This window comes from Phyllostomus hastatus, unplaced genomic scaffold, assembly GCF_019186645.2.
Source record: "Phyllostomus hastatus isolate PE091 unplaced genomic scaffold, TTU_PhHast_1.1 phas_contig_62, whole genome shotgun sequence".
Lineage (NCBI taxonomy): Eukaryota > Metazoa > Chordata > Mammalia > Chiroptera > Phyllostomidae > Phyllostomus > Phyllostomus hastatus.
In genome coordinates, this window is record NW_025333921.1 from 18,278,670 (window position 1) to 18,421,092 (window position 142,423).

General features: G+C 46.5%; 3 protein-coding genes and 1 long non-coding RNA gene across 16 annotated transcripts; 2 read left to right on the forward strand and 2 right to left on the reverse strand.

Moving 5' to 3' along the window:
- Window positions 1–5,168: 5,168 nt before the first annotated feature.
- STOML1 (stomatin like 1) lies at window positions 5,169–23,788 on the reverse strand. Of its 4 annotated transcripts, none has more exons than XM_045848649.1 (8): window positions 23,551–23,788; window positions 21,771–21,877; window positions 20,390–20,539; window positions 19,876–20,079; window positions 10,768–10,902; window positions 9,002–9,173; window positions 8,333–8,542; window positions 5,170–7,801 (listed from the first exon to the last, which is right to left on the reverse strand). In XM_045848649.1, the coding sequence occupies exons 1-8, from the start codon at window positions 23,681–23,683 to the stop codon at window positions 7,608–7,610; spliced, it is 1,305 nt and encodes a 434-aa protein (XP_045704605.1). In that variant the 5' UTR covers window positions 23,684–23,788; the 3' UTR covers window positions 5,170–7,607. The 4 variants fall into 4 exon arrangements, with proteins under 4 accessions (XP_045704608.1, XP_045704605.1, XP_045704606.1 ...); XM_045848653.1 differs by lacking the exon at window positions 5,170–7,801 and adding an exon at window positions 9,620–9,735 and having other exon boundaries at window positions 8,373–8,542; window positions 10,768–10,865; XM_045848652.1 differs by lacking the exon at window positions 21,771–21,877 and having other exon boundaries at window positions 5,169–7,801; window positions 23,551–23,682.
- A 1,854-nt stretch (window positions 23,789–25,642) lies between these two features.
- PML (PML nuclear body scaffold) lies at window positions 25,643–71,559 on the forward strand. 9 transcript variants are annotated; one of them, XM_045848475.1, is made up of 9 exons: window positions 25,643–25,889; window positions 27,097–27,566; window positions 48,907–49,487; window positions 51,553–51,623; window positions 56,932–57,069; window positions 57,474–57,726; window positions 58,724–58,773; window positions 66,870–67,020; window positions 68,109–71,559. In XM_045848475.1, exons 1-9 carry the CDS (start codon window positions 25,758–25,760, stop codon window positions 68,885–68,887), a joined length of 2,625 nt encoding a protein of 874 aa, XP_045704431.1. In that variant the 5' UTR covers window positions 25,643–25,757; the 3' UTR covers window positions 68,888–71,559. The 9 variants fall into 9 exon arrangements, with proteins under 9 accessions (XP_045704431.1, XP_045704434.1, XP_045704432.1 ...); XM_045848478.1 differs by having other exon boundaries at window positions 68,114–68,256; XM_045848476.1 differs by lacking the exon at window positions 58,724–58,773 and having other exon boundaries at window positions 57,474–57,722.
- A 390-nt stretch (window positions 71,560–71,949) lies between these two features.
- LOC123825237 lies at window positions 71,950–82,739 on the reverse strand. The gene is made up of 3 exons (XR_006786856.1): window positions 82,568–82,739; window positions 79,417–79,665; window positions 71,950–72,919 (listed from the first exon to the last, which is right to left on the reverse strand). It is a non-coding gene; the product is annotated as an uncharacterized LOC123825237 (long non-coding RNA).
- Window positions 81,661–88,381, forward strand: ISLR2 (immunoglobulin superfamily containing leucine rich repeat 2). 2 transcript variants are annotated; one of them, XM_045848596.1, is made up of 3 exons: window positions 81,661–81,775; window positions 84,658–84,764; window positions 86,127–88,381. In XM_045848596.1, exon 3 carries the CDS (start codon window positions 86,135–86,137, stop codon window positions 88,379–88,381), a length of 2,247 nt encoding a protein of 748 aa, XP_045704552.1. In that variant the 5' UTR covers window positions 81,661–81,775; window positions 84,658–84,764; window positions 86,127–86,134. The 2 variants fall into 2 exon arrangements, with proteins under 2 accessions (XP_045704552.1, XP_045704553.1); XM_045848597.1 differs by lacking the exon at window positions 81,661–81,775 and adding an exon at window positions 84,056–84,108.
- Window positions 88,382–142,423: the final 54,042 nt, after the last annotated feature.

Genomic DNA, 142,423 nt, shown 5'->3' on the forward strand with positions numbered 1-142,423 from the left:
TTCTTCCATACTTCACCACGTGCCAGGCTCTGCCCTACATGCTCTGCAAAGGTTAGCCCTACTGATCGTCATAATGACCTCATAAAGGAGACACTGTTTTATTACCAATCTGCAGATGGGGGAGTAGAAGCATAGAGACGTCATGCCAAGATTCAAACAAAGGAGCATTCTGGAGACAGAGGGCAGTCTTCCCCCAGATCTTCAAAGGCAGTCTGGGACCAGAGAAAAAGCCTGTGCTTTGAAGCATGGCCAGAACACTGTTCAACCTTCATCTCCTTCCTTCGCAGCTCTCTGGAATCAGGACTGCTGGGAACTGCGGCTTAAATGCGGGGGGGGCAGGGCGCGGGGCCGCGGAGGAGACACGGGATTCCTCCCAGGAGAAGCATGATTCATACTTAGATTGCTCCTTATGGGCAGTGAAAGGGAGGAGCAAATTAAAATGGACCAACCATCAATGAGTCTGGACAACAAAAATAAAAAAAGAAGATATGAGTTGAGAAAGATAGAATATTAACAGCCATGGAGATGACTTTGGAAATTTAAGAGAATAGTATATAAAACTCCATGCTTATGACTTAGAGTGTTTCAGCATTAAATAATAATATTCCAGGCACATATTTGTAAATTGCCAAAACTGACTCGATGAGTGAAAGACCGATAACCACACAAGAGTTTAAAAGTTGTCATCTCTAAAAAAGACACCGGGTATAGAGAGTCATTTCTACGTCATTAAAATTCTTCCAGAGCATATGGTGGAAAGAATGCATTGATTTCATGCTCCTGAATGGACTTGATGAAGCCAACACCATCCTGATACCAAATCTGACAAAGATAGCCACCCACCTTCCTGATGCTACCCACACACCAATTTCACTCTTGCAATGGAGACAAAAACCCCATGCAAAAGGCTCCCCCAAAATATCTATCACTATGTTGTCTGGTGCAGTCCGTATGGCCCCCAACTGTCCAACCCCTGGTGCCTGGCCATGCTCTCCTGCACCCAGGTCACACTGGCTCCGAACAGGACCTGGTATCCGGTCCAGGCAGCTGGAGAGGGAGTGCAAAGCTCACAGAACACAAAAGGCAACAGCTGGAATTTCTGCTGGAAATGTGGTCCTCAGGAATACCCTGTTGGATTGTTAATTTGTCATTTTGTTTCCTTTTTGAGTTGTTAAGCATCTGTTTCTTTCTTTTTAATTAAAAAAACTTTTTTATTGTTGTTCAGTTACAGTTGTCCTGCCTTTCCCCCCACTGCTCTCCCCTGCCCATTTCTTTGTTTTTAAATAGGTTGCATTCTCTGCATCTCCCTGCTAGGCTTGGTGACATCTAAATAATCACATCCTGATGGAGTTCCCTCTTTTACTGTAGCAGTGAGCATACCCCCCACAACTTTGGCATAGTACCTGCCTGTGGTCACTAGGGCAACCGAATCCCGGGCCCAAGGAACCTGAGCCAGCTGGCAGAGCACCCATGTCAGGCAAGCGAGGGGGTTCCAGGATCCCAGCAGCCTGCGAGCTTCTTAGCCAGGAAACACTGTCACTGTGCCTGGAGGCCACCTGAAGGAGCACAGAATATGTGGCATCAAAGACCATCTCATTTCTGACTCGTAGCTATTGACTCTTCCCAAGTGCATTAAGGAATAAGTTGCATGCAGTGTGAGTCCTCCATTTTAGGTGTACAGTTTGATGAGTTTTGACAATTATGTGCAGTTGTTTTAAAAAGCCCCACAATCAAGATGTAAAATATTTTCACCACCCTGAAAAATTCTCTCATGCCTCTATATAGTCGATTTTCTTTCCCCACCTCCAGCTCCTGGCAACAACCAATGTGCTTTCTGTCCCTAGTTTTGCCTTCTCCAGAGAGTCTGATATGAATGGAATCATACGGTATGTGGCCTTTTGTATCTGTCTTCTTTCACTTAACACAGTTTTTCTTTTGAAATCCATCCATGGTATATGCATCCATAGCTTGTTCCTTTTTATTGCTAAGTAGTATTTCATTATGTAATATTTCAATACTTCATTATCAGAGAAGAAATATTTAGGTCGTTTCCATTTTGGGGCCATTATGAAAAAAAGTGCTGTAAATCTCCACCTACAGGTCTTTGGGCTGACATGTGCTTTCATTTTTCTTGGTCACTTACCTGGGGATCAGGTGGCTGAGTCCCATGCGTATGTTTAACTGCACAAGAAACTGCCAAACTGTTTCCCCAAGTGGCTAGTGCTCCACCAAGTGGCTATTGTCACTTTGTACTAGCTTGCTTTATTTTTTTTTAATCCATTCTAGTAGGTATGTGGTGGTGTTTCATTGTGGTTTTAACTTTCGTTTCCCTGGTGACTAATAATGTTAAGCATCTGTTCATGTATATATTTTCCACCACATCTCATCTTTGAGGATGTTTCTGTTTAAACCCTTTGCCTATTTTTAATTAGCCTCTCTGTCTTATTACTGAGTTGGAAGAGTTCCATATCTATTCTGGATTCAAGTCCTTCGCCAGCTATGTGTTTTATAAATATTTTCTCCTGATTTGTGGTGTGCATTTTTATTTTCTTTTTAATTTTGGTGGAAGCCAGTACAATCATGATCACACCATCGTCCTCATCGAAGTGCTGCTAATTGCGTTCCTCCTGTGCTCTCAACGTAAACACGTCACACCGTCGTTTCCCTCCAAGCGCTGCTTTAAACTGTGCCCTGCGAATTACATGCTGTGTTTGCATTTCCATTTAATTAAAAATATTTCTAGTTATTCTCATGGTGTCTTCCTTCAATCATGAGTTAAAGTGTGCTGTTTAATTTCCAAATATTTGGGGATTTTCCAGATACCTTTCAGTTACTGATTTCTAATTTAACTTCATTATGATGGGAGAACATATTTACATGATTGTAATTATTTTTTAATTTTTTGAGATTTGCATTATGGCTGTTCCATAGACCTTGAAAACAATGTATACATTGCTGTTGGTGGGCATCGTGCCCCGCAGTGTCGGTCCCGTCCGGTTGGTTCATGCTGCTGCTCCAGCTATCCACGTCCAGACTGATGCTCTGCGCACCCACGCACTCTGGCACATACTGAGAGAGAAGTACATCTGTGCTTCACCCTTCAGTTCTACCAGCTGCAACCGTGTTTGTGTTCCTGAGGGTATGCCCCAGTGCACACACATCGAGGTTGTTTTTCTTCTTGATGAACTTGACTTCTTTATCATTATGCATTTTCTCTCTTCATTCCTGGAAATATTCTTGGAGTATTGGCCTTTGATATACTTAGCCCCATTTTACAGATTTAATTCCATGAGCTGCACTTTCCAGGTCACACTAGTCAACCTTCCCCAATTCCTTCTGGCTAAACCCTCCCACCATTCCACTCCCTCACTCTCTCCCTACCCTGCATCACTGCCAAGTTCAGCCTTGAACTTGAACACAGGGGTGTGTGTGTGTGTGTGTGTGTGTGTGAGAGAGAGAGAGAGAGAGAGAGAGAGAGAGAGAGAGAATGAGAATATATACAGGAATGGTCAGCCAAGCTAACATTTCAGAGGCCTGGGGCTAAGGCCCCTTTCCTGTCTTCATTTTCTCTCCACTGTCCCAGAGATCCTTCCAGATCTTGCAAGATAAATCTGGAATGAGAAAACCAGCTATCCCCAAAATTGCCACAAGGTGGTGCCACAAGCTCGTAAGTAGGCTTCTATGGGTTCCCTTTAGGGAGACAAGACTGGGACCAGGAAGCCAAGAGCCACAGAACCCCTCCCCAAGCATCTCCCCCTCAGGTACCTCTAGCCCCTCCAGCCCCTCCAGGGCGACCCACATGGCTCTGTTTGCACCACCCTGGTGGACACAAGGATTCGCCTCCTACTCCCTCTCCATCCCTGTCTCCTTGTGTCTCTCCTGTTCGCCTTCCAGTCTCCCTCTTTCTCTTTTTCTCCCTATCCCCATCTCTCTCCCCCAGTCTGTCTCTCTCTACTTCCATCTTCTTCAACAAACCCAATATACCCCCGCATTCAGCAAGTTACTTTCAATAACCAGTTGCTGGTGCCTATGCTATGGCAGACACTGCCAGGCTCTGGAGAGCAGGTTGGGACCCCAGTCCAGGGCTGAGGCCTGTGATAAGGCAGGCCCTTTCGTTCTCAGCCCTCTCCCTGTCCCCTCCTGGCTGAGTGACAGAGAAGCTACAGCACTAGAAGTGGGGACTCTATCCTCTTGCCCAACCCCATACAGTAGAGTCAAACTTGGCAGAGCAACAGGAGGCACTAGGATCTTTTTTATTTTTTAATTTGATTTTTTAGAGAGAGATGTGCTGTTCTACTTATTTATGCATTCATTGGTTGATTCTTATATGTGCTGTGGCAGGGGATTGAACCCACAACCTTGGCATATTGGGATGTTGCTCTAACCAACTGAGCTACCCTACCAGGGAGCCCCAGGATCTTGAGAACCTCTTTAAGCCAGTCCCACCACCTCATGATCCATACTGATGTAGTGAACATAGGTTCTGGGCCCCGATCCACCCCAAACCCCTCTGGACAGGTTGTCTCAGGGCCTGGTGGGCCTCTGTCTTCCCATCTGTGAAATGAGCTGTGTGGGTCAACCACTTGCTCCCTTCCAGCTGGAGATCCTGAGGTTCTCCAGGACTGCCTCCCACCCAGCCTTGGCTTTGCAGGCTCAAATCCTGCTCCCAGCTTCTCCTTTCACTGGCCTCATTTAAAGACTCATTGCCCTGGCTGGTGAGCTGGGCTCCACTTGGCTTAGGATAGGAATCAAGAAACGTTTACCAGAGGGAGACAGAAATGTTCTCCCAGCCTCCAATACACAGACAGCTTCCAGAAGCACCACCTCCTGATCACTCAGTTCATGGCTTTTGGTTTAAAGGCCCCGCTGGGAGGCTAACCAGGGAGACCTGCGTGAGTGACCCAGTGACTGAGATTTCCATCGTCAGCACTTCCGTGGTTTCACTTTGGCACACAACACACCCCACGACTAGGCTTCGTGTGGAAGTGGGCGCATACTTTATCTCCTCCTAGTTCCTCCCTTCTTTCTCCAGTCACTTTCATTTATATTCCAAATGGGTCAAAAATTTACATGTAAAAATATGAAATTATAAGAATACATGGAATTCTTTTATAACTGCAGAATGAAGGCCTTTTACTTGATTCAAATTACAAATGCTTTGAGCTAGCAATTTCCCTTCTAAGAGTTTATCCTTCAAACTCAAGCACAGTTTAATTGGCATATTTAAAGGTTATGAGTGCAACATTGCTTGAAATAGCAAAACTCAAGACATAATCTAAGTGCAAGACAGGTGAAATAAATTGTGATACATCCAAACAATGGAATCATACGTAATTAACAAAACCAAATGGGGAAAGTCTTCGTGTGCTAATATGAAAAAAAAAAACCCTCAAGGTTTAATGTTAAGTGAACAAAACAACATGTGTTTGCTATGTTGCAATTTGTGTAAAAACAAAAAACACACAGGATAAACCAAGTGATTATACAAGCTATTCAAAATTTAACATGAGACATATTAGATATTAATATATAAACAGCATAACTACAGGGTCTGGCACAAATAATGCCCTTTTTATTACAAAATCATGAGCATATAATTCTGTAACATAACAGTATCACACTCAAGCACAACAAATGACATTTTAGGTGAAATGCCCAAATGAAAACTAAATTCGTACACCCATATTATCACCCTACAAGCACACTCGAGCAGGCCCCACTTCTGCTGGACCCCGTGGAGTGCCGGGTAGGCAGGGGCAGCGTCTCGCCCACCGCAGGGGCGCTCCTGGCACACCGTCACTCCTTCACCCTCCTCACAGTCGGGGTTCCCCTGCTCCGTACTGCAGTGCCCAGTTCCTTCTGTGTCCTCAGAAGGGTTTTCCCTTCTGTCCAATGTTTTTCCCACATTTCCTTTTTTAAATTTTATTGACAGTTTGAGAGAGAGGAAGGGGGGAAACAATTTGGTGTTCCACTTACATATGCATTCACTGGTTGATTCCTGTATGTGCCCTACCGTGGGACCAAACCCACAGCCTTGGTTTATGGGGAGGATGCGCTAACCTACTGGGCTACCTGGCCAGGGCTTCCCTATTTCTTTCCTTTTCTCCTTGCTGGCACCTGCCCACGCAGCTCCAAATCTCAGGCACCACCCTCTCAGGAAGCCTTCTTTGATTGACACCCTCACCCTGCTAGGTAGGTATCCCTTATCCTTCCATAGTGACTGTTAAGTTCCACTCAGCCCTTTGAAGCCCAAGGGCCCTTGAGCCCATGGGCTCCGTTTGCTGGAGTGCCGGCCCTGCCTGAGCGGCAGAGCCCCACCGAGGGCATCAATGGCTGGCGGCAGGGCTCGCTCTCCACCACAGACGATTCCGGGAACTTTCAGTTTCCCCTGGTCCTTCCCTGCCCAGAGACTCTGAGGAGTTTCGGTTTCTTTTAAGCTTTCACAGGAAGGCCTGGTGCGGGAAGCTGTTTCTCAAGGGAGCGCTCAGGTTTCTGTGGGGCTTTTTCACAGGCCTCTTCAGGAAGTGAGATTCAGATGAGGACCGGAGAAGCGAAAGGCCCCTCCCCCAGGCTGCCTGGGGTCTGGGCTGGATCAGTGAAGCGGCAAGCCTGGCCAGGTCTCCAGGCTGGAACTCTGTGCAGGTTTTCTTGTTTCCTTCCCTTTATCCAGTGGAGAAGGTGAGACGAGGCGTGACAGAAGGGGAGACACAGACCAGCCCCGACAGCTCTCCTAAATGGGGTGACTCCACCATGCCTCAGACCCCAACACCCCCCCTTTCCTGGCACACCTCTATCCAGAGGAACAGAGTGCTGGCTCCTGCCTCAGAGGATCTGAGACCCTCGGCACAGAGGATCCGCGGGATTCAAGAGCATCGTGAGGGTTTGTGTCAGCCTGTAGGGCCCTAGTCCCTGGCCACGGACACCAGGGGAACAGCCTGGGGATTCCCCCAACACCACACCCTACTGCTCCCCAACTCGAGTTTTCAAACCTGTGGTAGGCTGCACAGGAAGGGCAGGGCCCCCTTCATGCTGCCCTAGGCCCCGGCCTGGCCCAGCAGGTGTGTAAGAGTGAGCTGTCAGGCAAGTCAAGAGGTGTTTGGGGCCCAGGGAGGAACAGACTCCACTCTACCCATCCCGACCTGTGGGCCTGGACTGCAGTCTGGACAGTGGGCCCCGTATGATTCCCAGGTCCCTCTGGCTGCAGTGACCTCTTCTCAGTGGTCACTTTCCTCTCCATCTCCCCCCGCCCCAACCACACTCTAGATCTGGGAGCCTGAGCCACATACTTTGCCGCCTCACAGTGGGACCAAACCAGCTGCTATCCGGCTGTTTCTGTGGGCCCTGCCCCTCTGATCAGACAGGCAGGAGGGCAGAGCAGGCCGGGTGCTCCTGTTACTGTGCTGTGTGCCCAGTTCAGGGCTGGGTCCTTGGCGGGGACTGGGAAGGGCAGAGCAGCCCAACTCAACCTCCATTCACTGGCTCCTGGCTGGGCCTGAAACTTCTCGGGGACTCAGTAATCTGAGGTGCGGCGCCAATGCCTCTTCCTCCAAGATGCCCCTGGCTTGGTGCCAGGCTTGGGCTGGGCTACGGATGGTCAGCCAAGGCTGCTACTTCAGGGTTCTGAGGACAGCCTCCAGTTTCATGGCCACTGCCAGGTCACCCTTCACCTTTAGCCGCCCACTCATGTAGGCCCCCAGGGGCCGCAGCTCCCTGCACAACAGGGCCCGTAGGTCTGCCTCAGCCACCTCCACCTCCACGTCAGGGATGCCATCAGGCACTCCACGTCCCACTCTCCCTTGCCCTGTGGGGAGAAGAAAACCAAATGTGAGGAGAGAGACAGCTATGTTGGGCAGGGGTGGGGGGTGGTCAGCACATCCCACTGGGAGGAGCAGAGAATAGTGATGAAGCATTCAGGGTCTAGTACCTGGGTTCAAGACCTACTGGCTGAGTAATTGCTGAGTCTCAGTTTCCAAACTGGTGAAATGGGGATGATGATGATAGTCCCTAAATCATAGGCTCATGATGAGAAGTAGGAGAGATAATGCACAAAAAGTACTCAGCACAGAGCCTGGGACACAGCAGGCCTGCAGCGTGCGCAGGGCTGTTGGTACAGGAGGCTCAGCTATCTGAGTTGTCCTGCTGGTGCGGACAGGGTGGGGAGGCAAAAGCCAGGACAATCAGTGTCTGCACACAGTGTCTACGCCCCTGACCGCTGTGGCTTCACCCTAAACTGCTATCGGAGGCAGGAGTAGTCTAAAAAAGGACCCAGGGGAGAGGGTGGGGGCTACAAGCAACCTGGGTGGGAAAGAGAGGGCAGGGAGGGCTGCTGCACCTGTAGTGAGGTCCAGGAAGTAGACGCTCTGGGTGCCACTGGGCAGGATGACATTGAACTGGTAGCAGGCCCCGACTTGACTGACCAGGGTCTCAGACAGGTAGGGCTGCAGAGTAGTCAGCAGCCCCTCAGCCACAGGCTGCTTCAAGCTGGGCCCAGCACCGGTGTGAGGGGCAGGCAGCTCAACTTCACTCACGATCTTCAAGGTGTCTGTGGTAGAGGAGCCCAAAGGGTTGAGGAGGGAGGTGGAGAGGGAAGATCAGCTGGCTGCTAAGATCAGGATCACTGGTTCGCAGCAGTTCCCTCTTATATCCCCTTTAGGTCCTGATTCAACTTTCTTCTTTGCTAAGAAGCTGCCCTTGAGTTTTCTGCCTTAACTCCCAAACCCCATCTCTAAGGGACTCCAGTCTTAAATGGAAATCTCTTTTCTGGATATTGTTGCTTCCTGCTATGCAGGCTACCAAAGGCTTGCATGCACTCACAAACAGCTGGGCTCTTCCCGCCGCCTGAGCTCTGGACAGCACTAGATTCACAGTAGCCTGACAGACAGACAGAGTATGGACTACACAAAGGCACTTGGTTAAGGGAGCAAGTAACAAAGCTCGGCCTGTGCTGGACACCAAGCTGAGTGCTCTGCTGAGTCCCCACCCTTTTCTGGAGGCTCCTCACCTTGCCCCAGGGGCAGGGCACATCCTGCCACTGAGGACATGCCCACCTCCAGAAGGTGGGGAGCTAGCTGCTGGAGGGGGCTGTCCTGGGGCAGCTGCAGCACGGCCTCCACTGCCAGCTCCACGCGGTCCACCTCGAGCCCCCAGGCCCTGGTCACATCGTTGATCTCCAGCTGGAGGACAGTGTGGGGAGAAATGGAACTCACTGAGCACACCTTCCCAGAGCGGCTTCTTTGGGCAGGCTAGGCTAACCACACATGGACATGGTGGCACATGGGGCACCATACCCCCCTTGAAAAGTTTTCTCCTGGGTACACAGGCACGAGACAATCACAACCCAGCTGTGGGCGGTTGGCAGTAAGCACCCAGGGCTTGCTTTATCCAGGTAAAGGGCTCACTTTACCAGGAAAGACATGGGGCAGTGAGTTATCCAGGCAAAGGGGCATCAGGGAAAGGAGGGCCCTCCCAGGCAATGGGAACAGCACGCACACAAATCCAGACAGGAGAACCTGGAATATTCTGGAACTGTGAGTAACCATAGCTCCTTCAGTTAGACACTCAAGTGTGGGCTGGGAGACTGAAGACAGCTGAGGGGTCTGAGGTGGCTGCTCCTGCTCACCTGGATTTATTTTGAGGTACAAGTACCCCCAGAAGGAGTTTAGCAGGGAGCTGAGAGAACAGACTTGCTTGTTGGAAAGATTCTCTTGTTGCTGTGTGGACACTGGGTTGGAGAGGCTGAGGGTGGAGGCAGAGACCAAGTAAGATATTGTTTCAAAGTGCCCACAGAAGTGATGCGAATCTGGCGTCAGGCAGACAGGCAGCCATGGAGAAAAGATACACCAAGGGAGGGCACAATTCTGTAAGCTACATGAAGCTACAGAAAGACACTGGAGAAAGAGAACCAGTGGGCTAGCTGGCTGCCCAGGTGTGTGACGACAAATCAGAGAACTCAGGTTTCTGGTGTGGCTCATAAGTGTGGATGCCTGCCTAGGAGGACACACAGTGGGTGACGCAGAGCTGGGGATGTGTAGAGGAGGGATGATCATTTTTTTAATACGTTAAGCTTGAGGTGTGCACGGCACAGCCAACTGTCCACTAGGCAGTTGGATAAATGGGTCCAGGGTGCAGGAGAGAGTGGCACTGGAGGAGAGTGGCATAAATAATTACTGTCCAGAGGCAGCAAAAGCCCCGGGTAAATGAGGTCTACCCAGGAGGTCACAGATGAAAACAGGCCGTTAACAGAAACCTGGACTCTGAAGAGCAGGGCAATAAGGATTAACAATGGTAACCAGAAGGAAGGAGGAAAGCTGGGGTGTGGAGTAACAGAAGCCCAGAAAAGCAGACAATCCATCTAGAGTTCGAGAAGGATGGGTGTCCAGAGTCAAAGGCTGCCAGCAGGTGAAGAAGGGGAAGGACTGAAAAGTGCCCTCTGCATTAGCGAGAGGAAGTTCACCATTCCCAAGACGGGCTCCTAAGACGTGATGTCCGTCTTAGGAGCCCGGAAGAAGCCCAGACTAAGGACAGGAAGAAAAGAAGGAAAGAGGAGAGAGGTATGAGGGCAAGAGGAAGAGAGGATGAAAGGGTAATGAAAGGATACGGGGAGCCGGGTCCTGGGCCCAGAGCGCTGCTGCTGCAGGGACAGTGCAGCCCTGAACAGAGGAAGCAGATGTTTCCAACGAGGCAGAAAAAATAGCACAGATGCTGATGAGTCCGTAGGGGTGATGCTGGAGGAAGCTGAAAGAGTTCTTATCCTAGAGTTTTCCTCACCTGAGCTTTAGGAGGCCAGGCCTGCTGCACGGAGTGATGCGTGAGGATGGGAAGGCTGAACCAGGAGAGTGCGGGGTGAAGCAGCTGGCCTGGAGCAGCTAAGGAGAGTCCAGCAAGGCAGGGAGTATTCAGTCCCTCCAGATAAAACGTAGGCAAAAGGGAAATAAGAGAGAAAAGTGTATGCCAGAACTAGGACTTAAGGAGATGTGCAGGCTTTCCCGAGATTTCATTTTAACCAGAGACACTGACTCCACTTTACCAGCAGCCAACTCAGTCTGGGCCTGGGCCCGGGCCCGGGCCCTAAATGACTCCAACATCCTGGTGTGAGACTGACTCCTCCCAAACTGCCTCTCTTGGCCTGTGCACCAAAGCCAAGTGGAACAGGCCAAGATCAATTTTCTTTTCCTAAACGTAAATTAAAATGTAATGAGGTTCTATAAATAAAAATTGTTATCAACTTATTATCTGGGCTGTATAAGACTGAGCACTGAAAATGAACTTAGGAGAAAAACAGACTAAGTGAGAACTTACACAAAAAGATAGAAACCATAAAACAGAACCAGTCAGGAATGAAGAATACAACTGAAATGAAGAACACATTAGATGGAATCCATAGCAGATTACACAGAGGATGGAATCAGCGATTTGGAACACAAGGTAGTGAAAAACATCCAAATGGAACAGCAAAAAGAATTTCAAAAACTAAGGATTGTTTAAGGGCCATCTGGGACAACATCAAGCATAAAAACATTTGCATTGTAGGGGTACCAGAAGGAGCAGAGAAAAAGCAAGAAACTGAAAATCTTTTTGAAGAAATAATCATAGAAAATTTCCCTAACCTGGCAGAGGAAAAAGACATACAAATCCAGGAAATGCAGAGAGTCCCAAACAAGATGAACCCAAAGAGGCCCACATCAAGACAAATTTAATTAAAATGCCAAGGGTTAAAGATACAGAGAGAATCCTAAAAGCAGAAAGAGAAAAGCTTCTACATGGGAGTCCCATAAGACTGTCAGCTGATTTCTCAATAAAACCTTTGTAAGAAAGAAGGAATTGGCAAGAAATATTCAAAGTGATGAAAAGCAAGTACCTATAGCCAAGATTATTCTACCCAGCAAGATTATAATTTAGAATTGAAGGGAAGAGAGTTTCCAAGACAAGAAAAAGCCAAAAGAGTTTATCATCACCAAACCAGTATTATTAAAAGAAACATTAAAGGGATTTCTTTAAGAAGAAGAAAAAAGAAATTAAAAACCCAAATAATAAACTGGTAATAACTACATACCTATCAATAATCACTTTAAATGTACACTGATTAAATTATCCAATCAAAAGACACAGGTTGTCTGAATGGGTAAGAAAACAAGACCCACACATGTCTCTGCCTACAAGGCACCCACTTCATAACGAAAGACACAAATGGACTAAACAATAAAGACAAATTAAAAAAAAAAGTTGAGATTCAGGACAGATTTAATTAGACATAGAGAAATAGAGAAATATCATCCCTTTAAAAAATATCATCCCTTTAAAAAATAAAGACACATACAGACTGAAAGTAAAGGAATGGAAACAGGTATTTCATGCAAGTGGTAATAAAAAAAAGCTGGGGTAGCTATATTTACATCCAACAAAATAGACTTTAAAACAAAGGCTATAACAAGAGACAAGGAAAGACATTTCAAAATGATGAAGAGATCATAAGAGGATATAGTGGGAGCACCTAAATATAGAAAGCAAATACTGACAGACATAAAGAGAGAGATCGACAGTAGTACAGTCATAGTAGGGGACTTTAACACCCCTTTGATATCAACAAACAGATCATCCAGACAGAAAATCAACAAGGAAACAGCAGCCTTCTATGATACATTAGACCAAATGGACTTAACAATTTAAAAAAAAAAAAAGATTTTATTTATTTTTAGACAGAGGGGAAGCAAGGAAGAAAGAGAGGGAGAGAAACATCAATATGTGGTGGCCTCCCAAGCACCCCCTACTGGAGACCTGGTGGACAACCCAGGCATGTGCCCTGACTGGGAATCGAACCTGTGAGGACCTAATAGATACTTTTAAGAACATTTCACCTTAAAGCAGCAAAATATACATTTTTTCAAGAGCACATGGAACACTTTCCAAGATAGACCATATGCCGGGTCACAAAACAAGTCTCAATAAACTTAATAAGACTTAAATCATATCAACCATCTTCTCCAAACACAATGGTATGAAACCAGAAATGAATTAAAAGAAGAAAACTGAAAAACACACAAACACATAGAACCAAATAACATGTTACTATACAATGAGTAGGTAAACAATGAGATCAAGGAAGAAATCAAAAAATATATTGAGACAAAAATGAAAGCACAACAACTCCAAATATATGGGACACAGCCAATGCATTTCTAAGAGGGAAATTCATAGCATAACAGGTTACCTAAAGAAACAAGAAAAATCTCAAATAAACAATCTAACCTTCCATCTAAAGAAACTAGAAAAAGTTAAATGAAGTTGATAAACCTTTAACCAGATTCATCAAGAAAGAAACTGAGCGGACCAAATAAATAAAACTAGAAATGAAAGAAGTGACAACTGACATCACAGAAATACAAAGGATTATAAGAAAATATTATAAACAACTATATGCCAACAAATTGGACAACTTAGGAAAAAAAGTGGATAAATTCCTAGAAACATAAAATCTTCCAAGGCTGACTCAAGAATAAACAGAAAATGTGAACAGACCAATAACTACTAACAAAATCAAATCAGTAATCAAAAACTCTCAACAATCAGCATGGATGCAACTGGAAAGCATTATGCTAAGCAAAATAAGCCGGGTGGTTGAAGACAAATACCATATGATCTCACCTTTAACAGGAACCTAAACAACAAAACAAAGAAACAAGCAAAATATAACCTAAGACACTGAAATAGAGGACAGGCTGACAGTGTTCAGAGGGGAGAGGAAAGAGAATTTCAGGGAAATTTCAGGGGAAAAGGGGAAGGATTTACAGGAACAAGTATAAAGGACACATGGACAAAAACTAGAGGCGGGTGGAAATGGGAGGGAGAAGGGGAGGGCTGGGTGGGTGGGTTGGGATGGGAGTAAAAGATAGAAAATTGTACTGCAACAACAATTAAAATAAAAAAGATTAAAAACGAACAAACAAAAAAATACCTCTCAACAATCAAAAGTCCTGGACTGGATGGCTTTATAGGTAAATTTTATGAAACATTCAAAGAAGAATTAACAGCTCCCCTTCTCAAACTATTCCAAAAAACTGAAGAAGAATGAAGGCTCCCAGACTCATTTTATGAGGCCAGCATTACCCTGATACCAAACCAAAGACAGTAAAAATGAAAGCTACAGACTAATATCCCTGGTAAAAATCAAAAAGAAAATCTTCAACAAAATATTAGCAAACTGAATTCAGCAATGCATTAAAAAGATCATATATCGTGATCAAGTTAGATTTATTCCTAGGAAGCAAGGCTGGTTCAATAACTGCAAATCTATAAACATGATACACCACATAAACAAAATAAAGGATAAAGATCATATGATCACATCAATAAATTCAGAAAAAACATTTCACAAAATCCAACATCCAGTTATGACAAAAACTCTCAGCAAAATGGGAATAGAGGGAACACACCTCAACATAATAAAGGCCATATAAGACAAACCCATAGCTATCATCCTACTCAGTGGGAAAAAGCTAACAGCATTCTCTTTAAGACCAGGAACAAGACTATCACCACTTTTTACTCAATATGGTATTGGAAGTCAACAAAATAATCAATCAAAGAAAAGAAATAAAAGGCATCCAAATTGGAAAGAAAGAAGTAAAAGAGTATGCAAATCATTATTTGCATATTACATGATGCTATACAGATAGAATCTTAAGGTACCACAAAAAAAAAAAAACTCTCAGAAAGAGAAATTAAGAAAACCCTATTTACAATTGGATCAGAAAGAATAAAATACCTAGAAATAGATTTAAACAAGGACTTTAAAGACCTGTACCTGGAATACTGTAAGGCACTAAAGAAAGAAGTTGAAGAAGATATAAATAAATGGAAGCATATACCCACTCATGGGTAGGAAAAATTAACACCATTAAAATGTCCACATGGCCCAAAATAATGTAGAGTTTAGTGCAATTTCTATCAAAATACTGAAAGCATTTTTCACAGAATTAAACAAAAAATCCTAAAATTTGTCTGGAACCACAAAAGACGCCCAATAGCCAAGGCAATCCTGAGAAAGAACAAAGGTGGAGGTTATCACGCCACCCGATATCGAACTGCACTGTAAGGGTATTGCAATCAAAGCAGCACGGTACTGGCATAAAAACAGACATATAAAGCACAGAACAGAACAGAGAGCCTAGAAATAAACCCAACTTTATGGTCAATTAATATTTGACAAAGGAAGCAAGAACATACAGTGGGGTAAAGACAGTCTACTCAATAAACGGTGTAGGGAAAACTGGACAGATATGTGCAAAAAAAATGAAACTAGATCACTTCTTCATCATGTCCAAGAATAAATTCAAAATGGATTAAAGACTTCCATGTAAGACCCAAGACCATAAAACTCTTAGAAGAAAACACAGGCAGTAATTCTTGGATATCACTGTAAGTAATACTGTTTTGGATATGTGTTCTTGGGCAAGGTAAACAAAAGAAAAGTAAACAAATGGGGCTACAACAAACTACAAAGTTTTCACACAGTGAAGAAATATCAACAAAATGAAAAGACAATCTACTGAATGGGAGAACATATTTGCCAATGACAAATCTGATAAGGGATTAATATCCAAAATATATAAGAACTTATACAACACACACACACACACACACACACACACACACACACACACAGTAATTCAATTAAAAAACGGGCAGAGGACCTGACTAGACATTTTTCCCAAGAGGACATGCAGATGGTTAATGGACGTATGAAAAGGAGCGCAAAGTCAATACTCATCAGAGAAATACAAATTAAAACCACAATGAAATATCACCTTGCACCTGTCAGAATGGCCATCATAGGTAAATAAAACAAAAAGTGTTAGCAAAGTTGTGGAGAAAGAGGAACCCTGTGTGCTGTTGGTGGGAATGCAGACTGGTGAGCTGTCACCTAACTCAAGGAGTTCCCCACCTGGGGAGTGCTGATTAACATCGTCTTCAGGTACTTTTATTTACTTGGAGCCAGTCAAGGAGACAGGGAATTCACATCCAAAGCTCTGTCTCCCTGAAGGGAGGCTTAGCCATTGCTTATATTCACTATTTGATTAATTACATGTTGATTCTTCTTTGCAGCTGGCTACACTTAATCAGGCTGGGTTCCTGCCAAGCTCATCGTATTTATAGCTCCTTCTATAAAATACTGTGCTACATTTTGACACTTATCAAGAATAGCATTTAGGAAGAACTACCCAGACCTTGAGACATTTGTTCCTACCTAACACAGCCACTATGGAAAACAGTATGTAGGTTTCCCCCGCAAAAATAGAACTACCCTATAAACCAGCAATCCTACTTCTGGATGTTAATCCAAAGAAATCAAAAACATTAATTTGAAATGTTATATACACCCCTATGTTCACTGCTGCTTTATTTACAATAATAGCCACAACATGGAAGCAACCTAAGTGTCCATCAATAGACAAGCAGATCATGAAAAAGCGCTACACAGATACAACGGGATGTGACTCAGCCATAAAAAAGAATGGTATCTTCCCAGGGACTTCCGGCAAGATGGAGGCATAGGTGGACGCACCATACCTCCACGCACAACCAAGATTAGAACAACAACAATTTAGAGCCAGAATAACACCCAGAACTAATAGAGAATTTATCTGAATGGAAGTCGGACAGCCAAGAAGTTGAAGTAGACCCGTACATCCAGACTGGCAGGAGGGGCAGAGAGGAGGAGCCAGGCACCCACGGGTCGGCGCCCGCGGGTCGGTGGCGCCCGGAGGTCGGGGAGAACTTGGCGCATAAGCCATCCGGGGCGAGCAAGATTGCAGCAGGTAGACCCTGAGTACGCAAGCTGCGGCTGGTGGACCCAGTGAGGCGGTGATTGTGGACCAGGGCAGAGCTCGCAACCCAGGATCCCAGAGAAGGGACTGAGATCTCAGGAGGACAGAACTACCGCCATTGTTCCCTCCCGCCCCCACTCCCGCCCCCACATATAATGTCACAATCTAGCGACTGGGGTGCCCGGCCCCGGTGAACACCTAAGGCTCCGCCCCTCACTGTAACAAGAGCAACCAGACCTGGAAAAAAAAAAAAAAAAAAAAAGGACAGACAGGGAGAGACATGTCTCCAACAGAAGAACAGATCAGTCCCCCAGGACTCATCCTTTTGAGCGACCAAGAAATAGCCAATCTATCAGATGCACAGTTCAAAACACTGGTGATCAGAAAGCTCACGGAATTGGTTGATTTTGGGTGCAAATTAGATGAAAAAAAATGCAGGTTACCATAAAAGAAATGAAGGAAGATGCATGGAGAGCCAATAGTGAAGGGAAGGAAACTGGGTCTCAAAACAATAGAGTGGACCAGAAGGAAGAAAGAAACAACCAAGCAGGAAAGCATGAAGAAATAAGAATTCAAAAAAACGAGGAGAAGCTTAGGAACCTCCAGGACATCTTTAAACGTTCCAACATCTGAATTATAGGGGTACCAGAAGGGGAAGAGGAAAAGCAACAGATTGAGCATGTATTTGAACAAATAATAAAGGGGAACTTCCCCATTCCGGCAAAGGAAATAGTCTTCCAAGAAATCCAGGAAGCTCAGAGAGCCCCAAAGAAGTTGGACCCAAGAAGAAACACACCAAGACACATCATAATTACATTAGCCAAGGTAAAAATGAAGGAGAGAATCCTAGAAGCAGCAAGAGATAAGGGGACAGTCACCTACAAAGGAGTTCCCATCAGACTGTCAGCTGATTTCTCAAAAGAGACCTTACAGGCAAGAAGGGGCTGGAAAGAAATATTCCAAGTCATGAAAGACAAGGACCTATATCCCAGATTGCTCTATCCAGCAAAGCTCTCATTTAGAATGGAAGGGCAGATAAAATGCTTCTCAGATAAGGTCAAGTTAAAGGAGTTCATCATCACCAAGCCCTTATTTTATGAAATGTTAAAGGGACTTATCTAAGAAAAGAAGATAAAGAAAAAACATGTATAGTAAAAGGACAGCAAACTCACAATTATTAACAACCACACCTAAAGCAAAACCAAAAGAAACTAAGCAAACAACTAGAACAGGAACAGAACCACAGAAATAGAGATTGCATGGAGGGTTAGCAACAGGGGAGTGGGAGGAGGAGAGAGGGGAAAAGGTACAGAGAATAAGTAGCATAGAATGTAGGTTGAAAATAGATAGGGGGAGGGTAAGAATAGTATGGGAAATGTAGAAGCTAAGGAACTTACAAGTATGACACATGGACATGACTAAGGGGGGGATATGGGTGGGAGAGGGTGCACAGGGTGGAGGGGAGTAAAGGGGGAAAATGGGACAACTATAATAGCATAATCAATAAAATATAAAAAAGTGGAAGAAAAAGAATAACTTTTAATTAAAAAAAAAAGAATGGTATCTTCCCATTTGCGACAACATGAATGGAACTAGAGGGTGTTATGCTCAGGTAAATAAGTCAGACAATGAAAGACAAATATCATATGATTTCACTTATATCTGGAATCTGAAAAATGAAATAAATGAACAAATCAGAAATAGACTCATAGATATAGAGAACAGACTGATGGTTGCCAAATGGGAAGAGGGTTAAGGGTTTGGGGGGAAGAGGGTTAAGTGTTTGGGTGAAAAAGGCGAAGGGATTAGTAAGTACAAATTGGCAGCTACAAAACAGTCAATGAGCATACAAAGTACAGCACAGAGAATATAGTCAATAGTATTGTAATAACTACACATGGTGTTATTGGGGGTATCACTTTGTAAGTTATATACATGCTTAACCACTATGCTGTATACCTGAAACTAATATAATATTGAATATCAACTGTAACTGAAAAACATTTTTAAAAAATGTTTTAAAATGATCTAGCACTGGGTTGGGAGGTGGAGGAGCAGTTGTTCTGGCCCTGGTCCAGCTCTGCCCTTGACCATGGCTCTCAGAGGCATGCAAAATAATTTCTGAGGCTTAGTTTCCTCCCTCCAAAATAATACAATATCAGCCCTCTCGCAGCAAAATGTAAAGCTGAGACACACTGGAGCTGGCAAAAGGACTTGATAAACTATAAAATGATCTGCCCATGAAAGGTACTGCTGCTATGACAAGTAGTGTTTTCTCGGGAATTTCACCGAGTTGGTTGACATACTTCCAGAAAGGACTGCGACCTCCAGGACTGGCAATGCCCCACTCCCCACCCCTTTCCTCTAATCCCAGTTCACTGGGAAAGCAGAGCCGAGAGGAATGAGGGGCAAATTCACCTGTTTCCCTGTTAGGACAGGGGGTCGGGACACACTACCACCACCTGTGTACTCATTTCTACCCCAACTCGTCATAGGGTTTAAGGTGAATTCCAGTGTAGATAACTGTTTACACATGGAGAAGCAGGACCAAGTTCCAAGTGTCCTTGTGTTCCTTTATTCTGTGAGAAGCCGGAACACGAAGCCACAAAAAAGCACACGCTACACTGAGGGGCAGAGAACTCCCCAGAAGGTGAGTAGGCCAGGCAGGCCCCACTCCTTTCACCCACCTGCCTGCCCCAAGTCTACTGAAGGACCCTGGGGCCCTGTGTTGTCATGGCAATGCCAACAGAACAGTGAAGGCAAAACCTCAGCAGTCGGAGACAGACCCCCAGAATTCCTGTCAAGCCATGCCCCTGTCAGAGCCCCCTGGCTTTCAGGTACTCCTTTGTCCCAGGTTGCCATGGCCTGTGCCCATCTAGCATTCCTCAACTCATAGTCCCACCCACACCACTGGCTCTTCAAAGGTTGTCACATTCCTCAGGCATATGGTAAACTGAGGCCCAAGTGACCTGCTGCTTTGTTCAAAGCATCCTGCAGGCAGAGCCAGGCCCAGGAGCCAGCCACTGACTCCGCCCCATGAAAAGCTGCCTACCAGGAGCTGGTCGCTGATCTTGAGCTTCTCCATCTGGATCTCCCGCAGAGGCCTCTTGAGCAGGGCCTTGGTCATGGCATTCTGGGCCGTCATCCGTGTGGCTGTGTTCAGGTCCTTCACAGTCATCACTGACAACACTGGGTCCCAGATGCGGAACTGCACATCAGCCCCTACAGATAGCACAGCCCCATCCTTAGAAGCCAACTGTTGGGGGAGGCCATGAAAGAGGAGACACTCAAGGAGCGGAAGCTGCAGGGAGGTCAAGCCACTGAGACCACTCAGCTTGATCCACCCACCTGGTCACTAGCACCCTGTGGACAAAATGGTGACCCCAAGTACATGGGGTCAGGTATATGGAGCAAGGATGGGCTCCCAGCCTCCATCCTCAATTTTCTGGTCTCCTCTCTATCTCCCTTCCCCTGTCCCTGATAGCTACTCATAGGCCAAGGCACCCAGAATACACTGTATACAACCCCCCCCACCCCCGGTTTAGGTGAGCCAAGAAGCCCCTCACCTTGCAAGGAGGGACACTGAAGGCTCGTGTCCTCAGATCCACCCTCTGAAAGGAATCAACGAAGGGCAGGAGCAGAACCATGCCAGGCCCTTGAGGGGTGCGGATCCGGCCCAGTCGAAATACAATCATCCGCTCATAGGTGGGCACAATCTGTCCACAATGGCAAAGGAAGAGTTGAGGGCAGGGAGACCAGGCTGGTGATGACGGCTGCCCAGGGCCCTCCCTCCTTCCCCTCCCCCTTTCCCTGGGCAGTGTCAGGTATCCTTCAACTCTCTGTTTTCAGATAAGAAAACCCAGGCTCTGAGGGGTTAAGTGACTTGCTCAAAAATCATACATCGCTAAGTGAAATAGGCAAGATCTGAATGGAATTCTGAATGCTCTCAGTACAGTACCATACTGTACTAGCTTGATCTTCAGAGAAACTTCTCATGTCTGTGGTCTGAAGCTAGATGTGACTCAAACCAGGAAACCATCTGCTCTTGAATTAGTTAGGAGCGAATTCTGGGCTGCTCTACCCATAACCCCAAGCAAAAGGCTTTGCCAACTTTGGGTGCCTGGAGTCTGCAAAGAAGCAAATACATCCAAATTGAGAAATGAAGGCCCAGAGAAGCAAAGTGACTTGCCCAAGGTCACACATATTTCAGTGGCAGTTTTAGGGCTAGGATTTAGGACTTTCTAAGGATGTCCTTCCAGACCACACCAAACCCAGAGGCTTTTTAGAAGAGCTGTGGCCCAGGGCCACACAAAGGGCAAGGCCTGCCTGGGCTGGCACACTGCAGCTTTCAGGTGTGGTTCTCAGCTGCGGCTTATCCTTCTCCCATCTGCACCACCCCCTGTGAAAACGAGGCCAGATTTCCTTTCATTCATTATCTGCTGGCCAACCTGAGTGTTTTTCATTTCTAATTTAACTTAACCTAAAGCACAGGCCCTCCACCTTATTTTAGCTGACCCGGCACCTTGTTTCTACCCAGTGGCAGTATGAAGCTCTCGCTTAGCTGTTAAGGAGTAGTTACGTTTATACAGTCCTAAAATTACATTAGGCCCTTGGAAGGCAACCTCAAGGCTGATGTGGCCTCCGGTGAAAATGAGTTTGATACCCCTGCTAAAAGGTAGGAAGATCTGGCAAAAATATCTGTAGGCACCTGAACAAGATTCTCCAGAGCCCCATCACTTGGCAGTTTGGTTCCCATGTGACTTTGGACACATCTGAGTCTCTATTTCCTCATCTGAAAGATGGTCATGAACTATCCTCACCCAGCCCATTTCACAGAAGCGTGATAACATATTTAAGGGAAGGGAGCAGAGAATGGAAAATTCATCCATCAGTGCCAAAGCTCTCAGTATGTTCCACCCACTCTGGGGCTGTCTCAGTCAGCCTTACCTTCAGGGAAAACCAGCCAGAAATGGGGAAGGTAATCAGCAACAACAAGAACCCCAGGAAACTAATGAGGCCGTGGCAGAGGCAAGAGGGCCAGGTCTGAGGTGCATCTGGGACGAGAGAACAGAGGCAGATGCAGACAGAGTGAATGGGGTCAAGTATGCCTTCTGCCCACCTCCTTTCCTTCTCCGGGCTCTCAATCCTCCTCCTCGCCTAACATTCCCATATCTTTGGGCAGGTGCTAGTTAAGGACTGTTCTCTCCTCCCACACAACAAAACTAATCTGTCCAGCCCTGGCCGCAGCTCAGGTGGTTGGAGCATCATCCCATACACCAAAAGCTCGTAGGTTCTATATCCGGTCGGGGCATGTGTGGGAGGCAACCCATCAATGTTTTTCAATGTTTTGCTCTCACATCAATGTTTCTCTCTCTCTCCCTTCCTCTCTCTCTCTAAAATCAATAAACATATATTCAGGTGAGGATTGAAAAACAAAAAACTAATCTGTCCCAAATCCAACCCTTCCAAGACTATTCTGTTGGACAATGGTCACTGAATCAAAGAATCAAATCATGTGATGCCCTTCTCATTGGGCTGAGCAGGAGCAATCTTATCTGATTTACAATGTATTGCCTTCCCAGACTTGGCACAGAGCCAGGAGCACCTGGGAATCTGCAAATGCAGGCTGGGTGAAACTGAAAGCTGCAGGCATAACACACCCCTCCTCTCCCAGCAGCCCCAGAAGTGTACTTTCAAGGAATCCTTTGCCTAAAGAAATAAAGCATTAATAGTTCACCAATAGGAGCCACAGGGGAGGACTAAGATGTTCTTTCCTAGCTCACAATTCTTTACCCTGCTTTAATGCCCTAAGGACCGCCAAATGCATGCTTCACTTGAAGAGCTTTAGATGGGAGGTGGTGAGGGAGACTAACTAGGAAGATGAGGTTCATCTGAGCCACAGGTTATGGCCCCTGGAGAGCCAGGAGCCCAGGATGAGAGCAAAGCTGAGCCAACCTCAGAATCTGGGATGAGGTTATTCTCTTTCCCTCCCAAACCTAGACAGGAAGCAGGTAGGAACCTCTGCCCCATCTTCCCAGGAACCCCATACCCTCTAGGTTCCCTGAGTCCCAGGATCCTAACTCTCCTTTCCTGCCTGGCTCTGATCCACAGGGCCCCTTCAGAAAAGAAACCCTTGGATAGGGCAGCTGTCATTACAGGAGGGTCAAGGAGAGACCCACTCCTCCAGAATTTGGCTGTCAGGCTGAGGAATGCGGGACTCAAGCCTTTGGGGCAAGACAGAGCCAGAGCAGACCAGAGGCAGCCAAGAGCCTTTTTAGCCTGCACATGTCCACCAGTAAACAGGGAGGTAGGTGCTCAAGCTCAGGGAATCTAAGAGATGAGGGTGGGGGCACTGAGGATCCCCTGACACTCTCTGCAGCCAAGTGCCCTTAGCGTGCTGATTACCTTCTATTCCTAGACCTTTGTTTCTTTTGGTCAAAACGAGAACTTGAAACCTCTGCCCAGGCCTAAAGGGCTGGTAAGAACCGAGGAGGGATGAGGTGGGGCGAGGCTCCTTGAAGATGAGAACTCTGGGGCTGCAGCCCCAAGGCGATCGGCTAGCATCCCAGCGCTATACAGGCCTCTCTCCACACCGTGTCCCCTCCCGCCCCCTCCTCTTAGGTTGCGACTATGCCAGACGAGCTGACTTCTCAGGAGAAGAGAGTTCGGGTCGCCCCCCCCCCCCAACCTCCCAGATCCTCTATGCGGGGGCTGGGGGGCCACTCACCAGCCCCCGGTCCCACGCTGCCCGGCTCCAGGAACAAGTAGTCTTTCGGTAAGCCCAAGAAGCCAAAGCTTGACTGCTGAAAACGGTCCAAGTCCCCCAGGGGCAGCGCCCGGTAACCTGACCTGCCGACCATAGTGCTTGACTGTGGGGTTGAAGGGACACAATCGCACGCCCCCACACTGTCCCTGACCGACCAGCAGGCCTCTGCTCTGCCCCGCCCCACCTCGCCCTAGCTGGCCACCACTTCCGGTTTTTCCTGCACGGCCAGCGGCGGTGCTCTGGGAGCAGAACGCGGAGGCTGGCCTGCCCAACTCCCGCCTTGTCACAGCGCCGCCTGTGCTGGGAGGGCCGAACTGCGGCCGCAGGGCTGGGAGGGAGAGTGGTCTTCGTTTCCGGAAGTCGGCTAGAGTCCTTCCTTGCCTCCTTCTGCTTGCTGCCCCTCGGCCTTAGAAAAAGATCAGGAGGGGAAGTTGGCTTTGAAAGAGATTTTTCAGTAGCCGAATCTTATTTAGAATCACGGAAATGGTACCATTCCCTCTCCAAACTCAAGTACCGACGGGGGGAGTGGTGGTTTGGGTATCCTTCGGGAAGGGGAGTTGGGAGTGGGAAGCCTATTATCTAGAATTACGATTTTCTCCAGGGCGTGGTCAGCAAATCATTCCACTTTGTGTCCCCACAGCCCAGCAAGAAGGGCCTGGCACAGAGTGATCTCAGTACTTTTTTGTTGACTAAGTCACTGTGGTTAAGGTGGGGCCAGAAGGCCTGAACTCTTGCACAAAAGGAGAGAAAATTTCGTGTGCAGACTTCCAGAAGCACAGTAGAGTAATAAATGAGGGGTTTGCACAGAACGGTCACGGGCAGCCCCTCCAGACCATCCAGAGGTGAGATCTTCATTCCTATAGGTCCCTGCTGCAGATGGCTGTTCATCATCTTTGGCTTTTCCTAGTTTGATGGCCTGATTGTAAAACCCTAGGGATCCCGATCAGGCTGGAGGGCAGAGGAGGTTCCTGAGGCCTTGGCACAGTCCCTGGGCGTTTGGTTGTCTCCTACTTCCCCTCCATTCATTCCTTCAGAGTATAAGCCTTTATAAGAGCAGAGCCCTGTCACCACCCCTTCTAGTCTGTTCTAAGCCTGAACTGAGCACAGAATAGGTACACAAGGGTCAGCACAGTGGTTAGAATGGCCTCAGTGAAGCCACCTGGAGCTATACTTTGTCCCCTCACCCAGTGCGGGCCTAGCATGCTTCTCTGCCAACGGAGAACTAACTTGCTCTCTCCTCACTCTTCATACCTGGTCTCCAGCTCTTCCCTTACCCTCCCTATCCCCCATTGCCTAAGCTTTACCCACCTTTCTAATTATCACCCAAGGCATCAGCCTGTCCTCCTCTGCTCAGTGTCCTCCTAGTGTCTCTGACTCAGTTCTCTCCTTGTATCCCACAGCCACTGTCCTAGAACACACCACCTACCCCTAGGTTGTCAGAGTGACTTTCCTGTCATGCACAATGGATCACATTTTTCTAGGTTCCAAACCAACTCTACTGTCCAAAAAACTGGCCCATCTCCTTAGCTATAATCTTCCCCACTCCACTCCTGGGCCAACATTGTTCATGGATCCCTGTTAAATCAGAAAATAACCAAAACTAGTTTCTAAACAGGTTGTCCTGTTTCATACTTCCATGCCTTTGCACATACTGTTCTCTCTGTTTAAACAGTCTTCCCAATCTCTGAATCCCTGGTGAATTTCCATTGTTCCAAGTCCAAACTGAGAGACCTCCTTTCTAGCCTGTCTCAATACTGTGTGAAAATCTCCATTTTGGGGACTGTCCTTCCACTAGATCTGGGATTCTTACAAAGCAAGAGCCATATGTGGCTCATCTCTGTGCCTGGGGCTCCCAGCTCGGAGCTGCCACAAAGTTGTGCCACTATGGGCTGATGAATGGTTCAAAGCCCAGGGCCAGGGCTGCCTCCCCATCAGCTCTGCCACTTTCCCATTACCCCAGCTGGGAGTGTCTTCAAAACCCACTGTCTGCCTCTCCGCCCCTAGAACCGCCTCCAGCTCCTGTCTCACTTCCTCTCCCGAGACTGGCCCAGAACTGGCACCTCCCCTTTCGGACAGCTCCGGAAACTCAGCCATCTGGCGTACGATTCTCGTTCAGCTTTTCCTGTCCTCCAAGATCAAAACTGAGAATCGAAACTGCGTTGGGGTTCATGCAGCAAGAACCCGTACCCAGCAGATCTTTGGTGTCCCAGCAGGACTCCGCACTGCCGCACGCGCCCACCATGCCTCCCCCGGAGTCCTCCGATAGCCACCAGCCCAGCCCGGACCAGAGCCCCAGGGAGGTACTATTTGGTTTGGGGGGACGGGGTTTAGACTTTGTTAATTCGCTATGATGGAGGGAGATGCGAGAAGGGAGAGGGAACTTGGCCACCAGGTACGCAGAGGGAAGACCAGACCCTAGGGTCCTGACCCTCTTGGATAGAGTAGGAGTAGGGGAGAGTAGGAAAAGGGACCAGGGTGAGTTAGGGGAGCCCCTCTGGGCTGCTATTCTCCACTGATTAGAGAGGCATGTGGGACCGGACTCTCTCCCACATGCGGGCAACTTGCTTCTTTGCCCCTGCTCTAACGAAGGCCCCAGGGCAGTAGGCTTATTGCCCCTGCCTCAGCATGGCTCTTGACTGGGGAGGGGGGTTGGGAGGAACGTTGGAAAAAACAAAGTCCAAGTACCAGATCAGAATGGGAAACTGTGGCCGGGATAAAAGAGATGAATCACTATTAAGGCCTCACAGCCCCTGTGGTTTCTTCTCCAGGAAGCCTTCCCTATGTGTCTCCTGGAACACCCTGCCTGCTCAGCCCCTATTCCCAAGGGGCTTTATTAGGAAGTTTTGCCTTAGTCTTCTGGACAAACCCCCAGCTTCCCGCCCCCAAAAGGAACTACTTAGATCTTTTGCTCTATGTTCTTTCAGGCCCAATTGTAGTAAGTTGTATTACTTGCATAATTGCATCTAGAAATAATATTGATTAACATTACTAATTAGTATTTATGAGCTCTTCTCATTTGCCATGTACTGTATTATGCACTTTTTTTGCATTTTTAAAAATTGTGGTAAAATATACACAAACAATAATGGACATTTGGGTTGTTTCCACCTTTGGCTGTTGTGAATTGTGTGCTGCTATGAATGTGGGTATATAAAGTATCCATTTGGGTCAGTGTTTTCAGTTCTTTGGGGTATCTAGAAGTGGAATTGCTGGATCATATGTTAGATAGTTCTATGTTTACCTTTTTACTGTGCCTGATGGGAAGTGGAGTTAGAGTGGGAAGGCCTGAGTAAGTGGGAAATTGGGGTACTGATAAGCCTGGGTTTTGCATGATCTAGTGACTGCCAGGGAATGGAATATGAAATTCCATTTCAGCCTCCAGCCATTGGGGCAGGTGTCTGGTTGGGCAGGGGTGGGAAGAAGAGGGGAAGTAGCATGTGACTGGACATAGGGGAGGCGGGTGACTCCTGGGACTTTAGGTCTCACTCCTCCCCTCTGCTTCTCCAGCAAGCTGTGGAGGAGGAGGAGTTCCGGTTCCTGCGCTGCCAGTCCTGCCAGGAAGAAGCCAAGAACCCTAAGCTATTGCATTGCCTACACACACTATGCTCAGGATGCCTGGAGGGCCCGGGCATGCAGTGCCCTATCTGCCAGGCTGATCAGTCCCTCCGCGCTAGTGGGCCGGCCCTGGATAACATCTTCTTTGAGAGTCTGCAGCGGCGCCTGTCGGTGTACCGGCAGATCGTGGATGCACAGGCCCGGTGTACCCGCTGTAACGAGACAGCGGATTTCTGGTGCTTCGAGTGTGAGCAGCTCCTCTGCGCCAGGTGCTTTGAGGCGCATCAGTGGTTCCTCAAGCATGAGGCCCGGCCCCTGGCAGAGCTCCGCAGCCAGTCGGTGTGCGAGTTCCTGGATGGCACACGCAAGTCCAACAACATCTTCTGCTCCAACCCCAACCACCGCAGCCCTATGCTTACTAGGTGAGCCAGCGGCCTGGCCCGGGTGGGGCGGCGCATCAAAGACCCGGGTAGAGGGTGAGTGGGGAGCAGAGATCCAGAGTCACAAAGCTGAGAACGTGGGACAGGGACCTTCTAGGGTCTTCCAACTCCAAGTGTGGTCCGCAAACAAGCAGCATCTGTGGCAGTGACCACAATTTGTGCTATGCCACGCTAGTGGATCATGATGGTTTATAGTGTCCACCTGTAATAAATAATACTGCAGAATCATCTTTGCACTCTATTCAGTAATTCCTCTAGGATAAAATTTTTTAAAATGCCATTGCTAGGTGTGAAAATTTTACATTTTGATACACGTTATCAAACTGCTGTTTAGAAAGTCTTATCATGGAATTTTCCACAAGCATTGCCCTGGGATCTTGGTATACAGCTGGATTCTAGGATGAGACAGATGCAGGTAGTTTCTGTCTTCATGTCAAAACCTAACACTGTGCTATCTGGGAATGTATGTATGGAAAAAACAATCAACTACAGTTATCATTTTCATTAAACAGCAAGATTTTAAATCATTTTTTGATAAATAATATACTTATATGGTTCAAAAATTACAAACAAAACTTAATGTAAAGAGGGCAAAGTCTCTGTTCCTCTCTATAATTTGCCTAATTCCCACCACTTCTCCCTTCCCCATCCAGGTAACCATTGTCACGAGTTTGGAATGCTTCCAGAGTTTCTTTGTGAATATATACAGGGATAGGAATAAATAGTCTTTTGAGGACTTATTTTTACTCCTTTTTTGCTACAAAGGCAGTGTTCTAGTGAACTGTGGGACTCCCTCCCCCAATAGACCGCTTGTGCTTTGCGTGCCCAGAAAGTGAAGGCATGTGCCGGCCCGATGCGCTCAGAGCCACATTCCTGCTAAACTGCCTGTGGCTCACTTCCCGCTGGTTCCCACAGTCCCCTGCGCCACCCTCATTCTTCAACAGTGGATATTGTTTGAATTTGGATTTCTTTGCTTATTTTTAAGGTTGAGGTTCAGCTGCTTTGCATATGTTTATTTACCATTTTTTCTTCATTTGTGAATTGCCAATTTGAATCCTTTGCCTTTTTTTCCCTCCTTGGAGGAATTAATCTTCTTTATGGTAAGAGCCTGTACTAGCAAAAACAATACCTCATACAATGTGAGGTATCAGTGTTTTTTTAGTTTTATGTAGTCTAGTCCATAAACCTCTTCCTTTATAGTGTCTGGTGTTGATCATCCTAGGAAAGATTTTCTTCCCAAGCCAATGTTAAAAATATTTTCTTATAGTCTATTTTAATGATTTAATGGTTTTGTTTTTATAATTAAATAGTGAATTCAAATAGCACTTATTTTTGTGTGTGGCATATATACGGCAGAAACCTTCACTTTGCTTTCTCACCAAATGGAAAGCCAGTTCTCTTGATTTCTATTGATAGAGTTTAATAGTGCGCCCTTGCTCTGGTCTGAAATGCCCTTCTTATGTACTGAATGCCCCTGTAGTCACAGGTATGCTTGTAAATCTCTGTTTTGTGACAATAATCTGACTATTCCTATGCTAACCATGCTATAAGGAGTTCTGTAACTTTATATTTGATAGGACAAGTTCCCATTCTTCAAAAATAATTTGCTTTTTTTTTTGCTCTTACGTAATTTTAGAATTTACACATTCATTGGAATTTTTATTAAAATTGCAGTAAATCTGGGAAGAATTGGCCTCATCTTTTTGGTTTATATTTTTATTCACATACATATTGAATTTTTAAATTATAGTTAAATTTAGAATATTTAATAATACTGTGAGTGGAATCTTTTTCCATTAGAATTTCAACTGATCATCATTATCATTCACTAATGGTCTTAATTCAGATGTGTTCATTACATCTAGCCAGCTATATTGAACTCTTATTTTTTTAAGTTTTTCAGTTGATTCTTTTGGATTTTCTAGGTAAACAGTCGTATCATCTGCAAATAATAAAATCTTTTTTCTTTCCAGTATTTATATACATTACTTTGTGGTTTTGTTGCATTGGTCAGAACAATATTGAATAACAGTGGTTAGAAAAAAGAACTTAATTTTGTTCCTATGGTACATGAAAAATTTTCTTACGTTTTCTTGTTTAATATGATGTTTATTATTGACTTCCTTAGGTAGCTTTTAAAAATCAAATTAAGAAAGTTGCCTTGGGCTCTGGTCTGGTAGCTCAGTTGATTAGAACATTGTCCCCATCTGCCAAGGTTGCAGGTTCAATCCCTGTTCGGGGCACATACAAGATTCGACTAATGAATGCATAAATTCATAAGTAAATGGAACAACTAATCAATGTTTCTCTCTCTCTCTCATTAACAAAAAGAGAAAAAAAGAAAGTTGCCTTTTTCTTGTTTTACTAAGAATTTTGTTGTCGTTTTGTTTTATTTTTAACAAAAATATTTGTTAAGTGCTCAGGAATGAGTACTCTTGGATGCTGTGAAGGTTTCCTTTCACCTTTTAGTATGATGAATTATATTAATAGTTTTCTTTATGTTGAACCGCTTTTTAATTCTCATTCATTCATAGCTGAAGTCCATTTATAACATCTTATTTAGTCTATAATGTATATTTATAGATGTGATCAGTTTTTATGAATATGTATGATTTCTTTGTCATGTTTTCTTACTCATTTTATACTAATGAGTTTGTAAGACTTCCTTTTTTTATTTTTATTTATCCTCACCCAAGGACATGCTCATTGATTTTAGAGAGAAGGGAAGGGAGGGAGAGAGACAGAGAAACATCGATGCGAGAATGGCCCATGGGTTGCTTCCTGTATACGCCGCCCAGCCAGACCTAACCACAACCCAGGCGTGTGCCCTGACCAGGAATGGAGCCCATGACCTTATGGCTTATGGAATGACACTCAAACCAACTGAACCACACTGGCCAGGGCAAAGCTTAACTTTTTTGAATGTGATAATGTCTATAAATTACTTAGCATAGTGCCTGGCACATGTTAACAATAAATGTTAAAATCTTACTGTTCTTATCCTTTCTCTGCTCTAAAACAATTTAAAGAACATAAGCAATTAAGGCTTATAAAAGTTTCTTGGAAAACAGTGAGACTGGTGCCTTTTTTGAAGAGTAGGTTATTTTTCCATGGTATTGATGTGTTTTGGATCTTAACTCAGATTTTTTGGAACGTTTTTTAGTTCCTTCTGAGTTATCTTTCAAAATTTAAAAATCTCTATGCCTGTAATTATGTCTCCTGTCTTATCTCTAATCTATTATTTATGGTTATTTCAGTGATCCTTTCAAAGTACCAGTTTTTGGTCTTATATTCCTTATTGATATTGTTTCGTTTTCAAAACATGTAATGTTTGGTTTCTATATTTGATCTTAATTTCTATAGTCCAGTCACTTAATATGTAAGAGTTCTATATCTGAGACTATATTGAGTTTTTCTTTGGGGTCTAGAATATTCCTTGAACAAATATATTCCTAGGACTTTAAAAAAATCTGTATTCTTTATAGAGTGCACACACATCTATATATGCACACACCTATATATATGCAAATATTATATCTTATATAGCTCTCTTTTTACTCTTGTTTAAATTTTCAACAAGCATCGTTAGAACATATTTGTGTGTGTGTGTACATTTATTGAGAGTAGATTATCACTGTTGCCAAATTTTTATGCCTTTTCTATCATAAGCCTTCTTTCTTCATAGTTAATAAATGTTGTAATCACATTATAACTTGCTTGTTAGCCATCTCTTAGATTTTAATTTCCCATTTGGCTGGACTACTTCAAGTAATTTTTTGGTTTGTTTGTTTAGAGAAAATTTACTTTCTGAGGCCTTAAGTGTCTTAACTTGCATGTACGTTTGCTGTCACATAAAAGACAGTTTGGCCAGGTGTAAAACTCTGGGGTCGCCATCACAATTCCTTCATCACGTGACATACAAACATTGCTTCATAAATTTCTGGCCCCCAGTGTTGCAGACGAGAAATTCGGTTACTGTCTAATTATTCCATCTTTGTGGGTAATCAGGTTTTGTTTGCTCAGGATTTCATATAGCTGTTTTCTTTTTTTCTTGAAATGATTGATGAGGCTCTATCAGGTATAGGTCTCTTTCTTTTCAACGCTCCTCTACGACATTGTTGATCAGAAAATTGAAGTCTGCAGGTCAAAAGTGTTGTCTTCTGTTTTTTTATGTATTGATTTCCCTTCACTTGTGTATTTTTTCCTTTTCAACTATTAAAGGGATATTGGAGCTTTAAATCCATATTTTATATCTTTTATACTTTTTCTCAAAAATTCTGTTACTTTGCTTTTATTCTTCCAGATTCTCAGAGAGTCCTTTGAATTGATTTTCTAATTTACTAACTCTTTTGTTTTTTAGGAGACTCCTTTCTACTATTTACTACCTATGATGAGTTTCATTTTTCTTTTCTTAAGTATATTTTATTGATTATGCTATTACAGTTTTCTCAATTTCTCCCACTTTGTCCCCCCTCCGAGCTGCTCCCCCCAACTCTCCAGAATTCCCCCCGCCTTAGTTCATGTCCATGGGTTGTACATGTAAGTTCTTTGAGGTCTCTGTTTCCTATACCACTTTTATCTCTCCCTGTGTATTTTATGCCTACTAATTATGCTTCTTTTTTCTGGACCTTTCCCTCCCATTCCTCCCTTCCTCCTCCCCACTGAACTCCCTCTGTGTGATGTCCATCTGTCTGATTCTGTTGCTGTTCTGTCTGTTTGCTTAGTTTTTGTTTTCATTGTTTTTCTTTTCTTTTAGGTTCCTTTGTTGATAGTTGTGAGTTTGTTGTCATTTTACTGTTCATATTTTTTATCTTCTTTTTCTTAGATAAGTCCTTTTAACATTTCATATGATGATGGCTTGGTGATGATGAACTCCTTTAACTTGACCTTATCTGGGAAGCACCCTATCTACCCTTCCATTCTAAATGAAAGCTTTGCTGAATAGAGCAATCTTGGATGTAGGTCCTTGCCTTTCACGACTTCAAATGCTCCTTTCCAGCCACTTCCTGCCTGTAAGGTTTCTTTTGAGAAATCAGCTGACAGCCTTATGGGCACTCCTTTGTAGGTAACTCTTTCCTTTCTTCTTGCTGCTTTTAGGATTCTCTCTTTATTTTTAATCTTGGGTAACTTAATGATGATGTGCCTTGGTGTGTTCCTCTTTGGGTCCAACTTCTTTGGGACTTTCCGGGCTTCCTAGAAGTCTATTTCCTCTGCCAAATTGGGAAAGTATTCCTTCATTATTTGTTCAAGTTAGTTTTTAATTTCTTGTTCTTCTCCTTCTGGCATCCCTATAATTTGGATATTGGAATGTTTCAGGCTGTCCCAGAGATTCCTCAGCCTTTCTTCATTTTTTTAGATTCTTGTTTCTTCATTCTGTTCCAGTTGGATGTTTATTTCTTCCTTTTGTTTCAAATCATTGCTTTGAGTCCTGGTTTCCTTCCTGTCACTGTTGGTTCCCTGAATATTTTGCTTTACTTCATTTTGGGTATCTTTCATTTGTTTTTGTCATTCTTTGACCAAGCTCAATTAGTTCTGTGAGCATTTTGATTACCAGGGCTTTAAATTCTCCATCAGATAGGTTGGCTGTCTCCTCATTGCTTAGCTCTCTTCCTGGAGCTTTGCTCTGTTCTTTCATTTGGGCCATGTTTCTTTGTCTCAGCATACTGGTCTGGTTGTTCTGTTTGACTGTTTCTTTAATTCCTTGGTTGTTGGAGGTCCATGCAGTTTGATTTTCTTGCACTTCTGGTTGTTAGAAGTGATTTTAGATTGCTTGTTATCCTCCTTTTGGTTGTGCAAGGAAATGAAGGGTTTCTCCCTATGCCTCCATTTGGCCAGAACCTCTTTTTTTTTTTCCTTTAAGAGGTTATTTATTTTTAGAAAGGGGAAAGGGAAGGAGAAAGAGGAGAGAAACATCAATGTGGAGAAAAACATCAATCGGTTGCCTCTCACACATGCCACCGGACTGAACCTGCAACACAGGCATGTGCCCTGAGTGGGAATTGAACCAGGTGACCTTTAGGTCTGCAGGACGGTGCCCAACCAGTTGAGCCACACCAGTCAGGATTATTTTGTGTTTCTTAAGAACCATGGTTTTTCATTGCTGACAGGTTCATGTTCTCAGGATGAATTTTGTTGTCAGCCTATTCTTGTTTTCTTTATATAGAATGTTCTTTAATTTCCCTGAAAAACAAACTGAGAATTTTTAGATGTTTTGTGTTCCCTATATTTCTCTTTTTTAAGTGGGCTGAGAATCAGTTTGGTCCCCATTTTGGCTGCTGATTCTCTTTATAGGTCCTGTGATTCTGGGTTGTGTGCTTACATGTAAATGTTGACATCTAAATTGTAATGTTTTAGTAGCTGGTGTGGGCTGGCAGAGGTGTATAAACCACCATATCCACCTCCCACTCCTGCAGTGAGGATGGGGCCTCTCCCCCAGATAGTGGTAGCTTACAAGTGGCCCCACCTGTAGTGTAGGGGTCAGGGGTGGATTTATCCCCAGGTACAATGGATAAGGTTGGTTCAGCCAGCAAGGACCCGATTGCTTAAGAATCATACACACACACTTCACATTGTTTTACAAGTTACCAGTAGTTACTGGAAAAACTCAGCTTGTTTTTTCTAAACAAAACCTCAATGACAGAAATATCCCACAACTTTCTCCAGTAATAAGTCACTCTATCCTTTGACCCTGGGGGGATTAGGACACATGTTGGAGAGCAGCACCAGAGTTGCTCTTAAACTGGAGACATTGGCATTTGATCACCAGGACTATGGAATCCATTCTTTCAGCCCACCTTCCTACTGTGTGACAGGCCCTCTGATAGGTAATAGGGTTTAAATATGAACAGATATAGCCCTGGCCCTCCATGAGGTCACAATCCCATGAAGGAACCAGATCTGTAATTAACAACCAAGGCTGCAGAGTGCCATGAGGAAACCCATTCCCCACTGTCAGTCACTCTGCTTTGATAGTTCCCCTTATCACACCACCCTCTTGCTTACATCCTCCCTCGCCAGTATACTCGGCTGGTGTGTGCTCAGTCAGTTTAAAAGGGCAGAAGGATGGCAGTCACAAAGGTGAGTGATCTCGGAAAAGGCCACCTGCCCAGCCTGCATCTACTGGGTAAGGTAGCTTCCAAGTGGGTGTCAACACAGGCTGACATAGGGAAGGAGGAAAGGCATGGAGGGGGAGGAGCAGACAGAGGCAATATCAAGTCTACTGCATTTCAGGAACCGCAAGTCAGAGTGCATATGAAGGCAGGAGCTATGAGAGTGGGCTGGGGTCAGACAAGATGAGCTTGGAGGCGTCAGAACCCTGTCCAGCAATTTCCAGGACATAGAATGTTCTCAGCTTGCTCCTTTCTCATGCAACTTACTATTGTTTTACCAGTGAATGTCCTGTAGAACACCGTATGTGTGGGACCCTATGGGGACTCTGTTGGAAACCCACTGGTGGGTGTGAAAGCAGAGAGTGGAAAGATCAGATCCTCTCTGCACTGTGCTACTGTGATTGAAGTGGGTGAGTGTGGGAACAGGAAGACCAGGATTTGCTTCTTTGGCTACATGCTTATTTATATTTTACTTCATTCCATTAAGAATTTGAGGGGATTTCCTACCATGCTGTTGGGTATGTGCCCAACAGAAACTGAAGCAAAGAATCTGGACCAACCCAGACTGGTGTGGTTCAGTGGGTTGAGCATAGGCCTGTGAACTGAAAGGTCACAGGTTCAATTCCCAGTCAGGGCACGTGCCTGGGTTGTGAGCCAGATCCTCAGTTGGGGGTGTGCGAGAGGCAACCAATCCATATTTCTCTCCCTCCTTTCTCCCCTCTCTAAAAAATAAATAAATAAGTAAAATATTTTAAAAAAAAGAATCCAGAGTAGAAGGAAGGGAGCCCCATTGGGAGACTGAGGCCATGGTGCAAGGGGTTGGGGGTGAGGCCTGCAAGAGTGCAGAGATGAAGGGGTGGAAAGAAGGTTAAGGCCTGTCTAACCTACAGGTCAATGTAACTTCCAGCTTTTCCATCATGTGTGATGGAGACGCTGCCCAAAAGTAACATGGGTCTAGGAGGCAGGTGGAGCTGAGACCCATGCCTGGGTATCATATCCCAAAGCTTGACCAGATGGGGTGGGGCAGTTAATTCAGGACCACCAAAGTTTATGGACAGAAAGAGCTTGAATTGTAGTTGAATGGAGAAAACAAAAGACCGATTAATAAAGTTTGAAAAGTGCGATGAGATCATAAACTGAGAAAAGAGTTCCCAAGACCAGAGGTAGGAATAATTGGCAGCAGGTCAGGGAGAGGCACGCCAGGCAGGCCAGGAGAGGGTTCTGGGGCAGAGGTGGACATCATGCAGTGGCAAAGCTCATGGCAAGGAAGGGGAGGGCTGCTCTCTGAAGAAGAAATGGAAAAGACAGATCCTGATGGGTCTTCTTCGGGCCGGGACTGGGGGAGGAAAGCCAGGTACCAAGGGTGCCAACTCTGAGGGGCTCCCTTCCCCTCCTGAAAGTCTGCATCCTAGGTGTCTGGTTGGCCTCCCCATCCTGGCTGCTGCAGGGACTTAGGGCACAGTCAAATAACGCATTTTCAAGTCTTTCTGTGGATTCACCCACGGTACTTGGTTTCAGAGCCAGGAGCAACTGCTTTTCCTTTTATGAGGTGGGGGATGAGGGAGCTTGAAGGTAGATTTGGTTGAATAATATGTAGGCAAAAAGAATTCCCTACCTATCCCACCCTGCCCAATGCCTTTTCATGCTTTGGAGAAAGAAGTAAAGAATTTAAAGTAACCCAAGGTAATGTCAGGGTTAGTGTTAACATCCCTGTCTCAATTCTCCTGAAGCCGGATCTCTGCTTTCTTCAGTAGGCTTTGCTTTTCAGGGATGGAGGCCTTAGACATTTTAGAAGAATTTTTAGCACTAAGTCTGGAAATTAACAGGCTTTTGTCATTGATTCCTAACTCTTAATATTAAACTGCCTGGAACCACATTCATCCACCTGTCCAGCCAGCCATTGAATAATCATATATCAAACATTTATTTCATGCCTGGCACTGTGATTACTATTGCTGCAAGCGCAAGCATAAGAATCCCTGTCTTTGAAGTCTGAATCTGTGGAGGATTTCTGTTTGCAGTAAATTGTGGGTACACACAGCCCTGTGCTCTGTGGCAGGGACCTATAGATATCAGAAGACACGGGCAGATAAAGTGCTGGAGCAGTTTTAAGGAGGGGAAAGTTGTGTTTAGTTGGGAGGGTCCCCGGAAAGGAAATAGAGTATAAATAAAAGAGTTGACATTGGAGCTGTACTTTGACCTTGGAGATTTGTGTGTATGAGTTTCAACTAAAACAAATGTATAAATTAGCGACAAATTTTTAGTGGTTTAAGCAAAAATTGAGTGAATGGCTTAAGTAAGTGAATAGATGTGGAGCTGGCCTCTGGCCTAACCTTATTAGATACTGAAATTGTGTCACCAGGACCAATGTTCTTTGTATTTCTTGTGACCTGGCTTTCCTCCAGGTCAGTTCCATGCACAGAAGAGCTTCTACCTCTTGGCTGCCAGAAGATTGCAGCAGCTCCAAAGGTTACACACCCTCATCCTCAAATCCAGTGTCAGAGAGTGAGAATCTTTCCCCTGGGACTGAAAATAGGGAGTGTGGGGCTCCCTAAAGGGGAAGTCCAATTCTGCATGGTATAAAAAGAGAGGAGTGTGTCCTTCATGTGTCTTGGCAAAATGAGCAGCAACCACTGCAGGTGAAAGCAAAGATTCCAGGTATGTGCAATGCAGTGGGGCAGGAACGGGCCTGACGCCAGCCTCAAGTGAAGCTCCCTGACTCCTTGATGCCTGGCCTCCCCTTTCCAATAGGAAGCTTCCCTTTCCCAGTATGGTCAGAGGCAGGGATATCTGGCTGGATTCAGTCTCTTGTTAACGCAGTAGATCGCTTTCCTACCTTTTGAGATGTTTCTCCCTTAAGATGATCCTTAAGTCCCACAGCCTCCTGTAAGATTATTGAGGAAGAGAGAAGTATTTCCCATGTATAAATGGGGCGAGAGGCTAGAACATTAATGAGAGCTAACCCAAACAGGAGAGCTAGCCTGAGTCAGGGCCACGCAGGATGCAGGGTTTCCTGACTGCAGCCTGTGCTCCTTTCCTGCTGTGCTGGCCTCTGCACTCACACACTCCTCAACAAACCTCGGGTTGAGTTGCAAAAAAGGATTCTGTAAGTCACTGGTTTCCCTTAGAACTAGATGATTAAAAGGAAGCATGCTACTTAACCAATGTTAAAATTTAATTTTCCTTGACTTTAATGGAACAAAAAGGAACTGAAGTAAAATTAGATACGCTAAGCTTCAATGAACTATTTCTTCATCCTAAAATGTTTTCCTAAAAGATCTCTCTGAGAGTAAGCAAAATAATTGCTAAGACATTAGAGGGTAGCGGTCATTATAGTTTGTTTTTAATGAAACGCTTCCACTTTAAACAGAAGTGACTGAGCCTCTGCTGTGAAGGTCAGCATGGTTCCCTCCCATGCATTGGGTCCTTGGCTCAGCGGCTCCAGTAGACAGCACTGGTTCTCTTACTTTGACATCACATTTCATGGATTTTTCATTTTGATTCAGCTCTTGGTTGGATGGATGTCGTCAATCAGCAGTTTGTTTTTTTTCCAGAGTGACAACTGGGTCCTGAATTCCTAGAATCTTCCTGATGTTCAGGATGTCCGTTGGCTACTCGGATACTTGAATGAAATCTTGGCTGAGTGTACTGGTGCACCTGGGTCACTCTCTTTCTTTTAGAACTTCACAGACTTGGCTGCATTGTCTTCCAACAGCAAAATGTTCATGAGGAAAGGTCTGAGGCATAATTTACTATTTTAATACTTTTTCTGTCTCAATGACTGAAGATATTTTTCATTCTTTATTAATAAGTTTATTAATTTAACCGAATTATTCATTTCAGTGACATTTTCTTACATTACTCTTCTCCCTTCTAATTTTCCTCTTCTTGTTCTATTACCATTAGTATTACAATTTTTAATTTATCTTTAGGTTTTTTTAAGATTACTAATCTTTTTTTTAATTTTATTTATTTATTTTTTTAGAGAGGGAAGTGGGGAGAAAGAGAGAGAGAGAGAGAGAAACATCAATGTGCGGTTGCTGGGGGCCGTGGCCTGCAACCCAGGTATGTGCCCTGACTGGGAATCGAACCTGCGACACTTTGGTTCGCAGCCCGCTCTCAGTCCACTGAGCTATGCCAGCGAGGGCAGATTACTAATCTTAATGGTATTACTACAATTTGGAGGAATTTACCTAATGACTGTTGAATGAATAACAAAGATCTGAACCACAGTATACATTCAAAGCTACATAAAATCATTGTATGCACATTTTTATAAAAGTACTTGAGAATATCAAAATTTTTTCTGTCATATAGGGTTCCCTGGCTGTTTTTATGTTACCAGATTCTATTAACGTTTATTAACTTGAGTCCTGTTGGTGTGGCTCAGTGTATTGAGTGCCAGCCTGCAAACCAAAGGGTTCGATTCCCAGTCAGGGCACATGCCTAGCTTGCTGGGTTGCAGGCCAGGTCCCAAGTAGGGGGCATGCGAAAGGCAGCCACACATTGATGTTTCTCTCTGTCTCTTTCTCTCTCCCTCTCTCTCTAAAAATAAATAAAATCTTTAAAAAAAACCTGAGTAATTTAATTCCCTAACAGATTTCTGCTTTGGCATATTTTATAATTTGGATTTATCCTGCCAAAGCTGTAGAGTTGGTGGGGTATTTTGAGATTGGTATGACTAAACAGAAGAACTGCCTAATTATACCATGTTACTTAACTCATATAGTGTTATTGTTACCTTAATTATCAAATATAATTTTTCTTATTTATGGCTTTAATCAATCTATTGTTTTAGCTATTTCCACTTCTTTCCATTTCAGTTCCTGAAATTAGATCAGATTTAAATAGCTTGATAATCACTGTACTCATCTATGTGATAAATTTTGTCTTACTGTTTTGTAACATTTACTGGCTTGTAAATTCATGTTGCATTAGTGTTCACTAATATTCAGTACTATATAATTGTAGTGCATTACAGTGTATGGCATAAAAGCCATACATTTTCCTCAGTGACCTAACTGTTCCAAAAATTGAATCTCCGTTATGAACATATAATTTATATGATACTTTAAAAATGTCTTACACTCATTCTCTTCCAACTGTACTCCTTGGCGGCATCGTTGCAGTCATCTCAGCATATGACAGTAATCACATTTCAGAAGTAGCATCTCGGTGTCTCTGGGAAGGGTTGACTGGGGAGACCAGAGGCAGGAAGGCCTGTCAGGGGCTGGTGCCAAAGGAAATAAGCCATAATGGGCAAAAACAAAGACAGTAGCCATGGGAACCAATTTAGGAACCAGGTTCCGCTTTAATCATCTTTATATCTTAGCCCCATACCTGCATGCAGTTGGTACTCAGTAATTTTTGGTTTTGGTGGGGTTTTTTTTGAAATGAAAGTAGAATTCATAAGGCAGTGATGAATTATTGTTGAAGCAATAAAGGGCAGGAAAGAATCTATAATTCCCCTTGGTCTCTGGCTTGAGTGGCCTTTGAATTTTAGGTAGTGCCATTCACTGCCATAAAGAGGGCAGTAGCGTCAAGACACCCACACAGAAGGGCTCCTGCTACCTACTGAATGAGCGATGTGACCCAACAGGACATTATATACCATGGATATTCCAGCCCTTTGTCCTGGGAGCAGGGACCCACATAGAAGATTGAGGAAGGAAAAAAAAAGCACAAACTTTCTCCACCTCATTGTTAGGTGTAAAGCCAGCATAAGACAGTAATGTAAAACAGACAAGGCTTCCTCCGCTCACCTTTCCTTGATGCTTCTTTAAACTGGCATCATAGCTAATATCTCCAGTATCTTCCTCTCTGCGCCCTCAGGTTCTCCCATATCAGCCACCTTCTTCTCAACCAATGAATATTTGGAAGAGGGGAGGGCCGTAGGAATAATGCTTTTTACTCTCTCTCTCTAAGTATCCCAGACTCTGCAGAATTACCCATCTCCTCTCCTGGCTTCAGAAATCTGTTTCCTCCGCTGTGTCACCCAGGGGACAGCAGGAAGCCAGTCTGAGTAAATGCATTCATACTACTGTGTAAATGACTAATGGGTCCCTTTAAATGCCTTCTAGTTAACTATTTGAGTTTCCAAAGGAGGCTGTTTCTCTTGCTACTCCACCAAAGGGAAAGCTCACAGTCCATTCTTGTGGAGGTGGTGGAGAAGTGGAGTGGAGAGTTTTTCAGCTGCCCTTCAGGCAAGCCAGGCCCTGCCCTAGAGTCCTGTTCCGGGGTTAGCTGCCCTCCATGGGTCCTATTTTCACAGGATTTCTGCATGTCTGAGGTACCCTATTTTCTAGGACAGCAGAAGTGGCATGCTGCTCTAATCCCAGCAGGAGGTATGGCTAGGCTGGGGTGGCTTATCCATACTGGGAAGGGACAGCTCAGAGACCACACTTAGTGGTGATGTTTCCTTACTGTCTGAGGTTGAGATGTCCACCCAGCCACAGCTGGGCTGCCCATATGTATGTGGGTAGTTAATGCCTCTCTTCTGTGATGGCTCCAGAACGTCCACTGTGTACCTGGCACCATGCCAATCACTGCACACACACCAGCCCATCTTGTCCTTGTAGCAGTCTATGACAGAGGCATCCTTATCCCCATTTTATAGATGGGCAAATTAAGACATAAAGACAGAAAGTAGTTTATTCAGCAAATCATAGCTAGGAATCAGAGAGCTCAGAGTCAGGCACAAGTTTTTCCTCCACCAGAACTCATACCTTTTCTGCTGACAGGTGGCCTCTGGCATGCCATTTTAGACAGAGGCAGCTTCAGGATGGGAAGATTGACAGCCCAGGAAACATGTTGGGGCTTCAAGTAAAATATTAGCAACCTAGTAAATTCACTGAACAGTCATGAAGGGGGTAAGTGAAACAGTACATGTCACGGAAGAGGACAAAGAACTTTGTGGAAATTCCTAAATGGGATGTTCTTTGAGGGCTCTCCATTGGCTTTTATTTAAAATCCAAATTTCTTTGCTTGAAATTTTTTATGGAAACTTTTGGAAAATCTAAATAGGATAAAAGGGGGAGGGAAAAAGAAAAGGGTAACTCTTATCAATATAGACATTTTCCTTTCCTTCTGGCTATCTCTGTGGTCTTCTGAAACAAAATGGACAACACCTAGGTCCCATAATTTCCTTTTCTTTTTTAATATATTTTATTGATTATGCTATTACAATTGTCGTATTCTCCCCCCTTCACTCCCCTCCCACCCACATTCCCCCACTTTAGTTCATGTCCATGGGTCATACATATAAGTTCTTTGGCTTCTACATTTCCTATACTATTCTTACCCTCCCCCTTTCTATTTTCTACCTACATCTATGCTACTTACTCTCTGTACCTTTTCCCCTTCTCTCCCTCTCCCACTCCCCTATTGCTAACCCTCCATGTGATCTCCATTTCTGTGATTCTGTTCCTGTTCTAGTTGTTTGCTTAGTTTGTTTTTGTTTTAGGTGTGGCTGTTAGTAACTGTGAGTTTGCTGTCATTTTAGTGTTCATATTTTTTATCTTCTTTTTCTTAGATAAAGCCCTTTAACATTTCATATAATAAGGGTTTGGTGATGATGAACTCCTTTAACCTGACCTTATCTGAGAAGCACTTTATCTGCCCTTTCATTCTAAATGAAAGCTTTGCTGGATAGAGCAACCTTGGATGTAGGTCCTTGCCTTTCATGACCTGGAATACTTCTTTCCAGCCTCTTCTTGCCTGCAAGGTCTCTTTTGAGAAATTAGCTGACAGTCTGATGGGAAATCCTTTGTAGGTAACTGTCTCTTTTTCTCTTGCTGCTTCTAGGATTCTCTCCTTATCTTTAATCTTGAGTAATGTAATTATGGTGTGTTCCTCTTTGGGTCCAACTTCTTTGGGACTCTCTGAGCTTCCTGGACTTCCCAGAAGTCTGTTTCCTTTGCCAGAATGGGGAAGTTCTCCTTTATTATTTGTTCAGATAACTTTTCCACTTGTTGCTTTTCCTCTTCCCCTTCTGGTACCCCTATAATTTGGATGTTGGAACGTTTAAAGATGTCCTAGACATTCCTTAGCCTCTCCTCATTTTTTTGAATTCTTGTTTCTTCATTCTTTTCTGTTTGGTTGTTTCTTTCTTCCTTCGGGTCCGCACCACTGATTTGAGTCCTAGTTTCCTTCCCATCACTATTGGTTCCCTGTACATTATCCTTTATTTCACTTAGCATAGCTTTCATTTTTTCATCTAATTTGCGACCAAATTCAACCAATTCTGTGAGCATCCTGATTACCAGTGTTTTGAACAGTGCATCTGATAGGTTGGCTATCTCTTTGTTGCTTAGTTGTATTTTTTCTGGAGCTTTGGTCTGTTCTTTCATTTGGGCCATTTTTTTTGGTCTGGACGCACCTGTTACATAATGAGGGGGTGAAGCCTTAGGTATTCACCAGGGCGGGGCAACACCTGTCATTGTGCTGTGATCCTGTTTGTGGGGGAGGGGTCCGAGAGGGAACAATGGCACTTGCTCCGCTCTCTGCCAGATTTCAGTCACTTCCCCTGCTTCGCCCAAGCAAATTGGGCCCTTCTGGTGCTGATGCCTGTGTCGGTGGGTTTGTGTACGTTCTAGGACCCTGTGGGTCTCTCCAACAAACTCTCCTGTGAGGCTGGAAGTTTCTCCCACTGCCGCCTCAACCCCCACAGGTATTTTCAGTCAGAGGCTTTGAGGCTTTGTTTCCTAAGTTCTGGGAACCTAAGTTGCACAGTCTGTCCCACTCCCCAGTTGTTCCTCCTGGTTTATCTGCGTGCGAACATGGGACCACCTGGTCCGCAATCCACCACCTCACTGGGTCTGCCCTCTGCTGCCTTGCCAGCCAGCTGCAGAATTGCGTGCTCCACCCCACTCCACAGTCCACTGCCTTGCTGCAAGTCCTCTCTGCCCAGCTGCCTGTTTCCTCCCCTCCTACCGGTCTTGATGATTGTTTCTTCTTTAACTCCTGGGTTGTTGGACTTCCATACAGTTCGATTTTCCATCAGTTCTGTTGTTTTTTTGTTTTTAAATTGTTGTTGTCCTTCTTTTGGTTGTTCGAGGAGGCACAGTGTGTCTACCTATGCCTCCATCTTGGCTGGAAGTCAATTTCCTTTTCTTATTATAGGAAGTCATGAATGTCTTCCAAAAAAATAGACAGTTTTGAATTTTTAGGTAATTGCATCTGTTGAGTGTGTGATTTCCTCATTTCTTTTGTGATTGTAAGGTCTTTACCATTATGAGAATAGATAGTCAACTACAGTACCTCTATGGGGATATTTTCATATTTAACTCTGTGAGCCATCAGAAGTGTATCTTGGAGTGTATATGAAGCAAAGCTCTAACTTAATTCCTGTCCCCCCAGCCCCACCATTTTATATGATCCCAGTTGTTGGAAACCCCTTTAATGTCCAATTTGGGATGCTTTCTTTATTATATAAAATGTATATTCTTGTGGATGCCAAGGCTATGTGGTATGTTCTGGTGATTTTTCTCTTGAGTTTTAAACTAGTTAGTATCACATTCTTTATAATGGAAGCTCTATAATGTGTCCCCTTCCTTATACTGATTTTTCAGAAATTTCTTACCTGTTTGATCTGTTTATTTTGTCATGTGAAATTTGGAATTAGTTGGTTAAGTTTCAGAATGGCATTAGTAATCTGACTAATTGCTTTAAACCTTTATACAAATGTGAGGAAGATTAACATTAAAATATTTAGTCTCTCCAGTTGGGACCTCAATACACTTTCTGTTTTTTAGACTTTCTCAGTGGGTTTTTTGTCTTTTTCTCCATGTAAGTCCTTCATATTGCTTATTAGAATTATATCTAGGGATTTTTTTGTTTGTTTTGTTTTTTACTTTAAAACTTGCTGTTGTGAATGGGAGCATGGAGATTTTTCCCCATATTTCTTTTCATCTGCTTTGCTGGGATAGAATTAAGTTGTTTTCTCTTCCTAATTCTCAGATAATTTAGCCACTTTGCTGAGCAACTTATTAATTCTGTGGTGTTGTAGTTCATTCTTTTGAGTATTCCAGGATCAAAGAACTGTCATTTTACTTTTCAGAGCTATTCCATTCTCTGTCTGGTTAAGTCTGGGTTCTTGTCAAGGAGCTCCTGTGGGTGCTGCCCACCTCACCTCTGGCTCCCCAAAAATGCTAAGACCACAGTAGGTGCAGTGAGTGTCCCCTGAGTGAGAGTGAAGGCATCCTAGTCCAAGGAGGTCATTTCTAGTCCTAGGAAAATTCCTTAATGGGTCATTCCAATACAGGGTCTATACTCAGTCACATCAGAAGGCTGTGGGCTTTTGGACCCAGGGCGTTTGATTTAGGCCAACCAACTCATGAGAGACCTAATGCCAATTGTCCATTTCCATCCGAAGGTGGAGAGTGACCCCTTTCCCTAGGGAGGCCCCGTTCAGGGCAGAGGGGGCCTAGAAATAGAACTGGACAGAGACTGTGGTCCACCCAGAAGGTCTTCTCCCTTCAGCCAGGCCACCTGAGGTGTGTCCCTCCCAGGCTTGGAGCGCTTTTTCTAAGGAAGGAAGGCCAGCTTCAGACTCAGCCCCTTTCCCATAGATCCAAAGCAGGGAAAGTGACAACTGGCTCTGGTTCTCCCTCCTGTATTTCTATATCCTGTAAAGTCACTAAATTTATTTTCAAATAATAGGTAATATATTCACAATGTTCAAAAATGAAAGTAATCTAAAAGACATACAATGAAGTATTTCCCTCCGTCTACCCTGCCCTATCCATAATTATTATTTATATGTCCTCCAGAGATTTCTATATTAAAAAATATATTTTTATTTTTCTCTACTCTTAACACAGAAGGTAGCACCCTATACATACATGTTCGTACTTTGATTTCTTTTTTTACTTAAAATATACATCATGCCCTGGCTGGTGTAGCTCAGTGGTTTGAGTGCGGGCTGCGAACCAAAGCATCTCAGGTTCGATTCCCAGTCAGGGCATATGCCTGGGTTGCAGGCCATGGCCCCCAGCAACCGCACATTGATGTCTCTTTCTCTCTCTCTTTCTCCCTCCCTTCCCTCTCTGGAAATAAATTAATTAAATCTTTAAAAAATGTATATATATACATCATAATACAAATATTGAACACTCATATGCTATTCACTGTTCTAACCTTTTACACGTATTATCTTATTTAATCCTCCTAATACTCCAGTTATCATCCTCATTTTGCCATGGATATTTTTCCATATAAAAAGCTTCCTTAATTTTTTACAGCTTCATAGTACTTCGTTGTATGGGTGCATCATAATTGATGTCACTCATTGCTAGTGATGGACACTTAGGGTTTTTTTTTTCCTTTTCATTGAATTCATTGGGGGTGATACTGGTTAACAAAACTATGCAGGTTTCAGGTGCACAATTCCATAATGCGTCATCTATACACCGTGCTGTATATTCACCACTAGGTTGTTTCTGTCCTTTACTATCATGGGCTGTGTTGGATTGTGCAGATTCATTTCCTACATGTGGAGATAGAGCAGCAGAATAGGTACGTAGAAGAGGTGTTGCTGGGTCAAAGAATAGACACATTTGTGATTTTTTAAAAAAGATTTTATTTATTTTTAGAGCGAGGGGAAGGGAGGGAGAAAGAGAGGGAAACATTAATGCATGAAAGATACATCGATCAGTTGCCTCTCACACACCCGCAAATGAGGAGCTGGCCTGCACAACCCAGGCATGTGCCCTGACTGGGAATCGAACCAATGACTTTTCTGGTTGTCAGTCCCATGCTCAATCCACTGAGCCACTCCAGCCAGGGCCACATTTGTGATTTTGATGGATATTGCCTAATTGCCCTCTGTTGTAAAGTTATTAGTTCTTTACATAGTTGCTTAGTATTTCTCCTTAATAGTGATGTTGGTGAGCACTGATATTTCACTCAATTATAATAATCATAGTCTCTGTTAAGAACAGAGACTTCTCTGATGTGATCCTCTCCAGCACTCCCACATGTGATGGGAAATTTCCGTTTTACAAAGAAGAAAACTGAGGTGCATAGAGGTTAAGTGATCTGCCAAGGGCACAGAGCTGAGGCAGAGCCAGGCTCTTTTCTCTGTTCCAGCTGCCACTTACCTCAGTCACTGGCCCTGTCTCTAGGTAATGGGTCTCTGTTACTTAGACCAGATGCCCAAAGGCTGGAGCGGCTGCGTGCTCAGGACCCAGTATCAACCCTCAGTTCCTTTTCCCACTCTCTGAGCTCTCCAAGAGATCTCGGCTAGCCTGGAGTAAGTGTTCTTGATCAGAAGAATCAAGCCTTGAGACCTTAACTTCTTAGGTGACTTGGGAAGGTTGAGAGCCAGCAAAGCTGAGGACCTGTGTCTAGTGCTCTGATTTTCAAGTCAGATTGGCTCTTCGGCTGTCTGCCTGCAGTTCCAGGACAAGTTAATCATAGTAACTGAAAACTAGAGTGGTCAGCTGAGAGCCTTTCTCCTGGCCTTAGGCGGGCTGATGTATTACCGTTGGTGAGAGTAAATTATAACAATATTTCTCAGAAAGTAACTAACACTGTTTTTCCTAGTAACATTTGAAGCGACGTTGCAATGGCTAAGAGCATGGACTCTGAGCCAGATGGCCTGTGTTTTTATATTAGTTTGCTATTGCTGCTGTAACGAATTACCACAAACTTAGGGTCTTAAAGCAATACAAATTCATTACTGTGTAGCTCTGGAGATCAGGAGTCTGAATTGGGCCTCACTGAGATAAAATCAAGATGTCAGCAGGGCTGTCTTCTCTTCTAAAGGCTTGTGGAGAAAATGGATTTTCTTGCATTTTCCAGCTTCTAGAGGCTGCCTACATTCCTTGGTTCATGACCCCCTTCCATCTTCAAAACTAGCAGGACAGTATCACTCCAACTTCTGTTCCATTATCACTTCTCCCTTCTTTCACTCTCTTGCTTCCCCCCTTTCCTTTAGCAGAGCCTCTGTGATCACATGGGGTCCATCCAGATAATCCAAGATGATCTCCCCATCTCAAGATCCTTAATGTAATCAATCCTACAAAGCCCTTTATGCCACATATTGATAAGCTAACATATTCACAGGTTCTGGGAATTAGTACATGGATGGAGGCCGTTATTCTGCCTACTACAGTTTGCATCTGGACTCTTACTACTTACTAATTGTGTGACCTTGGACAAGTTGTTTTACCTCTTGTTCAGTTTCCCCATCTTTAAAATGGGCATAAGAGTTCCTGCTCTATAGGATTTGGGGGAGGGTTAAACAAGTTAATATTTGTCATGTTTATGATAGTGTCTGACATATAGTAAATGCTATGGAATTGTCTGTTAGCTGAAATCTATTAAATAAAAAGGTACACATTCTTTGATCTGGCAATACTGTTGTAATCTATTTCATAGAAAGAATAGCATCCATGCATTTGGCTACATAAAGCATTGGCCATATCAGCCAAAAGAGAAACAGAGGAAAAAGAAAAAATGCATAAACAGGAAATCACTGTAATGTCTATTAACGGGAGAAGGCCTAAATCAGTTGTGGTCCATGTGTAATATAATGAGCTATTAAAGAAAATATATTAGCTCCATACTTAAAAGGCATACATTATATGACAATGTTCTGAATGAAAGTTAAATTAGACGAGGGTTACAAAGTAATGGTATAGCATGACCTCATTTTTTAAAGTACAAGTATCAACCCCCCCGCAAATTGCTTTATTTGAGCCAATTTTTAAACCTCTGAAGGTCTCAGTTTCTTCTTTTGTGAAATGAGGATAACAGCCACCCTCCCCTAAGCAGCTCTAGCGAGGATGAAGTGGGATGAAGTGTATCAAGTCCTTAGAATCCTTTAAGCAACTGCCTAGTCTGGATATTTGTGTAGGGCGTTTTGAGTGGAGAAAGGTGTGGAAGGAGGATGGTCACTGGGTTACCACAAATGTGGAGAAAGGAAATTCAGAAGTGGTGGGAATAGATGACTGATTTTTTAAAAAAAAATCTTTGCACTGTTTCATGGCTGCAGGGTAGCCATTGTTTCTTCAGTAACTTTTTAATATTCTAATGATGTATTGGTAGTTTGGATGCTATCACCATAACGACAAACACTGAACTGGGGGAAGCACAAACCTGGACACATACCATGAATCAAAGTTTTATAATTTTTTAAAAGGATGTTAATAAAAACTTAAAGGGAAAAAGGCAGGAGAACCCTAACTCAGGCCCGCCTTGTATGTCTGCAGCATCTACTGCCAAGGGTGCGCCAAGCCACTGTGCTGCACTTGTGCCCTCCTGGATAACAGCCACGGCCACCTCAAGTGTGACATCACTGAGGAGATCCAGCAGAGGCAGGAAGAGCTGGGCTCCATGACCCAGTTGTTGGAGAAGCAGGACCTCGCCTTCGACTCTGCGCTGGCGCAGATGCGTTCAGCCATCAGCCAGCTGGGGCGCGTGCGCACTGACACGGAGGAGGTGATCCGCGCAGGTGTGCGCCAGCTAGTAGCTCACGTGCAGGCCCAGGAGACCGAGCTGCTGGAGGCAGTGAACACGCGGTACCAGCGTGAGTACGAGAAGATTGCAGGCCAACTAGGTCGTCTGGATGCTGTTCTGCAGCGCATCCGCACAGGCAGTGTGTTGGTGCAGAGGATGAAGCGCTATGCCTCGGACCAGGAGGTGCTGGACATGCATGATTTCCTTCGCAAGGCACTCGACGCGCTGCACAGGGAGGAGCCCCAGAGCCTGGAAGCTACCGTGCGCACTGACAGCTTCGATGAATTCAAGGTGCGCCTGCAGGATCTTGTCTCTTGCATCACCCAGCGGACAGGTAAGTAACCCGCATGCCTGGTCTGTTCACCATTTAAGAGTTGTGCCCTGCTGCAGCTCTCTGAGGAAGGCAGGGGAGAAAATATTTACTTATGACAGAAAAGGAAATGGGGCTTTAAAAATTGTCTCTTTGGTGTGATCGCATCATAGGTTCCAATATGCGCAGGATGAAGGGGAAAGGAGGCCCTGACGTGGGGCTGCAGCCACCCAGGGGGGTCACGTTTTACTGTCGGGCTGGCCAAAAAGTTCATTTGTTGTTTTCTGTACGATGGCTCTAGTAGTGCTTTGTCGTCTTTAACTTCATTTGAAACAATTTTGTTAGATAGTATTGTAACAGTTGTCATATCAGCATGTATTAAAAAATCTAAATTGGTGGATTTTTGTGTAGCAATATTAATATTGAAGATAGAAGAAAATATGCAACATTTTTGGCATGTTATGCTTTATTATTTCACAAAAAGTAAAAACAACTGAAACACACACAAAGATTTGTGCAGTATGTGGAAAAGGTGCTATAATTGATCAAACCTGTCAAAAGTGGTTTACAGAGTTTCTTGGTGCTATTGACATTTTGACCAAATGATTCTTTGCTCTAGGGCTGTCTTATGCATTGGAAGATACTTAGCAGCACCACTGGCCTCTACCCACTAGAAGCCAATAGTGGGAGATAGCCAACATGCTCAAAATATCCAAATCAATAAAGTTATTGGTGAAAATGAAAAATATGTCTCATGGAAAAAAAAACTAAATGTACTTTTTGGCCAACCCAATAATTGACAAGACCCTGTGGATTAGCTGTGATCTTGCAACCCTTGGAGAAGTTAAGGAGCTACAAAGCTGAGAACTAGACCGATGCCATTTTAGCCCCAGAGGAACCAAGGATTCCAGGAAGTTCTCTTAAGCCAGCTATGTTTAGCAACAGAAAAGTGAACTAGAAAATGAAGTTAGGACAGAAAGGGGCTCACAAAACCCCCTGGGGTGCCTGGGTACTTCCCCAGAAGTACATTATGGCTCAGTGAAGAAGATCATTTGCCCTCAAAATGGCCTGTCATGTGAACCAACTGCCACTTCGTGGGCCTTGCCTGGTATTGGGCACTTGGGAAGTGGGAGACCACCCTCCAGTTCCTCACCTCAAGTTATCCGCTCCAACTGGAAGGCAAAATGGGGGCATATCACGTAGCTGGAGAAGGAGACAGTGCTTGGCTCTGCAGTCCAGATTCAGGAGCTGTAGCAGCTCCACGGAGCTGGAAAAGCCAGGGGGACTTAAAAGAGACTTTCAAGAGGTGGGGGTGCACAAGAGGACCTCCAGGGTGAGGAGGCTTTAATGGCCTTTTGAGGAAACCTCTAGGCTGGAATCTGAGCTCTAGACAACTGGCGTGAAAAAGGGAAGGGAGGCTAAGAATCTGAAGGCCCCAAGGCAGGTGCCAGTGATAGAGGGCTCCTCCCTCCTGCCCTTGGAGCTGATGGACATGGGTTCATAAAAGTTTAGTCCTAGGGTGGGCATGGACTTGCCCCTCCTCAACCTAGGCAGTGAATGTTACCCCATAAACAGGAAATGACCCCACAGACTTTTAAACAGCTTGCCTTGGGTGTTGGAACTGGGCAGTGGCAAAGAAAGGAGTTACATGTTTTAATCTAAAGCATGAAAGACTTATATTGGACTTAATAAAAACCAGGCTATGGGTCAGAAGATTATCATGGAGTTCTCACTGTGTGCAGAGAAGTCAGTGATCAGTAACACACTTTAGCCTTGTTCACACTTTGCTTTGGTCTCCACCCAGAGATGGAGAGAAGTGCGCTTGTTGTTTGGGGCCAAAGGCAAGTGCTTGCTAATGCCACCCCTTTCTTCCTTCTGGTTGGGGCCATGCCACTGCTGTCAGGGAGCTTTTCTTCCAACTGCCAGCCCCTCCGTGGAGCTGCTCCAGTGCTGGGAGAGGCCATGGAGAATGGATCTCTAGGAAAAGCAACAGGGACGTTCCCTCTTTCCCTCTGTCCCTCTCCCAGGCCAGGGTACCTCTCACCAGGGATGTCCCTGACCTGCTTCCGACTTTCTCTGTGTTCTCCAGATGCAGCCGTCCCCAGGAGAGGCAGCCCAGAGGCTACCAGCACTCCCAGGGAGCCTTTTGACATTAATCTGGTGAGATGGGCTTAAGGGCTGATGGGGAGGTGGTATGGTCCAGTGGGTCAGGCAGGTTGGGAGTTCCCCTGTGTCGGAAAGGAAACCAAGTCTTGCTGTCCCTGGGTATGTAGGCAGTAGAGTAGAGAGAGTGCCTGAGAGATGGATAGCAAGTGACTGGACTGGAGCTTTCAGTGGGAGGGAGGAAAGAAGGGGCTGGCTTGCTCTGGGTTCCTACATGCCACAGTAGCTCTGGATGGGACATGAGCTCTTGGTGGATTCAGCAGCAGTTAGGGATGGACAGGAGGTAAAGGAGGTGGTCACCGATAGGTGCCCCTGGTGACCTCACCCTTCCTTGTACCCCACCCCAGATATTTACATGGGGTCAACGTGTGGACCTTTCCCTCCTCTTCCCTCACACATGGTGAATGGAGAATGGCACCAGGAGTGAGACCTCCACCCGGAAGTCTGGGTTCTATCGGTGTGATTTCAGGGCCAGCATATATCCAAGAACCAGAGTTTCTCAGGGCTGGAAGGTGCCCACACCCACTCTAATCTTGGCGTTCCCTCTGCAGTGCCCCTGACCAATTGCAGTTCCACTTTCATCCATGTACCTCCAAGGACAGGAAACTCATTCATTCTTGAAGGCAGTCACTCCCATCTCTGTACCGCTCTGACTTAGTGTTTCCCTGGGTAGAAATGCCATGGCACACCTTTTACTTCCCCTCATGGGAGCTTGTATGCATGGCACTCTCCACCAGGGTCAGCTTCTTCAGTTCTTTCTGGAACCAGGCATCTGGTCTCCTTCCCATCCTGCTCATCCAGGTTTGCATGTGTCTGCCTGTCCAGGATCAGGGCCCAGAAATGATCAGACATCCATGGAAAGGATGTCTTCTGATAGGGGCGGTCAGGGTGGCAAGCCTTCCTAGCTTTGCTGTGGCATAGCCCATAGGAGTGGGAGATTGCTGAAGGCTGAGGAACCAGAAAGGCTTCCTGGAGGAGACAGGACTCTGAATCTGGGAGTTTTAGAGCTAGGAGAGAGCATGGGGTCTAATCTCCTTTACAGAGGATGAAGCTAAGGTCCAGAGAGAAGGTGTGGCTTCACCCGAGGCCACATAGTGAGCTAGGGACCAGACTAGAAGCCAGCTTCTGGGTGGGGTATTGCATCCCCACATACCTAGCTTCAAAAGTTACAAAGTGACACTTAAATTTTTGGATCAGTAATATAATCATATGACTAGAAATAAAAACATAGAGATAAATGCTCACTCCTACCTTTACCCCTCATCTGTCAGTTCTCATGCCCACACACCTATCTATTAACTTATTACATATCCTTCTAGAGTGTCTTTATGCAATTACAAGTAAATACAATTGTAGATAGTTGGTTTTTCTCATTTGTTTGCACTTAGGGTAGTAGCATGGTACCATGTATTCATAATATTGGCTTTTTCACCCAGTAAATATTCCTTCCTGGTGCATTTTTGCATCTGTGTAGTGGTCTGTTGAGTGATCATAGCACAATTTATTTAGCCAGTTCTCAGTCGATGCACATTTAGGTGGTTTTGTATTACATACAGTACCAGAATGAAAACTGTGCCCAAAGAAACCATACGAATGATAATGGAAAGTGCCCTGGGTGGCAGATCTCAGCTGTCTTCCGGGTGCCAATTGTTGGTTGATGAACAGCAAGAGAGCCCGTGCCGGCCACGTAAGGTTTAGGTCTTTTGCTGGGTCTTATCTTGAGATGACTTCTCACTACCCACTACTAGGTCGTTTGGAATTGGAATATCAGAAGAATGCTTTTTTGCAAAGCCTCTTGTGGTCTTTAAGTAATAGGCTGGGGGTGGGGGGTGGGCAGGCCATGGAGCTGGGGGAAAGGAAGTGGGTAACACTGAGTGCAAAGGACGGATGTGGCAGCTCAAGTGAGCAGGCATGCTCTGGCTGTCCCAGGAGAGCCAGGGACATCAGCCAGGAGGAAGTCAACTCCTGGGCCCATGTCCCTGCCTTAGAAGGCAGGAGCTGGGCTTCTGGGACCAACACTCATTCCTGTTGAAACCATCGTTTGACTTCCATTACAACCGTGTGCCCAGGTGGAGAGGACGAAACATACCCACGGGCTCCACCAGGACTCCTGTGGGCGTGGGGGTGGCCTGGAGACTTTCCCTCCTTTGCTCCTTGTAGAATAATGTTATAATACTTCAATGAAAAAAAAATGTAAGCTATAAAACAACTATAAATCAGTCATCATGATATTTTTCCCTTTACGGAGCCTCCATGTGCCCCCTGCCCCATTAACTTTGGGGGCGGGTGTCAGGAAGGGCAGAGAAGCGGAGAGGAGCCAAGCCCTGTCTCTGGTGAGCTCATCGCCTGCAGGGTACGGTCTTTCACACACCCGCAGCCACAGCCACGGAGCCAGACATGAAAGAGTAGAGCAGAAGCTTTTCAACTTAAAAAAAAATGTAATGGTCCTGGCTGGCATAGCTCAGTGGACTGAGTGTGGGCTCCGAACCAGGCATCGTAGGTTCGATTCCCAGTCAGGGCACATACCTGGGTTGCAGGCCACGGCCTCCAGCAACCGCACATTGATGTTTCTCTCTCTCTCTCTCTCTCTTTCTCCCTCCCTTCCCTCTCTAAAAATAAATAATTATAAAATCTTTTAAAAAATGTAATGGTGATAAAAATACACACAACATAAAATTTACCTATAAGTGGAATTGCTGGATTATATGGTGATTCTATTTTTAATTTGTTGAGGAACTGCCCTCCAATTTTCCACAGTGGCTGTACCGTTCTACATTCTCACCAACAGTATGCAAGGTTTCCAATTTTTTCCACATTCTCACCCGTACTTTTTTTAAATAGGTAGTTTAAACTTTTTTGACCACCACTCATTGTAAAAAAAAGTATTTACATCTAGCCCATGCCCTATAGACACACACATGCCTCTAGCTAAAATAGCAGTTTTGCAGAGCAAATTATACTCACCACATGGGATTGCACTAATGTTTTCTGTTCTCCACAACATAAAAACGCAGGTCACCACGCGCTTGCGTGCTCTCACGATCTGAAGGTCCGGGGTGTGCAGTGTGAAAACACCGGCGTAGAGCGCTCAGTGGGGACCGCACTGTCTGGGGTCAGAGAGTGTTTGTTCTCTCCCCTTCCCCCAGACAGGCTTCATTCTCTGATCCCAAGACAACGCTCCTCCCTTTTATAAAAATGTTGAGCAAAAGAAACTCAGGAATGCAGGAGGAAAGGAGGAAATCAGTCGGTTGTGGCAGACTGGAGGAGCGCACAGCCCACCTCGGATCACTGACCCCGGAAGGAGCCCTGCCTGGCTTGGGTGGGCACCCTGCACGCGGCCGCCGCGCTGGGCTTCCCTGCTTGCCCCGGCCCAGGCTTGGCCAGGTCGTCCCTGGGGTCCCCTCTGAGGGCAGCCTGGCCAGTCTTTCCCCACACAGGAGGGGCAGATCTCGTCCCAGTAAGGAAAAGTGGATCCCTGGCCTCGTCATCTCACGGCACAGCCGTACCCCTGGCGGTTCCCGTGCAGCTCTGCCTGATCAGGGGCCCCCGCCGGGCTGGAACGCCTGTTCTTCCCTTGCGGACAGATTGCAGGCTCCTGAGTAGCTGGTCTCCACTGAGGGGCCAAGGGGTCAGATTAGGAGTGGCAGTCACTGGGCCTCCCCTTTTGAAGGAGCACTTCCCATATTACTCATTTTCAGCAAGTGGTCCAGCAGGCTGTTGAGTTTCACACAACAGGGAGGGATATACGGGAGGCAGTGACAAGAAAAGCCAGCTGCAGAGACACAGGTGGGGACCTTCCACTTCAGAACACTGGCCTCAAACACTAGATGTGTGACCTCTGGATACCACTCTGCCTCTCGTGCTTCAGTCTCCTCCTCTGTAGATCGGTGATAATCAGGATGGTACTTTTCTTTTTCTTACTACAATTTCTTTTTATTGTGGTAAAGTTCATGTAAGAAAACTCACTATTTTAATGATTTTAAAATGTGAAAGTCAGTGACGTTTGGTACTCTCACAGTCTTATACAACCACCCTACCTGTCCAGTTCAGAGTATTCCCACTATCCCAAAAGGAAACCCTGCATCCATGAAGCATTCGCTCTCCTTTGTGCCACCCCCACCCCCTGGGAACCCCCAGACTGCTTTCTGTCTCTGCGTTTAGTTATTCTGAATTATTTCACAGAAATGGAAACATAAAATATGTATTTTTTGTGGCTGGCTTTTTCTATTGTTTTGCGCTTTTTTTAATCCTCACCCAAGGGTATGTTTATTGATTTTAGAGAGGAAGTGGGGGAGAGAGAGAGAAACACCAGTGTGAGAGAAGCATTGATCAGCCACCTCCCTGTACATGCTCCTGACTGGGAATCAGACCCACAACCCCTTGGTGTAAGGGATGACGCTCCAACCAACTGAGCCTCTTGGCCAGGGCACGGCCAGCTGGTTTCACTGAGCATAATGTGTTCAAGGTTCATTCCTGTGTGTGTACCAGAATGTCAGTCCTTTTTATGGCTGAACAATACTCCCCTGTGTGGGTGAGCACATTTTATTGCTAGACATTTTTTGGCTGTTGTGAATAGTGTTGCTGTGAAGATTCATGTGCACGTTTTGGTTTGAACATCTTGTTTTCTTTTCCTTTGGGCACATATTTAGGAGTAGACTTGTTGAATCACATGAAAATTCTCTAACTTTTTGAAGAACTTTTCTACTTCATTTTGGGATGGGTACATGCAGCGCTTGGCACTGCGCCTGGCACAGCAATAGTAAAAACACTGTCATCACCGTCAGGTGCTAAGTGCCAGGTGCTCTTCCAGCTTTACCCACGCTGCCCTGTGAGTCAGACAACATGGTTATTTCCACTTACAGAGAGGGACTGAGAGGCCCCAGGAGTTTTAAGTGATTTGTCTAAGGTGCGTAATGGCCATTGTGACCCAGGCAGAGTAAAGGCTGCAGTGAGGCCAGCTGCAGGTCAGTGGAAGGGTGCCCTTCTGGCTACAGCCTCACTGCTGTAGAGGAGCTGGTCTCGACAGCAGCGAGCACTGGTCCCTGGAGCTGTGCAGACTGGACGCCAAGCAAGCCTTGAGGAGTTGTTGGGCAGTGGTTCTAGGATGCCAGCACCTCGGGGTCATGAGGTGAAGCCATTAGGGTGTGGGGAAGATGCCTGGTCCCTAGGGACTCCAAGCTTTGGACCCAGCAGCTTGTACCTGTGACTGGGTGAGGCCCTGGGGATTGGGCTGACCCCAGGCCTGGGTTCCCAGCCCTTATCCTGCTGCCCAGTCATTTCTGATTCTCCTTTCCTGACTTTGCAGCCAGAGGGGCCACGGGTCGCTCAGTTGCAGGCCCTGGGGATGGTTGACGCTCAGCCTATGGCCGTGGTACAGTCGGTGCCTGGGGCACACCCCGTGCCAGTGTGCGCCTACTCTATCAAAGACCCCTCCTGCAGGCAGGTAAGTTCTCCCCAGTCTCTGCCTCCATCCTGAGATCCCAGATTCCACCAGGCAGTAAGAGGTGGAGCTGGGTGAGAATGCAGATCTAAATGGGCACCTGCTTTATGCCCTTCCTTGCCCTTGGCTGCCTTGTCAGGAAGTTCCCCTCTACTCTAAGCTAGGAGCCAGTGCAGGAGAGGCAGAGGCCTGCAGAGGCCAGGGGGTAGTAGGCAGGGCCAGTGTGCATGGCAGCCTGGGAGGGCCTTCTGTGTGGGGAGAGCAGCAAAGGGCAAGGAAGAGCATAAAGCATGGGGGAAAGCAGAGGGGATGGCCACAGGCCACTGCTATGCAGTTCTGGGTCTCTGCCCACCACCTCAGGGCCCATGGAGGCTCCTGACCTGGCACTGTGACTCCTCTATGCATAGGAGGTCTCCACCACAGCCACACAATGGAAGAGGAAGTCCTGCCAGACCGAGTGTCCCAGGAAGATCATCAAGATGGAGTCTGAGGAAGAGAAGGAGGCCAGGTTGGCCCGGAGCTCCCCTGAACAGCCCAGGCCCAGCACCTCCAAGGCAGTCTCACCACCTGCTCAGGAGGGAGGCCCCGAGAGCCACACCATGGGAGATGAGGAATTGCTGCTCAACAGCAACCACCGGACTGGTGACTCTGAAGAGGCAGGTAGGGAGGTTTGGGACCACAGAGGCTGAGGCCTACAGGCTGTCCTCCAGGGGTTGGGTGGGGCCCCTTCTTCTGCGTTCTGACCCCACCCAGGGAGCTCAAAGCCAACAGCATTCCCTGTGTCCTGCCCTCAGCTGCCACCAGATGGGGCAAGGAGAGCCCACAGTTTGCCTGGGTGGTGAAAGGGGATGCTTTTGCTAAAGTTCCAGTGTGGGGAGCTGGAGGGGCTGAAGCCCACACTTCCTTAGCTCCTTCCCCCAGCATTCTCTTACAGAACACAGCACCATGCCTCTGCACAGTGTGGGTCTCCCCAGGAAATGTTTGTTTGGTGTGTGCCTATCAGCCTCCCAGAGAGGACTCGAGTAAAATCCACACCCATCAGTTCTCAAATTTTTCTTCAAAGACTTCATTTGTCCTAGACATCTTTTATGGACACTGCCAGATAGGGAGTCCTTGGGCATGACTTGAGATCAACCCATAGAATTCTGGAATGTTCATGACAGTCCAGGTTTATTCTCATTCTAGGCTCCAGCCTGAGCCCTGACCCTGCTCACACACCAACCCTAACTGATATTTCTCACTCACAAATGCTATTGGTAAATCAAAAGGTTCTAACTAGATAGTAGGGTTTCTTTAACTTGCACATCTTAGCTCACAGGGTTGAGAACTGGAATACACCAGTGTGCTGCTTTAGCATCGCACAAGGTTCCAAACCAGCTGGTGCTTGGCAGGCAGCACTACCAGGTGCGGATCCTGCCCTCGGGCTCAGCAGCTGGATTAAGTATTCACAGGAGGCACAGCAGGCAGTCATGGAAAGCCAATGTGCGTAGACAGTTCATGTAGGCACACGTCAGTGTTGACATCCTCTCTTACAAGCCACATGTCACCCCCCGCCCCCAGGCCACTGGAATGCAAGGGTTTCTATGGGAGCGCTGGTTGGGGGGAGGAGTGGGCATTCCCAGCAGGGCCTGATGCTGCCTCCCCTACCTCGTTTCAGAGGAGCGCATTGTGGTGATCAGCTCAGATGACTCAGATGTCGAAAACTCGGTGAGTGGCCCAGAAGTTTGGCCCGGGACTCATGCCTCCCCCCACTCCAGGTCCCAGGGGACACAGTCACAGCAGGTGACTTTCAGACCTGCCTTGCACCTAGGGCATTTTCTAGCGAGGCAGTAAGTCCTGAGCTGTCCTGAAGACAGTCTCCAAATGCCGGCTGTGGGCTGCAACTGCTTCAGCCCTCCCTCCAGGTGAGGGGCCTTCAGCAACTGAATATTCTCTTTTGAAATGCTGGTAGAGTGCTTCCTTCCGGAGCTCTATCTATTTTCTGGACTAGCCATTGCCTTTGTGGGGAGTTTCCTTAAGCATTTCTGTCCTCTTAAGTCCTCAGAAAGGGAAGTAGACACCAGTGAGGGCCAGTGCAGGGCGTGAGGGCACGGGCAGCACCACACAGGGCCCACACAAGCGAGGTTTACTCTTGGTAAGAAAGAACTTCTGTAACAGAACAGTGGCTTGTGGGTTATGACCCTTCTGTCCCTGAGGTTTGTTAATGGTGGCTAGGCAGTCACCTCTCCAGAGGCAAAGGGGATCTGAACAGAGTGGAGGTTGGACTGGGTGGCCCCTGAGTTGCTTCCAGCCCTCAGTCTGAGGTTCTGTATTGGAAAGTGCATGGAGCCTACGGAGACCACAGCGCCATACTCCCTGCCAGCCCAGCCCCTGCTGAGAGCACCAGGAGTATCCCACACCCGCCGGGCCTTCCGTCTATCCCGAAGCATACGCTGCCGCCTGACTTGGACTCCCTATAATCCCGCCAAGCAAGCTGCCGTTCTCCATGCCAAGTCTCCCAGCCCGCCAGCCGGACACCAGGAGCATGCTGCCATCCACCGTGGGATCAGCTACCCGTCTCGGAGAACACAAAGAGCCACTCGCCTTCACCACATCTTCCGCTTGCCACGCAAAGTGTATTGTGCTCCCACATGGACTTGTCCTTCTCCCATGGTCCAAGCCGCCACCCTTGCCATCAAAGAGCCTCCCAACCATCTTGCCAATCCCCAGGAGTGTCTCGCTTGCTTCCAAAGGGCCATCAGCCAACCCCGACCGGCGAGAAGGGCAGGGAGGTCTCTAGGTCACTTCCTCCGGGGGTCCCTCCGTGTAGCTCAGTGGCTCAACAAATTTGCTTTTCCTCTCTCCTCTGTGGCTCCCCAGCTTGATACCTCTCTCAGGCAGGGAAGGGCAGAAGACCAGTCACCCCAGACTCTTAGGGCAGGAGTCTCCCCCCAGGATTCTGACAGGACCCCTGTGGAAAGTCCCCAAATCCAGGTCACACTGGAAGCTCCTCAAAATGCATCCCCACCTCTTCCCGCCCCAGAAGGGCCCTCCACCAGCCTGGGCCTCACTCAGACCAGCCTCTGAGAGCCCCGAGTGCCTCCCTGTGCAGGTGTTGGCCAGCTTGTAACCTTGTGGCCAACCCTCATGTCCTGCTTCCACCACCTCCTCCCTCCTGCTGCCCAGCCCAGCCCAGCCCACACACCTGAAGGCCCTACACACAGTAGGCATTCATATATCTTGGTCAAGGAGTAAACCAAGGAGGGAATGACTGCATTGACTCTGGGCAGGGAGACTCCTGTCCTCTTCAGCCAAGAGGACATGGCAGGTTCAGGCCACCACTTCTCCCATACCTGGGCCTCTGCTCAAGGAAAGGAAGCTTCTCCTGCCCTTTGTACCTCCCGCAGCCCCACCCTTTTACCCCATGCTTTTCTACTGGGCCTCTGCCAGGAGCTAAGCCCATGAGGGCAGGGACTATGTCCGTCCCAGGACCTGGTGTGAATGGCTGTTCAATAAATGTTTGTTGAAAGACCGCACTTGTAAACCCTTCCTCCATGACCAACAATCAGGCAGGAGTTAGTCATGGACTAACTCTTAGCTCTTTCCTGCAGGTGGCTTTTATCACCTCCCTACACTGACATTTGGTTCTCCTGTGGGGTTACTATGTCCTGTTCCTCCCACAATCTGTGAGTGTCAGCGGCAGGAGGTAGGGTCAAAACCCTCTGTGCCTACCAGATGGGCTGTTTCAGTCCCGCCATCTGGGAAGACCTCCTGTGCCTTTGAGGTGAGCTCCACTTTCCCAGCTCATGTCAGACGTCCTCCCCCTTGCCCCACCTGGGGAAGGCTCTGGCACCTGCCTCCTGAGGTTCCACTCCCTTCTCCCTGGGACAATAAAGCATCCACCACCCTGTCCTCTCTTATCCTTGACCTCTCAAGGGTCTTCACCACAAGGTCATCCGAAGGCCCTCACCCCACTACAACTATCCATCTCTAAACCGGCCCACTCAAGACTGACCAGGACCTCTAGTCTCTCCCAGCTCCTCCTGCCTTTACCTCCAGCTGGCAAGGTCTGCCCACCATTTCAGCCAATCTTTCATCAGGATTTCAGTGCCCTGCCTCCTCCTGACCTGTTAAAAGCCTGCCCTCCAAAAAAAAGCCCTGGAGGGATTGAGTGGCTTGCCTCTGCACTGCCACCTGGAGCCAATTCTGCTGCAGAAAATCAATGGGAGGAAAACCACAAAGGATAGTCTAAGGCACACTCCCAGCCTCTACCCCAGCTCACTGCACCTCCACAGCCTGAGCGCTGGGTGCTCATTCCCACCCACACTCGTGGCAGTGATCGAACCCTCTGTCCTAGGTAGACAGTGGGAACCCTCAGATGACAAATGAGCCATCGACATCTTGATATCCAATCACGTTGTCCGGACCCCCTCACATTCTCCCCTGCCCTGTTAGGGTGGAGGGACAGCCACCTCCTGCTGGGACTCCTCCTCTGTCCTGGCCCCAGCACCTGCCTGCTTGGGAGCTTGCCCCATCTCTCCGTCCTCATCTGCGTCTCCAAATACCTCCACTTCCATATGAGCCACATCTAAGCATGCTGAAGGAAGTCTTCCCGTCTCAGAGCCTTCTTTTCCTCTCCTCCCTGTGTGTTTGTCCCAGCCTTGGCTGCTCCTCGCTCCCCCCACTTCCCTGCCCTCCCGCCCCCACTGCGCCAGTGAGCCCTCCCTGCCTCCAAGTCCGATGGTCACCTTCAGTCGTTACTCTTGACCAGGACCGGACCCTCTGAGAGGCTGCTTCCCCTTGGTTCGGGAGGGCTCCCTCCTGCAGCCAGCTGCTGCTCCTCCCCTTCAGCGCCTCTATCCCTTAAATGTTTCAGTGTTGGTCCTGGGCCCTCTTCTCTTTTGGTCTGTGTACTCTCCCATGATCTCAGCCAGGCCTGTGTCTTCACTCACAGTCCAGCGGCCTTCCCACAGCTGCATTCCGATGCCCCGTAGAGACCTCAGACTCAGCTCTGGCTCTGTTTGGTGAATTGCATCATCTGCACGGTTATACAAGCTGACACCTCAGAGCCGCCCATGACACATCCCCCTTTCTATCCAGGTTCTGAATTCCTCTGAAATCTGGGCACTTGTTTCTCTCTCATAACCTTGATAAAATGAAAATTGAGCCCGGTGGAGGTGGAGGCCTGGGAAGGAAAATGACTGGATACCACTGGTCTCACCAGGCTTCCTGAAAGCCGAGCAGAGGAACTGACAGCCATGGTTGGGGGTTGGTGAGAGTGCCAGTCCAATGCTCAGCTGTCAGCAAAGAGCTAGGTGGTGCCTGGGGTTAACCAAGGAAGGAGGGAGAAGCACATTGAAGGTCACGAAGAATTAAACATTTAGAAACCACTGCTCATGTTTGAGACCAGGTCTGCGGGTGTGGAGAGAGACAGAGGACAACTGCTTTTGCATAGGTGTTCTTCAGACCCACTGTTTTTAAGTTAACGATTACAAGACTCTCAAACTTTCTGAAAAAAAAATTTAAAAGTAAGCAAGTCCCCCTGGTGCTCTTGGAGTACTCAAAGCAGCTTGGAGGGAGGGGGCAGGGCGACACTCCCTGGTGCTCCAGCCTCCTGCACTGCCATGTCCTCCCCCTCTGTGGCCTTTCTCTGACCTCCCGGTGACAGTTGTAGGATACCAGCCTGCTAACGCGCTGTGTTTTCCAAGTGCACCAGAGCATGCAGCACCCCCGCCTCCTGTTGGGGCTGCAGGTGTGCCAGTTGCTGAAATGTAGACAGTCTGAGGTCTCTGGTGCAGACCTGCTGGACCAGGAAGAGACTGTGTGAGCAAGAGGGGCACTCCAAAGGAGACCTCCAGCCCCAGCTGGATGAGGCAGTAGCTGAGTGGAGAGGTGAGACCCAGGCCTGGCAGTGGACACCTGCGGTCAGCAGTGCCTCTGCTATGGGCCATGTGTTAGGACCCAAGGCAGAAAAAAATAGGTGTTCTCACCACCCTTTCAGCAGATGATTGGCCTTAGGGCCTGGCAGCAGGAAGACCAAGTGGAAGCAGAGGGGGCCTAGCAAGGGGGTGTGACACAGTGGAGGTGGGGATAAGTGGAAGGGAGGCCTGTGGGGAGCAGCTGATCCAGGGGAGGGACAGTGATGCTGGTGAGCGTGTCAGACAAAAAGACGCCTTGCCGGGAAGATAGGAGCTGGGTCTCTCGAGGGTGGCAGCAGCTTGCCAGAGGGGCAGTGGGGCCACAGGTGCACAGATACAGGTGAGGCCTGGTCACAGGTACAGGTGCGATATCTCTGGGGCTTTCTGGACTTAGCAAGCACTGGGGTTTTGTATCTGCCCCAATGATCCCAGCTGTTGCTGAAGCTTGAACGCTGAGAAAGTCCCTCAGGAGTTGGGGACTCTTGGTAAGCAATAATGTCAGACACTAGGTAGATATCTTCTGGTGACCAGATGCTGAATATCAAAGGTTTGGGGCTCCTCTCTGACCAGCTGATGACCGAACCTGGACTAACTCAATATTAGGACAGTCTGTCTCAACCCTGCCTGGCATTGGTCATTTGGGGTTTTACCGACGACAGATTCCTAGGTCCCATCCACAAAGACCCTAACTGGATTGGTCTGGGGTGGGGGCTGGGCATCACGACTTCTTCAGGCTACTCATGCCGAGCCAGAGGAGAGAACCCTGGGAGAACTGGGGGATTCGGTGGCACGTGCGTGTCAGAGGTGTGGTGCTCAGACATGTGCATTAGCCTTGGGTGGAGGCGACACGTACCTCCTGGGAGATCACCCAGAGGGGAAGGAGGGAGCTGGGTCTTCCCAGATACGCCACCTGGACCTTTGGCATAGCAGGTAGGCCTGCGGGGCTGAGCTGGGGTGCGGCTGACCTGCTCAGCTGGCCTGTGGTGAAAATAAGTGAAGCGGCTCGTGAGCCAGCCTGCATGTGTGTCCTGAAGAAGATCCTGGATGCCCTCATGGCTCAGTTTGAGAAACACAGTCCATTCATTAGCCAAGTATAATTTTAAAAAATACATTCCAGTAATTACTTACATCTTTCAAAGGGATCCAACTCATAACTCGGCAGCACTTCTTAACTTCCTCTTTTGCTTTCAGCTCTCCTCGGTCCTCAGAATGTCTCCCCAGTGCTCACTGTCCAGTCCTCACACAGGGACTCTCATCTGTCCCCACTTCACGCCTGTCCCACCCCTTTCCCAGCCAAGCGAGCCTCAGGTTTTTCCAAGTAAAGGCCTTTTCCTGGCTTCTTGGGTTGTGGTTTCTTGCACTGTGCCTCTCTCTGCTCCCCTGCCCGCTCGGTTATCCCGATGGCGGAATAAGTTGAGGTGTGGAGGGGTGGGGTGGAACAGGAGGGTTTTCCTTAGTGAGCAGGGGTGGAGAGGTGTTTTGCTCCAGACCCTCCATGTGCTGATTGCCCTTCTGTTAACCTTTTCTTTTTTTTTATAAATGAAATCTTTAGAAAAGTTTTTTTTTAATGTACTAGTGCTTTTCAGGGTGAGGGAATTGAGTTACAGGTGGCTGGATTTCAGTGGAAAATGTTCCTGTGAGACCAGCCCCACAGTGAAGCCACACTTTGTGGAAGTCCCCAGGGGTAAGAGGAATCTGGGAAGATGCGGAACCAGGGCTGGGAGACGTGGCTCCCCTCCACTGGAAAGCTCAGCGGGAAGGAAGTTGTGCCCTTTCATTAAGGGAGCCTCCGCAGTCTTCAGTGAGTATGGAACAGAGGACGTGTCCGTGACTGTGAAAGAAAATGACCTCAGGACAATGGGGAGCTCTAATAACGAAGCTCTGGTGGCCATCCTAACTGACCCCAGCATGAAGATGGGGGGCTGGCCCGAGGATGCAGTCGTTCTGCTCTCCGGGGAGGTGACATGGAAAAGAATGTCCTAGAAGAAGATTCTGGCTCAAGGCCCGAAGAGACGCAGAAGGAAGGAGACGGGTGGAAGCCCTCGGGGCTGTGCACTTAGGCTTGGAGCAGAAGGAAGACGGGAGACTGGAAAGCCCAGTGCGCCGTGTCAGTGGGTGGCAGAGACGATTCAGCCACAGGCATGACTCTTTAGCCATTGGTGAGAGAGGGCGGAGGCCCAGGTGAGCACGTAGCAAGGGGAGCCAGCTCTCCACCAGACCGAGTGTGAGAGCGCCTCTGCCTTGTGAGTGGAACCAGCCCTGGAAGGCTGCAGGGAGAGGCACTGGGTTCCCCCACCGGGGAAGACGGAGTCTCTGGGGCACCAGCTGTCAACTTCAAGGAAGATGGTCTAAAAGACTCCTTTCAAGGGAGGCAAGGAAGCCAGGGCAGCAAGACAGAGTCAGAGCCCATTACGCAAACAGCCTTGGATGCATGGCCAATTCAAGGATACTGATATGCAAGGCATTTGAGAAGGTCTCTTATTGGGGCCTTCTGTCTAAAGTCCTGGAGCCCACAGGCCTCTCTGAGTAAAACCAGCTCTAGATGGATTTCTAGCAAATGTTTCTATCAATGACTGGGAGGAACTTGGTGAGCCTGATGTAGGGCTTTGAAATGCAAACAAGGTAAAATTCCGCTACTCCTAGGAAAATGCAGCACATTTTATCTGTGGTTAGTAATGACTTAACTGTGGGCTGACGTTCTGTTCATTAAATGTTTCACCTGGAGAATAGAAGGGCCTAGGAAAACATGCTAGTTATCTCCCAGTCCAGGGACATTAGTCAGAAGCCTTGATGGCCCCAAGTGAGACCAACTCCATCAACCCGCCAGATGCAGTCCATAGGAGGGAAGACAGGACTGCTCTGGACTGTGTCCCAGTGGTGTCCCCAGCCAGCCCTGGACTCTGGCCACGTGCCTCCCTCCTGGTCTCTGGCTAATACTCACAGGTGGCATAAACAGGAGGTTCTGAGCAGGCCACCAAAGATGACATCTGGGTTTGGCAGCCGTGCAGATAAGAGCAGCTGACTATATTATGAGAGGCTGCATCTGCCTCTGTAGCTCCAGCCCCTTGGGAGCTAGGGCCCTCCCCCCCAACAGCAGAGGCCTTTCAAACTGCTCTTGCCGTGGTGCTCAGCCTGGAGGAGCCTCAGGCTTCGCTGAGCAGCCGGCTCCTGGTTGCTGCAAGACAGCCTCCACGCTCTAAGCTTTACCCCTCCACTGCTCCTGGTGCCAGGCTCTGTGTGTCCACCTCAGTGTGGGTCCTAGAGGCTGTGCAGTCCTCCCCTCCCCTTTGTGTAGGATACTGGGACCTTGGCTGGCCTTGGGGACAACAAAAGCCAGGCTCCTGGTCCCTTCCAGACAAACATGGGGTTCTAGGTGAGACTCTTTCCTCCTGTCCCAGTTCATGTTTCTTCTGAGTGTGCTCAGATGTGAAGTAAGTGAGGAGCAGGCATTCCAGCCCTCCCCTCCATAGCACTGCCCCTCCCCCAAGCCTCCACAACCAGCGCTACTCACCCCTGTGCACACTTGCTCATAAGTTTGCGCTTGCAGGTGGCACACTTGTGGCAACACAGGTTCACAAATTCACACCTCCTTTTGCATACCCAGATGCACACACACACACTTGCCCACGTGATCTCATCCCCTCACCCCTCTTCACTAATGCACGTGCACTGTCTGGAACACAGCCTGCACAAGTGCACATGTACATCCATGTCCTGCATATGCACACACTCTCGTGCATGTGCACTGGCCTGTACTTGCGCCTTTCTTCTCTAAGAGCATGCCCTTGGGCCTGTGCCTGCAGATACCCGTGCCATACCAGCTTGCTCATGTTCCCACACGTGTGACTGCGTGTTGGCACATGCTTGACCTCCGGCCGCCTGACCAGTTGGTTTTCTGTGTTGCAGTCCTTCCGGGAGCCAGATGACAGCAGCAGCGAGTCCAGTGACCTGCAGCTGGAGGGCCCCAGCTCCCTCAGGGCCCTGGATGACAGCTTCACAGACCTCTGGTCAGAAGACAGACCCCTGGTTTTCTTTGACCTCAAGATTGACAGCGAAAGTGGGTTCTCTGATGACCATCCCTACCCCTTTCTAGCTTGGTCTCTAAGTCCCCAAGATAAGGGCAGGCAGAGCTATCTGCATTGCCCAGGAAAGCCCTGACCTCTGGCCAGTGACCACACCTGGGGGGGTGGGGGAGGAGAGGAAGAGAGACAGACAGACAGAGAACTGCATCTCCCCTGGGACTCCCAGGTGTACCACTTGGTTGTCTGAATAAGGACAGCTGCCTTGACCAGCACCTGAAAACATGAGTCCAGAGCCCTGAGGAGTTCACCTCTGACGGGCACTTCTCTTACATGGACAGCCTTGGGAAGATGCTTCTAAACAGAAACCCAGAGCATGCAGGAAGTCAGTGCTTTGAGAACAGCAACTCAAGCCAGGCATTGGGCTGCAACTGCACGCTTCTGAGTACAAGGCCCAATCCACAAGAGGCTGTACAGGGAGATCAACAGAGTCATAGGCCCAGAGAGATAAGGCCCCTACTTCCAGAAGCCCCACGACTCCCAGGCCCTGCCTTGTGGCACAGACTCGGCTTGGGGCTAGCCTAGCCAGCCAGAAGCAGCAGGTGTTCCTGCAGGACAGGGAAGTCACTTGCAGACCTCACATAAGGCTCTGGGCCACGCTCTGAGTACAGTAGATTGATTGGGCAGGTGTGCTGTCTGTCCCAGCCTCCAACTGGCTGGGAACCTTAGCTATAGCTAAGTGATTGATGGTACTGGAAGCCAAGAGCAGGAAGCAGAAGGCCAGATAGAAACTGTGAGGGGTCTCAAGCGTAGGTGGGTGAGGCTGACAGAAGAGCTATAGGAGGGACCTGATTCTAAAGGGTTTGGTGAGCCCAGAAGCAGGTGGCCGGGAAGGGGGACTCCCAGCCAGTGAGCAGGGGGTGTTTGAGGGCAGCAGGCCTACTCCCCTGTCCCCAGCAGAGCCAAGGGCAGAGTTGCAAATGTTTTGAGGCCAATGTTTGGTTCCTGGCAGCAGGCCCCAAGGTGGAGTCTCTGGCTAGTGGGTTGGCAGCCCTGGAGGTCCCCCAGTCCTCCCCAATGCCTCCCATGGCCCTGGGGCCTTACCCTACCCTTCTCCCCTGCCTAGCCCAGGAGATTAGGCAGCTGGCAGCTGTGAACCAGGAGAGCAAGTTCCGGGTGCTCATCCAGCCTGAGGCCTTCAGCATCTACTCCAAGGCTGTCTCCCTGGAGGTGGGGCTACAGCACTTCCTCCGCTTCCTGAGCTCCATGCACCGCCCCATCCTGGCCTGCTATAAGCTGTGGGGGCCCAGCCTCCCCAACTTCTTCCGGGCCCTGGAGGACATGAAAAAGCTGTGGGAGTTCCGGGAGACCATCTCCGGCTTCCTGGCCACCCTGCCCCTCATCCAGGAGCGTGTGCCCCAGGCCAGCAGCTTCAAACTCAAGAGTCTAGCCAAAACCTACCTGGCAAGAAACATGAGCGAGCACAGTGCTCTGGCCGCCGTGCTGGCCATGCGCGACCTGTGCCGCCTCCTCGAGGTCTCCCCGGGCCCCCAGCTAGCCCAGCATGTCTACTTCTTCAGCAGCCTGCAGTGCTTTGGGTCCCTGCAGCCTCTGGTGCAGGCAGCTGTCCTATCCCGGGCCGAGGCCCGCCTCCTGGCCCTCCACAACGTGAGCTTCATGGAGCTGATGACCACACACCGCCAAGATCCACAGGGGGGCTTGAAGAAGTACAGCCGGTACCTGAAGGCCACCTCATCGCCCCATGCCCAGCCTGCTCTCAACCTGCAAGCTCTGAGCACCTACTTCAAAGGCCTGTTGGAGGAGCCAGCCTTGGCCCAGGCAGAGGGCATCTCGAGCCCTCTGGCTAGCCACAGCTTGGCCAAAGGGGCCCCCCAGGAGAACTGAAAGGAGAGGATGACTGATTTGGCATCTCTGGAAGACACAGAGGGATGGTGTCCCTCAGCCAGGCCTGCCCATCACAACATTCCGAGATCCTGGTCCCTAATACTCAGCTGGCATTTGGTCTAGAATAGTTCTCCTTCTCTGGGACCAAATTCTCCTTCTCTAAGGCCCCACAGCTACCCAAAGTGCCTTTTGAACCAAACTGCCCCTCATGATTTGGGGTTCTCCCAGCCTCTGCCTACCTGGAGGCTGGCTCTCTGTTCATTTCCCTCTGGACCCTTTTCATCCCTGCAGGGCGTCATATCTGCAGGGACAGAACCTGCTGCCCAGGCCGGTCCCCACTGCCCTCCACACTTGCTTTCTTCCTCCTGGCCACACACACACCTCCCTTTAGTCAAGGCTTTGCACCTTGGTCCTCAGGCCACTGACTCCTCTCCGCATGGCCCGTTGCTGTGCCTGCACTGCCCACCTCTGCCCTGTCAAGGAATGTCCTCTTGCCCAGTGCTGCTCAGTGCAGTGCAGGGACTTGTACCTTGGTTTTCCCGACAGCCTCTACCCAAGACCTGCAGTGTCTGACTCGTTGGGGTGGGCCCCAGCAGGCTATTTAGTTTAACAGGTGGTCCGGGTGATGCTGGTGCCCGCTGAGTTCCAGAACCACTGCTGTGTAGATCGCTGCTCGAAAGAGAAGCCGTGTGGAGCAGCAGAGCAAACCCTGGCCTCACCCCGACTCTGTATATCAGATGTGACCTGAGCCCCCTTGACCCCACCTATAAAATGGCTGGTTGGCCAGGACAGTCTCAGAGTCCCATCCAACTGTGCCATTCCAGGGTTTTAAGAATAGACAACAGGCCCTGGTTGGTGTGGCTCAGTGGACTGAGTGCTGGCCTGTGAACCAAAGGGCCACCGGTTCGATTCCCACTCGGGGCACATGCCTGGGTTGCCGGCCAGGTCACCAGTGTGGGGAGGTGGGACGAGAGGCAACCACACATTGATGTTTCTCTCCCTTTCTTTCTCTCTCCCTTACCCTCTCTCTAAAAAATAAGTAAAATCTTAAAAAAAGAAAAAAAAACAGACAACAGGCTGATGAGGGAGTGGACAAGATGGTTTCGTTCTTGAACCCTAGCCTGGCCACCAGACCTACGCTCAGGCTCCCAACCTGTGGTCACACCAGGGGCAGCAGCAGAACACTGGCAGGCCAGAACTGTCCCTTCTGACTAGCAGAATCACTGTCACCTCCTTCCTCCCATCCCTGTTCCTTGGTCATTGCTACTGGGATGCAGCCCAGACCCCCAGCCTCCATGGGCTCACCTGTCCCAGGAGTGAAGTCTGTGGGCCCCCCCAGCCCCCATTCGGTGGGCTCCCTGAAAGCCCTCTAAGGGATTACATAGGATCTTGCTGCTATGGTGGGAGCACTTGCTCTAACAGTGAACTCGAGTGCATTTAAAACAGGGTTCCAACTTAAAGCAGGTGCCGCCTCTGAAGCCTGATGGGAATAGGCTGGTGGGGAGAATGGCTGCGGGGGCCCCGGCTGGGCTGTGGCAGCCATCGTCTTAGCAGCTGCAAGGCAGCCTGGCCCGGACTGAGCAGCGCCTAGTGACTCCAGCTCAAGCCCAGTCCCCCAGTGCCTGTCACCTTCTGGTCAGTTCATCAAAGCTTTTGTAACAAAGGCTGTTCTGCCCTCTCTCCACTTTCACAGCCTTTAATAAAGTCATGAATCTTCAAAACCTGATGTCACCTGCCCAGAAGCCACTGAGCAGCAGCCTGTGAAGGGGGTGCTTCCAGGCCAAGGGGAGCTACTCTTCCTGGGTACCTTCCAGGACTTAGCTGAGCAGAAAGCCCCTCATTGCTCAGTGCTGAGGGCCTCCCGGATAAAACCCCCTCCCACCCCATTCCAAGTGGGGAAATGAGGGTGGGCCTGCCCAGGATTACCTCTGAAGGGAAGAACCATGTGGAGGGAATGAAGCACCAGCTTCAAGGATTACCCCCAGAGGGAGCCAGGAGCCAGACACCAAGGTCTGCAGAACTTCACTTCCGTCCTCTGCTGGGTCGTCTTATGCCCTGTCTGTGTCCCAAAGCCACAAGTGGTGAAACCCTTAACCAGGCAGGTAGGGGGGGCCTGGGATATTAGCAATGTGTGACTAATGTGTTGCCGTCTTGGATGTCACCGTTGAAATGCACACTAGTACCTGCAGGGGCACAGACTAGGCGGCAGCTCTCCCCTGGCCTGGGTGAGCAGCCAGTTAGCGGGATTTGGTCACTGCTACCACCCGTAACCCCTTCGCCCTGTCCCAGGTGCCCAAATTCCAGTCCTGGAGGTTTTAATCTCTAAGAGCAAGTCCAAATATGTTATCTGTGCTTCGTCTTTGAATTCTGTCAGGGTTGTCCACGTCATCTAACCGTGAGTGTTTGGCCTGCGGCTGGTCTGGTACACCAGGCTCAGCCTCTGACTCTGTAAGCGGGATGAGGGCATTTTTACCTCATAGGATGTTGCATGAACCAGTGAGAAAAAATGTCTGGGAAAATACTAGGTTTGTTCAGAAGTCCATATCGTTTTTTCCATAATATAAAAGACACATTTTTCATTCTCACCAATAACTTTATTGATTTGGATATTTTAGTATGTTGGCTCTCTCCTACATGGTATAACATTGATTTTTGTCAGTTAATGTCTCAGTTTGATTGCTATCAACTTCCATTTGTCTACCCAAACATGGAGCATCATCCAGCAAGAAATCTCCAGGACAAAACTTTGCAAACCACACTGATTGACACATTCAATCAGACACAGCACCTTCTCCATGCACTGCACAGATCTTCCTCTGTGTTTCAGTTGTGTTTTTACCTTCTGTGAAATAATAAAGCATAATATGCCAAATATGTTGTGTATTTTCTTCAATCTTTAATATTAAAACAGCTACACAAACTTCACCAATTTTGATTTTTTTAAAAAATGCAGGCTGATATGACAGCTGTCACAGTACACTCTAACAATTGTTTCAAATGAAGTTAAAGACAACTAAGTGCTACTAGAGCCATCTTAGAGAAAAAAACAAATGAACATTTTAGCCAACCCAATAGCTCTTTAATATGTGAAGAATCACACAAATGTAAGATCTTATTTTACAGACAACCAAGATGACAGTGTTATTGCTTTATAAGTTACAGAAAAATAAATAGATACTAAATCTTAGCAAAAAGTACATGGGCTTGTCTTCAGGGGGGTGAAGAACAAGATCTGGCACAAAGCAGATAACTGTGGGAGTCCCGGGTCTGAGGGAGCTGGGAAGGAGAGCGGGGGCATCAGCCTCGAGTGGTTAAACAGCAGCTGGCTCTGTGTCCCCCATACACCCAGAAAGGGGACATCAGCCACGCAGGCCTCGCCAGAAAGCAGACCTCCTGTGACAGCCCTGCCCAGCCCCACCCAGCCCTGCTCCAGTGCCTCCTCCTGAGGCTCCAGGACTCAGTCACACCCCAGGAATGTCACTTAAAAAGTTGCTTTAGCCTCAAGGGAGCCAACCTTGCTCTCCTACCTGTGTAACACCTAGCTGCTACCTGGTGCCTAGCCCTGTGGTGCTCCCTCCTTGCGCCCTCCCCTCATCCAGCCCTGGCCTGCCTCACTCGCACTCTTATTTCTACCCTAGACTCACTCTGACTCCTAGTCCCAACTCTGACAATACTCTGTGTCTCAGAATGTACCCTGCACCCTAAATCTCCCAGCAGGCACGGCCCCTCCCCTGCTCCTGTCTCCTTCTCTGACTTCAGACTTGTCCCCACCCCACACCCCAGGCACCCAGCCCTTATGCCTAGAGCAAGGGGATCCTTTCTCACTTTTGTTCACTCACAATTAAGGGAACCCCACAGCCAATGACAACAAAGTTCAAGTCAGAGAGTACCCTGTGGACCCTGCCCAGAGGGAAGCGGAGATGAACTAGAGCTGCTCCCAGACTCTTCCAGCAGAGGGCGCAGCAGCCCCACCAGGCCTGGCTGTGGAGGTGCTCGCTGTTCCACGTGGGCTTTGGAGTCCAGGTCTGCTTCCTGCGGTGTGAGAGATAACGTTAGGTAGTTAGGTAGATATTGCATGGAGAAACATTTTTTTAAATGTTAATTGTTTCTGGGATATGCTTGCTCAGAACGACTCTACAGTGGGATTCTTTAAAGGTCTAATTTAAAGACAACTATTAAGTAGCTATATGCTCAGAAGGAGCACGGGTACAGAAAAGCTTGTGACTGTGATAGTGAGTGACATAATTTTGGGAAACTCTCAGTTACTGTCAGAATTAAGAAGAGGATTATGGATGAGGGATAGAGCAAGGGCGAGGGCCCTGGTTAGAACTGGGATGGGGCGAGGTTAGGAGTTGGGGCAAGGCCTGAAGTTAGGGTTTGGGGTTTTATCAAATTTAGGGTCATATTTGATGATTAAGGTTAGGAGTGGAGTTAGGAATTTAGTGAGGAATAGAGTTAGAGTCACTTTTTCGGCCACAGGTATTTGTCATGTTAGCAACTAAAAAGTCCATGAAACTGCAGACAGATGAGCAGGTGTTTCTGAGGAAGACCCCCCAAAATGGCACCCCAAGGGCGGTGCCCCCGCCCCGCATCCACCTCTGGAGACGCCCAGCAGAGGTTCTGCAGGAGCTCACTGAGGGGGAGGGGCAAAACCGAGCATGACAGCCGCTAGCAGGGGCGTTCCACCTTTCGGATCTCTGGGCCAAACTGGAAGAAGAAGAGTTTTGGGGGGCTACACATTATATACACAAACACTAACAAAAACTGAAGAGCAAAAAAAAGGTTTTAGGTAAATTTATGATTTTGTGTTGGGCCGCACTCATAGCCATTCCCGCCGCATGCGGCCTGCGGCCACAGGTTGGACACTGCTGCTGGGGCAAGCAAGTGACTAATGCTCCCAGCTAACTTGACTAAAAGATAATGGTGAACTAGACACTAGGTGTTTCCTCATTTAGCACAGGTAACCTCGTTTAGTGTCCCCAAAGCCCTGTGTGGTTACATCCTCCTCCCCACGTTACAGATGAGTCCGCGGTGGGACGGGTCTCCCGGGGAGCCACCTGGGGCCCGCACTGCCAGGCGCATTACTGTGTGCTGGGGGAGCCAGTTTCCTGCTCTCTCGCTCCCATGCCCGCCTGGTCTGCTGGTCGCGTAAGATGCAAAATTCAGGCCCCCAAAAGCTCACAACCTACCTTGTGGTCCCAGCACTTAAACTTACTTTAATTTTAATTTTTTTCATTTTAGACTGTTTCTCAAACCTTGCCCCCCCCCAACTATTGCCTCCATAAGTAGCCTCTTTAGACATTTTTTTCCTAGTCATGGCTCCCTGCAATAAAATTTAAATACTACAGATATACTACAGATTCTTTAGCATTTTCTACATACAAGATCATGTCACCTGCAAATAGAGAATGTTTGACTTCTTTTGTACACAGATGAAATATTCACGTGCTCCGGTCCTCTGGAGGGGCAGAAACCACCGGAATATCTAAGATTGTCACTGGGCCTTCTTGAACCAGGTTTTACTCTCTGTGGCATAATACTGCCCCTGTCAAGAATGTATGATGGTTTGGGGGAAGGTCCCACCCCCAGTTAAAATGCAAGTCAGGAGTGTCAGGGGTGCTAACCCCTCCATGGAGCTCAGCTCACAGGCGTGGAGGAGGTGGGATCAGGCTGCAGGGAGGTGGGAGGGAGCAGTGGCAGAGGTGTCTGAAGAAAACATGCTTCCCTGGCGTGGTGGCCTTGGTCCTGGCCTGAGCCCGGTGGCAGAGCCTGGGGCTGGCTGGGGGAGGAGGGCAGTGCCATCATTATTTCTGTGTCTGAATGCGGGTGTCAGCTCCAGACCCTTTGGACTTGAATAAAGGAGATGTCTGTGGCAACTCTATTGAGAGGAGGGTCTAGAATTTTTACTGATTCCACACCTCAAAAACCTAAAACAAAACAAAGTTCGGGAGTCTCTACTCACCCTTACAAAATGCATTTGTTGACAAGTGAGGAGAAAATTCCTTCATTCTTGGTTCAAGGAACTTCCTTAAGCTCAGCACAAAGGAACTCCCTAAAGACCAGCTGCCTGGATTATGCTAAAATCAGTCTATAAATATAAATATCCCAAACTTGATAACCAAGCAGATTGCAAAAGCTAAGCACAGATATTTTCCACAAAGCTAGCCAGCCCAACAAGTGTAATAGAATATATTGGGAAATTCAGTGTCATTTATTTGATTGTCTTAAACTGTTTGTTGCCCTGGCTGGTGTGGCTCAGTGGATTCAGTATGGCCTGTGAACAGAAAGGTCGCTGGTTCAATTCCCTGTCAGGGCACATGCCTGGGTTGCAGGCCAGGTCTCCAGATGGGGGTGTGCAAGAGGCAACCAATTGATGTTTCTCTCTCACACTGATGTTTCTCTCCATCACTTTCTCCCTCCCTTCCCTTCTCTCTAAAAATAAATAGATAAATTTTTTAAAAATAAAATTTGTTGGTCAGATAGAGCCCAAAATTTACCCCAGGGCTGACTCCCCTGGAGTTCTACAGCCATAAAGCCCCTGGATGACACCCTGGTAAACCAATCCCGCAGCAAGTCCAGCTGACCGAGGAGGAAGTGCCCACAGGGTACCCTGGTGTCTGCCTGGGGGTGGGGGAGGGTGCCATGTAGTAGTTACAATATGGGCTTCGTAGGGCACCTGGCTCAAATGCCAGCTCTGCTGCGTGACCTTGGTTAAACTGCTTAGTCTTTCTGGTCTCATGCAAACTGGGGTGTGATAATGCATACTTCGACATAAAGCACTAAACTTTGTAAATTGGTAATGCTCAATAAAAAATAACTATACAACCAACACCTTAGAGGAGAAAATACTGTGCTGAAGCCCCCCTTCCCCTTTCCTCTCACCCCTTTCCCATCCTTTCTCTTCTCCCCCTCTCCTCTCTTCCCTGGCTCTGGTGTGTGTAGGATCTGGGTGACTCTGTCCCCAGCTACTTCTCCCAGTACCTCTGTTTCCATTTCTTTAAGCCTCCTGGACTGTCTCCCCTATCCAGATAAGGTCACCCTGCAGGCTGGGAGGATTTATAGCACTCCCTCCCTCAGCCCCCACCTGGCTACCAGACAGCCATCTGCAGGAAGGTCATTTTCTTTCAGCACCAGCAGAGATGTGGGTCAGACAGAGGAGGTCCTGGGAGAAGCAAATAAATACATCAAGTTTCCAGCTGGGTCTGGAGATAAGGGCTCGGGGAGAGGAGGCTGAGATGCTTACAGGCACTGTGCGGGTTCACCCTTCCACACTGGCTTTCCTGAAAAACCTCTTCGGGGCACTTGAAATGTTGCAGAGAGCTATGCCTGGGGGTTGCGCCTCCTGGCAGGTCACTGCATGAAGGACCTTCCTCATGTCGGATTTGGTAGGGACAGGCCCGGGGAACAAAAATGTGACAGATCTGTCCTAGCTGAGGTGGGTGGGTCGGGGGGACATTTAGCCCCCAGCACAGGAGGAGAAACTGAGGCCAAGAAAGGAGAGAGACACTTTCAGAGTCTTGCAGAAAGGCAAGTACAACCCTCTGACCTTGATCTCCTGCTCCAGGGTCCCTTACACCGAACTGTACCTGGCTGTCCCCAAGACATTACCATTAAAACTGGCCTTGCCTAGATGCACAGTTAGAGGCACCTCTGCAACATGCCACCTCGGGGAAGGCTCTACTGCCTCCAAACGTCTGTCCCAACTGGCTGCCTCTGTGGGGGCTGGAGGTGCTGGAGGTGCTAGAGGTGCTGGAGGTGCTGGAGCTGCTGTCTCTGTGGGGGCTGCATGCTGGGGCTGGCATGCTATTACTAGAGCTTCTTCAATGGAGGCACAGCCTTGGTCTCTGGGGGAATCCAGGGAGCTACTACAGACTTGAACTAAACCGCCTGCGCATCTAGAAACAGCCATCAGAGAGGCCTCATTGGAGAGTCTTAAGGGTCTTCTAACCAGCAAGATCAGTGATGCCCACTGAGATTGGCCTGTCTTGGCCCAGAGGAGCTGCACACTGGGGGCGTTCCACACTCGCACCTGCTCTATGACCTCCTTCTCGGCCTCAGTCTTCCCTCCAATAAAGTGAAGGAGTAAGGATAGAGGACCTCCAGGCCCCAAGATCTGACACCCTGTGACTCTGGACAGCTCCCTGTCCATTCAGGTGGGTGCAGTCTGTCTTTGCAGCCATGGCCCTCAGTGACCTGTTGGGGCAGACAGAGCCTGTGCTGGGGATGCTAGCCTTCCAGAAGCTCCGAGGTTCACACACAGGAGACCTGACCATGCTGGGAGATGCCGGAGCCTGTGAGCTCTCTGAGGGCCGAGATTCCCTCTGCCCAGTTCACAGCTGCACACATGGCAGTGCAGCCCCAGCAACACGGGGAAACTCAATTATCAATACTGTTTGTGGAATGAGTGACATAGCAGGCTGGTTCTGTGTGCCCATCCCTTGGCTTGAGGCTGTGTTTCTTCTGACAGCTCACACCTGCAACTTTCTTCAGAGCGGCCCTTGGGCTACTGGAACTGGTTGCCTGCAGGCACAGAGAGGGAAGTGCCTGGAAGTCTCCATCCCCAGAGTGGCCCCTGGCCAATGCCTGCCTGTTGTGCATTCACTGAAACCATTTTCTTGCCTAAATCAGGACAAACTCTGAGGTGTGATTTCTATGCTGAGCTCCCTGGGACAAGCCAGCCAGAGACTTCCTGAACTAGTCCTCTGCTGTGAATGAGTCTCAGAATATGTGTTTATCGTGGTCCCTCTCCACATGCTCTGATGGCACCAGGCAACAGAGAACTGAAGGCCCCAGGGCAGAAAGCAGTGGCCAGAACTGCAAGAAGAGTCATGTCACCCTTCTACATGCCCCCACCAGCCAGGGAGCTCCTGGGTCCACATGCCTACACAGTGACCAGATTTTATCTCTAATGGCATCACCCCTTACATGCCCTGATCCTGCCATATGAAGGGCCTTCAGGAAGTGTTTTATAGCAGGAGGACTCCTCCTGCCCACAGAGAATGAGCAGCAGTTTTAGGGAGAGGGGTTAACTCCTGGGCCCAGGTGTGCTGATGACCTCAAGGGATGAAGCAGGGACAGAGTATGATGGGGTGGAAAACAAAGAAACTGCCCAGGGGCATGAGGAGTAGGGCCAGCAATAGTCCTCAGACTTTCTGAAGACATCCTTCTGGAGGAAGCCCAGGTGGAGGCCCACTGGACTCACCCTCAAACCGGCTTCCCCTGAAGCACCAAAGGGCCAAGGTCTCAGGATAGCCGCACTGGAAGGGCCTCAGAGCACATCCAGCACATTCTCCTTCCGGTGCAAGGGCAGAGACTTGGAAGGAGATGCTGAAGATCCCACAGCGTGTCTGCACAGCTGGCAGCCTTGGGTGGCCTCCCCACCCGGTATAAGACCAGGATAGAGGTCTCCCTTCTGTTTTCCACCTCAACAATAAAGCAGTTCTCTTTTCAGCTATATGGAGTCAAGTGACATATTCAGGATGTGAAGTCATGTAGGATCATCTTTGAATTCACAAACATCTCCTACTCATAAATACCCAACTGGAAACCAAAGCTTTCACTGCTCTGAAAATAGCTTTGGATCCCAGCACAGACATTTCCAAGAACACATTTTTATCCTTTCAAGAATTCTGTGAAAGCAGACAATCCTCTAGTTTGTATGCATGCCTATCCAAAGAACTCTCTGATCCTGCCCATACACTGACCTGGCCCTGTTCACATACTGAGCCCCAATCCTGCTCACACACTGGGCCCTGATCCTAGCCCCACACTGTGAACAAGGACTGGTCTAATCTCCAGATAAGGGGTTGTCTAATATGGTTCACTGTAATGATGGCCAGTCTCATTTCAATTCATTTTGACACAGTATTAGATTACTTTGATCATGCAGTTTTCCAATGCTTCTATTTAAAGGGGATTTCATGCTTGGAATTGACTCCTCAACATCCATTTCAGGGCTAGATAATCATTACCCCAAGCCAATTAATTCTATCCCCTCTGCCAGTGATTGGCTCAGAGATGGGGAGTCCTACGCCAGTCTGTGTTGATAAGACCTAAGGAGAGGCTGTGGCTTCTGGAAAGAATCTAGTCTCTCTATCTACTAGTCTGTTACCAATAAGCATGGGACCCCAGCTGCTGCTGAGACCCCCAGTGGCACCAAGGAACGCAAGTCTCAGGCTGCAACCCTTTAAGGCTGGCAGAGGAGAGAGACAGAGAGAAACTGAGCCTGCTGGTGTCATTCAGTCAATCAGCTCTGAAGCCAGCCCTGCTTCTGCTGGTGAGATGACACTCAATCACTTAAAACACTTTGAGACGGGAATTTTGATATCTGCGGATGAAGCATCTGAAATGGTTCCCTGCCCTCCCTCCCCTGCTTCCCCTGCTGTGGAGGGACTCCCATCTGGGGAGAGCCAGTCCCATCTGCAGTGGGTAGAACAGCTGTGCATGTTGCTCCTCACGGGCAGGGGTGCTGCCTATTACAGGCAGAGGCTCCCTGTCTTGAGTGGACAAGCACAAACCAAGACAATTACCTGAGATGCCACAGAAAGAGCTGTCGTTAATTGCGATGGCAATAAAGGGCTTTGCCAGCAGTTATGCTGATTTCATGAAAGCACTAGGAGGAAGGCCACAGGCTGGATCCCAGGTTATTAATAATGTCAAGCTTCATTTGAGCCATTCAGGAAACTCCTTCAGGTTGCCTCCAGCAAACTGCCACAGGTTGCCGCTTTCCTCTGAATCAACAGTCTTCCCATGTATAAATGTGAGTTTTTTGTTTTTCCCTAGAAAATAATTAAAATCACAGAGCCCAATAAACACTTAGACAGATTGTGGTTTTAATTAAAAACCTCCCACCAAAGCTGTAGCTGCAAGCCTCTTTGGAAAATGGCATACAGAAAGCCACAGGATCAGAATCAGGGAAGCATCTCAGACTAGAAATCTTCACAAATACTAATAGGAATTCTGATTGCTACCTGTACCGTGGTGTGTGTGGAGGGAGAGGGTGTGAGGAGGGACATTTGAGGGCAGGGCCAAGGTCCTTCCCCTGTGCAGGAGGTAAGACAAAAGCCTGTGGGGGCATGTGCAGCAGAACATCTCACCCTACCAGGACTCAGCTCTGCAAGGCAATAATGATGGCTAATACTAGTTATTGTTGAAAAATACTAGCTCATTTCTAAGCACTATCTAAGTGCTAGGTACTAAGAATTTTGCATGCATTGACTCATTTATTCCTCACAGCAACCCAATAAAATTGGGTTTATTTTTATATACAACCTTTTTCCTAGGGCACAGAGAGGTTAAGTAACTTGGCCAAGGTCACACAGCTAGTACATGGTGAAGTCTGACGCTACCATCTTTCCTCCTAACCACTGTAGAGTGTGTATTAGGGAAAGGAGAGATGGAAGGTGGGAGGGGGTTTGTAAACAGAGGAGTGGGCTTTCTGATGGAAGTTAGAGAAGGAAAGCAGCTTTTGAAAATGTTGGAAACATTGTGTGAATGTGTGTTGGGGGGGTAAGGGGGCAGGACAACAGAGCTGAAAGGTGGGAAGCACTGAGTGTAGGGCAGCTGTGGGGAGAGTCCCCTGAGCAGGCTGCCATGCTGGGTGTGTTCGGTGGCCTCCTGGGGCCTGGCTCTCCTTCCAGAGGCCCTCCCACATCCATTAAATCACCCATGTGCCATGCTAAATACAGGGCGAGTACAACTTTGAGTGCGGTGGTTGCAACTGAACCTTACTCTGACACCCATTACTTTCAACTGCAGTTTACTTTGCCTCACTAAGAGCCAAAAAGATTTTCTTTTTCAGACATCAGACATTTGATAGGGCATTGAGACTCGAGGACCTTTTTCTAGAGCTTCAAACGGGGCTCTAAGAGAAAGGGCCCAACCAAAGGCGAGGGAGGATTGAGAAGGTGCAGAGGAAAGTCTGTCCCAGGAGGCATAAGCTCATTGGTTCGTGCCTGGGACTATTTCTTCATCAAGTATTCAGAGGGCGCCGTATATTGTGCTCTGGGCGCTGGAAACACAGTAGGGTCACAGCGGAGGGCTGTACCTGTGTTAGGCAGGTAAGGAGGTTGCAGATTCCTGGGACTTAGGCTGGGTGGACATGGAAAGGAAAGCTTTGGTGCCTTGGTTAAGAGTCCCGCACTTCAGAACATTGCCCCATTGAGTCTGTAGAGCTGGGGGCTGCAGCAGGCCTTGGCGCTGCAGTCCTCTCCGCGTCCCCACCCCCAACCATTGCTCCGGGCCTCGGCGCCCTGCAGGTGGTGTCCGGCAGGGGGCGGGCGTGAACAGGCTTCGGCAGGACACATTGAGGTTTCCTGGGTTTGGACCCGCCCCACCCTTCAGACCGTCGGGCTCCGCAACATCTACAGTAGAGGTTGTTCCGGGGGGGGGGGGGGTGGAAAAAACTGACCGGAGCTCCCTCTCTGTGCTTCTGGGTCTGTCTGGGGTCCAAACCCCATCCTAGTCTAAAAGCCTTAGCCTGGTTTCTACAGGTCCTATCCTCTACCCTCCCTACGCCCCACCACCCCCCGCGGCCCCCGCGCTGTAGGCTTTGAACCTTATCTCCTTCCCCTGCTCACACCTACTCCCACCCACCTGATTAGGGGCCTGTTTCTTTAACGATCAAAGACGTGGGAGGCGGTGGGGGTGGTATCTTAGCTCCGGTTTCCCCAGCCCATCGGTTACTGTACCATTATTAACAGTGTAGTCATTAGACTGCTCCTGCGCGCCTGGCGGCGCAAGAAAAGCGCTCAATATTCCAGCTGAGCTCGGAAGCTGAACCCGGAGTCTTGTTCCCACCCCGGTTCTCCGCGGAACTTGCCGGGGGCGACTCGGGCTTTAGGCTGCCGGGGCAGGCAGGCACTGGGCTCTCCAGGGCCGAAGGCTGGGGTAAGGGTTGTCTTTCCCCAGGGCACTCTCGGGGAACAAAAGCGCTCGCTGGAGAGTGGGCGGGAACCACAGGGCCCCGCGGGAACCCGCGCCCTCGCTGGGTGGCCACCGCGTCCTTAGGCGCGGTCCTGACACCTGGAGCCCCATCTCCCTGCTAAATTTCTCCGGTTTCTGCAGCGCCGGCAGGAAAGCGAAGGAAAGGGTTCTTGCTCCGCCAGCGAGTCCCAGAGGTTCCGGGCACGCTGGCTGGACTGGTCCCTGAGATCCAGAGAAACACTCCGCGGAGAGTGAGCGAAACCATTCTGACTTCCACTTCCCAGCCTCTCGGTCTTACAGTCCCTGAACCCTTACAAGTTGTCCCCGGCCCGCCCGCCTCTCCGTCAGCCTCCTGGGGGTTGGGGGGGACGGAAGAGAGGTGGAAACTGGGCGAAGGGTCCACGAGCCGCGCGCCTTCGCGCCAGAACCCCAATCCCTGCCTCCGCGCTAGGCGCCCCGCCCCGCCCGAGAAAGGCTCCGGAACCCGCCATCTGGACCCCACTCTCCGTCTTCGATGCTGGGCCTCCGCCTCCTCCGGAACCCCCTTCCCGGGCGCAGGCTTTCTGAGCCGCCTCCCCAAGTTTCCCAAGACGTGGGCAACGCTGCCGGGAAGACCCCCTTACTCCGCAGACAAAGGGGCTGTGCCAGGTCCGCCGGCTGCGCCACACCCTGACCCGGCCAGGCCCAAACTGCAGGGACTCACTTCCGAACTGGGGACCCGTTGCCCGTCCCACCACCGGGTCAAGGTGCTCTCACCCCTCCACCGCCGTCCTCTGGGTCCGCTGTGGGGAGTGCAGCCGCAGGTGGAATGAAGTTCTGGGTTCTGAACTCTGGGCTGAGAGAGATGCGCTGGACCCAGCCCGCTTGGCCTCCTGTAGCGGCGGCAGGAGGCCGAGAGAGGGAGGGACCAGGAGCTTGCTTCGCCAGTTTGTTCGTATTTAACTTACAAAGGATCCTCGGAACTAGGGTCGGGCGATCTCTTTAGATGCAGCACTTCTCTCCTGCCCCCCCCCCCGCCCCACCTCCCTAGCTCATTAAAATGCTCCACATTTAAATCCGGAGATTGAGCTTCACAGAGGGCCCTCACTGGTGCCATCGACCTACTGCCAGAGCCTCCCCACGACCCAGGCTGAGGGCTGGGGGAGCCCAGCGCCACCCCAAAGGACCGGGGAACGTGAGGGCTTTGCGTGTGTCCGGGATCCTGTACCCATGTCCCGATTCTGGCCAGCAGCTCTGTCTCCATGCCGCGGGCCATGCAGGCAGACAGGAATCAGGTTTTAGCCCAATGCCTAACATACTCATGCGTCTCTGCCTCCTTGTCGATAAAAGAAATGTCGGAGTTTCGCCAGAGACAGGGGGCGAGAGTGCCGGCGTATGTCGAGGTCGGCTGTGTGTGGTGTGAACGAGTGAGACACGGGGCGGTGACGGCGGCGTAGACTGTGGGAACCGAGTGTGAGGCTGGAGGTGTGTTTGCTCCTGAGGCTGCGAAGATAGGAAAGGGAGAGAGGTGCTCGAGCCTTAAGTTCCCAGCCCACAGAGCTCAGAGGAGCAGACATTTTTATAGCCATCCCTTTGGGCAGCGTTGTCTGCTGCAGCCCCGATGTCCCACTCGCCTCTGGCTGTCAAGGACTGAGGGCGAGGCGTTGGGTGCGCTCGGGCAGGCTTACTGGGAGCGGAGCCTGGCACCCACGCGCCCCACCCGGCTCCTCCCGGAGGTGCGCACAAGCCAGCCACGTGGGCCGTGGGCTTCAGCGCCAGTTTAGCTACCAAGGACCAGACGTAAAGAGTCGAGCTTAAAAGGCTAGGCAGGGTACGCGGTGGGCTGGGGAGGGGACATCACTTCCCCGCACGCCCTGCAGCGCCCTGCGTCCTCGTCTTCGGATTGGACAGGCTTGGGGCAGGGGGCCAGAGAGAGACCTGTGCAGGTGCCTGCCCAGATTCAGGCAAAAACGGTAGGGAGGGTGAGGTGCTCTGCTAACACTATAAATTATGCATCGTGTCGAACGCGGCTTGGGGAGGAGGCGACTAGCGGGGGAAGAGGGGGTGGGGGTGCGGGAAGGAAGGGTCCCCGCGAGCCCGACTGCGCGCCGCTCAGCCCGTCCCACTCGAGGTCTGTCTGTTCCACTAAATGCGTTTTCAAAAAGAGTTTAAACACAAAACACGATCCCCCTTTATTTGTGCGCCTTGCCTTCCCCCAAATTCCTCCAGGACGTTTTGTCTCACGTGTTGCGGGACATAAAAGCGGCTCTCGTTCCATTAGCAGCCAAGCTCACGGGGCCCGGCGGACCGCTCTAAGGGTGAGTGCAGGTGAATGTGTGTGCGTGCGGGAGGCGGCGAGTGGCGAGTGTCCTGGGTGAAGGTGTGCCTTTGAAAATGAGTGTGAACGGTAGTGAGAACTCAACACATCGACGCTATTACATGATGGTGGCTAATTCTAACGTGCGAAGGCCGACCGTGTAGAGGGGGCGAGGGTCCGTGAGGTGTTTGGATGTGTGGGGGGAGCGGTGCGATAAGGGCCAGCGGCGACGTCTGCAGGTGTGTAAACGTGGGGGGACATGGATTATGGGGTGCAGTGAACTGGCAAGAGCCCGGCCGAGGGCGGTGGGCGTGGGGGCCGAAACGCGTCTCGGCGAGGGGTAGAGCCTCTACCGCGTTAACAAACGTAGACGATGCGGGAGATGGGAGAGGCTCCGCGCGTCCCTGCCAAGGCGGGAGCGCGCTCAGAGTCTCGTTAATCAGCAGCCAGAGAAGTGGAGGGAACAGACACGAAAGGAAAAACTGGAGTGGGACCTCAGGGCCAGGGGGGACCCCAGACTTAGCCGTCCCTTGCCCCTGTCTCCCCGCAGTCGCAGCAACAGATGCGCCCTTGGGCTGTCGTCCTGGCTCGGAGACGTGAAGTCTGGCGGAGGGGTTGACGCCCGAGGCAGCACACGGGGAGTCAGAAGAGCTGCGGGTAAGCTTCCGGACCGCCCCACAACCTCGATCCAGGGGAGGGATAGACCGCATCTAGGGTGCTGGACCCCGTGAGATTGGGGAGGGATGGGGAGGAGCTCTCCCCAGAGAGCAAGGTGGAGTGGGGAGCAAGGGCTTCCAAAACCCAGCCGGAGGGGCTCTGCCTGACCTGCCCCGAGCCCGTGTATAAGTGCGTTTGTGTGGCCAGGAGAAGGGTCCCTGGAGCATCACAGAGCTTCAGAAAAGGGGCAAAATCTTGAACCTTCTCCTAATTCCGTAGCTAGTGGTAGCCCCCCCCACCCCCATCCATGTGGGCTAGGGACCCGTCTGCTTCCTTGGGAGTCGCCTGGGCTCCGTGGTGCGGGGTGGGACCCTAAGTGACATTCCTCCCATGCTCCTGGTCCGTGCAAGGGGGAAGACCTCCTTCCTCAGGTGGGAGGCTGACTGAGCAGCCCTGGTTCTCTCCTGGAGGGAGCTGCGGGGGCTCAGGTTGGGATCGCTGAGGGGTCTGCCAGTCGGCTTCTGCGGGTCCCACGGCTCTTGCCACCCGCTGAAAATTCTCCGCATTGCTAATCCGCTGGGATTTTAGTCTCAGCGGAGAGCTGTGTGCAGGTGCCAGTGCGGGCTTGTGTCCCTGTGTGTGGGTCGTTTTGAGTGAGGACTTGTGTCCTTGTGTCTGTCAATTCCCACAATGAACAGGAAAGCGCTTTGCACTGTTGTGGAAACGCTGTGCAAATGCTGGGCTCAGCTGAAAGAACAATGAGGTCTCTAGGGTATGTTGTCTCTGTGTCTGGGTGCCTTTACGTTTGTGTGTCTACAAAATGCGTTGTGAACCTCTAAACCACCGCAGAAATTGGCGGTTTGATGGTGGTGCCTGAGCGTGTGTTTGTACTGTTGTTCTCCTATGTGGGCGTGTGTGCCAGTGTTGTATGCGGGACAAAAGGTTCGAGGAGAGACACCAGTCACAGACCAAAAAATACCCTTTCTGTGTATCCCTTTCATGGGATTAAACAAAGGCGTAGAAATACAGACGGGTCTGTGCAGAGCCCAAGGCAGACCGGCAATCTGCCGGCCGAGCCTGTGCAGGGGGGCCGGCGCCTGGGTGAGAGGGGTCGACAGGCGGAAAAAAGAGCAAGGTAGAAGGCCTCTGGAAAAGGAAGTCAGGGTTTCGTGAGGGAGCATGCATTGATTCCGGAGACTTTTATGGTGCTACACCCATGCCCAAGAGAGGCACCTGGGTGTAGAGGAGGTTACTGGAGCCCTGGGGCCCACTCAAGACTGGTTTTCGGAGGCAGAGCTTGATAGGGCAAAGAAGGTGGGACTCGGTGAATCGCCTCCGGTCTTTCCCCGCTTTCACCTGCAGGATCCGCAATGGTGCCCTTGCGAGTAGTGTGGCTGGCCTGCGCGCTGCTAGGAGTGGCGGGAGCGTGCCCCGAGCCGTGCGCCTGCGTGGATAAGTATGCACACCAGTTCGCCGACTGCGCATACAAGGAGCTTCGCGAGGTGCCAGAAGGACTGCCAGCTAACGTGACCACGCTTAGTCTTTCTGCCAACAAGATCACCGTGCTGCGGCGCGGGGCCTTCGCCGACGTCACGCAGGTCACGTCGCTGTGGCTGGCGCACAACGAGGTTCGAATCGTGGAGCGCGGCGCGCTGGCGGTGCTGAGCCAGCTCAAGAACCTTGACCTGAGCCACAACCTTATATCCAGCTTCCCATGGAGCGACCTGCGTAACCTGAGCGCGCTACAGCTGCTCAAAATGAACCATAACCGCTTGGGGTCGCTTCCCCGGGACGCACTCGGTGCGCTGCCCGACTTGCGCTCCCTGCGCATTAATAACAATCGGCTGCGTACACTAGCTCCCGGCACCTTCGACGCGTTGAGCGCACTGTCACATCTGCAACTTTATCACAACCCCTTCCATTGCGGTTGCAGCCTCGTGTGGCTGCAAGCCTGGGCCGAGAGCACGCGAGTCTCGCTACCTGAGATCGACTCCATTGCGTGCGCCACGCCCACCGCGCTGCAGGGGGTTCCGGTGCACCGCCTGCCCACTCTGTCCTGTGAGCCACCCAGTGTGCACCTGAGTGCCGAGCCGCCCATTGGGGCTCCGGGCAGCCCCCTGCGCTCCGGCATGGCGCTCATGCTACACTGTGCCGCCGAAGGACACCCCACGCCCCGCCTTCAATGGCAACTCCAGATCCCGGGTGGCATCATAGTCTTAGAGCCGCCGGTCCTGAGCGGGGAGGACTACAGGGACGGGATGGAAGATGGGGACGAGGAAGGAGATGGGGAAGGAGATGGGGATGGGCCGATGCAGACGGAGGCCCCAACCCCGTCTCCAGCACCAGCGTGGCCCGCGCCCCCAGCTACCCCACGCTTCCTGGCTCTAACAAACGGCTCCTTGTTGGTGCCCCTCTTGAGTGCCAAAGAGGCAGGCGTCTACACGTGCCGTGCCCACAACGAGCTGGGCACCAACTCCACCTCAGTACGCGTGGTGGTCGCAGCTGCCGGGCCCTCAAAGCACGCCCCTAGCGCAGGGGGAGACACGGATGTGCAGAGTCCGACCTCTGAGCGTAAGTCCACAGCCAAAGGCCGGATCAACAGCGTTCTGTCCTCCAAGTCCGATGGCAAAATCAAAGGCCAAGGCCCAGCCCGGGGTAGCATCCTTGGGGAAATGGAGGCGGGGCCTTTGGAGGCTGGAGAAGCAGAGGAGGCGGAAGACCAGGTCTCTGCAGAACGGGCGGAGGAGCAGCGCTGTGGCCACGGGGAGCCCTCGCGGTATGTGTCCAATCACGCGTTCAACCAGAGCGCGGACCTCAAGCCGCACGTCTTTGAGCTGGGCGTCATTGCGCTGGACGTGGCTGAGCGGGAGGCGCGGGTGCAGCTGACGCCGCTGGCGGCGCGCTGGAGCCCGGGGCCTGGCGGGGCTGGAGGAGTTGGGTTGCCTGAGCCGCGGCCCCTGCGGCGTCTCTATCTGTGCCCGGCGGGGGGAGGCGCGGCAGTTCAGTGGTCGCGCGTGGAAGAAGGCGTCAACGCCTACTGGTTCCGTGGCCTGCGGCCTGGCACCAACTATTCCGTGTGCCTGGCGCAGGCAGGCGAGGCCTGCCATGTACAAGTGGTGTTCGCCACCAAAAAGGAGTTGCCCTCCCTGCTGGTGATCGTGGCGGTGAGTGTGTTCCTTTTGGTCCTGGCCACCGTGCCCCTGCTGGGCGCCGCCTGCTGCCACCTGCTGGCCAAACACCCGGGGAAGCCCTACCGTCTGATCCTGCGGCCGCAGGTTCCTGACCCCATGGAGAAGCGCATCGCCGCCGACTTCGACCCGCGTGCCTCCTACCTCGAGTCCGAGAAAAGCTACCCAGCAGGCGGCGAAGCTGGCGGTGACGAGCCAGAGGAGGCCCCCGGGGAGGGTCCCGACGAAGACGCAGAGCAGGGGGACCCATGCGGGGACTTGCAGAGGGAGGAGAGCCTTGCGGCCTGCTCGCTGGTGGAGTCCCAGTCCAAGGCCAACCAAGAGGAGTTTGAGGCGGGCTCAGAGTATAGTGACCGGCTGCCCCTGGGTGCGGAGGCGGTCAACATTGACCAGGAGATTAACGGCAACTACAGGCAGACAGCGGGCTAACCCCGCCCTCGCCCCCCCGCCCCGCCTGCCCAGTTTCATCCCCATCTAGGGCACCTGGGAGCAGAAATCTGGGCCTGGCAGGATTTATGCCCCCCTCCAATTATTCAGCCCTCTTACCGCCCCCACCCCCAACTGTGACCCCTGGGGACTTATAGTGGGGAGTGGAACAATTTCACCAGCCCCCCCCCCAGCCCCGCTACGCTCACGATCGTTATTGTCCTTGTGCACTGAATTCCCTCCAGCAAGCACAGTTCCCAGCTCCTCTCTCCCTATATAAGACACCACCGCTGACCATGAGGCAAAATCCACGCCTCTCCATTCCCACGCAGTTATCTTCGACATCTGCCCCGCGGCCCGCCCGATCATGAGCCCGGAGCCAGAGGAAAGGGGAGAAAACATTGGAAACATCTGGCGGTGACGCTGTGGCTTGGGGCCAGGCCCGGGACCCCGGACAGACGTCCGTCCCTACAGTGGAGCGCTCCGAGGTTCCGCCTCAACCCCTACTCTGCGCTTTCCAGGGTGCATGTCCTAGAAGCCTGGGTTTGAAGACAACTCCCTAGTTTTTAGTTTTAAAGCCCCCTTGTGACTGGGAACCAAACCCTTCTGCTCCCCCGCCCCCCCCCCCCCCCCCCACTCCCCCCTGCCCCACTGCGTTTCTGACCAGCTGGAGCCCATCCGGGTGCCCGGGGCGCCTTTCACCTCCCCGCTTGGATTTTCGTATTCTCGTTGTTTTCAAAGACAGCAACATTCCGAGCCTGGTGCTAACACTCTTTTCCCAGCCTCTGGGAGAATTGTGCGTATGTGTATGTGTGTGTTTCGGGGGCGAGGGTCCGTTTTTTTCTGCTTTCTCAACCTAATTTAAAGCTCCTCGGAACCGCACCCTTTTCCCATGGAGGGTGCGAGTTTGATCCCGAGCCAATTTCGTTGTGGGTGGGTTGGGTTTTCAGGAGACTGGTGCACTCGACAGCTCCGCTTCCACCGCTGCACGGGGCTCCGACCTCATCTTGAGCAGCTCCGGGGCCAGAGGACGCAACTGCGGTATCGGGGGCCGGGTTCCTCGAGGAGCCGCGCGCCCTGTTTCGCACAAAGCCTGCGAGTGACCTGCAGCGCGGTCCGGGTGGGGAAGCGCCGCTCGGTCCTCCTCATTTCGCCCCGCCCCGCCCCTTCTTCCACGACAATAGTATTTGCCTGGCGTGTCGTCCTAGACGAGCGTGCTCTGTAGGAGAAAAGTCTGTGTCCTGTAAAGTGTGACCTTATGGTGTCGGGGCGGGCGGGCGGGCGGGCGGGGAGGGAAGGAGGGTGGGCGGAGGAGGGTAGTCGGGGCGCGGCGGCTCTGACTCGGGTCCTTCTTCGTGCTTGAAGGCAAACACTGGGGCTGGGGTGGGGAGTTTCGGGCGTCTGGGTCGTCGGGTCCTAGAACCGCAGCACAAGTGCAGCCCGGGGCGGAGGAGGCCCCGGGGCCGCGCCCTTTTCTAAAGGTGTGTCTGTATGTACACAGTCAATAAAACGGTCGATTTGAACTGGGCTTGGTGACTCTTTGTCCGGGACGGAAGGAGGAAGCGGGGCGGGGGGGGGGGGGGAAGAGTGCAGGAGGAAACCGAGGAAGGAAGGAGCTCCGAGGCCCCTCCCGTTGGGATCCTTTGTGAGATCTCATGTTTGTTCGTCTGTCCAGTGATTTTTGTCCGGTGTGTACACCCCGCTCCTGTCCCCTGAGCCCCCAGCTCCCGGGCGGAAGGGCAAAACACGTGGGAGAGAGAGGCTGGTGGCAAGGACAGGGTGGGTCTCTGCAGACCGAACGGGAGAAACTCCAGGGGGTGTGCGCAATGCTCCTTGGGTTGACCCTGTTTCTGTGACGGGATGTGGCTGCCTGTGTGTGCGCGCGCGCTCCCTAGTTCTTGTGTTCAACACCAGCCTCTTAGTTCTCAGAGGAGCCAGTGGAGAGATTCACAGGGCAACAGCGCTGTGGCTTGCACAAAAGACGTCACAAATAACAAATGACAGAGCAGGCAAATGAGGGAGAGCAAAAAAGGGACAGCCTGGCAAGGCTGGTTCCACAGAACAACTTGATGCCTTTAAGCCCAGGAGCCTGGTGTCTGTGCACCAGCGGGGGGGGCGGGGGGGGGGCGGGGGGGTGGCGAGGAGCGGCGAGGAGCGGTGAGGAGCGGCGAGGAGCGGTGACCCTCAGTGAATGGTGCTCAGACAACCGTCAGGATGCCTGAGGCAGCCTGATGGTCTAAGATGGGTGCACATGTGGAATCAGGTCGAAAGCACACTGATTTCATAATCTCAGAAATGGGGCTTCCTGGGTGCGGAACAGGAGAGACAAAGGGGCGGATCCACAGCGGATGCCTGCTCTGCATCTGGATCAGCCTAAAGTGCTGTCCTTGGGCTGTCTGTGTGTTTCAGCTGAATCTTCCCTTAGGACAGGGAGTGAAGCCAGGAAGGGAGACAGAAGAGCAAAGGAATAGAAATGAAGGGAGCAGATGAAGATTACATCTCTACTCTCTCTGCGGGTGCCAGGTCTTCCCAATTGGACCAGGCCCAGCTCCAGACACCAGCAAGCTATCCAAGCCTGTCTCCGGGCAGAGGTGGTGACTATGACACTTCCCAGGGCTGGAGCCTGGGTTCCCTTCCCAGACCAGCAAAGCTCTCTTAGGGAAAAACTCCCTTCCCAGAGCCACAGCCTGAGCCCTGCCCCTGTAGCCAACCCACTGTCAGGGACACAGCTCAGAAATATAGGCTTTTGGGAAAAGAACTTTTTTCCACCTGAAAATGCTGCCTTTGAGCAGGAAGCAGAGACTGACTCAATTCCTGTGACTGGTTTAAAAATCCACCCACATGATTGCTTTTAGGCACAGGCCTGGCTGGGTCCCTAAAGTGCTTTTTTTGGCCCAACCCAGCACTCTGGTCATAGGAATGGGGGGAAAGGGGAAGAAGTGATCCTTCCTGTCCCCACTGTCCTAATGAGTGGAAACTCTCCTGGAGATCTTCCCACCCCCTAGGATCGGGAGTTCCCCCACAGGAATGTGCAGAGTTCTGACACTACTTGGTCCTGGGCAGAGCTTTTTAAGGATGAACACATATTGTTCAGCTAGGCCTCATGCTCCCTGAGCAAGGCTGGGCCCAGAGGCTCTCCCACAGGACAGCAATGGGTTCACGCTGGAGGTGGAAGGAGGCCACCGCGCTGCACTGACTGCCCATTGGACACCCGCCTTCTTAGGACACTCCCACTTCCGTCTGGACCTCCTGTCTGAGGGTCCCCCCAGCATCTGGCCTTCTTCTTGTCTCCTTTTAAATTGTGTTCTTTCATTTCCTTCCCCTCTCTCCTCTCTGGTCTCTTTTTCCTTCTGCCTCTCTCTTTTTCCTTCCTCAAGAATCTCATAAAATCCCAGGGTTGAAAGGGACCCTGAAGATTTGCTAATCCAACTACCCATTTGAGGTTTAATTATTTTTCTGCAACATCCCCATTAGGAGGTTGTTTGTACTTATTTATCCAGGGATGGGAGCTCACCATCACTCCCTCCCCTTCAGGAACCAACTGTTGAGCAGTTTAGAGTGTGTCCCACCCTCAAGTAACCCTTAAGCCCAAGTCTGCCACTGGGATGTACCTTGTGAGAATCTGCAGAGGTTTGGAAGTGAAATCCCTACCTTTATCTCTCACTCCAGGGCTTCAAAGATTTTCATTCACTGACATTTATATATTTGTTTATTAGTTTGTTTGTTTATAGTATCTGGTGATTCAGGTGCCATACTGGCTTAGCTCTCCCCAGTGTGTTTTGCCAGAAAACTGATTTGGATGCCACAGGAGAATGGAGTCTAATGGGTTGAGGCTTGTGGGTGTAAATTTGGTGAGGGAGTGGGGAGGTACCTGGAAAATAGTCAGAGAATGCGATATGACAGCAGTAACCTTGGAACTCATGGCGATTTATCAGGAGCAGTAATTGTCTGAGCTACAGACACCAGATGCCCTGCCTGGGATGTGGCCTTGGATCATTGGAAACCCATCTGCGGAAAGGTGACTTGAATGGAGTGTCCCCCACTCCAATGTCTCTTAAAACATCAGCAGGAATGAGGAGCATCGAAGATCATTCGAGAAAGTACATTAATATAAAAGGACAAAGGGAGGTACTGCTTCTTTGAGGAAGAAGCTACTGAGTGGGGTCCTCTGCTTCCTAGTCCGGAGTCTGGAGTGCAGCTCTCCTCCCATGACATCTGAATAGCAACCACAACTAAAGCTACTATCTCTGAAGCTTTTTTGAGTCAGTAAATGTCTGGACTGTTATTCTCTGGTGGTGATACTGTTCTCAACTTTTCCTCCTGGATCTCAGGGCCAGGCACTTTGGTAGGTAAGGGGGAGGGGGTGGCATCTTGCTATGACTGCCTCACCTCAGATTTCACATCAGAGCCTCGGTTATGAGACTGTCCACAGGGAAGGGGAGACCTGCTGTCTGCACGACCAGAGGCACCATCTGCAGAGACAGAGCCATGGCTGCATGAGCATGGAGCAAGCGAACTTAGAGGGGCCTGTCCTTTCAGGGAGGAGGTGGGTTCTCGGCTGAAAAAGCCAGGCCTGGGTACAGGGATCCAGGAAAGGTCCTGTGTAGAGACAGTAAGTTGCCAAATCAGACTTAACAAGTACCTTTACCTTGTGAGTCTCCAACATAAAGTCACTGACAAGACCAATTCTGCCGGAAAACTGGGGATGGAGCAAGCAGAACCATTTCAGTTGTAGTGTGTCAATTAATTGATTGCACTTGCAACACAGCAGCCACCCACACACATGTGTTCAATGACAAGACTTCTGCCTTAGGACTCAATAGAGAATAACATTATATTGAAAATGAAAGAGCTGCTGCGACTGGCATATAAAAAAGATCGAATTATAAAGTGTCTTGCCTTTAGTTTAAAACATGACCAATGTTCCTAATGAGACTTGATGTGGATTAAAAACAAAACAAAACAAAACAAACAAAAAAAATGCCATCCAAACATGCCATGATGGGTAGAAAACAAAACCAACATTGTGGGGTTAAATATATTGGAAAGACTTTGTATCATCCCTTGGTTGAATAAGTACTTTTGGTGATTTGAATTGTGCCAATTGTGTGTGCTTTGTTTGGACATGTGAATGTAGAATGAATAATTAAGTTTACGTCCATGTGGAATAAGGAAAATAAAACTGTTTATATATATTTTTTAGCAACTGTTTACTGTTTAAACATGCCCCCTTGTGTATTGGGACTTAATTTGGTTTTGGCAAATTAAATGCGTTTTCTCCTAGCAACATTCTAGCAAACTGGCCCTTAAATTGCGTCTAAAGCCATTTGAGAGAAAAACTGCCACAGCTGTAGAGAACCGAGGAACTTCATAAGGATTGATCAGTGTTCAAATGGGGAAAGGATGGGAATGGAGAATTAATTATTAATGCTTTTTAATAAAAGTGGCTTTTGTTTAATAAAATTTAATAAGATACATTTTTATTTAAAAAGTAAAATAAAACTTTAGACTGGCTAAAATTGGTCATGGTCACCATATATTAGTATAAGTATTGATAATATCTATAGTAGCCAACATTTATTGAACTCTTACCATATACCAGGCATACTCTATGGAATTTATAAACATTATTTTATTAATCCTTATAATAATCCTGTGAGGTGATAATATTATTATCCCAATTTACAGGCAGAGAGACCAAAAAGCATAGAGGGCTGGTAATTTGCTACGGTCGCACCCTGGTGATGAGTTCTGTACTTGGTCGTCTGACCCCAACACCAGGGCTCCAAGCCACCCAGCCAAGCCTCCTCCCCATGCCTCTGTCAATCTAGGCAAAGGATAATATATTTTACATATTGTTAAATTTACTAATTATGGAGTTTGTCTAGAAAAAATCTTTCTCTTCTGTCTTTCTTATTGCTCAAAATAATTTTTCCCATGATTATAAAAGTTATGCATGATTAAAGGTAAGTGAGTGTAACCACTTGGAAATGTCTTCGACAGTATACTAAAATTAAAGATATTAAAATTAAAGTTGCTTGCGATTCAGGAATTTTACTCTTGGGCTCATACCCCACAGAAATCAGTGTTTACGCCCATCAAAAGACCAGCAAGTGTGTCCGTGGGCACAAGCACCAGGGAGTTTCAGAGGCTTCATTAGCGATAGCCCCGAACTGGGCATTACTCGAATACCCACCAGAAGCAGAATGGGGAAAACACCCGCGGTATATATGCTCACATCGCCGAATGCCACACAATGAGCAGTGAGATGAATGGCATGACGCCCGGTGAGAGACGCACACACAGAAGACTACGTAACGCATGGTTTCATTCACATGCGGTCCAAATACAGGCCAAGCTGACTTTTGGTGAACAAAATCAGAATATTTCTGGAAGGTACTGACTAAGATTGACAGGGTGCTCTAAGGAGCCTTCCAAGGTGCTGGAATGTAACTTTATCTCAGTCCTGGTGGTGGCTATATGGGGGTGTACATACACACACAAATTCGTCAAAGTATATACTTAAGGCTGTGCACTTGGCTGGATTTGTTATACCTCAGTTTTTTAAATTTTTCATTTAAAAATTACAGTTGACATACAACATTATATTAGTTTCAGGTGTACAACCCCATGATTAGACATTTATATAACTTACAAAATGATCATGCCAGTTGTACCTATCTGACCCAATACATAGTTTTTACAGTATTATTGACTGTACTCCCTATGCTGTACTTTACATCCCCATGACTATTCTGTAACTACCCATTTATACTTCTACATCCCTTCCCCTCTTTCACCCAGTCCCCCAGCCCACCTCCCATCTAGTCACCATCAAAACTGTTCTTGATATGAGTCTGTTTCTGTTCTGCTTGTTCATTTACTTTGTTTTTTTAGAGTCCACATGTAAGTGAAATCATATGACATTTGTCTTTCTCTTTCTGACTTATTTCACTCAGCAGAATACCCTGTAGGTCCATCCATGTTCCTGCATGTGTTAAGATTTCATTCTTCTTTATGGCCGAATCTTATTCTACTATATATATGCACTTCTTCTTCATCCATTAATCTACTGATGGACACTTAGGTTGCTTCCACATCTTGGCTATTGTAAATAATGCTGTAATAAACATATGGATGGATGTATCTTTTTGAGTTAGTGTTTAGGATTTCTTTGGATAAATATCCAGAAGTGGAATTGCTGGGTCCTTCTTTGCCTCCTTTTGTTGCCTTTGTTTTAAAGTCTATTTTGTCTAGTATAAGTATTGCTACCCCAGCTGTTCCTTTTGTTTGTTTGCTTATTTCCATTTTAATGAAATCTCTTTTTCCATCCCTTTCCTTTCAGTCTGTGTGTGTCTTTCGATCTGAAATGAATCTCTTGTGCACAGCATAGGTAAGGGTCTTGTTTTGTTATCCATTCAGCCACCATATGTCTTTTGTTTGGAGTACTCAATTGCATTTAAAGTAATTATTGATAGAAATGTATTTTTGCCATTTTATTATGCATAGTTTTGTCTTTTATTTTTTTCTTCTTCTTAAAGAAGGCCCTTTAACATTTCTTATAATATTGGTTTGCTGATAATGAACTCCTTTAGCTTTTTCTTGTCTAAAAACTTTTTTTTAAAAAGATTTTATTTATTTATTTTTAGAGAGAGGGGAAAGGAGGGAGAAAGAGAAGGAGAGAAACATTAATGTGTGATTGCTTCTCGAGTGCCCACTACTGGGGACCTGACCCTCTACCCAAGAATGTGCCCTGACTGGGAATTGAACCAGTGACCCTTTGTTTCACAGGCCAGCACTCAATCCATTGAATCACACCAGTCAGGGCTGAAAAACTCTTTATGTGTCTTTTGATTCTAAATGATAGCTTTGCTGGGTAAAGTAATATTGGTTGTAGGTCCTTGTTTTCATCACTTTGAATATTTTGTGCCAGTCCCCCTGGCCTACAAAGTTTCTGTTGAGAAATTGGCTGACAGTTTTCTGGGAGCTCTCTTATAAGTAACTAACTGTTGTTCTCTTGCTGCTTTTAAGATCCTCTCTTTGTCTTTAATACTGGGCATTTTAATTATAATGTGGGCCTCTTTGGGTTCATCTTGTTTGAAACTCTATGTGCTTCTTGGGATTGTATGTCTATTTCCTTCACCAAGTTAGGGAAGTTTTCCATCATTATTTTTTCAAATAGGTTTTCAATTTTTCATTCTCTTTCTTCTCCTTCTGCCACTCACATAATGCAAATATTGGTATGTTTAAAGTTGTTCCAGTGGCTCCTTACACTAGCCTCATTGTTTTGGATTTTTTTTTTCGCTGTTCTGATTGTTTTCTGCTTCCTTATCTTCCAAATCGTTTATTTTATCTTCTGCTTCACCTACTCTACTGTTGATTCCCTGTAAATTATTCTTCATTTCAGTTAGTGTATTCTTCATTTCTGACTAGTTTTTTTTTAATTATTGATTGATTTGAGGGAGAGGGAGAGAGAAACATTAATTTGTTGTTCCACTTATTCATGCACTCATTGGTTGCTTCTTGTATGTGCCCTGACTGGAGATCAAATCTGCAACCTTGGCATATCAGGATGATGTTCTAACCAACTGAGGTACCAGAGAGGGCTCTGACTGGTTCTTTTTTTATTTTTAACATTTTGTTTATTAATTTTTAGAGGGAGGGGGAGGGAGGGAGAAATAAAGGGAGAGAAACATCAATGTGTGGTTGCTTCTTGTGTGCCCCCTACTGGGGACCTGGCCTGCAACTCAATCATGTGCCCTGACTGGGAATCAAACTGGCAACCCTTTGGTTTGCAGGCTGGAACTCAATCCACTGAGTCACACCAGCCAAGGTTCTAACTAGTTCTTTTTTATATTTCCCATCTCTTTGTTGAAGTTCTAAATTCCTCTACTCTTCCTCTAAGTTCATTAAGCATCCTTATGACCAGTGTTTTGGGTTTTTTTCTTTTTCTTCTGGTGATTTTATTTTTTAATTTTTATTATTTTTAATTTTTTTCAATTACAGTTTATGTGTAATGTTATTTTATATTATTTTTAGGTATACAGCATAGTGGCTGGATAATCATATACTTGACAAACTGTCCCCTTGATATTTTTAGTATCCACCTGGCACCATACATAGTTACTACAATATTATTGACTATATTTCCTATGCTATACTTTATATCCCCATGACTATTTTGTAACTACCATCCTGTACTTCTCAATCCCATCATCTTTTTCACCCAGGGCCCCAATCCCCCTCTCCTTTGGAAACCACCAGTCTGTTCTCTGTATCCGTGAGTCTGAGTCTGTTGTTGTTGTTGTTGTTGTTGTTGTTGTTGTTTATTGTAACCAGTGTTTTGAATTCTATATCTGGTAGATTGTCTTCATTTTGTTGAGTTATTTTCTGGAGTTTTGTTCTATTCTTTCATTTAGGACATGTTTCTTTGTCCGCTCATTTTGGCTGCCTCCCTGTGTTTCCATGTTTTCTATGTATTAGGCAGAGCTGCTATGTCTCCTGGTCTTGGTTGAGTGACCACATGTAGTAGGTCTTCTGCAGGGTCTATTGGCATAGCCTCCCCTATCACCCACGCTAAGCACTTCTGGTGAACCCTGCCCCCTCTGTGAGCTGTGTGCACTCTCTTTTTGTAGTTGAGCCTTGATTTCTGTTGGCACATCAATGGGAGGAATTTACCGAGGCCAATCAGCTGCAAGGACTGGCTGTGGCCACCATAGAGGATCTGCTGTGCAGGCACCAACCCCAGAGAGCAGGACTCACTTTGGTGGAGCTCAGGTACCCGCGAAGTTCACCCCTTCAGTGCATTGCTCATGGAGGTGGTTGGGTGGTGTTTCAGTGTGGTCTGAAGCTGTTCATTGGGTGCACTAGCTCTGGAGCCTCCTGGGAGGTACAAGCCAAGGTGACTTGACACCTGTGCCTTGCCTGAGGCCACCAGGCATGAACTACAAAGTGACATGCAGATGGCTGCTAGTTGCACTGAGCTTGGAGGTGCCTGGTAGAGGCCAAACTGCAAAATGAGGCCTCTTACTGCTAGTGCTAGTACTGGGGCCACCTACGAAGAGACACATGGTATACAGAGGCCAGATCCTGCTTGTTTCAGAGATTTTAGGAAAGTTGGCAGTATGCGCCAAGACAGGCTGTTGGTATGGAAAAGTCACTGGAAAGGGCTTGTGTGGGGTCCAAAAATTAGGTGGGGTTGGGTCTCAGGGAATCACCAGGGCAGGGCAGTGTGAGCCAAGTTGATAGAGACTCAGATATGGCACCACCTGCCAGCTCTGTGGGGAGAGGGCTCAGCATCAACACTGGTTTTACAGCCATGAGTTAGGGATACTTTTCTTCCTGGCACTGGAACCCTGGGATGGGGGATCTGGAGTGAGGCTGGGACCCTGGGCTCCTCAGGGGGACCTCCACAGCCAAGATATCCATCCTGACTTTCAGTTGCCACACATGGGTGTGGGACCAGCCTACTCTGCGTATCCATCCTTTCTCCCAGTCTCAATGTGACTTCTTCTTTATATCCTTAATTATAGGACTTCAGTTCATCTGAATTTTAGGTAGATCTAAATGATGGTCATTTGTAGGTTAGCTGTAATTTTGATATGGTTGTGGGAGGTTACAAGTACTATGTTTCCTTACACCACCATCTTGGTAGAAAATCTATGTCTCAGTCTTTAAAACTGCAAAAGTAACCCTTGGAAATAGGGCAAAAAATCAAGCATGTACTTACTACAAAACTTCACTATCTTATACAGTAGTCCCTAGCCACATGTAAATATTTACATTTAAATTTTAATTAATTAAAATTAAATAAAATTTGGACTTCCAGCCAAGACAGATGCTCAGGTAGGTACACATTGCCTCATCACGCAACCAAAAGAAGGACAACAACAAATTTAAAAACAACAACAACAACAAAAACCAGAACTGCCAGGAAATAAAACTTTATGGAAATCCAACAGCCACGGAGTTAAAGAAGAAACATTCACCAGACTGGTAGGAGGTGTGGAGACGGGCGGCCTGGGTGCAGAGGACTTGCAGCAAGGTGGCAGCTGGCAGACAAGGTAGTGACTGATGGAGTGAGTGGTTCCACATCTTTGTGCAGATAAACCAGGAGGAACAACTGGGGAGCAAGACAGACAGCGAAACCCAGGGCTCCAGTGCAGGGAAATAGAGCTTCAAAACTTCTGACTTGCCCTGGCTGGCGTAGTTCAGTGGATTGAGCACGGGTTGCAAACCAAAGTGTCGCAGGTTCGATTCCCAGTCAGGGCACATGCCTGGATTGCAGGCCACAGCCCCCAGCAACCACACATTGATGTTTCTCTCTCTCTCTCTTTCTCCCTCCCTTCCCTCTCTAAAAAATAAATAAATAAAATCTTTAAAAAAAAACACCTCTGACTTAAAAAACCTGTGGGGGTTGCATCACCAAGAGAATCTTCCAGCCTCACAGGAGAGTTCATTGGAGAGACTCACGAAGTCCTAGAATGTACACAAAACCACCCACCTGGGAATCATCACCAGAAGGGCCCAATTTGCTTATGGGAACCAGAAGAAGTGACTGAAAGCCAGGTGAGTGCCAAGCAAGCAGCATGGTTACCTCTTGAACCTGTCCCCCACATACAGCACCACAATGCAGTGACATGGGTTGCCCTGCCCTGGCAAATACCTAAGTCTCCGCCCCTTACTACATAACAGGTGCACCCACACAAAAATATATAGCCCAAATGAAAGAACAGGTCAAAGATCCAGAAAAAATACAACTAAGTGATAAAAAGAAAGCCAGCCTATCAGATGCAGAGTTCAAATCACTGGTAATCAGGGTGCTCACAGAAATGATTCATCTTAGTCACAAAATGAAAAACCAGATGAAGGCTACCCAAAGTGAAATAAAGCAAAAAAAAATCAGGGAACCAACAGTTAAAAAAAGGAAACCAGGACTCAAATCAATGGTGTGGAGCAGAGGAAAGAAATAAACATTCAACCAGAACATAATGAAGAAACAAGAATTCAAAAAAAAATGAGGAGAGGCTTAGGAACCTCTGGGACAACTTCAAATGTTCCAACATCCGAATCATAGGGGTGCCAGAAGGAGAAGAACAAGAGCAAGAAATGGAAAACTTATTTGAACAAATAATGAAGGAGAACTTCCTCAATGTGGTGAAGGAAATGAAGGAAATAGACTTCCAGGAAGTCCAGGAAGCTCAGAGTCCCAAAGAAGTTGGACCCAAAGAGGAACACACCAAGGCACATCATCATTAAGTTACCCAAGATGAAAGATAAAGAGAGAACATTAAAAGCAGCAAGAGGAAAGGAGACAATTGTCTACAAAGGAGTGCCCATAATGCTATCAGCTGATTTCTCAAAAGAAATCTTGCAGGTAAGAAGGGGCTGGCAGGAAGTCTTCAAAGTCATGAAAGGCAAGGACTTAAATCCAAGATTAATCTATCTAGCAAAGCTATAACTTAGAATGGAAGGGCAGATCAAGTGTTTCCCATATAAGGTCAAGTTAAAGGAGTTCATCATCACCCAGCCCTTATATGAAATGTTAATAGGACTTATCTAAGAAAAAGAAGAAGATCAAAAATACGAATAGAGCCCTGGCTGGCATAGCTAAGTGGATTGAGCACGGGCTGCGAACCAAAGTGTCGCAGGTTTGATTCCCAGCTAGGGTACATGCCTGGGTTGCAGGCCATAAGCCCCAGCAACCGCACATTGATGTTTCTCTCTCTCTCTCTATCTCCCTCCCTTCCCACTCTAAAAATAAATAAATAAAATCTTAAAAAAAGAATCAATTTTCTAAAAAAAATACGAACAGAAAATTATAACAAAGTCACAAGTATCAACAACTGAACCTACAAAATAAAAAACAAAAAGGAATTAAGCAAACAACTAGAATAGGAACAGATTCACAGAAGTAGAGATCACAAGGAGAGTTACCAGCAGGGAGGGGGAATGGGGAGAATGAAGGAAAATGTACAGAGAATAAGAAACATAAATGGTAGGTACAAAAAGATAGGGAGAGGTTAAGAATAGTATGGGAAATGGAGAAGTCAAAGAACTTTTACGTATGACCCATGCACATGAACTAAGGTGGGGGAATGCTGGTGGGAGGTGGAGTACAAGATGGAGGGGAATAAAGGGGAGAAAAAATGGGACAACTGTAATAGTATAATCATTAAAAGAATATTTTTAAAAAATTAAATTAAAAATTAAGTTCCTCAATTACAGCAGCCACATTTCAAGTGTTCAATAGCTACACTTTGTTGGTGGCTGCTGTATATTGGACAGCAGAGGTGTAGCACATTTCCATCATCACAGAAAGTGCTTTGGTAGTGTTGTCATAGAACACTGGAAAATACAGAAGTGTATAGAAAAATAACCTATTATTTATAATATGCTCATCCAGTGAAAAGCATAGTTAACATTTTATATCCCTCCCAGTCTCTTTCTAAAAGATTTTTTATTAAATCATGAGTAACATATGAACACACTCTTGTCCTAAAGTAATTAAATATTGGTAACCTGAAATGCCACCTGATCACTACCTACAATCTCAGAAACCTCCCCCGTGGTGACCAAAACAACATGTGTCTTTTCAGATAATTTTTTGCATGCACTTATAAACATGCATGTATCTGTATGGAAATATACAGCAATGTCAGTAATGCCACCCCAGCTCATGGAACTTCCATCTGGTTGAATTCAGTCTCCCCAGGGGCATGTGGAGGGTGTTATCCTGCCATCCATATCCCTCTCGGGGTCTAGGACTCACTCCTCCTCATCTCAAGCTATTGTGGTCCTGGGATATTGTAAGAACAAAATGTCATGTGGGGCAAGTCAGAAAGGAGGACCAAGCACAGTCTCAGTGCAGAGCTGTTAAGTGCTACTCCTACTGGGTGCTCCCAGAACACGGTATCCACTGTAAACCAAGTGGCATCTTTACTCCATAGTGACTGTATGGAGAGCTAGCCTTTGGCCCAGGGCCAGCCTGATGGTGGTACTTGCCCCAGTGAAGTCCAAAAAGTCTGCAGGCATGACTCAGCTCCCACTGCCTCTCACAAAGGGTTTTTGCTGCTTTGATGCCACACTGGAGCAGGGAATCCTTTCTGAGGCTGCCCAGAATCCTGTTGATGACAACAAAATTTTCTCTGAGCAGCACTACAGGATGTATTGTACAGGTTCCCTCAGACTCAGACCAATACCCTTTCACTGTTTATGTTTTGAGTTCTGTCTTAATTCATTAATTGTTAAGCTTTCTTCATTTTAAAATATGCCTTTATAGCTATTAATGTCCTCCTAAGTACCACTTTAGAGCATCCCCCAAGTTTTGGTATGTAGTGTTTGCATTGTCATTTAGTTTTAAATATTTTATTACCATGAGATTTCTTCTTTGGCTCATGAATTACTTTGACATGTGCTTTTAAGTTTCCAAATGTGTGTGTTTTTTTCCTGTGACTTTTGCTTTGTTTTTGATACTAATATCATTGTCAGAGAACGTGAACTGTATGATGTTGGTTATTTGATGATTATTAAAATTCATTCTAAGGAATAATATGTAGTTAATTTTTATAAATGTTAATATATGTGTGAAAAGAATGTTTATTATTGATTGTTTGGTTCATAATTATACATTCATTAGATAAAGTTTGTTAATTTTATTGTTTATATCTTCTATTTTCTCACCAAATATTTTGGGTCTGCTTGCTCTATTAGTTTCTCAGAAAGTGTGTTAAAATCTATCATTGTGGGGGACTTCTGCTCAAGATGAAGGTGTAGATAAACACAGCTCACCTACTCGCACGACCACAGCAAAAATTACAACTAGACTACAAAACAAGCATCACCCAGAATTATCAGAAAATGGAGCTGTGTGGAAGTCTGACAACCAAGGATTTAAAGAAGCCACATTCATCCTGACAGGTAGGAAGGGTGGAGATGCAGAGATGCACAGAGAAGCGTGGAGAGGCACAGAGATGTGAAATTGGTGGTCCCACATCCACATGTGGTGGATAAAAATTGGGAGGGATACCTTGGGAGTGAGGGATTCCAGCCCTACACCACACCACCCAGCCCAGGGTTCCAGTGCCAAGAAGGTAAGTCCCATAACCTCTAGCTATAAAAATCAGTGAGGGTTGGGGCAGTGGAAGAAACTGTGGGATTCTCAGGAATCTCTTCTTAAAAGGCCCACAATGGATTTAGAACTTAATATAGATTCACTCCCTCTAGGATTCAGCAACTGGGAAACAGCTGGAAGGGCACCAATGGCATACGGGGAGAAACTGAAGTGACTGATATCAGGGTGAGTGCCAGGAGACAAGTTTCTCCCGGACAAAATTCCAGAGGCCAGGCAGCTGCATTGTCCCCTCTCTGAGCCCTCACCCACACATAGCTACAGAGCAGTGACTTGGGTTGCGCTGCCCTGGTGATTACCTCAGGCTGTGCCCCATCCAACCACCAGTTTGCTTTTCTACATTAGGCCATGCTACCAAGACAGGGAGTTAAAGCGGCTCTCCCTAATACACAGAAACAAACACAGGGAGGCTGACAAAATGAGGAGACAAAGAAATATGGCCCAAATGAAAGGACAGAACAAAACTCCAGAAAAAGAACTAAACGAAATGGAGATAAGCAGAGTTCAAAACACTGGTTATTAAGATGCTCAAGGAACTCATTGGGTACTTCAACAGCATTAAAAAGGCCCAGGAAGAAATGAAGTTTACTCTAAGTGAAATAAAGAAATATTTACAGGGAGCTAACAGTGTAGAGGATGAAGCTAAGAATTAAATCAATGATTTGGAACATAAGAAAGAAAAAAAATCAATCAAAACAGCAAAAAGAAAAAAAAATCCGAAAAATGAGGATAGGCTTAGGAGCCTCTGGGACATCTTCAAACATACTAACATCTGAATTGTAGCGGTGCTGGAAGGAGAAGAGAAAGAGCAAGAAATTGAAAACATATTTCAAAAAATAATGAAAGAAAACTTCCCTAATTTGGTGAAAGAAATAGGAAGCACAAGGAGTCCCTAACAAGATGGACCCAAAGAGGACCACACCAAGAAACATCATAATTAAAATGTCAAAGGTTAAACATAAAGAGAGAATCTTCAAAGCAGCAAGAGAAAAGCAGAGAGTTACATATAAATGAGTTCCCATAAAACTATCAGCTGATTTCTCAAAAGAAACTTTGCAGGCCAGAAGGGACTGGCAAGAAGTATTCAAAGTGATGAAAAGCAGGGAACTATAACCAAGATTACTCTATCCAGCAAAGCTATCATTTAGAATGGAAGGGCAGATAAGGTGCTTCCCTGATAAGGTCAAGTTAAAGGAGTTCATCATCACTAAGCCCTTATTATATGAAATGTTAAAGGGACTTACTTAAAAAAAAGAAGATCAAAACTGAACATTAAAGTGGCAATAAATTCACGTCTATCAACAATTGAATCTAAAAAACAAAATAAGCAGAAGGAAACAGGATCAAAGACAATAGAGATTATTTGGAGGATTATCAGTTAGGAAGAGGAAGGGGGAGAATGGGAGAAAAGATGCAGAGATTAAAAGTTCAAATTGGCAGGTACAGAATAGACAGGGGATGTTAAGAACAGTACAGGAAATGGAGAAGCCAAAGACCTTACATGCATGACCCATGGACATGAACTAAGAGACGGATTGCTGAAGGGAATGGGGATTACTGGGTGGGAAGGCAAAGAGGAAAAATTGGGACAAACTTAATAGAACAACAATAAAAAATCTATCCTTGTGGATTTCTCAAAATTTTCTCAAAATTTCATAATTTTGATTACTTTACATTTTATATTTTTGGTCCAGTTCATTAATTTCTGACTTTTATTTTTACTAATTTTTAATTTCTACTCTCTTTGGGTTTATTTTTTTTCTCCCAGTTTCTTGAGTTGAGAACTTAATTTTTTTAACCTTTATTGCCTTTGAGTAAATTCATTGAAGGCTATAGATCTTCTGCATATAGATCTTCTGCATAGATAAATCTCACAAATTTTACCATGTAATATTTTCATTCTTTTAAAAAGTTTGTGTTTCAGTCTGAGATGATGAAAAACTTGTAGGGATGGTCACAGTTGCATAACAGTATGTACTTAGCGCCACTGAACTCTGTAATCAAAAATGATTAAAATTTTATGTTAGGTATATTTCACCACAATAAAAAAGTTTCTAATTCCAGTTTGAATTTCCTCTTTAACTCTAGAGTTTTCATAAGTGTATTTTAAATTTCTCAAGTGGACAGTTTTGTAGTGGCTAGTGCTGTTGTTTCATCTGGCTATTTTTTTTAACTTTTTTTTATTTTAATTGTTGTTCAAGTACAGTTTTCTGCCTTTTACTCCCATCCCAGCCCACTCCCCCAGTGGCCTTTTTTTTCCAGCCTAATTTTGTTGTATGTGATTAGTGAAGGTGTTATGGTATGATTTCTTTTTTAAAAATATGTTTTATTGATTATGTTATTACAGTTTTCCCAATTTCCCCTCTTTATCCCACCTTCACCCTACACCCCGCAACCCTCCAGCATTCCTCTCCCCTTAGTTCATGTTCATGGGTAATACAAGTTCTTTGAATTCTCTGTTTCCTATATCGTTGTTAACCTCTTCCCATCTATTTTATGCCTACCAATTATGCTTCTTATCCTCTGTATCTTTCCCCCCATTCTTCCCCTTCCCCTCCCCACTGATAACCCTCCATGTGATGTCCATTTCTCTTATTCTGTTCCTGTTCTACTTGTTTGCTTAGTGTTTGTTTTCACTATTGTTTGTTGTTGTTGTTATTGTTGTTTTAGGTTCGTTTTGTTGATAGTTGGGAGTTTGTTGTCATTTTACTGTTCATAGTTTTTTATCTTCTTCAATTTCTTAAGTAAGTCCCTTTAACATTTCATATATTAAGGGCTTGGTAATGATGAACTCCTTTAACTTGACCTTATATGGGAAACACTTGATCTGCCCTTCCATTCTAAGTTATAGCTTTGCTAGATAGATTAATCTTGGATTTAAGTCCTTGCCTTTCATGACTTTGAAGACTTCCTTCCAGCCCCTTCTTACCTGCAAGATTTCTTTTGAGGCCCTGGCTGGCGTAGCTCAGTGGATTGAGCTCGGGCTGGGAACCAAAGTGTCCCAGGTTCGATTCCCAGCCAGGGTACATTCCTGGGTTGCAGGCCATAACCACCAGCAACCACACATTGATGTTTCTCTCTCTCTCTCTCTCTCTCCCTCCCTTCCTAAAAATAAATAAATAAAATCTTAAAAAAAAAAAGATTTCTTTTGAGAAATCAGCTGATAGCATTATGGGCACTCCTTTGTAGACAATTGTCTCCTTTCCTCTTGCTGCTTTTAATGTTCTCTCTTTATCTTTCATCTTGGGTAACTTAATGATGATGTGCCTTGGTGTGTTCCTCTTTGGGTCCAACTTCTTTGGGACTCTGAGCTTCCTGGACTTCCTGGAAGTCTATTTCCTTCACCACATTGAAGGAAATAATTCTCCTTCATTATTTGTTCAAATAAGTTTTCCATTTCTTGCTCTTGTTCTTCTCCTTCTGGCACCCCTATGATTCGAATGTTGGAACATTTGAAGTTGTCCCAGAGGTTCCTAAGCCTCTCCTCATTTTTTTTGAATTCTTGTTTCTTCATTCTGTTCTGGTTGAATATTCATTTCTTTCCTCTGCTCCACACCATTGATTTGAGTCCTGGTTTCCTTTTTTTAACTGTTGGTTCCCTGATTTTTTTTTGCTTTATTTCACTTTGGGTAGCCTTCATCTTGTTTTTCATTTTGTGACTAAGCTGAATCAGTTCTGTGAGCATCTTGGTTACCAGGGTTTTGAACTCTCCATCAAATAGGTTGGCTATCTCCTCATTGCTTAGCTCTCTTTCTGGAGTTTTGATCTGTTCTTTCATTTGGACCATATATTTTTGTGGCACACCTGTTAAGTTATAAGGGGGTGGGGCCCTAAGTATTCACCCAGGCAGGGCAACCCTCCTTGCTGCATTGTGGTGCTGTCTGTCGGGGAGCGGTCAGAGAGGGAACAATGTGGCTTGCTTGCTAGGCTCTAACCCACATTCCAACAAACTCTCGTGTGAGACTGGGAGTTTTTCCCACCACAGCAACCCCCAACATAGTGCACAGTCAGCTATCAGTCTCAGTTTCCCATTCAGCCAGGCCCACCCATGCAGTCTGCTGCCTTGCTGGGGGTTCTCTCCCTCTGCCCTTCTACCCCAACTCACTCCTACTGGTCTGGTTGACTGTTTTTTTAATTCCTTGGTTGTCAGAGTTCCATGTAGTTTAATTTTCTGGCACTTCTGATTATTTATTGTTTTTAGATTTGTTGTTATTCTCCTTCTGGTTGTGCGAGGAAGCAAAGGGTTTCTACTTACTCCTTCATCTTGGCCGGAACTTCCTGATTTCTGTTTCTTTAGTTTTACTGATTTCTCTTGTGGCCTAAAAAAGTTTTATTTGGGGGAAAATGTCATGTGTGCTTAAAGAAAATATGCTCTTTTTAATGATTGGGTAAAATGTTTTAGTTCATGTTTTCCACCAAGCTACTTAATTATTATCAAACCACCCACATCCTTATTTTCTATTTATCTGATCTTCTGAAAGATGTGTCAAAAATCTCCCACTTTTATTGTAGATTTGTTTTCTTATACATCTGTCAAAGTGATATTAGTAGATGCATAAATGTTTATGCTTATTATGTCTTCTTGGTGAACTACATAATCTATTAATATGAAATAGTATCCTTGTTCTTTTTAATGCATTTTGTCTTTCATTTTATTCTTTCACATACTCATATTGCAATTCCTTTTTAAAAATTATATGCCTAATATCTGTTTCTACTATTAAAATTTATTTATTTTCTTTCCTCTTATGTACACTTTTTAAACTTTTTTATTTTTAAAGATTTTATTTCTTTATTTTTAAAGAGAAAAGAAAGAAGGGAGAAAGAGAGGGAAACATCAATGTGTGGTTGCCTCTTGCACACCCCCTACTGGGTACCTGGCCTTCAACCCAGGCATGTGCCCTGACTGGGAGTCGAACGGACAACCCTTTGGTTTGCAGGCTGGCACTCAATCCACTGTGCCACACCAGGCAGGACAAATTTAGTCATATTTCTGATGGCTTCTGTATTAGCTGAGGTTCAATCAGAAGCACATCCCACTAGAAGGAACATCCCACTAGAAAGCAAAGTTTCTATCTGTCTATCCCTCCATCTGCCATCTATCCATCTACCTACGTATCTTTTATCTATCTATCTATCTATCTGTCTATCTATCTATCTATCTATCTATCTACCTATGGATTTGTTCCAGGGCTTTGCCCTTCCATGTGGTGGAAGCTGGTTAAACATGCTTTATAAGGCTGTTGCCTTTGCATTTGCAGCTGGATCTTGAAGTCAACAGGCAGGCTGGGTGGAAAGGAAGATGGATGTAAAATGGGGGAGAGCAAGGACCACCTGAAACCCAAGAGCACGAGCTGAGACCCACAAGGACAGATTGGAATTATCTCCACCCAGATTATGTGGGTGTCCTGCAGAATCTGGTTCTCTGCCTCACAAAGCTAAGCACACACACGTGGCTCAGGAGTTGGAGGAGCTGAAGGAGCATTCTGGGGGAGGTGGAGCAGCTGCGGGCCCTGCCGCTGCCCCACACTGAGGATGCAAGCCAGCTGGACAGCAGCACCACCTGTGAGCTACAAAATGACTGCTGCTGCTCTCCCGCCCTTCATGTCTCCCTCCAGAACCTCTCCTGTGGGCACCCTAACTGGAAACGTATAACGGAATCCTGGGAAATTCAGCCTAGTAGCCTAGTTGACACATTGGAAAGCCACCAGTGCTTCTTCCTGGTGATTTTGTAACATTTTATATTTTCCACTGAGAGAATACAAAGGTAATTCAGTCTTTGCTTTAGCACGTTTGATCAAAATTTGTTTTCCAATATTTCCAGGTGAGATTCATAAAACATGGGACTTCACATAAATGGACTTGGCCTTTGATACCGATATAGTTTTGTGTCTCACAGATGCCAGGAGCCTGCTAAATTCTATTTTATGTGATTCCTACTCAAAAAGAAAAAGGAAAGTTGTCCTCACATTTAATCAATAATCTGTCTTGAAAACTGTACTTGAACAACAATTAAAATTTAAAAATTATTTAAAATATCTGTCTGGGTATAGAATTCTAGGTTTGAGACCATTTTGCCTTAGTATTTGGAAGGTATTGCTCTATTTCGTATATCTGATGGTCCTCACAGGAGAGGATATTGGCATTAAGCAAGTTACAGTGAGAACTAAGTCCTCTCCTTACAGTTTTGTACCTCTGAGGATGGAAAGAATGTTCCACAGACTAGCTTTTGGCTCCATACATCTCAAACCTGTTTTTTCTCCACTACTCACATACATAATTTCCAAATGCCATAGAACAAATTCATTGTAGGATACAACATTTGGTCTTGCCCTTTCAGGTCACAGTGTCTGGTAGGTCAGCCCGGTGGCTGATGGCAGTATTCCCAAACACTGTTTTTACCGTTACATGACTCTATAAAGAAGTGACTGAAAACCACATAAACATTTGTCACTGAACCCAAACTAAATGTATCACCAGCTCAATATATTCCTTTTGTGTGTGTGAATTGTCTAATTTGTTCATCACACTAACTCTCTAAGTGATTTGATAAATTAAGAGTACTATTATTATCCTTTTGGTATCTTTTTTTTTTTTTTACAGAGGAGAAAACTGAATCTTAGGCAGTCGTAAGTTCAGGGTTTTTTAATAACAAAAAAAAGTCATTGACTTATTTTTAGAAAGAGGGAAAGGGAGGGAGAAAGAGAAGGAGAGAAACATCAATGTGCAAGAGATACATTAATTGGTTGCTTCTCATTGATTGGTTGCCTCTTGTACACCTGGGACCTGGCCCACAACCCAGGCATGTGCCCTGACTGGGGATCAAACCTGTGACCTTTCGGTTCACAGGCCAGTGCTCAATCCACTGAACCACACCAGCCAATATTTTTTAAAGATCATTTTTTAAAAATCATTTTTTACTTTTCAACTACAGTTGACACACAATATTATATTAGTTTCAGGTGTACACCCTAGTAATTAGACATTGTACTCATGTAACCTACTAAGTGATCATCCCAATAAGCCTCATACCCATCTGACACCATACACAGTAGTTCAAATATCATTGACTATAATCTTACCTAATCCCAAATATGCCTGCAGTCCCTCTCACACCAGCTGACATAAGAATTGTGACTGCCTAATAGAATGTGGCAGAAGGGACATGTGGCTTCTGATATTGGGTCTCAAGAGGCTTTGCACTCCCTCTTTTATTCTGTGGGAACCCTCTGCTCAACATGTTTTGAAGAAGCCTGCCTGACCTCCTGCAGGATGAGAGGCCACATAGAAGGGAACACAGGGGCCCCAGCCAATGGCCATCACCGACTGCCATGCAGTTTTGAGGACATGCTGGACTCTCCTGCCCTAGTGGGGCCATCAGCTGACAGCAGCCACATGAGTGATCCCAGACAACATCAACAGAACTGCCCAGATCACCAGCTACAAGATTGTGAGAAATAATAAATTATTTTTGTCTTTAATCACTAAGTTTTGAAGTAGTTTGCCATGGGGCAATAGATAACAACACTTGGAAATCACATATAACTGGATTTTCAAAAACCCAGTCTCAATGCTTTCTTTTCCATTGGTAACAACTTATTCATAATGTATTGCCGCTTCCTAACTCCTTATTTTGAGCTTCCTATCTACCATGTTTTTGTGTCTTCCTATTTCTTGCCTTTTGTTAGACAGGTCAAGTTCCATTTATTGTGAGAAAGAATGTGCTCACCTTCTCCCATGACCACATAAAAATTACAACTAAAGTACAGAACAATAAACCTGGAGAACCAGCTGAAGGCTCGCTAAACAGAGCTCCTATAAATAAAAATATAAAGAAGAAGCCACATTGAGACTGGTAAGAGAAGTGGTGATACGAAAAGGGTTCCCCCCATGCCCACATGTGGCAATTGAGAATCAGAAAGGATATCTCAGCTGCAGAGGTCCTCCCTGGGATCTCAGCCTCACACTGGCCTCCCCAGCTCAGGGCTCCAGTGCCAGGAAGAGGAGTCCCCATGACAGGCAGCTGTGAAAATCAGCAGGAATTCTACCTGGGTGAGACAGAGGGCTGCTAGGGAGTCAGACAGCTTCTTAAATGGCACACCCAGACACACAAACACTCATCCTAAGCTCCAGCAAAGGGATAGCAGCTCAAAAGGCACAAGAGACATATGAGGAGAAACTGTATTGTGTGGCTTCAGGATGAAGACCACCACATGTTCAGCCCTACACACACAGGTAGGCACCAAATCTAAATCTGCGTTAGCCTGGTGAATACTGTTAACTTCACCCTGGTGACTCCCTGAGACATTGGAATCCTACTCATGCCCTGCCCTTGCCTATTTCAGTGGCTATGTCTACAGGTGCCACAAACCTATGACCTGTGCCACAAACTTTTAAAAAATTCTCCAAGGTTTGCAGGCCTCAGGCATGCAGTGACTAGCCTTGCATATCCTGTACCTTTTGCTAAGCAGCCCCAGATCAACACAAGTGGCATCTAGTCTTGGGTCACAGCCTGATTTTCCCATGTGACTCCAGGCCCAGCACAGGGAGCTACCAACTGCAAATTGCTCTGTAGCTCCAGTGAGGTGACCCCGGGCTGGGCAAAGGCTGAGGTTGACCTCATCATGCACTGGGACCTCTCAGGAGAGGCCCTAGAACCAACACACTGGGTGGCCAGCTTTAGACCACAACAAAGCACCACCTGATTAATTTCAAAAATGGCACATCTAAAGGGTGAATCTTGGCAGGTGCCAAAACCCTGCCAGGGCAGGCACTCCTGGTCCAGGAGACCAGCCCCTGTTACTGTCATGGCTGATCTTCACAGCTAGTCAGTTTGAGGGTCTACCCTACCTACTGGCATGCAAAGAGCAACCAAGGCTCAACTACAACAGGAGAACAGACACATCTCACACAAAGCACACTTTTGGAGCACCTGGTTCAGGTGACTGGGGAGACTGCACCACTGGGCCCCAAAGGACACTTACCGTGTCAAGGCCAGAAATGTAGCAGATCTACCTAATACATAGAAACAAACATGTCCCAAATGAAAGAACAAAAGCAAACTCCACAAGAAGAACTAAATGAAATGGAAGCAAGCACTCTATCAAATACAGAGTTTAAAACACTGGTTATAAGGGTGCTCAACAAACTTAGGGGAGAATAGATAGATTTAGTGAGAACTTTTACAGAGAGGAATGGTAAAAAAAAAAGGACATAGAAATTGTAAAACGGAACCACTCAGAAATGAACAATACAACCACCTAAAAGAAGGCTACACTAGAAGGAATCAACAGTACTTCTGTAAGAAAAAGAAGGGAATCCCTGGCTGGTATGGCTCAGTGGATTGAGTGCCGACCTGTGAACCAAAGGGTGGCCAGTTTAAATCCCAGTCAAGGCATATGCCTGGGTTGCAGCCCAGGTCCCGAGTATGGAGCATGTGAGAGGCAACCACATATTGATGTTTCTCTTCCTCTCTTTCTCGCTCCCCTCCCCTCTGACTGAAAATACATAAATAAAATCTTTTAAAAAAAGAAAAAGAAAGGTGAATAAAACAGAAATATGAATAATAAAATGACAATAAATACATACCCCTCAATAATCATTTTAAATGTAAATGGATTAAATACTCCAATCAAAAGATGTAAGGTGGCTTATAGATAAGAAAGCAGCACCTATATGTATGCTGTCTACAAGAGACCCACTTCAGATTGAAAGACAGACTAAAGTAAAGGGAGGGAAAAAGATATTTTATGCAAATATAAACAGAAAGAACAGCTGAGGCAGCAATACTTACATCAGACAAAATAGACTTTTTAAAAAGACTATAGTAAGACAAATAAGGACATTTCCTGATAATAAAAGTATCAATCCAACAAGAAGATATAACTCTTGTAAACATTTATGCATCCAACATAGGAGCACCTAAATTTATTGCAATTTAAAGCAATTATTGATGGACACAAAGCAAGAGACAGACACTAATACAGGAAGAGTAGGGGACTTAAACACCCCATTGACATCAATGGGTAGATCTTTCAGACAAATAAAAAGAATCAACATTAAAACAGCAAACATAAATGACAAATTAGACCAGATTGATTTAATTTATAGTTTTGAGCATTTCAGCCTAAAGCAGCAGAAAATACATTCTTTTCAAGTGCACATAGAACATTTTCCAGAATAGACAATATGTTAAGCCACAAAACAAGTGTCAATAAATTTAAGAAGATTGAAATCATACCAAACATTCTTTCTGAACACAATGGTATAAAACTAGAAATCAATTATGAAAAGAAAACTGAGCCCTGGCTGGTGTGGCTCAGTGGATTGAGTGCAAACCTATGAACCAGGAGGTCATTGGTTTGATTCCCAGTCAGGACACATGCCAGGGTTGTGGGCCAGGTCCCTGTAGGGGGCCCACAAAAGGCAACCACACTTGGATATTTCTCCTTCCCCCCTCTTCTCCTCCACTCTTTCTCCCCCACTTCCCTCTCTCTAAAATTAAATAAATAAAATTTTTTAAAAAACTGAAAAACACATGGAGCCTAAATAATATGCTACTAAACAATGAATGTGTTAACAACAAGATGAAAGAAGAAATCAAAAGATACCTTGAAACAAATAAAGATGAAAATACAATGACCCCAAATCTCTGGGGTCACAGCCAAAGCAGTCCTAGGAGGAAAATGCATAATAATACAAGCCTACCTCAAGAAACCAGAAAAATCAAGTAAATAATCTAATCTCACACCTAAAGGAATGGGAAAAACAAACAAACAAACAAAGCCTAAAAGGAGCAAATGAAGGAAATAATAAAGATTAGCATGGAAATAAACATAATATAATCCTAAAAACAATACAATAGATCAATGAAATCAAGAGCTAGTTATCTGAAAAGATAAAGTTGAAAAAAGAGAGAGGACCCAAATAAAATCAGAAATTAAAGAGGAGAAGTGACAAATGACACCACAGAAATACAAAGGATTATGAGAAAACACAAGGAACAATTATATGCCCCCAAACTGGACAATCTTGAAGAAATCAGTAAATTCCTAGAAAGATACAATCTTCTAAGAATGAATCAAGAAGAAACATAAAATCTGAACAGATTGATAACTACTAACAAAATTGAATCAGTAATAAAAAAAACTCACAACAAACAAAATTCCTGGACTGGGTGGCTTCATAAGTGAATTTTACCAAACATTCAATGAAGAATTAACACTTATCCTCAAACAATTCAAAAAAAATTCAAGAGAAGGAAAGGCTCCTAAGCTCATTTTATGAGACCAGGATTACCTTGAATCCTAAACCAGACAAAGACATTACCAAAAAAACTATAGCCCAATGTCTCTAATGAACATAGATGCAAAACCCTCAACAAAATATTAGCAAGCCAAATTCAGCAGTACATTTAAAAGATCATGCATCATGATTAAATTATTTTTGGGATGCAAGTTTGGTTCAAAATTTGCAAATCAATTAACATGATACATCACAAAAACAAAATGAAAGATAAAAATCATGTGATGATATCAGTAAATACAGAAAAAGCATTTGACAAAACCCAGCATCAATTTATGATAAAAATTCTCAACAAAGTGGGAATAGAGGGAACATATCAACATGATAAAGTCCTACCAATGGCAAACCCACAACTAACATTATTTTCAATAGTGAAAAGTTGAAAGCAATAGCATAAAGAAATATCTTTAAGATCAGGAACAAGACAAGGATGTACACTTCCACCACTTTTATTTCAAATAGTATTGGAAGTCCTAGACACAACAATCAGATAAAAAAAGAAATAAAAGGTATTCAAATTAGAAAGGAAGTAAAATGATCATTATTTGTAGATGGCATAATAATAATATATATAGAGAGAAAGAACTCTGAAGATTCCACCAAAAACTATTAGAAGTGATAAATAAATTCAGTAAAGTAGTGAGATAAAAAAATTAATATTCAGAAATTGATTGAATTTTTATACAACAATAACAAACTATCAGAAGGAGAAATAGAGAAAACAATCTCATTTACAACTGAATCAAAAAGAATAAAATGCTGAGGAATATATTTAACCAAGGAGATAAAAGATCTGTACCTGGAAAATTATAAAACACTGAAGACAGAAATTCAAAAAGATACAAATAAATGGAAGCATTATACTGTGCTCATGGATAGGAAGAATTAATAGCATTAAAATGTCCATAGTACTGCAAGCAACCTAAAGATTCAATGAAGTCCTTATCAAAATACCAATGGCATTTTTCACAGAGCTAGAACAAATAATCTTAAAATTTATATGGAACCACAGATCCCAAATAGACAAAGCAATCTTGAGAGAGAGAAAAACTGGAGGTATCACATTACCTGACATTTAACTATACTATAAAGCTATAGTAATCAAAACAGCATGATACTGGGATAAAAACAGACACATAGATCAATAGAACAGAAAAGAGAGCCCAGAAATAAACCCATGCTCATATGGTCAACTAATATATGACAAAGGAGGCAATGGCATAAAGACAGTCTATTCAATAAATGGTGTTGGGAAAATGGGATGGGTACATGTAAAAAATGAAACTTTCTTACACCATGTACAAGAATAACTCAAAGTGGATTAAAGACTTAAATGTAAGACCTGAAACCATAAAACTTCCAGAAAAAAACATAGGCAATAAATTCTTTGAAATCACTCTTTTTTGGATATATTTCCTTGGACTTGGGAAACAACAGAAAAAATAAAGCAAGTGGGACTACATCAAACTAAAAAGTTTTTGTCCAGAAAAGGAAACTATCAGTAAAACTAAAATCAATCTACTGTATGGGACAAGATATTTGCCAACTCACACAACACCAAAAAAAAAAAAGAACTCCCCGCTCCCCGCAAATGGACAGACAACCTAAATAGATGTTTTTCCAGAGGACATACAGATAACCAATAGACATATGAAAAGATGCCCAAAGTCATTAATCATCTGAGAAATGCAAATTAAAACCCCAACAAGATACCACCTGACACCTGTCAGAATGCCTACCATCAGCACACACCAAGTGGTGGTGAGAATGTGGAGACAAGGGAAACTTCATGCACTGTTGAGATTACAAATTGGTGCAGCCACGATGGAAAACAGTAGAGCAAGCCCTCAAAAAATTAAAATTAGATCTACCATATGACCCAGAAATCCTACGTCTGGGTGTTTATCTGAAGAAATCCAAAACACTAATTTGAAAAAATATGTGCATCCCTATATTGCACATATTAATGCTGCATAATATTGCAGCATTATTTACAATGGCCAAAATATGGAAGCAACTCAAGTGCCCATAGATAGATGAGTAGATAAAGATGTAGTACATATATACAATGAAATATTACTCAGCCATAAAAAAAGAATGAAATCTGGCCATATGTGAAGACATAGATGCACCTAGAGGTTAGTATGCTAAGTGAACTAAATCAGACAGAGAAAGACAAATTCCACATGATTTCACTTATGTGTGGAATCTAAAGAGCAACATATATGAACAGACAGAACAGAAACAGGCTGACAGATAAAGAGAACAAACTGAGTGTTGCCAGATGGGAGTTGATTTTAGTGGCTGAATGAAAAAGGTTGAAGAGATTGAGAAGTACAAATTGGGAGTTACACAATATTCACAGGGATGTAAAGTACAGTGTACAGAATATAATCAATAATATTGTAGTAACTATGTGTGGTGCCAGGTGGGTATTTGAAATATCGGGGGACCACTTCATAAATTATATAAATGTCTAACCACTATGCTGTACACCTGAAAGTAATATCAAATGGTATTGAATGTCAACTGTAATTGAAAAAATAATAATAAAATGTAGTTCATAATTTCCTGTAGAAGGAAGTTTTATTTATTGTATTTTTCCTCTCAAGGTCTAGAAGTTACAAAATCTGTGTCCATCTTCTTGCTTTTCTATTCAGTGAACAAAGGGATATATCTGAACCATTTTCTCCTTTTTTATTTTTTGGCTATAGGATGTGCTCTAGGTATAATTACGCTGAATTTTACCCACCAGAAGGGAAGATACTCTTTGTAGGCCAGGAAAATACAAAATATAAAGTAAGCAACCAATGAATGCATAAATAAGTGGGAACAACAAATCTCTCCCTCCCCCTCAAATCAATAAATAAAATTTTTAAAAATACTTAAAATATATAGTAATGCAATAAAAAATCAGCACAGGACCAAAGCCCCATGGGTCTGTCTGTATGCGGGCAAGTGAGTGAATGCTTAGTGGAAAATGACTGGGGAATGAAAGCTATCACAGTGGTCTTGTATTTGCCATTCCCTGACACATTTAAGCATCTGCCCCTGGAGCCGGACCAAGCTTCTGCAGTTGCCCATGGCTAACCCTCTGCTTTGCCTTGACCACACTTAGGCAGGCTTGTCATTCTCCTACAGGCCCCTGAACTCAGCTTTCCCCCAAGCCTGAGCAAGCACAAAAAAGTGGGATGTGTCCCCCTGTCAGCCTCTCCTGGGAACTTGCTGGCCACAGGGGACACCTTTCTGTTAGGCCTCACTGGTATTTCCCTTGCTTGTTCAGCTTCCCCTCCAAAGATGCTGCTTATGTCTGGTCACCTCTCCTCTATCCTTCTACTCTGAGAAAGAAGAGCCTTTTCTGTTTGATGTTAACGTGCAGATCTCTGAAGTAGGCATGTTCTCACTATTGTAATTACAGTCTTTCTTTCTCATGAAAATCTTTCCCCAAGTCTGGTCTTCTGTTTGCCTGACAAGTTATAGACATCATTTGTCAGGAATGAAAACTTGGATAACATCAGAAACCTGGACATGAACTCCTGCAGGAGGCGGAATAGTGCCTGACTCACCGTCCTTTCCTAGAGCTTAGACTGTGCTTGAAGCACAGCTGGTACTGGACGTATGCTTTCTGGATGGATGGATGGATGGATGGATGGATGGATGGATGGAAGGATGGATGGATGGATGGATGGATGGATGGATGGATGGATGGACAGACAGATGGATAAATGATTGGCGCTCAACTCAGGAGACAGAGAAGGAAGCTTGCCCTAGAAGCAAGGTTTCCCCGTTCTCAGCTGTAGCTACCAGGAATTCTAGAAACGTACCTTTCTGCCTTGGAAACATGCGTAGTCACAGGGTCTGAAAGTCCTCTCTCCTGGTGGGGTCAGTGCTGGGCAACAGTAATGGACTTGATGTGCTTAATGTGACATTCTCACGTAAAGCTATAACAGCTGGTCAAAGATGCAAAAATGACTGCCAGTTTCTTGAGTTCCCTGCCAGCCCTTGCTTGCTTTCTCCATGTCCACCTTCTCCAGCTTCTTGCTGCTGGATGTGTACAGATGTCTCCGCAGCGGCCTGGCGCACCTGTGACTGATGCAGAAAGTGGATCTGTTAGTCAGCTGCGCTTGACAAAGCAGGTCATCTAAAATCTGTTCACCTTCCCACAAGCTGCTGCTGAGGCGAGTCCCAATGCCTGGCTGCTTGGCAGGGCCTTCTCTATCTTTTCATCACACTTGACCGGCTCTGGACTATTTCTGTACCCCCATATCCGACCCCTAACAAGTCCCCCATTTCTGCCAACTTCCTGGAGTTTGTGATTCTGAAAGGCATGGGAAAGTGACATTGTCCAACAGAACTAGCACCCCACTGTGGCAAAAAATTGACTCGTCAAAAGGAATTTGAGCACACATGAATGTCCCCAGTCACTGAATATCCTAACCCCAATCACTGGTTTTCCCACAGAGAGTTTTGCAAACACTTACCCGTCTTCAAGCATTTGTATGCTTTGATTTTCATTATGATGATTTTTTTCTTCCTTTTACTTAAAACAATTGTTCTTAGCTGATTGTTCCTTCTCTGAACTGTCTGGAATGGCTACAGGCTGGAAACAATGTAATCAACCAACAGCAAGGGAGTTTCCCCTCCACCCCGTGCTCAGGCTGCAGGCAAGGCTCACTTTTCTCCTCCCACTGGCCTAGTTTGAAGCTTATCTGTGGTCAGGTGGCCCAGCCCTCTGTGTTTCCCAGGAATCTTCCAACCAGCAGACCTCCACCTAGTCCATCTCAATCTGACAGAGCACCTTCTGTTCCCAGGGGGCTGAATGGAGCAGACTTGCCCACCAATATGACAAAGGCATATCCCATCTGTCACCCAGCTTGCTTCCTGGCCCATGAATGCAGGCTGCACCCCAGGAGCTGAATCTGTTCACAATGCCTGCCCCCCTCAATGCAGAGAATTAAGGATATTATGTTAATGAAATCCTCCCATCACTCACATTGCGAAGCATGCCCCCACTTCTCTCAGTCAGGTATAAGGCCTAGAAGCAGCAATGATGAGTACTTCCTGTCTTTCCATCTACATAGTTGATAAATTGTGTATCAATCTAGAAAAGTCACCCTGAAAACCAGCTCTAGCCTGGAGAGGCGACACACTCTTATTTGGTTCCAAGAGATGTGCTTCAGCTATTCTCATAGTGTGGGGAGAGCCCACTGGGCAAGCAGTCTGGCTAGGGAGGGAGGGATCTGTTTGGCACATATGGAGGCTAAGTCTCACAGCAGAATGAGATAAGTATTTCTGAATGAATCAGTTTCTTGTATCCTCCAAAAAGGCACAAATACTGGGTTGAACATAGCAGCCACTGCATTAGCCTGGGCATATGGTGCAAACAAACCCTCATCATTGTATTGTTCCTTTGATTGCTTTATGAAACTAAGTAAAGTTATGTTTCCTGGTTCAGAGCTTGCAACTAAAATGTTCTGTTGAGAAAGAAATGGGAGAAATTTTGCTAACAGATGTGGGGACCCTTAGAAGTGCAGAGCTGAACGTGCAGGCTGTTTCGGCAGGCACACGTAGCAGGGATGGTCAACCTGCGGACTGCAGATCGCATGCGGCCCAGAGTGGCTATGAATGTGGCCCAACACAAAACTGTAACTACTTAAAACCTTTTTTTTGCCCATCAGTTTTGGTTACTGTTTGTGTATTTAATGTGTGGCTTAAAACAACTCTTCTTCTTCGAGTGTGGCCCAGAGATGCCAAAAAGTTGGATACCCCAGTATTGAGCCATATTGAACATGGCAGCAAAAACCTGTTCTCCACAACTTCAAGATATTTTGATTTGAAAGATGGAGCTGCAAATTGTTGTCCTCATTTCCACGAAGATCTCCATGAAATTGAAGAACATATGAAACAGAAGATTGCTGGTGTCTTGTCCAAACTAGACTTTGCTCGTGCAGATGCGTATTTGGCAAATGGTGAAAATGTAGCAAATGTAAATTTTGGAAAATTCCATTCAGTCTATGAACTTATCAAGAAAAAAAATTTAAGTTTTACCCGCTAACTATCCTGCACACGTTTTACATAACACGGTTAAAAAGATGCGTGGTGGCCCTGGCCGGTGTGGCTCAGTTGGTTGGGCATTATCCCATTGGTTCCTTTCCTGCTCAGGGCACTTGCCTGGGTTGTGGGCCTGGTCCCGGGTTAGCATTAATATTTCTCTCCCTCTCTTTCTCCCTACTCTCTCTAATCAACGAATCAATCAATAAGAAAATATCTTTTCATTTTTTATTATTTTTTAAAGATTTTATTTATTTATTTTTAGAGAGAAAGGAAGGGAGAGAGAAAGAGAGGAGACAAACATCAATGTGTGGTTGCCTTTCGCGTGCCCCCACTGGGGACCTGGCCCACAACCCAGGCATGTGCCCTGAATAGGAATCAAACCAGTGACCCTTGGGTTCTCAGGCAGGAACTCAGTCCACTGAGCCACACCAGCCAGGGCAATAAATATATTTAAAAAAATAATAAAAACAGGTGCAATTTACCTGTGGTATTGAGACTTTCATAATGAAATTATGGGTCACTTTTCAGTTTTCTCAGAGCATGCAGAAGCACTTAATGAGATTGTTTTATTTCTAGGAGTGGAAGGAGAGAGTCTCATTAGACATATGCTATGAGATGTCTTATAGAAAGGCCCTAAAAGTGTTGGCCTGCTGCAAAATAATATTTTCAAAGTGTGAAAACTTCTTTAATTGGAAATATATTGAGGGTGAGAATGTAGAAAGGAGTTACTGCAAAATGGAAATTTTTATACTGTATCTCCAAAACATTCTGATCTCTGAAAAGACCATAGAAAAGGGTAAATTAAGTGCACCTGACTGGTTCCATTTATGTTCAGGTTGTGACAAAATCTCATCCAGTGGAAACATGACTAATTTCTTGGAAATAAGACTGCTTTAGAATAGGAAAAATCACCAATTAAGGACAGTGAAATCAAACAGGACTTTCTGATTTTGTTACTAAAACTGAAAGATATTTGAACTCCAACTTTAATTTCACAAGTTCAAACGACCTCTCTGCTTTACAATCATTTTTTTTTCCTGAGAAAAGAGGTTTAATGTGTGATGACACTTGGTGTGCTTTGAAATATTTTACAGGGATGAACATTTTAGACACGGAGAGCTTCTATGATTAATTTATGGATGCAAAGAACCTGACTGACAAACAGCTGGCCTACCAAAACAAGCCTTTAAATACAAAGAGGATGAACATTTCTGGAGAGGTGAAAATTAATTCCTGCAAGTCTAAAGTTCTGCTGATGCTAGTAAGTAAAATCCAAAGTACTCTATGCTCAAACACTTTTGCTGAGAGGATATTTAACCTGGTATCCTCACACTGAACTGACTCTAAACACCAGTGTAATGTGGGCTTGAGAAGAGCAGAGCTGAAAGTCAAACTGAATTTCATGTTTGTTTCTTAGAGTTTAGACCCCATTCTTCTCAGGGGATCCAACCAATTGCTGCCACCTGTGGGTGCCCAGCCAGCTCTCTTGAGCCTCTGCTGCACTCCTTACCAGACAGGTTGTGCTGAAGCTGTCCAAGGCTGTAAGGTTTCTCTCACACTATTTATTGTTTAGTTGTTCCAGGTGGTTTCTCCACAATGTACTTGTAATTCCAGATTGGCCCTGGGAGGAGATTAATGTGGCTTCCATTCACTGCTCTGCCATTTTGCCTCTTCTCATATTTTTCTTATACATATTTTGTCTCTTCATTTACCCCACATTATTCTTCCCTGCCCTATATACCCCCCGCCCCACCTTCTACTTTCAGTCCTCTCCCAATCCTGTTGCCCTTGATCTAGGGTTCTTTTTACATGTTCCTTGACTTGACTCTACCCTTTCTTTCCCCCATTATCTCCCTCCCCCAACACCTCTCCCCTCTGATCACTTCCAGTTCGTTCTTTGTTTCCATGTCTCTGATTCTATTTTGCTCACATGTTTGATTTGTTGATTAGGTTTCACTTACAGGTGAGATCTTACAGTATTTGTCCTTTACCACCTGACTTATCATTTCACTTAGCATAATGCTCTCCAGATCCACCCATACTTTCACAAAGAGTAGGAGTTCCTTCTTTCTTTCTGCTGTGTAGTATTCCATTGTGTAAACGTACTGCAGTTTTTTGATCCACTCATTTACTGATGGGCACTTAGGTTGCTTCCAGGACTTTGTTTGCTATTGTAAATTGTGCTGCTATGAACATTGGGGTGCATAGGTTCTTTTGATTTGCTGTTTCAGGATTCTTAGGGTATAATCCCAGCAGTGGAATTGCCAAGGTCAAAAGGCAGTCCATTTTTAGTTTTCTGAGGAAATGCCATACTGTTTTCCACAGTGGCTACACCAGTCTGCATTCCCACCAACAGTGCACTAAGGCTTGCTTTTCTCCACAGCCTCGCCAGCACTTGTTATTTGTTGATTTGTTTATGATGGCCATTCTGACTGGTGTGAAGTGGTATCTCATTGTGGTTTTAACTTGCATTTCTCTGATGGCTAGTGATACTGAGCATCCTTTCATATATCTCTGGGCCTTCTGTGTGTCTTCCTTGGAGAAGTGTCTGTTCAGGTCCTTTGCCCATTTTTTAATTGTGTTGTTTATCTTCCTGGCGTTGAGTCATGTGAGTTCTTTATATATTTTAGAGATCTAACCTTTGTCAGAGGTATCATTGGCAAATATATTTTCCCATATAGTTGGTTCCCTTTTCATTTTGCTGGTGTTTTCTTTAGCCATGCAGAAGTTTTTTAATTTGATGTAGTACCATTCATTTATTCTTTCCTTTATATCCTTTGCACTAAGGGACATATAAGTGAAAATATTGCTGCATGGAATATCTGGGATTTTCCTGCCTATTTTCTCCTCTAGGACTTTTATGGTTTCACAAGTTATATTTATGTCTTTTATACATCTTGAGTTTATTTTGGTGTATAGTGTAAGTTGGTTGTTGAGTTTCATTCTTTTGCATATAGCTGTCCAGGTGTCCCAACACTATTTGTTGAAGAGGCTATTTTTACTCCATTTTATGCTCCTGCCTGCTTTGTCAAATGTTAACTGACCATATTGACATGGATTTATTTCTGGGCTCTCTATTCTGTTCCATTGACCTATGTGTCTGTTCTTATGCCAGGACCAGACTGTTTTGATTACAGTGGCCTCATAATATAGTTTGATATAAGGTATTGTGATCCCTCCAACTTTGTTCTTCTTTCTCAAAGTTGCTGAGGCTATTCGGGGTCATTGATGGTTCCATATAAATTTTTGAAATGTTTGTTCTATATCTGTAAAATGTGTCATTGGTATTATAATAGGGATAGCATTGAATCTATAAATTGGTTTGCATAGTATGGACATTTTGATGATGCTAATTCTTCCAATCCATGAACATGGTACGTGCTTCCATTTATTTGTGTCTTCCTTGATTTCTTTCTTCAGTGTTGTATAGTTTTCTGACTACGGGCCTTTTACCTCCTTGGTTATGTTTGTTCCTAAGTACTTTATTTTTCTTGTTGCTATAGCAAATGGAATTTTTTTCTAATTTCTGTTCCTGACATTTCATTGTTGGTGTACAAAAATGCCTTAGATTTCTGAATACTGACTTTGTACCCTGTTGTTTTGCCAAATTCACTTATTAGGTTGAGTAGCATTTTCATGGAGTCTATGGTGTTTTCTATGTACACAATCATGTCATCTGCAAACAGTGACAGTTTTACCTCCTCCTTTCCAATTTGGATGCCTTTTATATCTTTTTCTTTTCTGATTGCTGTGGCTAGAACTTCCAATACTGTGTTGAATAAAAGAGGTGAAAGGGGACACTGGTGTCTTGTTCCTGATGTTAATTGGAAAGCTTTTGTTTTTGCCCCTTGAGTATGATCTTGGCTGTAGGTCTCTCCTATATGGCCTTTATTATGTTGAGGAATGTTCCCTGTACTCACACTTTGCTGAGTGTTTTTATCAGAAATGGTGCTATACCTTATCAAATGTTTATTCTGCATCTATTGATATGATCATGTGATTTTTGTCTTTCCTGTGTTTTGTGTGATGTATTATGTTTATTGATTTGTGAATATCATACCAACCTTGTATCCCTGGGATGAATCCCGCTTGATTGTGGTGTATGATCTTTTTAATGCATTGCTGAATGCAGTTTGCCAATAGTTTGTTGAGGATCTTAGCATCTATGCTCATCAGTGATATTGGTCTGTAGTTCTCTTTCTTTGTTGTGTCTTTATCTGGTTTTAAGATTAGGATGATACTGGTCTCATAAAAAGAGTTTGGGAGTCTTCCCTCTTCTTGAATTTTTTTTTTTTAGAATAGTTTGAGAGGATAGTGGTTAGCTCTTCCTTAAATGTTTTGTAAAATTCTCCTGTGAAACCATCTGGCCCATGGTTTTTGTGTACCAGGAGTTTTTTGATTATTGCTTCGATTTCACTAGCTGTTATTGATCTGTTCAGGCTTTCTGCTTCTTGATTCAGTTTTGGAAGATTATATGTTTCTAGAAATTTGTTCATTTCACCCAGGTTTTCAAATTTCTTGGCATGTAGTTGTTCATAGTAACTTTTTACAATCCTTTGTATGTCTGTGGTATTGTTACAGAACAGACTGGAGGTGGTGAATGATATACTATTACTGAATGGACCTACCCTTGTACTCCGGAGGTCCCCCACCCTGTACTAGGTTTGCCTTGCCCGCTGCCAGGGAAAGACATCTCTTGATGCTAGAGATCGATGAAAAGGAAAGGGATTATTTATTTAAAGAGTTATACCAACTTAAGAGTAATAACTTAATGTCTTCAATGAGATAGCAAAGTCCTTTAGAATACCCACAAATGCACAGTCCTTCCTTCCCCCTTTTGCCCAGTATAGGTTACCATATCTCAGGAAAAGAAATAGAAGTCTGTGGATCTTCTCTGCCCAAGCTGCGTGGTCCCCAAAAGACCTCCAGTTCTTCTTTGTCCCAGCCATGTGGTCCCAAAAAGATGCCGCATGGCTGCCATGCCTGGGACTAAATCCCAGCACCAATCTTCCTCTGCCACAAAATTTCCATCTCCTCCCACAATTGGCCACAGCTGCTAGCATTCCCATATTTTTCCGGCTTTACTGGGCTGCCATAGTAAGTCCGGGCAGGTATGGCCCTGTGGTGTGGAGCCAATCATCTCCAAGCTCTTATGCAGGCTCTGTAACTGGGGGAGTTGCCTCCCAGTTGCATCATGGGTTGAATTTACTCCCATCCCCCTAGCTCAAAGCATGGCCACAGCTGTTTAACATACCTGTGAAAACAGTTAAAAGTTATAGATATGTTAAATGACCATTCTAGAGGTTATCTGCAAAACTGTTGCAACTCTCAATGGCCCTGCTCTCTGCATCCCATCCCCCAGCTCAGACTTGTGGAGGGTGAGGGCATCCTACATCTTCTAATATTTCCTGGACACCTTGAGTTCTGAACTTCATTACAAATTCCCATTTGGGACCCCCCTTTGGCTGCACCCTGTTACAGTATCAGTCGTAATCTCTCCTCTTTCATTTCTGATTGTGTTTATTTGGGTCCTTTCTCTTTTTTTCTTGATGAATCTGCTTAAAGGCTTATCGATTTTCTTTATCTTTTCAAAGAACCAGCTCCTGGATTTATTGATCCTTTGATTTATGTCATGTAATTCTACTCTGATCTTGATTATTTCCTTCCTTCTACTAGCTCTGGGTTTTGTTTGTTATTGTTCCTCCAGTTCTCGTAGTTGTAAGGTTGGGTTGTTTATCTGAAAATTTTCTCTTTTTTAGGTAGACCTGTATCACTATGAACTTCCCTCTCAGGAATGTCTTTGCTGTGTCTCATAGGTTTTGGACTGTTGTGTATTTATTTTTATTTGCTTCCAGACTTTTTGATTTCTTCTTTGATCTCATTGTTAACCCATTCATTGTTTAATAGCATGCTGTTCAGTCTCCATGACTTTGACTGTTTTTGAGTTTTTTCCCTGAGGTTTATTTCTAGTTTCAAGCCCTTGTGGTCTGAGAAAAAGCTTGGTATGATTTCAATTTTCTTGAATTTGTTGAGGTTTGTTTTGTGTCCTATCATGTGGTCTATCTTTGAAAATGTTCCATGTGCATTTGAAAAGAATGTGTATTTTGCTTCTTTGGGGTGAAAGGTTCTATACATATTAGTTAAGTCCACTTGATCTAGTGTGATGTTCAGATCCACAATATTCTTGCTGATATTTTGTTGGGAAGAAATACCCACCCATGTTGATGGTGGGGTGTTAAAATCCCCTACTATAAGTGTGTTACTGTCTATATCTTTCTTGAAGTTCTCCAATATTTTCCTTATATATTTGGGTGCTCCTGTGTTGGGTTCATATATGTTTACAATATTTATGTATTCTTAATGGATTCTTCCCTTGAGTATTATGAACTTTCTTTGTGGGTCTCTTTTTATGGCCCTTATTTTGAAGTCTATTTTGTCCGATATGAGTATTGCTACCCCAGCTTTTTTTTTTTCCTGTTCATTTGCTTGAAACATTTTTTTCAACTCTTCACTTTCAGTCTGTGTAGGTGTTTTGTTTTGAGGTGGGTCTCTTGTAGGCAGTATATGTGTGGGTCATGTTTTCTTATCCGTTCATCTACCCTATGTCTTTTAATTGGAGCATTTAATCCATTTACGTTTAAGGTTATTACTGATAACTACCTAATTCATTTTTTGCCTTTGTACCTGTGTTCCCCTCTCTCTCACTCTTTTTCTTCATCTTCTTAAAGCAGTCCCTTTAGCATATCTTGCAATGCTGGTTTCGTAGAGGTGTATTCTTTTAGCCTTCTTTTGTTTGGGAAATTCCTTATTTCACCTTCCTTCCATTTTAATCGAGAGTCTTGCTGGGTAGGGTAGTCTTGGTTGCAGGATTTTGCTTTTTAATACTTGGAATATTACTTGCCATTCCCTTCTGGCCTGTAGTGTTTCTGTTCAGAATTCAGCTTCTAGCCTTATTGGAGCTCCCTTGTATGTTACTTCCTGTTTCCCCATTGTTGCCTTTAAGATTCTCTCTTTGTCTTTAAACCTTGGTATTTGAATTATCATGTATCTTGGAGTAGACCTCTTTGGGTTCCTCTTGACTGGGACACTCTGTGCTTCCTGGGTTTGTGGACTTTTTCTCTCATTAAATTAGGGACATTTTCTATCATTACTTTTTCAAACAGGTTTTCTATCCCTTGCTCCTCTTCTTCTCCTTCTGGTATCCTTATTATATGGATAGTATTAAATTTCTTGTTGTCCTGCAGTTGCCTTAATGCCTTTTCATTCTTTTTGAGTGTTTTCTCATTTTCTTGCTCTTTCTGGGAGGTTTTTTTTTACCTTGTCCTCCAGGTCGCTGATTGGATCCTCTGCTTTATCTAGCCTGCTTTTGATTCCTTCTACTGTGTTCTTCAATTCAGAAATTGTATTCTTCATTTCCTCCTCGCTCTTCTCGATGGTTTCTATGTCCTTTTTCATGCTGGTGTAGTTCATAGTAAATTCCTTGTAGCTACCCTGTAGTTTTTGGTAATTCTCAGTGAGTTCATTAAGCTTCCTTATAACCATTATTTGAACTTAGTATCTGATCATTTACTTGTCTCTATTTCATTTAGCACTCTTTCTGGGGATTCTTCCTTTCCTTTTGATTGGAGGTTGCTTCTTTGTCTTCTCGTTTTGGGGGAGGCTCTTCTTGTTTGCTTCTGATTCTTAAATTGATCTGTTTTGACTCCCTGCCTTTGTGGTGTGAACTTCTATGGTAGGAGACCTGTGTGATTCAGTGCTGCAGTTTCCTTGATCTCCTGAATTTGATGCTTTTGGGATGCCCTTTATGCTGTTTATATTGGTTCTCTGGATGTAATTGGGTTTTGATTTTTGTTGGGTTGTTCTTCGGTGGGTCCTTCCCTCCCACTGATTGACTGAGGGTCACTCTGCCCACTATGTCTTATATGCTGTTGTACAGGTGCACTGGTTTTTCTTTCTGGATCCACCTCTGGTGATGTCAGATGGTGATCCCATCTGACCTTAGGCAGCCTGTTGGAGGCTTCCAGGGATCTACTGTCTGTGGCTGACTCCTTCAGTTGTTAGTCTGCTCCCTCTACACTCAGCAGTCAAACTTAAGCACCTCAGGGTGGGGCAGAGTCCCTCCTGGAGTCAGGATTATTGCTTCCCCTCAGGCTGCTGCCACAATGGAGGGGATTGTTCTGCCTGAGCAAGATAGCTGCTGCCATATGGGGGATGACTCAGCACTGGAATCCTGTTGTTTACTCTCTTGGTTCTCTTCCCAAAGCTTCTGTGTCCCCAGTCTCTCCTCATGCATGTCTAGTCCACTCCCCCGTCCTCTGCCAGAACCCAGGGTAAGTGGCTGCAAATGAAGATTTATGCATTGGCCCTTTAAACAGCTCTTTGTCTCTCCAGCTGTCCATCTGTGGCAGAGAGTAACCCTGCTGCTTTTTGTCACTGGTTTGTTATCTGTGTACTTTTTGGGCTCTAGTCCTCTTGGCTGAGGATCCCAGCTGAGGGTTTAGACCCCACACTTCTCAGGGGGATCCAACCAGCTGCTAAAGTATCCCTCTGGTGCCTCAGCTGCTGCCTTTGGCCATCCAGCCAGACTTCTTGTGTCTCCACTGCACTCCGTACCAGTCAGGTTGTGATGAAGCTGATTCTTCTGTCTGTCCAAGGTGATAAGTCTTCTCTCTTACTACTGTTCAGCTGTATGTTCCAGGTGATTTCTCCACAATTTAGTTGTAATTCCAGATTGGTCCTGGAAGGAGGTTCGTGTGACTTCCACTCTCTCCTCCACCATCTTGGATCTACATATTATACATATTTTTAAAAATACTTTATTTATTTACTTTAGAGAGAGGGGAAGGGAGGGAGATAGAGAGGGAAAGAAACATCAGTGGGTGAGAGATACATGGATCTCAGTTTTTTCTTGCTTTCCTTCAGCCTGGGACCTGGCCTGCAACTCAGGCATGTGCTCTGACCAGTGACCTCTTGGTCCACAGGATGGCTCTCAATTCACTTCACTTAGCCACACCAGCAAGTGCCACATTATAATTTTAATTAATACCACTCTTAATTAGTACTAATTGCCACTGTTAAATGTCATCTAGTTTAAATAATATAATTTATGTAACAGAAAGTAAACAATATATGATAATACATAATTTCACATAAGCACTTATTTTTCATATTTGTGAAGTAATGTTTTAAAAGTCATAGCATACATGTGTATAATTATTTATTTTATATTCCTGTGGTTGAGGAGTGGTCTGGCATGGCATGACTGTGTCTTGGGTTGTCTTTCTAAAAAGTAGGTCATCTTATTTGTCACTCAGCATCATGCTTCTGAGATTCACCCATGTTGTGTCTCAGTAGTTCAATTATTGTTATTGCTAAGTAGTATTCCATAGTTTGGATGTATCACTGGGTTTTTAAAAATCCATTCACTAGCTGGAGGACCTTCCTATTGTTTCTAGTTTTTGGTGGTTATGAATAATGCTATCAGAAACATGTAGATATAGGATTTTGAATGAACACATGATTTAATTTTCTTACCAAGAAATGGAATTGATAGCTTTCATGGTAAATGTGTTGCGGATGGAGGTGGGGTCCAGGCTCCTGGCAGTTGCAAACAAAGAATTGGACTGACAACACAGATATTATAAAGCAAAGCAAATGGGAAATGCATTAAGGAAAGTATACTTCCCAAGACAAGAGAATGGGCCATCTCTGGCCCAGGAATGACTCTCTTTTATTGAACAGTTAGAGGCTTTATAGGGCTTTACTTAAGGTTCAACTCATGCAATTTCCCACAATCCTCCTTGATTACCCACTTGGGGAGGAAACCACAAATGGTAATTATTATCAGGTTTCAGAAGGCGATTCTCAGAAATCTGGATACTGACTGATGACAGCTGCAGTGTCTCAGGGTTTCCTGTTCCATCTCCTGCCCCAAATGGATGTTTCACTTTTTGAGAAACTCCCAAATTGTTTTCCAAGGTGGCTGTACCATTTTGCATTCCCCCAGCAATACATGAGTTCCTCTGGATCCTAGATAGCACTTGACAATTTCAGTTAAAATTTTTTTTCTTTTTCAGCTATTCTGAGAGAGATATAGTGGTATTTCATTAGTTTAAAATTTCACAGAAGCCATTCTGATGGACATTCACAATGGCCTCAAATAGAAGTGAGATAAAAAAAAAAAAAAGCTCCAGTGAAACTGAAGGATGGGACTGGTGTGGAAAAGCTCCTGGCAAATGTGTGTGACTTTGGGCATATTCTGGGTAAAGAATCAGCTTTTGGCAGATGAGTAGTAGGAGGGGCACCTACCAGACTCTCCCCTCCCCTGGATACTCCCACCAGAGCCCTAAAATTTCTCCAGCACAAAGGAGTGAGGGAGGGGAGGCAGGAACTTTTGCTCAGAAAGGTCTCTCTCAGAGGGTGGCAGCCATGAGAGCTCGGAGAGGGCAGTCTTCTGTCCATCTTGTCCCCTGCTCTATCCCAGAACCAGTCTCACTGCCTGCCTCATAACAGGAGCCCAGGAGTTACTGTGGAATGAGTGAATGAGTGTCTAATCTAAGTTGCTCCCTCTCCCTATCCCTTTGTGAACATCACTCAGAAGCAATGACTGCACTCCGCCAGTCTGGGAGATGTCCTCTTTGCTCACCCCAGATCTAATCTGTGGCCCATCCATGTTCATGTTTTCTCACTACATCACATTGGTCCACCCCATGGCCCCTCCCTTCCCACTGCATCTTCTCTGGCTACTGACACAGCCTCATAATACTTCTTGCCTTTTAGTCTATCTTGTTGGGAATCACCCTCCTTGGTTTCAGAAGCTGTAACCCCCCATGGCTAAGGCTGAGTGAGAGACCTTGGGACCCTAAGCCACCAAGAAGACAAAGCTTATTTCTCTGGCAGGGGTGTCACCTCTGCCCCCTTTACTTCACCCTGCCTGGCCCCAAGTGGATGACCAGTTAGCCAATGACAGATAAGATTCCTCAAAGGAGGGATGACCTAACAACAGCATGGTCATGAGAGGGCCCTCAGGGAAGGGCTTGGGGGGCTATTGAAAAAGGGGGTGATGGACCCTCGCCCACTAGGCTTTGACATAGCCTGAGTACTCATCCTGTCTTTGAGAAGTCTCCTAATCTCTTGGCTGCCTTACTACCCCTGCCTGGCTTATATCTGAAACAATGACAGAGGGTGGTACAGCCCTGTGCTGGAAAGAGCGGGTTCCCCAGGGTGATCAGGCCTAAGAAAGAGTACGTAAAATCCTGTGAAAACTGCTTTGCTAAGAATGTCCTCAATTTTCTGATAAGGGTCCAAGCATGAAATGAGTTTGTTTCCCAAAATTTTATAGCCCCTTAGCTAACTGATCCTGACTCAGAATAAGCCCTCATAGTTCTTCGTATGTTATCTATTATTTGATCCTTACTGCCTGACAATGATTGATGAGCTTTACATTTGTGCCCTATATTCCTATGCAAATAAACCCAATAAAAGCCCATTGAGGAACAGGCTCCTGGTCCTTCTCCTTTGAGAGATCAGCCACCTTTCCTCCCCAAGCAGATCATGTTTTGGTAGACTTACTCTCATCCGTGGCAGCTGGGGGAGCTCTGCAGGCAGAGTTCCAACCCCCACCCCCACCCCCGCCCACACTATCTTGTCTGCAGTGGACGCTGAATTTACAGCCCCAGCTCTTATCTGCATCTCTCACACCCAAGCACCTGCATAGCTCCTAGGTGCTCATGAGAGAAAAACCAACAGACAGTCTGGCCCCAGCTCCCTTCCTACATCCCAGCACCTGCTGGCCCTCTGTGGCGCTTGGGGTTTTGGTTAGATTCCACCTTCGTGTCTTTTATCGTGCCCTTTCCTTTTGAAGCCACATCCTATCCAGGCTGTAGGACCCCTTGGGAGTCAGACTGGACTGGGTTTGAACTCCAGTCTCCTTATTTCCTAACCAAGGGAACATTGACAAATTTCTGAACCTGAACCTCAATGTTCTCTTCTCTAGAATGGACAATACAAACACCTACTTTCTGTGCAGTTGTAAGGAAATGGTATGAATAAAGGCCCTGGCACAAAGTAGGTGTTTAATGAATGACAGATGTGGTTTTGGGTAATTCCTGCCTGGAGTAAAAAAAGAAAGAAAGGTTAAAAATGGGGATATAATTAAATAAATTTTTCTTCTCCCAGCCCAAAACTGGAGGATTGTTCCCCCAAAACATCAGAAAAATGGCCTGGGAGAGATAGGGGTTTCAGGTGTGAGTGTTGCTGCCTCTCATTCCCTCACCCTGGCTTTTGGGGTACCCCCAGCCTAATGGCTCACACACCTAAAGAGAAGCTGGTCAGTCAAGATTCTCCTCCCAGCTGTGTTCAGCCCCCTCCTCCCCTCTGACCATCCTTCTTCCTCTGAAGAGAGGCCTCATGGGTTCAAAGACCAAGTGCGCAATAAGTAGAAAGCACAGCCAGTGAAGGAGGACTCGCATTCCCCATTGTGGACAATTGGGGTCGGCTGGTGGGAGCTTCATGAAGGAGAAAAATATGGTCCTTGCCAGCAACTGCCTGTGGGCAGTTCCTGAGGCAAGATAGGGCACGGGGCATGGAAGGTGGGTAAAGAAAAGGCTAATGATAGTGGCTGTTCTTCTAAATGGACCCTCAAAACATCTCCAAAGCCATGGACTCCTCAGAGTAGAAAGTTCCCTAGATTGATGGTGTTCCAGAAGGAAAAGTATGAATGAGTGTCAGGGAGGAGTGGAAGCAACACATGGGCTCTTTGATTAAATGTCCTCTCAGGTCCCCTACCCCTCATTCTGGGTCCTACAGCTGAGAAGGCCTTGCTCATATGTCAATAAAGCAAGTATTGAAGGAAAGTAAGGCTTTTAATACCAGGCTATGTCAGCAGAAGGAGATGCATACAAAGCTGGGTCAGTTTTAGAACAGCAGGTCCTCAAATAATGTGGACTTCATTACATTGTTGATGAGAAAAAAAAAAAACATTGACTCCTGGCTGCTGCCACTGTCTCTGTGGAGTTGGCATGTTCTCCCCGTGCCTGCGTGGGTTTCCTCCCACATCCCAAAGCTGTGCATGCATGTGAGGTGAACTGGCGTGCCTCCATTGTCCCAGTCTGAGTGAGTGTGGAAGAGGATCCTGTCCAGGGTGGGGCCCACCTCATGCCCTGAGCTGCTGGGAGAGGCTCAGCACCTTCTTAAGCCCTGAACTTAAATAAATTAGTTGGAAAATCATTCTTACTTGTTTTTATTCATCTTTCTTAAGTGTATGTGTAGCTCACCTTTACGTCAATGTTTAATATTAGAAGTGTTTTGGGTCTTTATTTAAAAATTTGGTGATTTTTAAGAAGATTTTATTTATTTATTTTTAGAGAGCAGAGAAGGGAAGGAGAAAGAGAGGGAGAGAAACATCAACGTGTGGTTGCCTCTTGTGCACCCCCTACTGGGACCTGGCCCACAACCCAGGCAGGTGCCCTAGACTGGAAATCAAACTGATAACCTTTTGGTTCACAGGTTGTTGCTCAATCTACCAAGCTATGTCAGCCAGAGCAGAAGTTTGGTGATGTTTTGTGACAAAAAATATGCATCTAAGAACTTAATTCTTATTTATATCAACCTATGATAAGATTGGTTTCCTTATATGTCATTTGGCTTAAAATCACAGCTTCCAAAAACCTATCAATGATGTTAAGTGAGGACTTACTCTATTTGGAGAAGGCAATTATTCTTTTCACAATAAGAATAAAGAAAGCAATTAGAAACTTTAGGAAAATCAAAAGCTATACAAGAAGGCAAGCCCAAATGCAAAGCAAATTAAATGCATTTCTTGCTTTTGAGCAATTAATTGATGGAGCCTAAGAGAGTTAAATGCGTGAGATCTTGATGTGTTCTTAGCCATGCTTCGAGTGGCCTGGGCACCATGACATTGGATCAGAGTGAGAGAAAATGTGATCCTTGGGTACATAACTCCTTGGCTCAGCACCAAACTATATTACACAGGCTTGACAGTAACATTGGTTTGCTGATTTTTAAAAAAAACTGTTTTAAAGTCAATCTATGTACAAAATGCAACTGTCCTCATTATGACTTCAAAACACTATTTAAATATTATCATTTTTTAAAATGTAAAAGTAAGACTATTACAGGCAGATTGAAAATTAGAAGAGTGGGAGTGGAAGAGGAGAGATAGGAGTGGCAAATTACTCATTTTCTGCAGTGGGAAGCCAAGATCGTACTCCGCTCTATGGAGTGAAGTCAGGTGTATTGTTTAGAGCATAAATGTAATCAATAGAAGAACCAAGAATATTTTTAACTAGCAAAAACCAGGAGGAGTAGAGAAGGGAAGAATGACATATGTGAGTAAAACTTTATTTTTCATAGAAGAGTGTGTTAATTTCCTAGGGCTCCCATAATGAAGTACCAAAAACTGGATGATTTTAACAACAAAATTATTGTCACATAGTTCTGGATGCTGGAAGTATGAGGTCAAGATGTAGCAAGGATGGTTCCTTCTGAGGGCTGTGAGAGAGGGTCTCTCCCATCTCTTTCCCCGAGGCCTGGCAGTTGCAGGAAGTATCCAGTGGTGTCCCCTGACCTGCCGACGCACCACTCCAGTATCTGTCATCTTCACAAGGCATGCTCACCTGTGTCTTAGCGCGGTGTTCCCTTTTTATTAGATCACCAATTATGTTGTTAGGGCCCACTCGAATGACTTCATTTTAACTTGATTACCTCTTTAAATTTTAACTTTTTAAATTTATTGCTTTTAAAGAAAGAGAGGAAGGAAAGGAGGGAGAGAGAAACATCGATTTGTTGCTCCATTTTTTTTAAAGATTTTATTTTATTTTTTAAGAGAGGGAAGGGAGGGAGAAAGAGAGAGAGAGAGAGAGAGAGAGAGACATCAATGTGTGGTTGCTGGGGGCCGTGGCCTGCAACCCAGGCATGTGCCCCAACTGGGAATCAAACCTGCAACACTTTGGTTCGCAGCCCGAGCTCAATCCACTGAGCTACACCAGCCACAGCTGTTACTCCATTTTTTTTAATGCATTCATTGGTTGACTCTTGTATGTGACTTAACTAGGGATCAAACCTTTAAGCTTGTATTGGGATGATGCTCTAACCAACTGAGCTACTGGGCCAGGGCTGATTACCTCTTTGAAGACAATACTTCCAAACAAGGTCTCATTCTGTGGTACTGGGTGTTAGAACATGAACGTATCTTCTTGGAAGGAATATAACTCAACCCATAAAAAAGTCATTAGATTGTCTAAATTTCTATATTAAGACATGGCAGTCCATGCATATAATTTAGATGTATGCCAGTCAATGTCACTTTAATCCAGGTGAGGGCCCCTGTCCTGACTCTTGTGGTATAGAGGGCTCTTCCCTGACCCTCCTCTGGCCGAGAGTTGCCAGCTTTGGGAATTTCAGATAAACAATGAATAGGGTATTTTTTTTTACCATAAATATGTCCATTGTAATATTTGGGACATACTTATACTAAAAAATTTTTGTTTATCTAAAATTCAGATTTAACTGGGTGTCCTGTGTTTTATCCGGCAATCCTACCCTGGCCATGCCTTTCCACCTAAAGCCTGCATCCCCACTTCTGTATCATGCTTCCAGGATCTGAGGCCCTGGACTTCTCTGCTCAGACGAAGTGGCCTGAGCCTGCTTCCAGGGACTCTGTAAGTCTTTTCACCCTGACCACTCCTCCCCAAGGAGGACTATACCAAGGTGTGTGCAATCCTAAGGCCCAACTCAGTTTGAGGGAGGTGGGGCATGTGGACAGAGTTGGATGTGAGGGCTGGGGTATCTACCTATGTATGCACGGAACCCCTCGTCAGTGGTGGGAACAGAAATAGGACAACTGCAGCCTGGGGGACTGGTCTAGTTCTGGTGAGGGACTCCAAGGAGTCCAGGAATTCTCAATTTGAACTTGGTCTTTAAGTGGTTATTAAGGTACATTTGCCAAGGTAGAAGAATAAAACATACTCCATAGTTTGTAGGGTTGATAACTTTTTAATACTTAGACATGTGGTATGCATGCCTCTAAATGGACCCTTGCCCCAGGCCCTGCATATGTTATGGGCAGGCCTGACATGTGTAAACACAGCAAAACTGAAAACAGAAACCATTTCGAGTTGTTGCCTATGGGGGATGGATGGAGGAAAGGAAAGATGGGGGACAGAGAACTATAGCACTCAGTTATAAGTCTCTCTGTCAATTTGATTGTTTTATCATTTGCATTCTTTGCTTTGTTATGAATATTACTGAGTTCCCAACTCCTCCCTCAAGCTTCTTGATCCCTAACTCTCACCTCCCTTCTCTCAACTTCTGCAACCCTCAGGGCTGTGCAGCACCCTGCCTGCCTGGGCAGCTCACCCGGAGTTCTCTGCAGCCAGTGCCCAACCCCAAGCAAACTGACTGCCTCTCTCTCCTGAGAGGTTGCCTTGGACCAAGGTCATCATGGTCCGAGTCCTGGCCCTCCACAGAGTTGGCAGCCTCTGCTGGAGCTTCTCACCCCACTGTATCTCCATTGGTGTTCCCATTTGCATCTCCTGATAATCCGCTTCAGTTTGGAGCAGCCTGGTGGCCTGCCTGCAGCCTCCTTCTGGAAACAGTGCTGCAGCCTGACCTGCTCATGAGGGGCAGGGGTCTGCTGTGCCAAGGGCTTTCTGCTGTCAGTGAGAGCCGGCCTTCCACCTGGCTGTGCCCGCCTGTCCCATCCCTGCTCTTTTTATGTCTCAGTCTCTGCCCCATGCCTCTCTGCCCCATCTCCCTGTTTCTGCCTTTGCTCTCTGTCTTGGCATTACTCTCCAGTCTTCTGCCCACCAACTCAGTTCTACTCTCTTTATAAGCACAGAAGCCATTGCTGCTCTTCCATTCCAGACCCCAGACCCAGCTCCACACATGGGATTAAACTACCCCGTCCCACCCACTGACCCCTAACAAATGGCTCTTGGCCCATTCCCAGTGCCCCACAGCTAACAAGGGGACTGGGACCTGACCCTGTAGCTCACCCCATTCTAGAACTTTAATTCAAACTCACTGTCATTCATAGTATCTCCCAATCCCACCCTCAGTCTGTGGGAGGCACTGGGGCTGAAACTCAAGGTCTGCTATGTGCCCAGGGTGTTTGGCCAAGGTCTGGGTTCCTAGAAATTGTGGGATTGGCCTGGGAAAGAAAAAAAATAACTCATATGCCCCAGTCAGTGCAGCTGCTGCAAACTGTCCCTGGCGACTAGGAGGAGGTCAGGAGAGGGCAGTGAGGATGACACTAGGAATGCCAGCTGGAGGGGGCAGTGCCACTTGGAAGGGAGGGGCTGGCAAGGCCATGGGCAGATAAAGGAGGGCTGGGGTGGTGGACAGAGGCTTCCCGCAGGCTGTCCATGGGTCATTCTTCATTCACTCACTCAACGACTATCTACTGAGCACCACTCAATAGCTGGCCCTCTGGCAGGCTGGGGGTAGCAGCGAACAGAACCAAGTGCTTGCTCATGTGGAGCTCACATTCAAAGTAGGGAGATGGACAAGAAATACTCTCAGAGACACGTCAGGGGTAAGTGTTAGGAGAGGGACAAGTAAATCAGCAAGAGGGGACAGAGAAGGAGGAGCTCTGCCTGGGCTAGGGCCTCTGGACTGAGGCTGATGCTGGAGAGAAGGTAGGGCATGCCCTGCCTCCCCACCCATAGCCTTAGGTGCCCACACAATAAACTCCTGCTCACTCCATTGCATATACCCACATGTGTGTGCACACCAACAAATACATATGGAAAACCAGCACAGGCTCACATGCATGTGAATAGAAATGATTGTGCACAAACACTTGCATGCATGCAGACCTCCTCTTATAAGTCTAGACATTCATTAGAAATTCTAAAATGGCAGAACATTGGGCTGAAGGACATTAGACCATCTCATTCCACTTCCACACAACACAGAAAACTGAGGCCCAGGAAAGGGAAGGTCTTTCTCAAGTCCCATGATTTGGTAGTCTGGGAAGTTCTCAAAATCTCCCCTGGCCCCTGTGGTGGATACCAGCCAGCAGCATCCATCCCTGCTGCAGATGCTTGTAGAAACACGAGAAAAACATACAGGGACAACCAGGTCCTGTGGGGAAATAGGGACAGAACGGCCACTCTCTCCAGTGAAGAGCACCTCGTTTCCATTCCCAAGCAGATTTTTATTAAGAATACAGACTTAGTTAAGCCCTGGCTGGCGTAGCTCAGTGGATTGAGCGCGGGCTGCAAACCAAAGTGTCGCAGGTTTGATTCCCAGTCAGGGCACATGCGTGGGTTGCAGGCCATGACCCCCAGCAACCACACATTGATGTTTCTCTCTCTCTTTCTCCCTCCCTTCCCTCTCTAAAAATAAATAAATAAAATCTTAAAAAAAAAAAGAGAATACAGACTTAGTTTGTGGATTCACAGTCTGGCAGAAAAGATTAAAAGAAGTAGGTGACTTACAAAGGTGCAGACAGAACCCCTGCTGTGATTATGGGTAGAGTTTGGAGTTTTAACATATTGCTCAAAGGGCTAGTTTTGGTTTCACATCTGTGCCTTCAAATTCTGATCTAATAACATCCTCCAGCAAACAGATCTCACAGGATCTTGCATATTCTATGTCCCCGGCCTAATTACCCCGGGGGTCCGCCGTTTATGGTCTTGGCTGCACCGCCCCTCCTATTTCCGCAGGCCCGGGTCAGGCAGAGGAGACAAAGGCAGCCAGGAGACTTGGATTTCTCACATCTAAGAACAAGGACTCAGGCTTTGACAAAGCCCAGGGGGGAGGGGTTGATGTCCATCCCCCCTTCATTTCCACAGCCCCGAGTCTCTTCCCAGAAGCCTCCTCGTGATCATGCCTGTCTGAAGTGATTCCCTCCTTGGGAAATATTACCCGTCACTGGCTAACTGATCAAGCCTAGGAGGTCAGGCACAGAACAGGCAGCATTCATGCCAGGGAAATAAGTTTTGTCTCTTTAGTGGCTTCTGGTCCGGAGGTCTCTCATTCAGCCTAAGTCACAGGGGGTTACAGCTTCCTGAGACCAGGCAGGGCGGTCCCCAACAGGCCCCAAAGTGCACATGCATGTACATACACGGTGACGTGCCCTGGCAGAGTTTCTTCTATAACATCATATTCTCAAGTCTGCTGGCTACCCTCTCCCTCCCGGGAGATCTACAGGCTTAACCAAGTCCCTCCAGGAGCAGCTGAGCTTCTTCCCAATTCTCCCAACAAACTGTGTGGAGGGAATGTAGGACTGGCTTTAAGACCAATCTGCCCTCCTTTGTGTGATGGCAACAGCCCCACAACCACATGGCCACATTATCTGAGGGCCACGTTCTCTTGCCTTTTGGAGCCCATTTCAGGGTCCATCAGACCGTGTTTCTCCAGCTCCTTTTCTGTGTCTTGCTTCCTTTCTCCACCTTCAGGTCTAACCCTGGCTGTCAGTGATTCTCTACTTTTCTCTCTCTTTCTACCCCCTCTCTCTCCAATTTCTCTGTCTCAGCTTCTCTCCATTTCTCTCTGCTGGCTCTGTCCCTCTTACTCCATTCTCTCTATCTATCTATCTTTCTTTCTTTCTTTCTTTCTTTCTTTCTTTCTTTCTTTCTTTACCTTCCAGGAAACTCTGACATGGCCTCCAGCAGCACCCTGGTCAGTGGGAGTGGGGCCTCTTTGGGGTGGGGAGTCAGGTGGAGTAGCAGCTGGAGAGGGATTGGCCACACTGGTGGGAGGGGAGGCAGAAGGAATGAGAGGTGAAAGGGCTGGGTGGGTGTCTTCTGGGCAGGGCAGGCTAGGGAAGGGGAAACAGGAAAGAAAAGCTCTGCTGGGAAGTGAGCACCACCTCCCCTGCTAGTGAGACCAACTGTCCCAGTTTACTCGGGACTGTGGGATTTCACAGCTGGAAGTCACATCCCAGAAAACCCCTCAGTCCTAGGCAAGCCTGGACAGCTGGTCACTCTACCTGGAGGCCCACAGGCACCAGAGCAGAGCTGGCAGGAGGGGGTCCCAGACCTGGTCCCTTCCCCATGCCCCAATTCTCCCTTCCGCTGCTGCGGTGCTCCTGAGGACCCAGGAATGGTAGAGGCCTCCATTCATGATCTGAGGACAAGTAAGGAATCCACATACGCAACAAGGCCCCCATCTCCAGGCCAGAGCTCTGCTGGGGGGTGGGGGATGATAGCCCACAGAGAGCTCCTGGGTGGGGAGCAGGAAGGGGAGCTGACCTCCAGCTTGTTTCCCCCACTGCTTGCATTATCTCCTGTGGAATGGGCTTCTCGGGGAGAACTTTAGGCAGGTGAGAGTAGGGAGGCTGCCTAGGAGGTAATAAGTGCCCCCTCGGAGTTGTGCAGAACCATTCCTTGGGCTCAGCATGGAGTGGCCTCATGTGTAACACTGTGAGGCGCCACCTCTGGCCATTCTCAGCTGAGGCCCACTGGGCTCCGATGGCCCCAGTCCTATTGCCCTTCCTGGTAGAGGCAGGGTACAGCTGCAGCCTCAGGCAGCAGTGAGGTCTGGACAGGCGGGGAAGACCTGTCAGTGATCCATGTGTGCACACTTAGTCCTGCCTGGCTGGGCAGGCCCCTCTCCATCTCCTGCCCGCAGGCCCCCGTGGCTGTTCTGCAGTGGGGATTCCCCGAGCAGCAGTCCCTACCTGTAAAATGAGGATGTGGGGAAGGTGGTCTCTAAAGTGCTTTCATTTCTGGCACCTGATGCCCATCCAATTTGCTCGCCCATTGAGTAAAGAGACATTTTTTGAGCACCTTCTCTGTGCTGCGATTAACAACTGCAAGGACCCAATGTCCGCCTTCTACAGGTTTCCCCTCTCGTAGCGGGGCCTCATGTTCAATGCCCAGGTCTCTGCTGGGCGAGTTAACAGAGGAAACCTCTGAGAGGAAGACAGAGTCCCCAAAAAGCAAGAAAATAGGGAAAAAATGCAACTTAAAGGAAACAGACATTGCAGATAGAAACATAAAAAATAGTAATATAAGGGCCATTATTATCCTCAGAAAAGTAAAATATTAATAAAATAAAAATGGGATGCAATATATTTTACTTTCTTTTTAAATTCACTCTGCCTACTATGCAATATATTTTAAAGAAAATATTCAGCAAATAAAAAGGAACCTTTGAATTTTAAAATTCATAAAGCAGAAACCAAAAAGTCTCTTAGAAGGGTAGAGTAATAACACTGAGGAGGTCTCCTGGGTGAGGGGAAAGGAAAATCTCAGGGACCACACACAGAGCCTGTTGTCAGGGAGCTGGGAAGCCCTCAATGCCAGGACTGTGAGCAGCATCAAAGCAATGACATTGACAGCAGGGCCCCCTTTAAAATTCTGGGGAAACAAGGTCTCCAACTGTAATTCTATACCTAGTCAGGCTATCAATCAAGATTGAGGACAGAATGAAGAATTCTAGACATGTAAGATCTTAAAACATGTATGTCCCAGGCACCTTTTCTGGAAATTACTAGAGGATGTTGTATGTAGATATGAACAGAAGCAACTCCACCTCTGGGTCCAGGATTTCACTTCATTTTTAATTTTCGTGCTGGGCCTTTGTCC

What these genes read in the sequence shown, in the direction of transcription:
- ISLR2 (XM_045848596.1), top strand. Translation starts at nt 86,135, where the DNA reads ATGGTGCCCTTGCGAGTAGTGTGGCTGGCCTGCGCGCTGCTAGGAGTG.
- STOML1 (XM_045848649.1), bottom strand. Translation starts at nt 23,683, where the DNA reads ATGGTCGGCAGGTCAGGTTACCGGGCGCTGCCCCTGGGGGACTTGGAC. An exon ending in CAGCGTGGGACCGGGGGCTG is followed by an intron (nt 21,878 to 23,550) that starts GTGAGTGGCCCC and finishes CTCTCGTCCCAG; the next exon opens with ATGCACCTCAGACCTGGCCC. An exon ending in AGATCAGCGACCAGCTCCTG is followed by an intron (nt 10,903 to 19,875) that starts GTAGGCAGCTTT and finishes TTTTATCTGGAG; the next exon opens with GGACTGAATACTCCCTGCCT.
- PML (XM_045848475.1), top strand. Translation starts at nt 25,758, where the DNA reads ATGCAGCAAGAACCCGTACCCAGCAGATCTTTGGTGTCCCAGCAGGAC. An exon ending in ACTCAGATGTCGAAAACTCG is followed by an intron (nt 58,774 to 66,869) that starts GTGAGTGGCCCA and finishes TCTGTGTTGCAG; the next exon opens with TCCTTCCGGGAGCCAGATGA. An exon ending in CCTCAAGATTGACAGCGAAA is followed by an intron (nt 67,021 to 68,108) that starts GTGGGTTCTCTG and finishes TCCCCTGCCTAG; the next exon opens with CCCAGGAGATTAGGCAGCTG.